Source organism: Chamaea fasciata, unplaced genomic scaffold, assembly GCF_029207755.1.
Source record: "Chamaea fasciata isolate MVZ Bird 193981 ecotype frontalis unplaced genomic scaffold, bChaFas1.0.hap1 SCAF_12, whole genome shotgun sequence".
NCBI classification, from domain to species: domain Eukaryota; kingdom Metazoa; phylum Chordata; class Aves; order Passeriformes; family Sylviidae; genus Chamaea; species Chamaea fasciata.
In genome coordinates this window covers 12,129,848-12,254,776 of record NW_027094097.1, presented here as the reverse complement: position 1 = coordinate 12,254,776, position 124,929 = coordinate 12,129,848, and the positions used below count along the sequence as shown (strand labels likewise).

At 39.8% G+C, this 124,929-nt stretch overlaps 1 protein-coding gene and 1 long non-coding RNA gene across 2 annotated transcripts; one reads left to right on the top strand and one right to left on the bottom strand.

Moving 5' to 3' along the window:
- Positions 1-12,195: 12,195 nt before the first annotated feature.
- On the top strand, positions 12,196-13,445 carry LOC136295963 (uncharacterized). The gene is made up of 3 exons (XR_010722845.1): positions 12,196-12,284; positions 12,519-12,604; positions 12,748-13,445. It is a non-coding gene; the product is annotated as an uncharacterized lncRNA (long non-coding RNA).
- Positions 13,446-30,264: 16,819 nt separating this feature from the next.
- On the bottom strand, positions 30,265-86,581 carry CDYL2 (chromodomain Y like 2). The gene is made up of 7 exons (XM_066194654.1): positions 86,462-86,581; positions 57,632-58,226; positions 49,292-49,509; positions 42,360-42,532; positions 37,674-37,884; positions 36,829-36,972; positions 30,265-34,729 (listed from the first exon to the last, which is right to left on the bottom strand). Exons 1-7 carry the CDS (start codon positions 86,483-86,485, stop codon positions 34,571-34,573), a joined length of 1,524 nt encoding a protein of 507 aa, XP_066050751.1. The 5' UTR covers positions 86,486-86,581; the 3' UTR covers positions 30,265-34,570.
- Between the last annotated feature and the right edge of the window lie 38,348 nt (positions 86,582-124,929).

The following is a 124,929-nucleotide window of genomic DNA, read 5'->3' as shown; positions in this document are numbered from 1 at the left end:
GAACAGTTCATAGAGTCAGTGATGGCTTTAAATATTATCTCTTAATTAAATGAAAAGCCACTATTGCTCTAGAGCATAGAATGTGACTACTGGTTGCTTTTGCACACCTGTGCTCTGCCTGCTGTGGATGAAAGATCCCGAGAAGTAATGAAAAAAAAGTGTGTAAAAACAGTTTACATCCCTGGATCTTTGATTCTTTAAGGTCACCAGTGCAGTGAATGGGGTTGGAAAATACTCTCTTTGTTAAACGTCTTGATTTTTAAAATTTTATTAATATGCAAAAATTTACTAAGATACAGAAGAAATACAGATTCCATTTGATATTTGAATGTGTGGGAAAGAGAAGGCTATTATAGGGGACATCTTCATATAAGAGAGTCTTATTCACAGGAAATTGGGAGCACAGTTCAAAGAATATATTTAAGAAGACATCATTGAAGCAGCCAGAAGAGGATGTGTGATGAGAGAGTACTGCATTCATAAAAAATAGAAATACAATGCTACTGCACCCAGTAATGACATGGAAAACAGTATGGAACTGTCTTCCACTGAGATGGAGATAATGAAGCAGAGATAAAGTAGGATTTAAGCTTGAGATACAAACTGTGCCTTCAGAATCCAGAGGTTGTTCATTAAGTATCTTAGATACTGAGAGCCTTCGAGATACTGCCTCTTCCTTGAATGGTTCAGTAAAAATTAATACCAAATTAATTGCAGAAAAAAACTATTCTTCTTATTTTGTCTTAAAAGGAGGAATCTCAATTTTTTTTTCCCATCCTAGATGGAAAACTTCTAATTTTTATTCAATGCTATTCTATAAAGAATAAATGAAGAAAATTGTTGATAGAATTTTATGGTTTGCTACCAACTAATTAAAGTACTGGTTTTCTGTGCATCCTCCAGGTTTCAATTCTAAATCTGGTATTCTTGAATAGACCTGTTTTTCTGGAAATTTGAATGGTTGCTGGAATTTGGAAAGAGGGATTGTGCAATCACATTTCACAATCTAGATGGTAAAATTTTTATTTTGTGGAAGACAAAGCAGGGTATGAGTTTGTTTCAGAGAGGCTTTCTTTCTGCCACTGAATATCATGATTTTGTATAAAAATAGCAAAACATCCTGAAGAGAGACGTACATAAACCTTTGATCACATATAAAGGACCTGGTTTTCATCTGGAGGTCCATATGGAGGACAGGGAATCCCAAGGTCATTAAGATGCCCTGAAAGCTCTGGCTTTGAATACCATTTTCACTCCTCTAGAGCCAGAAGAAGAAAGATGAGCAGGCAGGACTTGCAAAAGGTCAATCACCAAATCTGTGTTTGGTGGTTTAAACACCAAAGTCTTCATTGGCACATTCCTGCCCTTTCAGCTGAAATAAAGCTTGGAAGAGCTGAAGACTGGGCTGGGATTCTTGAGTGCTCTGCTCTCCAGGACCCTTTATCATGTTCCTTTGTTGACTGTTTTTCTTTCCCTCCCTTTTAGGAGGAAAAAACCCACTTAATTCATATTGTGCAGTTCTGCTTCCTCATGGAGATTTTAGGTGCTTGAGCTCATGTTTCTAAGGGAGTAAACTTAAACAAGAAGGAAGCAAAGGTTTATGTATCCCTCTTGTGTCAAAGGCTTAGTCATTAAAATGCACTTAGAAAATTTTCTGTTGTGATATTGAGAAACAAGGATATTTAAGTAGCTGAAGTGAACTATGGACTTAAAGGGTAGAAACCCACTGAACTAGAAAAAATTCCAGTTGGTTAAAATAGATTTTTTTCCTTCAAGAGTAGTTCTGAATCTTGTGTGTTCAGCAGACCCTTTTCTGACATTAATTCAAGTTTTGCATATGCGTAAGTAGGACTTGTCTGTTCTGGTGTTGGATGTCCCAGGCTCTGAAGGTTCTCACTTCAGTTGGAGAAACAGAGAAAAGCAATACAATTATCAGGGATGTCTCTGCTTTAATTCAGCTGTGGAAAAACTGAGTTGTTCCATCAATCTGAGTGACAGCTTTGGACAAGAAATTATCATGTTTATTTTACTCACAGTCATCTTCCTCATTGTTAAAGGACAGGCAAGGAGATTCTGTTTCATTGATGGTAATGTCCATGGCAGCATAGAAAATTAAGTAGGTGTATGTCTGAAATACATGTTTTTCAGTCCCTGACAGGGATTGGAATGTATTTGCTGTTATGGGTTTAGTTGCTAGCTAACATATTTTTGTGTTTTATTCTTGGGACCTGTTTCACAGATTCCTGTGGCTCATCAACAAGTGCTCTGTGCATGTTTTGCATGGTAAAATTTGGTACAAAAATTAGGCTTCTATACAAACTCCCATTTGTCATGTTTTTTGTGTTTTTTTTTTTTTTTAAAATTTGAAATGAGAACAGAGCCATGGTTCTAAAAGCTGTTGTCCTCCTGTTTGAAAATGGTTAAAATTAATTTATTCTATGTAGAAATAGAATTAAAACAGATAGAAATCCTCTTCACTTACTCCTCCTGTTGAGTAGTCCATTGAATGGTGGCACATTAAGAAAAGGAGGAATGTGCTATTTGTTGTTTCTTTCCTGTTAACATAAGGCAGTTATTTTTGACTGGAATTTTGAAAAATCAGTGACATTTCTAGGGAATTATTCCTGACTTGATACTTAGTGCCCCTGAAACAATAATTTTCATGCAATCTCCTGAATTTTCTAAACTCGCTTAGTTTTGGCCCTTTCTGCCTTTTTTTTCCCCTCCTTTACTGTGTATAAACATAAATAAACACAAATTAAGGTAGTAAGTAATGTTTAATATGAATAAGGATTGTATCCCACTCCTGATGTTGTCACTAAAGATTTGTAGGGTAATGTGATCCATTTTGGTTTTCAAGCTGAAAGCAGTGAGCTGTGCAGTTCCCCTTGCTGCTTTTTCTTCTGACGTTTTGCTGTGATTTGGGAGAAGGAGGACTAGGACCCCATTTTGGACAATCACCACAATTCCCTGTGAAGGAGAGTTTTTGCATTTCCCTCCACTGTGTGACCATTATACAGGTTTATTAACCTTTAAGACAGATAGAACTTTTCCTGAGCAATGGAGCACACAGTGCGTAATGGTAGAAACCAACCTGTATAACCTCCCTTTTCTAGGAATGAAACACTATTCAGTGTTGGGTCTTTTGTCCTGGCTGTTGTGGTGCTGTTGCCTCTGTCAGTCATCTAATATTGATTAGAGCAGCCATGGAAGCACATGGAAGTGATCAGTGTAAGCTGCTGTCACTGCTGAGGGCACAATGTGTGTGACTGTATTCTGCCTCCATGCCAGGCTCTCCTCTAACACACCTCCAGACTCCTGGGACACCAAGCTGGGTAAGTTGTTTTCCTTGCGTAGTTGTGCATCATGCCTAATTTTCTCCCTACTTTTCCCTGTAGTAGTGATTCCAGAGGCAACAAAGTAGCTCATTGGCAATCATCCAGGAAGTGTTGCATTGTTTTCTTTATTAAACTGTGAATTTAGAAGACAGAGTCTGGAATGGGCTTAGTTCTAGTAAGTTAGAGCAGCCTAGAGTGCTTTCTGTGCTACCCCAGCAGTCTCCTGTGTACCACTGGTAACGTCCCTGCTGCAGTGTAAATCACTGGGTAACTCAGCACACCTTTTATTTAGCTGAATATAAATAAACAGCAGGATACTTGAAAGAAATAACACTCCAGAGAAAACACAATCCTAGTGCAATTAGAGCATTTCTATTTAGATAATTGCGCACAGAAATTATAAGCTTGGATCTAATCCTCAAAGGATACAGAAAATTGGCAGTTCCAGGATGATCTGCTTCTTTCACTCTTTCTCCCCCCTTAATGCATTAATGTCTTTGTTTCTCAAACCCTAAATGCTGATTTTTTTTGGCCTTTTTTCCTACTATACAGAGAATGATATTGCAAATGACAAAATAGCAGAGGATGCCCTAGAGATAATCTAATTTTTGGGAGAATCTGTGTAGAGAGAGGAGTGATAACAAGCATGGTAATTTACTGCTGCTTGAAAGAAAAACATGACCTCACGCAGTTACAGAGGGGTTTGCCTTAATTATGGGTGCAGACAAGTTGGTCCCTGGGGTATTGGTGAGAAAGCAGTAATCTCCACAAATAAGTATTTACTTCAATGAGACTGTTCTCTCCTATGCTTCCTTTATAGGAATAGGCTTTTTGTGAATATTTTTTCCCATTTCTAAGAGCTGTAGCTTGGTGCTCAGATGAGGAGGGAGAATTAGGGTTCTGTTCCTGACTGTCCTACTAACTTGGGCTGTGAGTTTAGGCAGGTAAACTCCACTCCTTGCTTTACCCATGTCTATAGAGTGCTGATTACCAGCTATGGATAGAGTGCTTGGAGTTACTTTCTATGCTTTAATTTGGTTTCTTGCTTCTCTTCTCTGTTGTTTTTTTTTTTTTTTTTTTTTTAATCCTTAATTATTCTAAGACTGAGACCCTTAAAAGCCGGAAAATTTGGAGTACAAAGAGAATACACTGTTACACTACTCAGCAGAGTGCTTGGAAAGAATAGAGTTTTGGCCAAAAACAAATACTGGCATGTATAAAATACTGGTGTATAAAACAAATTACCCCTGTAATCGAGGTCACCCCTTTGTTCAGTTGTGTTTTCTTAAATGTCTCCTCAGTCCTCTGCTTTCAGTGCATTCTGTGAGACATATTTGCACTTGCAGTTTATAGAAACACTTGCTGCTTTGAACACCTGCCAAAAACTAGATTTCTAAAGGATGAAACTAGAATAAAGATCATCGTTTATGTTGCGTATCATCAGAGAAAAATCGTAAAATTTTAAAAATAACACTTAAACAGATTAATTGCTGAAAAATGATTGAATTCATTGGTAAAGCAAAATGTGAAGTCAGTTAAGATGTGTATGAAATGCTCTTACTAGTATTGAAAACTGGCTCAGTATTTATAGGAGAAGGTTCCAGATCAGAAAAATAATATGTTGCCACGTGTCTGAGTTGGAAACACTTATTGGCTAGAGGAGTGAAATATGCCTTGAAGTAATTTGTCCTATATGCCATTTTCTTCCTGCATATTCCAGAGCTCAGATTTTTTTTCAGAAATATACGAAAAAATGAGTATGTATCCATATGCAGTTTCTGTGCATGAGGCCTCTTTCCCAGCTCTTTAACATTTAAGGGAAGGGAAAAAGTGTGGGTGTGAAAGTACGGGGGCAGTTTGAGAAGGTATTCTTTAAATGGTATGGGATTGTGTCATTCTCCCTCATAATTTACATCCTCAAACCATCATTTACTTCTTAATCCTACTTTGAATAATGAATATTCATCTAATCTGTTCTTGGTTCTCCATATAACTCCCATTGCTGAAGAACGTCTTTCCACTGCCACAGGAAGCCACTCTGGATTTCACTTCTCAGGACTGCTGTGACTTGGACTAGCAGAGGCTGCTCGCTGCATTTGAACAAGCCTGGAAGGTCTTGGTGCAGGGGGAAGAGATGCAACTGCTGGAGTGTGCTGGTGTATGTCTGTTCCAGTCCCCAGAGTAAATTAAACCCAATACAGGCTCAACCTCTGCCTCAGTGACTGGGCTTATTGATTCAGAATTGGTAAAATACAGCGACAGTCTGCTCCCAGTCCTCCCCATTCATTTTCTGTGTGACACTCCCAAATGGGTGCAGAGGAAAAGCCACAACAATTGAGGATTCTTCTGAGCTGAGGAAATGCTTGTTGACAAATTTCCTTTATTTGAGTTTTGAATCATGCTGTTAGATCAGGGCGCAACAGACTTAATGGCTGATGAAGTCATCCACATTCTCCTTTGTTTCTTGTGGTCAGCTGAGTGTTCACTTGTGTTACTGCAGGACACAAGTTTATGAAGTTGATGTGTTGTTATCAAAGCCTTTTAGTGTGGCCATTATACACCTCTTTTTTTTCCTCCTCTTTAGCAGTCAGCCATCTGCAAGAGCTGTTTGTTGTATCGAAATGATTGTGAGATCATTCCGTGAGGGTATAAACAATGACAGAGCTGGTTTTATTTGCAAAGGCCATGCAGAATTAGTGTCCAGGTCTGATTTCTTCCTTCTTAAACTTGTATCACTGTAATTCACATTGAAGTGGTTGACTTCTGATTTACTTGAGCTCAAGTAAAAATAGATAGAGGTCCACACACTGACACTATTCATGTTGATGGGAAACCATTTATATTGCTGCCAAATTGTTGGGGTGTTTTATTACAGTGGCAGTGAATAAAAGCCAGAGTAAATTTTTAATTTCACTACCTATTATATGAGAGAAACTGAGCTGTCTTATAGGAACAGCCCCAAACTAATTCACAGCAGTCATTTATCTTCTTTGTTTTCTGGAGAGATTGGCTGAACTTTTTAATACACATAGTTTTTTATGGGCACTGATTATAAAATATTGTTACCTTTCTAACTGTTAAAACACTTTTCAATGATTATATAGTGTTTGTCTCAGAGAGGAAAACAGTAGAAGGGCTCCCATTTTATTCCTGTCGCTTCTCAAAGAATACTGAAAAAAACCCACCAAAATCTCATGAATCTGAGCCTTGGATGTGAGATTTCTATGTTTCTGTGGGGAATGTATCACAGCTGAAGCAGGCTTTCTCAGGGGGAATTATACCTCATTACTCAGGAAAGTTAATTGGTAATGCATACCCCACAGAAGCATCTACAAGATACCTGAGCTGTCCACAATAACCTCATTTTCTAGCCTTAGAAAGGAAAAAAACAGAAAGCCCTGTGCACTTAAATATAAATTTAACTAAGGTCTATCTATAAGCTGCTGAAATGAGTGATTTCACTTGGTGCCGTACTGAATGCTGGCAGGAATCACATTTCCTGTCTCTCCTCAAGCTCCATGACTGCTCTGCCATGCAGCTTTTAGACTGAATCTCCTTGGGGCAGGGTCACTGTGCACAGTATTGAGGAGCACGTCATGGAGTGTTGCATGTGGATGTTCAGGGAGGGAATTCACCACCAAAACCAGCTGCAGACTCCTCTGTGTCATCAGATTCCTGTGAATTCATGTCAAAGACAGTGGGACTGGAGGACAGTGACTTGCCTGTATGGAACATTTTACCAAAGATGTGAGTCAGAGGAACTCAGACACACCAGCATCCTCTGTCATATCACATAAAAGGCTGCCTAATAGTTAAAACAATGTACCTGATTTTCCATTTGCATAGACTTTTCTGAAATACAGTTTACTTTTGCTTTGAATCTCCTTTAATGCATATATTGATCTTGTTGCAGGAACAGAGGCTTTTATTTCTGTCTGTCTGTGTGGAAGGTCCCCATGTCTGTTCAGTGTCCCAGCTCAATGGATATTAAAAGTGGTGCTGACAATATCATGTCATCACCAGTTCTTGGGAACTCATCACAATGTTGAGCATTTCTTACAGTACTGCATTCTAGAGGGCATAAAATTACCAGTGCAGGAAAGGGGCTGGATTCTCTGTGAAAATAAAAACAAGATTGTATTAAAATAACACAACATTACGACAGCAGAGGCTTCTCAGCATTCACTGCTGTAGCTGTTGTTGCCTCTTAGAGACAAGTGGATATTTCACACCTGGAAAGTCTGTATCATCCTTCAAGGTTTTTATGATTTTTCTTACTGCCAGTGGTTAGCACCCATCGATACCTAAAACTGTTCTGAAAATACCCTTCCTTGTGAAAACTGTTCAATCAGGAGAGTAATTGCTGATTTAGGTAATTTAGACAGGTTTTGGGATGCAGGAGATGCTTTTGTGACAAGGCAGTTTCAGGGAAGTGCCATTCTCTGCCTTGAATCGTGGCTCCAGCACTGCTTGCTTTGTACCTGTGTGAAGTACAGGTAGAATGTCACTAAATCCAAAAGGCTGCTTTCACAGGGACAGATCCACTGAGGTGGGATTGTTTCTTACCTCCACCTCTACTTTGCATTGCCTCTTTGTATGCTCTTCATGGTCACAAAAGCAGCTGTGTAATTCCTAGATCCACGCTGCAGCTGTTTCTGCCTTTATATCATTTCATCTACTTCAGAGGTTCCTGGGCCATAGAATGAAGCTCATTTTTCTGAGCTACAGAGGCAGTTTGCTGACCCCAGAAACTTATCTTTGCCAGAGGTTTCTGTACTGTAGCAGAAGCTGTGTGAACATTGCCTGTGAAATTCTCCCTAGAGGTGTTAATTCACCTTTGCTGGAGGGCACAGTCCTGGTGGATGTTGATGAGAAGGTAGAGATGGGTGTAGACTTCAGCTGAATCTGGCAAAGATGTCTGTCTGTGGTTTCCAATAGTTTGTGGACAGGTGGCCATCTTCCAGCCCTGCAACCTATTTCTGTCAAGTTAGAGACCTCTTCTACAGCTTCTTCTTGTACCTTGTCAGATTTGTTGAAACATTTGGGGCAATGCTTACTAAGTGTGTCTGAGGAGATGGTGGCGCTGGCATGGCGCTGAAGGATGCAGGTTCCTCCTAGACGTTTGTGTGTTTACAAGATTTGTGATGTCAACCCTGTGTAGCAGATGTAGCCTGTGTTGGTTCACACCAACAAAAAATATAGCCCATAATCCTGGGGAAGCAGGAAAAGCAGATCACAATGAGGATACAGGCGCTCTCAGTGTTTTTTCTCCTTTGCACCACTTAGGCTCTTTCTTCTCTGCTGGCATCTACTGTTGCTGTTCTTTGGGACAGTAATCTAGAGAGTTTTGGTGTTAAAATATAAGGTTAGGACCATCCAGGATATGAAAAGAGGTAATGTTTTATTCCAGCAATAACAGGGGGGCTGGAAGAACTGAAGAAATTAAATGCTGTGCCACTTTATCATCTCTCATCTTCCTTCCTCTCAGCTTGATGTGGCACTCACAGCTGTGGTATAAAGGCTCCTGGTCAGGGTTATCCATCGATAAATGTAAAATACCAGCTCAGGAGTAAAGCGGCAATGTTGTGCAGGGGGTCTCAGTTATGAGGCTTCAGTGTTCTGCTTGCCCCAGGACCTAAATCAGCTGGTGGTGAGAGAGCTGAGGTTGGGCTGGAGTTCTGTGCTTTGGGGGGGACACAGATCAATACACGAATGTTGGTAACAAAGGAAGTGCTGACTCTTGGCTGTCACTTCCACCTGGCAGCTGCAGGTCAGGGAGGGGTTTCTTGCAGTGGGGGGAGAGCCCGGTTCATTCTGTAGAAACACGGCCCAAGGCGCTGCCGGCAGGGGCCTGCGCCCGGGAGTGCTGATGCCGATTCGAACCACTCAACTGTTATCTCTTCACAGCCACTCTGAGTCACATTGGCTTCCTTGTTTCCCTTACTGCCTCTGTGTGTCGGTCGGGAGCACTGTACCCGCTTTGAAGAACTGGGGAGTGGAGGAGGAAATGCGCACACGCACACGTAAGCATGCACACACACGAGGAAATTAGGAGAAGTCAGCAAAACAAGGAAGAGTCTGCAGCCAAAAGTCATAGCAGTGAGGAAAGAGTAGCATCTTGAGGAAGTCTTATTAGGGGTCCTTTCTGAGTCAAATATATTTTTTAAGTGATGAACCCAGTGAAAGATTTACTAATCTTACAACAAAGAAATGGAAAAAGGGAGGATTCTAGATGGTCCTTTTTTTTGACCCATCAGGCGATATTTGGATCAAATAGACCTTTATTGTTTTGACAATAAGTTAGTGCTTTTTTGACACAACACTTTTCGGACAACAAACTAGTGCTTAAAGCCATATTTGGTTTAGTACTCTTCACTGCAGTGTTAAAACTCCCCTAGCTTCTGCCCTGAAGAGCTTACAATTATATGGACTAGGCAGAGGAATATGGAAGTTTGTGAAATGATTAGGATTTAGTGTCATTTTTCAAACACATGGAATAGATCAGTAATTTTCAAGTCTGTCTATGGTAGCGATTTTGTGGGGGAGAGAGTGTTGTTTAGAGGGGCTACTTCCATCAGGGCCAAAGAGTATGTTGTTCCAGGGTACTATGTTTGTGAAGTGCCTCAACTGCCAGAGACATCTATTGTATCTAGTCTTTGTTATTGTCAGTGAGCTCAAGCAGACTGACCCTCAGGGATCTGTTCTGCTCTTGTCCTCTGGATGTTATTGATCCTGCTGCAGTGCTACTTGTACTTGCTCTTTTGAGGTATTGTTTGTCTGGCTGAATAATGCATTTCTAGCTTAATACTAATATTTTGGCACTTAAAATATTTTAGGTAGCCAGCTTTCAAGGAAGGAGAATGAGCTGATGTTTCCAGAATGGAATACTAGGAGCTAGGATATAGAATTAAGCCGTTCTGGATATACGTCTCAGGAGGAAAGATTAATATTTGTGGTGGGATGAGGAGAGATTCAGCTCCAGGTATGGAGGGAGGAAAGGGCCTGTCTTGCACTGTGAGTAACCCCCACTGCATGACAGAGCTCACACAATGCTTTATTTGTTACTCAAGTCATCTCAGCTGTATCTCAGCTGTGTGAGGGTGGACAGGGATGGGCTGTATGGATGGTTCACCTCCACCTGCCATTTCAGTGTGGAAGGGATCAGACACCTCTTGGTTCACATCAGTATTATGTCCAACCTGGTGTTTTTGCCATGGGTTACAAACATGATTGCTCAGGCCTTACCTTCTGCAAGAAAAGCTCATATTGGAGTGTTCTGTTCAGGGCAGTTTAGTGAATGGGTTAAATTTGTCACTGGAAGATCTACCCTGAATGCAGTAAAACATGCTAGTTATGTGGAAAAAGACCAACACCGCTTGGTGAGGGTTATCTATGCAGTGGGCAGAAGAAACTGAAGAGTTCAGAAAGTTTTGGTCTGAGCTTGTTACCATTATCTTGCAGAAATGCACTTGCCATAGCCAAGATATAATTATCTTTTAGGTTAATATTATAAGGCTTTTGAATTACCTTCCCTAAAACACACAACAGTTCGTCCTTCCCCCCCCCCCCCCAAATTAGACACTCTACATCAAAAAAATGCACTTACATGCAGAACACACATGCACTGTTTTTTCTCATTTTTTTTTTCTTTTAACCATGCAAACACTTGAACACAGCTATAAAATTAAATGCAGGACAAATGCTGTAGTTATTATATGCATGAGCAATAAGTATAATTTTGAATATGACAGCATTATCTATTGTACTCCAAAGCAGAGAAACTACATCTTTTCTACTCTGACAGAAGCAACAGTAAAAGTTAAAACATCATTTCTCAGGTTCTATAAAACAAACTGACTGATGTGCTGTCTGCTGAAATACACAGTGCTTCAAAATTGATGCTGCTGTTAGTTTTTATATGTCTAAACTTTTAGCAATTTGTCTTCCTCAAAGACAGAAAAAAAGAGATGGAGGGAAGAGATTCCTAGCATCTGCCCGTAATGGAACATTCTTTTTATTCTGTATTTCAAGTATTTCTTGATCAAACCCGTGCCATTCTCTGAACTGCTTCTTGAGAAGGAAAAATAGTGTTTAGCCTTAAAGGCAAGAATTAAACAGCTTGCCCTAGAGGGCCCTAAAGTAATAGAAAGAGTGAGCACTTGTAATTATTCATTCTGGTGTTTCAGATTTGAAAAATGTAAAGTAAACCAATCTGAATAGTCTTTCTAAACGGTGAACAGTAAAATACTTTCTTGTCATGAAAAGGATAGAAGATCTTGATCCTAAAGGAGAGGAAGACCTAGGATAGTTTAGACCTGCAGTATACTTAGTTTAATCTTTTCTGGTCCATTCTGTGTTTTATCTGCTAAAGAGAAAACACTGTACTTTTCTCATTAAGTGAAATAAATTAACCTTCCTTCTCCCATTTGTGTACTGAAGACAAAGCCATGGCTTGCTTGTTACTATAATTCAGGAGACACGAAGCTGGCAACCAAAGAAGGCTTTCCTGCCTTCTTCCCCCTTCTCCTGTTTTTTCTCCTGTTCAATAAAAAAATCATTATTTGTCTATTTAGCATCCTGTGATGCCTGAAGGGGTCAGTTGAGTGCTGTTCTTTGCATGAGGGAGAGGATGAGTGGATTGGAGGGGGAAGGGCAGGGGATGTATTGCCAGCTTTCATTGGCATTTTTCTAACAGTATTAAGAGGCAGATCTGTGCTAATCTACTTTGTTTTGGCTCAAGTGGTTTTGGTATTGGTTAGAGAGGACAGCTGGGAGCTGCTCTGAAGGGGCAGGAACCTCTGCAGCTGATGGTGATGAACATCTGGGGATAAACCTTTTCCACCAGTACAGTCTTCACAGGGTGGGTGTTTGTCCACACCCCAAATTCTTCTCTGCAGGGCTGAAGGAAAGTCTGGTGAAAGAAATGGCTCCCTGCAAACCCCTTGGGTACTTACTTGGTGCAGAAAGCTCTCCATGTTAATTTCCCATTCTCTCTTATTCTTTCCTGTGCAGTATATTAGTTTGTTGGAATAGAGAACCCAAGGAAGTCTTGTTATGATACATCTCAGGAAAATACACTTGAACATATTGTCAGTTAAAGGATTGGCAGAGATCCTTCTTCATGGTTGCAAGAAGATGTTGAGAATGTATTGCTCTTTATTTTCTTTTTTTCCCCATTAGTTGAATGACATTTCTTCAGGAATTAATAGCCTCATCTTCCTTCTCTTCTCATCTCTTGATCAAGGCCGATCAGGATCTGTAGTGAGGTAAAGCAGAAGTTGTGTTTTGTGGTGTTGCCAGTCTGGTGCCCTTGAGCCTTAATGAGGCGTTGATTAGGAACCTGTGGCATTGTTTTAACAGGAAAAATGACATTATAAAAAAGTCTGAACTCTTTATTTCTTTTCTCCAGCTCTGCCACCAGAATTTTGGAGAAAACCTGGCTATGAGTGTTGGGTCTCATTTGAGTGAAGCTATCGTTTGCCTCTGCTCTGGAGCTGCAGCTGTTGGACAGCTTTCAGCTGTCCCCATCAGCACTGGGACACTTTCATGTGTGTCTGCAGAGCAAACCTGTTCTGTTTTTAAAGACTGGGAGCAATGTCCTTAAACAACAATAAATGAGAAATGTTCTTTTATGTGGCATCTCCTGTGGGTGTATAGTGTGTGCTTAAACTTTGAGTTCTTAATCTTGTCAGAAGATGAACCAGCAGCCAGTCTGTTATGAACATTCTTATTAAGAGAATAACAAGATAAGTAATTAATATGAACTCCTGTATTTGCAGGAGTTTAGGACACACAATATAAAACACACATAAGGCAGGTAAAAAAAAACCAGAAAGATTTTCTTAGATCATCTTCACCATCCTCTTTGTTGTCATGTGTTTGTTTTTGATTTTCATGTTTTGAAAACACTGTAAAATGTCAACAGCACAGAGCTTGGAAATTAAAACTTGGATAAATGATTATCTAGTACAGCAGAAGCTGATATATTAAAAATTATGGAACCAAATATCTTTTACTGAAGCAGAGTCTTTGTGCAGATCATAGCAGCTGAAGTTGGTTATTTAGCCATTCAGAGAGCTGGTTTGTATTTTATGATGGGAGATTAGAAGCGTTATTGAAATATGTTAAAAATCAGCTGCATGTTTTGAAATTAGTGACACTATTTCATCTGGATGCATTGTTTTTTGTAAGGTTCACTGCCTTCTGTAGTGTAATGCTCACTAGAGGACCTGCAAAATGAAAGCATCCTAAATTTGATGTTTGTATCACGACCAAGGGACAAAATATTTCAGTAGATGTATGAAATGAACAGTGTTCTCCATGGATGTAAATTATGACAGCTCCATACATTCTACTAGATCATGCTATGTAATTTAGAACTTGGGGATCTTGTTCTGAAGAATTTTCCTTACAATATTTGATGCCATGAATATTTATGTCTATTTCTCTTGCAGCCATGATAATCTAAATGATTTGAAAATATGACATTAAAAAATACAAGCAGAAAATGTTTTATTTGAGAAGTTTGAGAGAAGGAATAGCCAATCCAAGTACTGCCTTTGAGCTTAATGCTTCATCAGGCTGTGAAAATGACAAAAGTCTTACCTGGGATCACGTGTTGGTTTTAAAACTGAGAAACCAAGTTTCTCAGTGATCTCAGCCTCCTGCTGTGTTCACTGACACTTGTAAAAGGATATTGAGTGTTGATGTGCTTGGATAGATTAGTGTTGTTTCTGGCAGATGATACAAACTAGTTAAAATCTGGTATTGTTTCCTACAGATCGATAAGAAACAAGAAATGGGTTTAGATTTTTTAAATATTATATTCTTTGACTTTGGCTTTCATTGTATAAAAATATTATGACAAAGTACTGTGGTTACCAAATCAACCAGCTTCTGCCATGTCATTCTCATGTACCCCACCTCTCAAATTCTGAATTAAAACATAAAAAGTGTAATGAGTGAAATGTGTACCATGAGCTGCAGTTGTGATCTTGTAAATGCTGCAAACAGCTCAGAGTCTCCCCAGTAGGTCTTTTTGAGTATTGGTGCTTCCCAGTAGATCTGATGAAGTGCAGCTGACAGGAACAAGAGGCTTTGGGTTCATTCTAAGCACTGCTGAAGACCATGGGATTGGAATGCAGGAAGCTTTAGGGCACGTCAGAAAGGGAAAGTAAAAATCTTATATTACATGAGGACTATGGAGGCTGAAAAAGATCAGTTTTATTTTATCTGTGGTTGTAGGCTTTGCTGCAGTAATCCTTGCACATGAATGCATGCATTCACAGCTGTTTTCTTACCTAATAAGCTGTGCACATACTTTTTCTGTTCAACATTGTGCTTCTTCCTCTCCTTTTCAGCAGTAGTGGAAACTGTTCTTGCAGATGCTGATAATACCCATATACAAAGACTGGAGTAAGGAAGCTGGGGCTTCCAGTAATAAACACATGATTCTGCAGGAGTGTGTGTGTTTTCTGAAGTACTTACAGTCAGAGTTCGAAAGGAGCGAGATATTTTTGGAGGCTTTAATGTTACTTCATGGTTAATTTCTTCTCTCTAACAGCAAGAATTCTTCTGTACTTCTTGCTCTGCATGGAGCAGAGTGAATGCAATAATAAAACAGGTTCTGTTAAGAAAAGTAGTGATGTTGAGGAAGATCTGTGATGCAAAATACTCTGCAGCCTCCTTTGTCATGCTCAGAAAATAAGGGAATTTCAGTATATGCATGCTCCCATCAAAAAACTGAAGACTTGATTGCTGCTTTCCAGCTCATTGTAGGTTTATATGTCAGCTGAGTTCAACGATGAGTGGTATCCCTTCTGTAAATGTTTTATGCAAAAATGGTGAAAGCACATTGTCAGGTTTGCTGGAAAGGTTGTCATTTCAAGAGTGAAAATTGTGAATGAGCTCCTTGTACATTAAAATGGGCAGCAACTTGGTATTTTGGTTTTTTCTGATTTTTTCAGTTGACCTACGTACAACATTCACACTCAACCCTTTAGACAAGTAGATTAATTCCTTCAGAGGCTTTCATGCATGTTTGTTCTTGGATTATTTTATTTCAAAACAGTCTGAGAGATGTGTGTAGCACTCCAATTTTACAGGTAATAAACTGTAGCAAAGGAAATGAATGACAGTTTATAGTAATTCTGATGGCCTAAATCGTGACACCTAGGACTCAAGTTACCTGTTTTCAACCTGCTTGTGGACCCATACAGTCCATGATCAGGGAACAGCTTCCAGTGCAGCAGGTCAGTATTCAGAAACATTGTATCCAGCCAGAAGCTCTGAAATTGTGGGACAAGTTTGATTCAAAAGCTTTTCCAACGATGAGAAAGTAAATCAAAAATGAGCATGAAATCCCATTCCACTCTGCAGTATGCAGCTGTCCTACCATGAGACTTGCTTCTTTTTGCTTGCTTTCCTCTGCCCACTTCCTCCCATTTCAAATGTGCTTGTGACCTTTGACAAATAACATGGGAGCTTTTTTTTCTGAAACCAAGCTGCAAATGTTTCTGTCCTGAGCACCAGGGAGTGTGGAGAAGAATATTATGGAATTACATAATCTAGGGCCATGTGATACTACATAATGTATGGGATGTTTCTCCAAATACTAGTTCTGCTGGCACCTTGCATAGCACCTCCCAAGTTCTCTCCCTTCCCACTGAAAAGTCTTATCCTGCCAAATGTGGTTTAGTTCTTTTCCCTGTTTATCTACTCTTCTCCTCCATCTAGACAGATGACTGGCATGGATGTGTAAAGTCTGGCAAAGGCATTGTGAGCTGGAAGGAGAGCTGCTGGGCTTTCCCTTGCTGGGCCTGCCAGGCCAGAGGGTTCCTGTAGCTCAGCTGTGGCTTACTGAGCTGCTGCTGTGCAATTCCCAGGCATGGGATTGTGCAAGAGGTTTTATTAGGCTTCAGGTGTAATGATTTGTTTACTTAAAGAATAAAGCAAATAATCAGGTTGAGTATCATTCCTAAATGCACTCACAGTCACTTTGTGTAACCTCTCACTACTTTTTGCAATGAAACCTCTTCAATAGACAGGCTTGCTCTGGGAGATCATACCTTGCACCTGGAACAAGAACATTTAACTGCTTCAGTAAAGGTGCTCTTAGCTTAGAGTGTGCAAGACAAGTTTGATTTTTATTTTAAATGTGAAAATTCAGTTTTCCCTGCCTAGTAGCTGTGGTTATGTGTTGTACATAGTCTCATATGTAAAATGTGCTACTGTGTTGACTCTGCATTTGTGTATAAAATAAGACAGTTTGGTTTAACCTTTGACTATATTTATATCACTCTACTTTCTTCAGTGCATAAGAATAAAGAGGCATTCTAGAATTTTAGTGTTTAACACCAAATTCTCTACTGATTTAAAGGGCTTACTGTGGGTTATAACTGCAGAAAAGATGCATTGTATCTGTGGGCATTGCATTGCATTGATTGAGGAGCTGTGTTGAAGCCTTAATCAGTGACACAGAACAGTGAATTTTTCTATACAAATATCCTTTGGCAATTAGTGTTCACAGAGGTAACAATAGAAAATAATTATATTTTAACAGAGAGTCTGCAGTTTGTGTTACCCTTTTATAATACGAATTGCCTTTGCTTGTGCTCAATGTGCAAGTATGTGCAGTTGAGCACCTGCAGTCATAATGTTTTAATTTGTGGACATTTTTACTTGTGTGAGTCAGGAACTGCAAACTAGAACTCAGAGATTCACGTGCCTGGTTTTGAGGACATACATCTCCAGTTTGATGGTATGAGCACCTGAACATTTTAAAGACAACAGAGAGAAGAGGGATGAGTGAAAATTGTTGAAATATGTTAGTGGAAGGGTAGAAATGTTGAAGACTGTGAATAACTTTACTTTCTTTCCCCCGAGTGAATTATGTACATTGTAATGAAAGACCAAGTGTATGTTGGGGTGAATGAGTAATTCAGGGAACTGTCATATCTTTCTTCCACTCACCAGCCTGTGGAATCCACACTCAGGGGCAGTCAACAGTGATCTCAGCTGCAGGGCAGGACAGGGGAAATTCCCAGCTAATCTGGCACACACACAGTTAAAAATGTTTACTTATTGCTTCAAAGGCATCACAGTGAACTCTCACACTGGGGTTCCAGTAGACATCATAAAAAGTTACTGTTTGTGAATGTGCAGACACAGAAGGAAAAAGGCTCAGTAAATAAAACACCAGTCTCGCAAGTGATTCTCAATATGGTGTTTGGTTTATGCACTTGATATTTTCAGGTATGTTGTGCTCGAGTGTAACTTCCTTGATAGGTCATACCAAGGCCCTGCAGCTCTTCAGTTCAAAAGTTAAAATAGCTTGATGCAGCAAGGAAGCAAAGTTTTGAGATTGAGAAAGCCTGGATGGAGTAAGTAACCAACTTTCCCTGGGGGTGATGTGTTTTAAAGTGCTCCTGGTAATGAATGCTATGGTTAAATTTAGACTTGCACAGTAAGCTTGCTTTTTAAACTAATTTCTTTACAGCAGATTTTGTTTTTTCATCTTAAAGAAGATTTTTAAAATTAGTTTAGATTTTGAGAAAGATTGCAAAATCTTTCTTTTCCTCTCTTATCCCCATACCTCTTATCCATATTCAGACCAAATAATAATCTAATAATATAATAATGCTTTCATTACTCATCAGGTTCTCAAGCCAAGCCACATTTTTGATCTTTTTGGACATTTTGTTCCCCCAAACCTCACCCCATTCCTCTCTTCCTCCTTGTCCCTGCTTTCATTGCTCTTTCCCCAGGGTGGCCTCTCTCTGTCTTGGATACATTTCTTCTAAACTGGGAACTGCTATTAGCCTTCCAGAAAAGAAAAACTGTAGAAAACTTAGAAATTCCTTAGCTGTGTAAAAATGCAAGCCATGGACTAGAATGCCTCCAATGATGTACCTGATGACATTTGAGTCTCTGAAATTTCCTGACAATGACAGGGAAATGGGATTTTGGTGTGCCAGCAATCAAATAAAAATAAAATAAAATAAAATGTTTTAGGAGGTTTCAGCTTTCTTACATGGTTTCCTCCTGCTCCTTCTACTTTTAGAGGCAAATCCAGTATTACTGAAAAATACCAAAGACCAAAAAGAAACTTATTTTTTATGATTCTTCCTGAAAAATTATATCATATTTATAATTCATAATCCCTGAAAGTAGAAATTGCCCTCAGTGTTCATGGAATCAGAAATAATAAGAAGGAAATATGTAGCTTTGCATATCTCAAATGAACATATAGCTCATAGGGTAGCATTTTCAGTGTATATTTGTATATACACTGAAAAAACCAAAAAGAAATTTATTCATTAACATGAACAATATTTCATGAAAAGAAGTTTGATTAATTTAATATTAATATTTTCTAATTTCCTGCTCTTCTGAGAATCGCTTTTAAACAGGATATTGATTCTGTTTACAAAAAAAGAACCAGTTTATTAATATAAAATTGGAGTTGTGCCCAGATGGAAATATGTACTCCTTTGCAGCTCTCTGCCTTGTATTAGAGCTAAATGCTGAGGTTCACTCATCCACAAGTAGTGTCTGTCTTTATAGTAAAGGACTTTTGGGACTTCATGTTCTTTTTAATGTTATTTTCTTTGTATCCTTGGTAGATTTCCTGTAGAGAGTACCTGCATGCTAAGGGGCTGATCCAGCACAGGTTAAAGGCTAGGATATCAGTAGAGGGTTCAAGACACTCATCCTGACCTGTGGAAATTAACCTGGGCTGTATCACTGATTTCAGTGCTTACAGAGTTCTGCCCTTTCCAAAAGAGATTTGTAGACACCATTCATGTAATATGCATAATTTATTTTCAAATATACTTGTTCAGTGACTAATTTCTTAGTCATTTTATTTTGCATTTGCTTAACTGCAGAGCTGGAAATTTGAGTTTAATCTCATGGATGGATGAATGGTTAGTCTGTGTGATGTTTGTTTTTCAGAGGAACCTTAGTATCTCAGAAAGGGAGATTTAACTCAAGTGTAGAGTGGCATGCATGTATAGAACAAAAATATGTCTTCATTCCCCTCTGATATCTGAGCTTTTGAAAAAGCTTATGGTTTTGCTGTCTCTCTATTTAAACAGCTGATCAGAGTTTTGGAGTTACAATTTGTGATAATTTGGATATAAGGGAAAACAGCACAAGAAAGATGTGGATCTGTGAGGGGGGACCAGAGGAAGGCATGAAGATGCTCAGAAGGCTGGAGCCCATCTGCCATGGGCTGAGAGCTGGGGCTGATCTTCACTTCCTGGAGAAGTGAAGGCTCCAGGGCGACCTCATTTGTCTCTTCTGCCTTCCAGTGCCTTAAAGGGGGCTTATAAAAAGGAGAGAGAGGGACTTTTTATGTGGGCAGGTAGTGACAGGACAAGGGGCAATGGGTCTAAACTGAAAGGGCAGGCTTAGACTATATGATAGGAAGAAATTCTTTACTCAGAAATTCTTTACTGTGCCTGCACTGGCAGGTTTCCCAGAGGAGCTGTGGCTGCCCCATCCCTGGAAATGTTGGATGGGGCTTGCAGCAACCTGGGATAGTAGAAGGTATCCCTGCCCATGGTAGGGGGTTGGAATGAGATAAACTTTAAGGACTCTTGCAACGAAAATCACTCTATGGCTCTGAAACTGTTGCTGGACTTGGGTTCTTCATTGATTGTCTGGTTTACGGGATTTCAGTGAAAAGTGCCTAAATATTTTGCAGACTGATCCCAAAAGCAATTCTCATGTCACACCACGTGTGTGGAGCAGCTCATGCTGGAGCAGAGGATTGAACCTGGGTTTCATAGAGCTAAACCCACCACCTTGACCTACTTAACTTGTTTTCTCTCTCTTAACCGACAAATTCATTTGAATTCATTTGAACTTCATTTGAAGTATTAACAGCTTCAATGGAATTATTTGAATGCACTGATTTATTCAGAAATATGACCATGAGAAAAGTAAATAGCAGATCGCAACAATTGTACATTGCAAAGAAAGGGAAAGCAAATTTGATTTGCTGTGATGAGTCTGAGTAACTGTATTGGTTGGAGTTTAATTTGGGGAAAGTATCATAAATATGATGATAGAACATCTCATATTTTTCTAGGAAATAACTGGTCATGTAGGAAAACCTCTCAGTCTTCCACCCTCACAAATAATTTAAATTCCATCATACCTTGGGGTTTTAAAATTACTTCCAGTATGTTTAAAAGGGGCTGTTGACTAGAGATGAGTAAGCAACCCTCCTCTTGAGATAAAATAGACTCTTTGACTGGCAGTCCCAAATTCATTTGTCTTGCTATCAGTCACAGTGGAAGTATCTTTATGTTTTTTCAATCAAATCTTCATAGCAGTGAACCCAAAAATCAATGATGTGATACCCACTAACAGCTTGTTTGCTTATTAATGTAATTGTGCACTCTGAGAACACCAAATTTTCAGTATTTTTAAATTCTGTGGTTATTTTAACAATTGTTGATTCAGACTTCAAAATCCTGTGTAAATCAGTCAGTGCATTACTCTGTCCCTCATGTTCAGACTAGTCTCTACTTCCCTTCAAATCACTAAAAGCCCTCTTACCCAGTGCCTTTTACTGTACGGGCTGACAACCAATCCACTGAGTAATTCCAAGTCCCGATTTTGAGAGAAACATTTTATTTCCCCTAATTACCTTTATATAAAAGTGTACTCCTCTTTTCTTGAAGTAAAGCTCCATTTTCAACCTCGTCATTCCTTGTGCTTTACCCTGTTAGTTTCCAAGCCCTGTATTCATAAAGATCTTTCACGGTTCTCTTGGAGTTGTAACGATTTGAATCACCTGCTAACCTGTGCTATTTCCTGCTTGTCTTTTGTCTCATTGTCTCTTGATCCCCAGCTTCAAAGCCCATTTTTACATTTCATACAAACCTACTGTGTCTGTTCCTCTTTTGTATTGATCTTAAGGACCTCCCTCCAATGTGATGATTGTAATAAATGAGATTGTGCAAAGGCTAGGTAGAGGCTGATGAGCAAAGCTGACGATCTCCCATCTGTGGGTTTGATCCGTTCAAGTTGGTGAAAAATCTCTTATTGATTTTTGTGCAGCAAGGTCAATATCAAATTTCCATGTATCTGTATTTATAACTATTTCTGATGGTGAATTTTCCTCCTCCTTGGACAGGAACTATCTTTGTCTGTGTTACCACAGCATCTTGGCAACAGAGACAAATCTGGGTTTAGGGTCTCATCTCTATTGTAATAGAATCATAAGATCATTTAGGTTGGATAAGACCTTTAAGACCCTTGAGTCTGACCGTAACACCAAACATAACATTGCCAGGTCCACATAAGTGTGTTGCTTAATACCACATCTGTCAGCATCAAAGACTGGGAAAGAAAAGGGGAAAAAGATTTGGGTGTTACTGATCACCTTGCTGCCACATTGGAAGCAGTGAATTTGTCCACTGTCTGTTCAGTTTTATTAATTAATTCTTAATTCTGTAGATCAGTGAGAGAGAGCAAACACAGCAATGGAATTTATGGGTCAGGACACTTGCCTGGGAGGGTGGGAAGGAAGTTCCTGTTGTGCTTCAGGAAACCAAACTGCTGTTCAAGGGGAGCTCTAAAGAGATTGAGGTGACTGTGTAAAAATTGGGTTTGAGCAAAAAAAGGTGCAGGTTTGAGCAGCAGTAGATGCAACCTGATCTTTCTTTCTTGGCTGGTGCTGCTCAGCCATTTCCTTCATGACTCAGTTACATGGTTAAAACAGCTTTCTGAATCCACAGAACAGAAATGCCTTTTATAACAAGGGATGGTTCTTTCTTGGTAATCTGTTCACAAAGTAGAACATTAACCCGCTGAATATCTTACCCCCTTAATATAAATGTCATCTTTCTTAATGCTCAAAGCACAGATTATATACAGGGAGAATTGGGAGGTCTTGCATAATAGAAATTCGTACATTTTAGAGCATTAGTTGACTTACAGGGTGAGAACCCACCCCAAGCATGTGGGTTCAGCATTTTGTACTTGCTTGGTTATAATTCTTTTTATATCAGTTGAAGATGACCTATTTTTCCTAGCTGTAAGACTTGAATCTCTAAAAAATGAACCATTCTTGTCAAATGAACAAGATATTCCTCCCAGTTTAAAAAGGGAGTTATTTTCATCCATATAACCTGTGGTCAGCTACTTAATTAAAAAAAAAACAACACCAAAAAAACACCAAAAACCAAAACAGACCAATGATTTAGTGTTATTGTAGATTGTCTGCAAGTAACACAAAGGCAAAAATAATCCAAATCTCTGCAAATCAAGTATCTCTGTTTTTTGAAAGGTGATAGGAGGGTTTGTGATCAAGGAAGAATGTTTTTAAACATATGGACACGTTAAGAATATGACTGTCTGAAAGATGCATTACTGAGCACATGCTCACTGGCCATGCTGAAGCCAGGCAGTGCTTACAAAAGCAGGCACTTTGGTATTTTAAAAGGGATTATTGGCACAATTCTAGGTGAACAAAGGCTTTGCCAAAACACTGAAACTTGCCAGGGCAGACACAAAAGACAGGTTCCCAAAGCAGCTCCGTGCATTTGGTACCTAATTTCCATTTTCAGAGGGGGTCAGTGTGCTGAGATGTACTCTGTTAGTTTGCAAATCATAAAATAATTTAAGCTGGAAGGGCCTGGCAGGCTTTAGCTTCACATACAAATATAAAATGAAAATTTTCACAATTATTATGTATATGTATAATCTATTTGTCACCACAGTAATTAAATGAATGACACTTAGATTTGATTTAAGAACAAAAACATGACCTGTTCTGGAGCAGGGGCCCATGTTCATGGCAGTCTATTGTTAGTCTAAAAGACATTAATGGCTATTATGGACAAATGCAGAGATTTGTAAAGAATATAAAGATTCTGCAAGCAATGTTGGGACCTACTAGACTGTCAGCTACTTACTGCGTTTATACCACAGTTTGAGAACTACTGTCATCACAAGAGGAGTTATTAGAAAATCAAGATACCTCTATACTTGGTGTTACTGGTTTTTATCTTCTAGAGATAATATCTAAAATATAAACATTTGTCTCTGCAGTATTTTTTATTTAATTTCTGCTATGGTGGCAATTTTGTGCATTTCAGCTTTACCCTTATATGCATTTTTTCCACTGAGCCTTTATCTTCATTGACACATTTTTAAGTTCTAAGTATATGCATTTTCTTTTGGTTGAAATTCATCCCGGCTGCGCCAAGTTCCTTTTGCCCACTACATTTTGCTTACCCACAAAGAATTATACTTATCTCCCCATACCTTGCTGCAGCAGAACATTTTGGTACCTTCTCCACCAAGTTTACTTTTGAATTGAATGCCTCACCCTTGGACGTGTCCTGTGGGGACAGATTCCTGCTGTGTCCCCTGTGATGAGGTCAGTGAGTATTATCCTTCCTCACAGGCTCTTCCTTGTTTTCCTGGTGGTTTTTCATTATGACCCTGCAGAAGAGCTGCTGGCCTCACTCCTACTGTGTGCTTATTTGTTCCTGTATGTGTTAAGAACATTTTCTTTTAATTTCTGTAGCTTCTGTAAGAAGAACTTAAGAGTGTGCTTTTAAGTGAAAGGTTCTCCTCTGTGACTGAGAGCGAAAGTTTCACAGCTTGCCTGTGCCCTGGCCACTGTGCAGTGGACATTGGAATCCTTTCTGTTTTCAAATGGATTTGCACAGTGCATGAAAACTGAAAGTGGTCTGTTGCAGAATGGTTTTGGCACTCGTTTTTAGTAATTACATATCATTATACTGCTATTTAAATGCAACCTGCCTAAACATTTTATTAGTACTTTACTACTTAATTACCAACCATTGCTGCAAACAGTCCCCATACTGAGACTTATTCCACTTAAGCATCCATGCTAATGAAATGTAGCACTCCTTTTGAAGGAATATATGACATTCTGTGGAATGTTTTTTCTTGGTTGGTTCTTGAAAATGAGCCACTTATTTAGTGCTGAGTATCTGGAATTATTTAAAACAGTATCTGCTAATGCTTCCTGCATAAAAATTGATAATTATTTAAATAAATTTCTCAACAATTATTTACATTGTCTAGCTGAAGAGCCTTCATACAAGAAGCCACCAAGCGCTAAAACGTTCAGCTATTTCTGGTGCTAAATCAACAATTGTTTTAGCCTTGCAGTGTCATTATATGTGTCATTTCCTTTGCTCTCTGACTCTCCTGGTGTTCCATGGGTTCCAAGCAGTGTAGAAAGGAATGACCTGGAGATGTTGTCATTTCCCAGGGAGGTATACAAAGAAAACCAAAAAGGTGTTTGGGTTTGGGAGAAAAGTTAAAGAATTTCCTATTTGTAACTGGAATAATTAAAAACATAATTTTTAATGGAGGAGTGTTGGGTATATAAAATAATGCTCTAGAGAGTTCTGGAGCTCTGCAAAATTTCTGGGAATTAACATTGTTATAATGATGGAAGGTTACTTAGAGCCTTTTGCATACAAGAAAGATGTGTCTTGATTTTCTTCCCTAAACTGCAAGCTTAATACTGCACACTGACAATCTTTTGCATTTCTCTTTCTTTTCAAATCTCAAATGGAGGAATTTAGCAGCATGCATGGGGAATTTGCTTTCTAAACTGAAGTTCTGCAGGACTTGGTTCTGTTCTCACACTTGTGTAGGTCAAGTGCAACCCATGGCAGAATCCTTCAGAATGAGTGACATTGGTTTCTCATAAAGTTATTCTTTGGTCATAGTTCTGTATTTCCAGCCTGTAAGATGATGGAGGGGAATGTGGTGTTTGAAGAGAAAATCTCCTTCCTGCTGTTGTGTTCTTCTGTGGGACATTGCCATCTTTCAAGTGTCCTAGATTCTAGGTCAAGGTCCTAGGTCAACCATTTGAGCTCACAGTCAGCTCAAATTTATCTCCTTTGGCTCAGATGTGTCTGTGTAATCTGCAGCTCCTGCTACAGTTGTTAACATCTGGCAGAAAGACAGAGCTGAGGAATGGAGGGAAAGTCTTTCTGACCAGTCCAGCAGGGTTTGCTAGGCCTTGTGTCTTAATGCCATAGGTGATGGTTTTGTCTAACTTTGACTTGGACTTTATGAGGGCCATTAGATGGGAGAAAAGCCTTTTATAGATCTCTGAAGGGATGCTTACTGTATTTCCACCCTGGACATACTCTATACAAACTAATTCTTATCTTTGCCATTTCACAGCCAAGGCTTAATCAGGTCAGGACAAAGTAACAGTAAATGGATGACACTGGCTGTGAGTTGAGCTCCTGGAGGAGATGGCTCAGGCCATGGAGGTCAGTGGGGCCAGATGTTTAAAAAATCTGCTAGGGGTAGGCCATTTGTAGGCTCAAGCAGCGGAGGACAGCAGACCCTTAACTGGAACCTGTATCTTTTCCATAATGGGGGCAAGCTGTAAATTCACAGCTGGTCTACAATTACCCTTAACTAACATTCTGAAGGTAATAACTGGAGTCTTTTCTCCCCCCTCCTTTCTCCTCCTCCCCAGGTGTCCAACGTGGTTATTTACACATGTGAAGAGTAAGAAAGTAGGTATAAAATGCTGTCATTCAGGTTTGGCAGTGTTTAACAGCCTTGTAGGTGAGTGTTCAAGTCTTTAGGTGGATGATTGAGTACTCTTTCATAGATATTTTTTTTTAATCCTCACTTTTGTATGCTCTTTTTCCATCCTGAATAGAGTACCTAGAGTGATGCTTCAGCGGGGAATTTTTTACGATGGGTTAATTTAAAAATGATTTAGGAATTCTTGTGATTTCATCAACCACTCCACAAGAACATTGTGAAGCAAAGTAGTGTGCATAGGAATAGGAATATTCCTTTGGGAATAGGATAGATGAGTTGAACTATATTTTCATTAGAAAAATATACTCCTTTTTATATCTGTGCAAGTATTAAATATTCTAATGCTCTTGTGAAACCCTTCGGCACTCAGTCTTGCCAGGGTTATCACTGGGATTTTGGTCAGAGCAAGGATTTTAGGACCGCACTGATACATGTTCATGAACCTCTTTCTCATCAGTTTGCTGTTAGCTATTTTCTTAAGTGTTTGTCCTAATTTAAAATTTGAGAAATTCTGTAAAGTTGGAAGAAAATTGAGATAGTTCTCCCGTATTAGTGGTCAAAGAATTCCAGTGATTTTTTTGCATTTGTATGGTGTGCTTTCATTCTGTTAGTAAGAAGAATGTTCTCTGAGCGAGGGTTAAATGCATTCTTGACACTTGATTCCCTCCCCTGCCTGCTGACTCACCATTTCATTGGCACACAGCCATGGTACAGTTGTGGAGTGTGTTTACCAAGTGCTTGAATCACAAATGGAGAGCTGTTGGATTTTCTCATACTTGAAATGGTTGGGGAAAGTTTTAGCCTTTCAAATCAGCCACATTGCAGACTGTTCCTTTAAAGCTCCGTTTTAATCTTTGAATATATTTTCAGATGAAAAGCATTTATTTAAAAAGCATCATTTAGAAGGAGACAGTGTATTTGTGTTCTACCTATTTACAGCCATGAATGGAAGATGAATCCTACCAGGTCTAACGTGCTTTGGGCTATTCCTTTCCAGCTGGCATCACATTAGCATCCAGGAAAATAAGTCTGCTCCATCCTGCTACATGCAAATACATGAAGAATAAAATGTGCTGGTTTTCTGGTCTGATGAAGGCAGGTGTTGGGGGTGAGGTGGTGTTATCAGCTCCGTGTCTGGGGCATTTGTCAGATGCCCTGGCCATGGGCATAAGGAGCTTGTGGGCTGCTTTAAAGTTAATAAATTACATGGCTTCAGACCTCATTCTGGGAGCAGCCCTATGCAAAGGAGTGATAAAAGGTCATTACATGAAAACTCAGGGCTGGACCACTGATCTCAGTGAGGCTTGCTCTCAGAAATAAAGGGAAACTCTGGAGCCCACAGTCCAACCAGTGGGATGCTGCTGCCAGCCATCCCAGCTGTGCTCATCTGACCTTCGGAGCAGGAGCATCCCTCAGCAGTGCAGCCATGGGAATTTGGAGTTGTTGCTCATTTTGAGTCTAACAGGCAAAAGGTAGACTTGAAGGGAATTGTTTGTCAGAGCCTGAGCCCCTGACAAAGTTGCTGCAGCTGCATATAAAATAACAAGTGAGAGGCTAAAATCATGTAGATCTTGGATAATTAGACATGGGAAGAGTTTTGTGTGAATTCCTGTATTCATTTAGTGAAAGTGAATACCCCAGAGCCTGGTGGGCAGCATATGGAGTAAGCAGGCATCTGGAAGGACAGCAGTAGGAAATTGCTCATCTTTTTGGAGTACTAGATAGTGTAGTACTTATTTACAGACACATCAGAAACACATTTCTGGATAACTGTGAATAACTTATTTCTAGATGATAGTAATTAACTCAGTTCTAACGAGTCAAGATTGCTGCTTAGTGTTTAAATAATTTTTCATTTTAGAAACTCCATTGTTAGATGAAGCTTTTTATTTCATCTTAGGAAGCAGCAGCAGTTCAACAGCCCTTGTTTCAAGTATGACTCCTGGTTGCAAAGAGCATTTTCACTTTTCTCTTTACAGTTGTTCACCAATATATTTCTGTCTATGTACAAATGTATATATATATGACCAATGTATAAAGTAAGTTTCACAGATGTGTTACACAGTCATCCAGAATGCAAATTGATAAATGTGATTGAAGAGTTGAGGAAGGTTAAAACACAGCAGGGCATGACTTTCTACTAACAGGAGTCAGCAATAACATGGAAAATGTTGAAATCTCTACAAAATTTCATAGACACTGGTGTTAAATTTTGAAATAATGGTGCCCTTCCTCCTAAGCTAATTATATGTTTCTCATAAGAGCACTTTATCTTTTGAAGAGATGGCTACAAGATATTCCTGTACTATTACTGTGAAGCAGTTTGCTGTGGTATCCATCAGCCACTGGGGCTTCTTTAGAAGCAAGTTAAGTCAGGAGGAGAATCTCCATTGATGCTGGTGGCTCTTGACCTGGAACCATGGGGTTTATTCAAGTGACACCAGTGTCACGAAGTGATAAGCAAAGGTAATACAGTCCAACATAGAATTTTTAAAGTTACTAAATACAAAATGTTTCATTTTCTCAAAATGAAAATTGCCTTCTTTCTCCCATAGTACTCTTAACTGTTACAGATGAAAATTACTGAGTCACACCAGATGGACTTAATAATTGAAATTTAACAAAGTTTTTAACAGTTCTATTTTTATTATATATCTATAATGAGCAAATTTGTAAAACCAAGGAAAGACTATAAATTACAGTGAAGAGCTGCTAACAAAGTTCAAATGGTTTGAATTCTAGAGGGGGTAGTTAGTCTGGCTTTCTTAGTAATCTGAAACTCTCCATGCTATGACTGGAGGTTGGTTTTGAGATGAAGTCAGAGTCGCGAAGACATGCGTTATGTTTGATTAAATTTTACTTCTGAGGGGGTTTCATGACAAATAAGACACCCAAGAAGAGGTGAATTCTTGAAGTTACTATGTCCAGAATCAAACCTGACTTTTTCCTCTGCAGTCAAACTGTCCCCGAGTCCAATTTCTGACAATTGTTTTGCTCTGAACTCCCCCAGTGTTTAAAACTGTCTTTCTGTTTTTTTTCACATGCTTTCATTTGCTTTCAAAACCTCTCCTTGTTCTTGCCATATGAAATATTGTTTCTGTTATTCAAAATGAGAAGTGGCACATCTTAGTGTATGCAGGGCTTTGACCTTTTTTGTACGTTAATTGGGATTAATACCTTCCTGTTCTTTTATACATGCAATTACTTCTTTATATCTACATAACAGGTTCCTCTTCCATGTAATTCGTGTATTAATTTGCTGCAACAAGGACTGACATTTGAAAAAGCTTGAAACCCCCCCCCCAATATTTGGATGAAGTTTTTAAAGAATTTTTGCCTTCTTTTAAAAACGAGTCATTTAAGATGAAATTGACATGTTGACAATTTCTGTCAAAACTAAACCAAACTTATCAATAAAACTATTAGACAGGAAAGCTGTCACATCCTGTTCATCATGTGCACGTTGCTCACTGTCCATTGGACACTACAATAATGTCAGTTAATTCCTGACAAGAGTCACCGTAATAAATAATTGTATTTGTTGATAGTGAAGCAACACTAAATTGCTCAATCCTCTGCTCCAGATAGCTGACCACGGTTTTTACTAACCGTGTTGGTCAGTTTAAAGCCGACCAATATAAATGCTAGAACGTAATTTTTTCCTTTGAGTCAAGTGTAGATCATTTTTTCGGACCTTGTATAGCTGGGTTGGCTAACCCTGGATCTCTGTAAAAATATCCTTCCTTTTCTGCCCCAGGCAGAAGTAATTTACAGTTACTCTTCTAATCACAGGAGACACGATTGGAAATAGCATTTGTGGATGCTATGGGCAAAGGATCCTCTGGTACACAAGAGCCCCGGCAAGAATGTGTCTAGAGCCATGTGGGGGGCCCACAGGCTGATCCATCTTCTCCTGCACCAGGCTGGGCTGAATCTTGGCCTTCCTGGCAATCACCACATCAAAATCAAATTCCCTCAAGTGGAGCCAAAATCCTGCCTGGAACAGCTGGTTCTGGGCAGGAATGCTTTAGGTGACATGCACATATCAAACAGGGGAGGTGATAATGGTGTCCTACAAGTGCTTTTGTGAGAAGGCTCTTGGTGGTTTTCTTGGACTTGACCAAGAAATGGTAATTGAAATGGATCCTAATTAATTTCCTAGAGTTCTTAATGCAGTGTCTCTTAGTGCCCTGGGTTTTGTCTTTTGAAAAAAAAAATTTTTCTTTTGAAAAGCCCACTGTGTGCCTGGTCTCTTTGGGAGGGCAGGAGCCCGTGAATAGTATTGTAATATATAATGGGTACCCCTTCTCACGTTCATTCTGATTATGTAAAACTGAAAATCACTGCATTGAAATGAAGTTTCAATGTTTTTATTCAAAGCAGCTTCTCACAATGTATAAATACTGCATATTAACACACATGAAAAATACAACTTCTAAGGCACCCAGAAATGTGTCCATACACTAGTTACAGGACCATCAACAAATAAATTGTGTACAATTTGATCTAGACAGTCAATATTTGATATATCAGAAGATACAAGTCCCTCAGTACTGTACCAGTTTCAGAAAATATTTACAACACTGTGATATAGGGGTGCCTGTACCCTTATAATATTATAATATGTACTCATCATTACAAATATTAGAAACTGTTTTAGTCTGTTCCATGGCATTCTGACAAAATAACTTAAGGGCCTAATTTGCAAAGTTCTACTATTAATTATTTGTGCAAGTTCTGAAAATAAATTTACATTGACATAACTTGTGAATTTTTGGTTCTTTGCTTCATCTCAGAGGTTTGGTAATAAGCCTTACCAATAGACATGCCATCCCAGCTGAACATCACTCCTTTCCCAATAGCTCAGTGGATACATCTTTCCCCCTTACACCTGACATGGATGAGGACGCAGTGTTTGAAGCAAAAAGAGACTGTTTGATCTTCGGTACAAATGTCAAACTAGTTCACTGGCAAAGGAACTAATGCTTTGTTAGAATAATGCAACTCTTTGGTCCTTTGTTTTTTTTATGGAAGGCATAACATTTTTATTCACTAAAAATCGAAATCCTGTCTGTGAGCAAGCAAGCTAGTGAATGACTTTCAGTGTAGTATTTAAAATAGCAGTAAAGAGATTTAATATGGCTTAAAACATACGGTTAATTGGGCAGACACAGATAACACATCGAGGATAGCAAGTACCCAAATGTACTATGATAAGATTGTCTATAAGTCTCTTATGTAAACTTCTTTAGTGTCTCCTAAAGAGTGCTGGCTTTAGCCAGATTTGACTTTTATAGACCCAGCCACACAAAGCCTGAGATTAAACTACCATGGTTGGGAGCACAAATGCACAGTTTATATATAACAAAGCCCATGCTGACAAGTCTACCTATGTTGTTCGAAAGAAACAACCCGTATTATCCTTTTCACAAGAAAAACTTAAGGCCCTGTACTCTGATTTGCTAACTTTCTTACAGCAATTATTTGGGGAAGTCCTTAGTGCTACATAAGCAATTATGCAGCTTTAAAGATTTCTTGTACCTAATGGTAAGGCTTATTCACAAATGCAATACATTTATAAATTATATTTAAAACTGTAAAGGCTGGCAAAAAAATTAAAAAACCCAAAACCAAAAAGAAAACAAACCCCAACCAAAATTGTCTGTTCATCCCTAACATCAAAAGAGCATTTCTTTCTAATGAAAAACTATTGGCACAAAACCATTATATTATAGATTAAAAGAACAGTTCATAGTAGTGAAAAAGATTGCCTAAAACGCATACCCTAACCTACCACAGAAATATAAAAGTTTATATTTTGAAAATATATACTGTATTAAAGTTTGTAAGCTTATTTAACAGAAATGTACTGAAATAGTAAACTAAGCAACACTTATCTACAGCAAAAATATACATGCAGGACAACACAAAATAAATTGCTTACCTTTAATATCTACAAATGCAAAACTGTAGATTTTTAAAGATTGTACAAAACAATTTACACAAGAATAAAATAACATACTTAAACAACAAATTGCATTTTTAATCTTAAATACTGTGAATATTAGTAAAGGTACCCAGACTAATATGTACAGTACATCTAGATATCTGAATACCTAGTAAGGATAGAAACACAAGAGAAAATTCAGATTCTGATATTTAAATTCTGGAAAAGAAGCTTTCAACGTTGTTATTACTCTTTTTTGAAGGGAAAATAGATTCCATGAAAACTAGATTGTAACTGTATAGATATGAATAATTAAAAATGTTAACTATGGTTAGCGCTTGCTTTAATGGAAAAATAATTATAGAAAATGTATTTCAACCATTCCTTTGTCATAAAAAATGCTAAGATACAGATATCTGAAAATTCAGATGAAATGGTGCAGTTTAAAGATCCAACAATGTACGATTCTTCTCTGTTTGCAACTCTCATTCAGAACGCATTCCTTCACATTGCTGAGCAATCCTGCTATATTTATCTACAAAAACTAAGCATAGTATGGAAATAAACTTCCTAATATCTTATTAACACATGGTTAGGAGTTATGGCTCTCTGGACGGGAATAAAGGAAATAAAGGAAATTGAGGAATCATGGTACTTTCCATTGCCTTTCTTTTTTCTGAAGGTGTACGCTGGAGGCCTGATTGTGCAAACTCGTGTGTGTGAGTGGTTTTCTCTTGGGTGATCCCTCTTTTTCCAGGTGACTTCGTGTGCACCTGCCCCTGCACTGCTGGCAGGTTGTGGACAAAAGCAAGGGCTGGTATAAAACGAGTGGTGCATCCATCACTTCAAACAGTTACTGAAAGAGTTCTCTTTCAGGCATTTTAAAATAAGCTAATGGTTTCAATAAGTTTCTTTTAAAAAACATTTTAAACAGGCTAAATAGAAGCCAGATTCTGTATTTTTAAGGAAGAATTTCCATGAGAACTCTTGCATTTAGGGTGATGATTTCCTTAAAATTCAGTGGTACAATTAGGGCATAAAAACAGCACTTCTAATTATTTGTGGAAAAAGAAATGTTACATTAATATGTTGAAGGCTACTGTTTACTGTCATCACCTGTTTGTTAACTTTACAAAGGCTTTGTTGAAACTCTTTATGGAAATGCTAAGAGGGAGAAAGCTGAGCAGCCTCATTTGCAGAGGTTTAAATCATAATCACTGAGCTCAAGGATGGAGAGCAAGTGCACAAATTACAAAGCAAACAAATGTGCAAAGCTTCTGCTTCAAGAGGTTTCAATTTGGGCGTACTATAATGGCAGGTGAAGTCTCAGAGCATGCTCCTGTCCTTTCCACACGAACTGCCCATAGCAGGAAAGAACTGAGAGAGATCCAGTGTTCAGAAGTCAGTCAGTGTCACTGAACAGTACTAGGATCGCATTTGAAAAGAGCAGATTGGATTTTCCTTGTTTATTGTGGACTGCTTTTATGGATAGCCATTAAGTTCTTGAAACAGCTGGTGGGGTGGCCAGGTGGAGAGCTGGGAAAATCGAAAGAAAACCTCCGCCTCCACGTGTTCAATGCCTAGCACCTTGTATAAACGGCTGGCCCACACCCAAAGGCCTCCAGAGCAGAAATTATCTCACACCTGAGGAATCAGGCAACTAGACTAAGGCTCATAAGGATTTGCTTTTAGACTTCAGACCAAAAGGGGTGTTTAAACCTGAAAAACAGTACGATGCCACGGAACGGCACCACTCACCCTGTTACTGATATCCGCCTAACAGGAATATAGTAAACTTAAATAAAGCATCTGGTTGGCAAGCCCTTCAGTGCTCCTCTAGAAGGCAGAAAGTGAAGAGAGACTTAAGGGGGACTCATTGTGTCAGAACCCGCTTTTGTTCTCTTAACCCTGGCAAATGAATCTGTTTTGATACATTTTTTTGTACAGTTTTACACACAGAGAGAGGAGCATGCATGTGGCTGTTTCATTTACTGCCCACAACGTTCTGTGGGTTTTCTATATATTCTTTATTTTTCTACTCACTTTGCTGCTAAAAATGTGTTTGCATTCTCATGTGATGCCTTTAATTTAGTCAAAAAGGGAAATATGAAAATAAGATCTGTGATCAATAAACGGCTGAATATGAACACAAAATAAATAAGTTAAATAAATTTAACAAAGAAAAAAAATTCTAGTATTTTTTGTAAACTAACTTTACATATTATACATATAAATTATCAGATTTTTTCATTAAACTGTTAGAACTTAGAAAAAAATAATTAACATATTTCTAGCGTATGGTTTTTGGGTCTACAAAAGGTTGTGCTGACCCAGATTTTAGACTGAGCCCTCTGTGTCAGCCCAGATGTGCTGCAACAGCAAGAATAAGTTAAGGACAGACAAAATAAACCCTTACAGGTGGAGCCTTGCTGGGCCTCAGTGGTGCTTCTCAGCACATGGAATGTAGAGTTGGATGCGGATGAGCAATGTGAAAGATGCAGCCTCTGCACAGGTTACGTGCACTGAACGCCTGCCCACGCCCTGGTCACACAAAATCAAACCGGCTACGAGCAGCTGTGTGCCCCACACAGCCACAGGCATTGGGATCACTGTCACAAATTCCTCACTGATGCATTGCCTCTGCTTCTCAAACATGGTCACGTCTGACTCTGGTCACAACTGGAGCAACTTCTCTTTGAGTTAGGCCAAGATATCAGACTTCATAAATTTTGTCTTGCAAGTAGCTGAATAATGAATCCAGTCCTTTGGAAGAACTCCACAGCTGTTTTAACATCTGACACTCTTTCTCGTTCACATCTTCAAGTCCGGATTTCAGGAAGCTCCGCACGAGACATTTGGACTCTTCCAACACCTAAAGCCAAAATACGACTCAGAATTTTATTTTGAATCTGAAAAAAATTACTATGGATAATGGTGTGACCAGCATTTTAGACTACTGACTGTTTTACAATCTAAATAATTCCTTTGGGCACAGAAATTACATTTGATTTATAGCCACAACTTCACTTGCTGATAGTCAGCATCTTTAAGAATTGAGGTTGATGGGTTGGTGCCAGGTTTTTAAGACAATGAGGGATTCTAAAGTACCTCAGTTTATTGAAGGTCTGCCATGAAGCACAAGAAGGAGCTGAACTCCCTCACATTGAAATGAAAATGTGTGAGGGACAATATACTGGCTACCTGTTTTCTGGAAGGTGGCCTTCAAAATTAGGCATGTTGGAAACCCAAATGTGGATGTCCATTAGCTTTAATGATTTTTCCTCATGTATTATTTCCTTATGAATACAAAAATTAATAGAAAAGGGCCTTTACTGCAAATGCTTTTTAAAGCCTATTTGCTTACATTTTTATAAAAGTGAAATATTTTGTGAAAGAATGGTGCTAAGCAAAACAAGCACCGTCTGACTGTGTTCTGGAGCTAGATTTACTTGGCAGATGTAACAAATCACCTGAGATCTTTTCAACAGAAAGCCCAACCTCAAGCCCTTAGTTATTGTTGCAAGTTTTGAAAGGCACAAGCTGCAGGTCCATGGTTGCTCCCATAGTTCAGCTCATTTTTCCCAGACCCATTATTAAGCACATTGAGATTGATTCCTTTAAAATTAGTTTTTAAATACACACCACCAGTATGTATCTCACAAGGAACTCAACTGCTCAAACAAACCCAATAATAATTCCTACGTTACTGATTTTCTGAGGACAGGAGATTTAATATAACTAACGGTTCTGTGGGAAGGGAGGTGCATTCTCTTCACTCAGCTTTGTCAACACCTTCATGTTAAGCCCAGTTCCTGCGTGTTGTGGGTTTCAACCCTGCTATTGCAAAGAGGTATTTGTCTTTAACTCAAGCAAGTGGTGTTAATAGCAAATTAGGGTATTTTTTGTGGTCTGTTTGTGAGCAAGTCTTTGGGGATTTATCTTTGTCCACAAGTCAGCACCAGTCTTCCTAAGGAGTCCTGAGAAAATTTCATTGACAGCCAATAGCAGTGAGGGAAGGAAGAATTCACAGTAAAGCCCAAAGGTTTTCCCAACTCAAATAATACATGTTATTTCATCATCATCAAATGAAATTCTGCTACATTTCCAGCGTTTCATTCTCAGTGTCTTCTGTGAGATCTAATCTACACTTTGTTTAATTAAAAATCTCTTGTGTCTCTACCTCCTTTTACAGCAGATCTTTTAAATGAAACTGAGGGATGCTGAGACAGTTTCAGGCATAGGAAATATAGCAAGAAACTATAACAATTTTCGCTTTAATTACTGCAGTTTTATTGCAGCCAGTATCACTTTCTTCACTGCATGTTTTTTAAACAAGGATGTGCCCAGAATAGGCATATATCTGCCTGAAGGGAAAAAAACCCCTAGGAAGTGAAGATAGGAAAGGATTTTCTTTCAACTTTGGTGTACACAAAAGGAAAGTTATAATACACTGTGACCAGACTGTGTTTAAATCCCTCTTGTCTGGATCTCACCTCCCCTTCACAGCAGAGCTTAGCTGGCACTATCCTACCCTTCTGGGATGCTGTGTAGAACATTCTGCAGCACTAGGAGCTGTGCAGGTGCAGAAGGCAGGCAGATTCAGCTGAAACATGCTAGGCCAGGACAAAGTGAAAGGCAAATCTGTTTTCTTACAGAGGTTCTTCCGTACAGTTGTAGCGTTTCAGACTGTTACACTTTCATGAAGGAAACTTGTGCTAAAATCCCCTTTTAAAATCTGAGGCAAGGAGGTGCCACTCATTGAATGAATGCAAATATGGTGAAAGGAAATAACCCCTCACCCCTGTCCCTGAGAAACGAGAAACTCCATGAGCTCACTGATCCCCATCCAAGTTTCTGATGTCATCCTTTCACAGGTATGGCTGTGGAAACTGAGGTCCCACATGTGACAAGCCTTGGGAGCACACCTTACCTCTGTGAAAAGTCACTTAATGAGGGAATTTGATTTCTTACCACTGCACTGCAGGATGCCATTTCTTTCACTCGTAGCATCACTTCTTGGCTAAATGTTGTTGGCCAAAATACTTGTGACACCAGTCCTCTGCTGCAGGCTTCCTGTGCTGTCAGCTTTCTCCCACAGAACAACATTTCATTTGCCTGTGAAACCAAAAGACTCTGGTAATCTTGGGTTATAATTCCCTTGAATTTTTTCTCATACTTGCCTGCTATTTTTACGATTAAATTACAAATGTTCTTCTGTATCTTTCCATACTGCAAAATACTTTAAAAGGGGTTTCAGTAGCTATTTAAAGATTGTGCAGGTGGCCAGAGCACAGCATGGGTTTAATTTAAGAGAAATGTGCTGGCATGCACGGTGAATCTGTATTGCTGATCTTACAAGAGTAACTGTCAGTGATACTGTGTGGAGAGTCATGGAACCCAGTAGGAAATACTTGTGGGGCAAATTCTGATTTATTATACTGGTAAAAGCTAAGCAGTCTTACTGGAATCATTGTGGATTGTCTTTAAAGAGCAGAGAGCTGTATCTGGCTGTATATGCCCACTCCTAACATAATGCAGACAAGGACTCTGCAAGGTTATTCTGCTAATGTATTTCTTCACTTTTCTACCATGATGTTGACAATCTTGGCTTTTTCAATCTTTCTTGTGTACAGCAGGTGTTGTATATTGAATTCTGAGATTATTTTGTGATAAGAAGGTGGTAGTGATTACGTGAACTTTCCACAGATTTCATTTCCATTAAAGACAATTAAAGAAAATTGTTTACTTTTTAAAGAGAGAAAGAAGATCAGGAATTTATGAAAGGTTCTTCAGCAATTTGAGATGGAAAACCTTACCAGTGCAACACCCAGAATTTGTGGGAATGTGTATGATGAGCAGCCAGCTGGAGTGAGTCGGATTGTTGCATATGGTGTCTGAAACCAAGCCTTCTCACTTGCCCAAACGATATCACAGAGTGGTAAAATAGAAGCTCCTAAACCCAGAGCAGGGCCGTTGATAGCAACCACAATTGGCTTCTTAAATTGAATAAAAGCTTTTACAAAATCCCTAAAATAAAAAAAATAAAAGAAAGATCTTGAATATGGAAGTAACGCATAAATAACCAAGTTTAAAGCACTTAATCTGAAAACAAATTAGAACCACAGAAGAACACAACAAATGTCCAGTTTTATGAGGTCAGAACTGCAAGATTCTTTCTAGCTTGCACATGGAAAAGTTTGTGTATTTTTAATTATTTAATCTTTCTTCTCTTTGAGTACCTGGGCTATTGCATAGTTTTGTGTATGTTGTGTTAAGTGGATGGCACTGAGTGTTGTACTTTTTGCAGAAAGGTTGGGCTGGGTTTAGTTTTACTTCTAAACCAGTAGCTCCTGAGTTTGTACACACAGCACTTCTTGGTTTGCTCCACAGTGGCTGGGATGGACCTGGTTTGGCTACTGATGAAACATTATAGTCTGAATATTTATTTTTTTCGAAAAGTTCTCTTAAGATCAAAGGTTACTGCAAGTCCCATCAGTGGATTGGGAGATTGTCAACGTTTATGGCCCACCAGCAGAAAGAATAAGATGTGTTGGGGACGTCAGAGAGAAAAATGTTTCAACAGGACGAGGGATCTTCAGTTGGGTCTTCGTTGCAGAAGTCTTCAGCAAAGCTGTTACAAAGCAGATGCCCTTGCCTGACTACCCCATAATGTGATGAGAAATAACAGGGAAGTTAAATGTCATCAGATTCATCCGGATGAATGAACTAGAGTATGTTAAATTCTGTGCAATGAGGAGATCTTTTAAATAAGTTACCTACCAGCAACTGTGGAAAGACATCTGTTGAATGGAACAGCCTTTAAACCAATTAGGAAAAAGCAAGAGTGTAATTGTGGGCAAATTATGGGCTCCAGCAGCTCAGTGCACAGCAGGTATATGGAGGCAAATGAGATGCTCTGTTACTTTAGAAAAAAGACATGGATAAATCAAATTCCAAGCAAAAGAGAAGATTCTGTCCCTGCACTGGGTATTTATTAGATCCAGAGTGCATCTTTGCTGACAGATTTTAGGAAAGAAAATTTTGTCAAATGTACCCTTTGATGAGTTGCTGCTCTCCCACTGAGGTCAAAAGGATCCAGCCTCTGTACTGGGGCACAGGTGGGCCTTGCAGGTTAGAGAGCCCATGTGGCAACTGCACTGAAGTGCAGGGGCTGTATTTTAAATGAGGACAAGGAGTCTGAGATGACCCAGCATTAAGTTTTCAATTAATACATTCTGGTTTTCAAGTCCTCTAGTAAGGAGTTAATTTTTGACCATGGGAGAATAGAGAATTGATGCAACTCTCTTCAGAGCAGTAAACCAGGAGATCACTGTCAAGACAAAGAGAGTGAAATAAGGAACATTGGTTTTGTCAAGACCATTTCTGTCTAGATGAGAGCGGGGTTAAGGAGAGCTGTGATTTGTTTTTGTTGCAGAAACAATTCTGTTCCCTTATCTCATTACTTCTTTGGTTGTTTATTACTGAGTAGTGACTGTGGATCACTGCACCTCATTAATTCCAGAATTTTGAGAACCTCAGTAGTTATGTAAGCCTTCCAGACAGGACTACAGTTGGGGACAGGGATGTGATGAATGATAGGTAAAAAGAAAGCAAACTAAGGATAAATGGTAGCAGTAAATCTGAGGACCATGTGGAAGCAGATAAAACCAGTGTTGTGGAGTAAAACAGGAATCATGGTGATAAACGGGACTGGAAGTGAATATGGAAAAGCAATTAGGGATGTGGAGAGGAAACAGATAATGTGGAGGAAGAACAAAGCAGAACACATTAATGGAGGGGAAGGGTTGAAAGAAGTCTTCATATGAGTGAGCAAGGAAGGGAGGACCTGGAGAGAGTGGAACATAACACTGAGAAGGCACAGCAAGCCTCTGTCATGAGGGAAGAATGGGGAGCACTGAGGATGGTAAAATGGATCCATGTGGAATATCCTACTCATAGGATGGAGTGGAAGGCTACAGTACTGGGAAATGATGAGGGGAAAAAAATGCCAGCCTTTGGTCTCCAGAAGCTGAAGCTCCTTTTATCCTTGTTTCCTGTTTGGTGTGTTGTTTCACCGGGTCATCTCTGTACCCTGAACCTGGCACGTTTCCTTGTCTCCAAACCGTAAGTTCACACAGGGCTGGAAATTGATCCTTGTTTCTATTCAAAAACGGTCTTTTGGAAAGGATTTCAGATTATAGCTGTTGTTGCTGTAGTAGATCTAGATGCTCAAAGATTTTCAGGAAAAAGTGTCTGCAGAGGGCTTCTGGATTTGCTAGAGCATATCTGGGGGGCTGACCATCGAATCCAAGTGGGATGCTCAAACACCTCTGCACTGATTGGCTCCTGTTGCTGGTCAGGGCTGGCAGGTACATCCAGGTCTGTAAAGAAGCTGAGAAAGTAAATTTGTCCTTGTCTGATTTCTTCTGAGCATACCCAGAATGTTGTGGCTCAGGTCCCACAGTGCTGCCCAGCTGCTGGGAATGCCTTCCAGGGAGTGTGTCAATGCCAGGGCTCTGCAGGCCACAGTGTGCAGCCTGTCTGCCCTTTCCTTGCTGTGGGAGGGCGTGTGGATGGTGGCAGCTCAGGCTGGTGGGTCTGGGATGGATCTGGCATGGATCTGGTCACAGATCCTCCAGAGGAGCTGCAGTGCTGCACATCTGTTCACTGCCAACCCCAGTGGCTGAGGACACGGCACCAATGAGGGAACCATTCATGGGAGAGACTCCACAGCGATTGAAACTTCAGTTGTAACTTGTGACCAGTATAGGAGAGGCATGCTTAGGACAGTGCAAACACATGGTAACCAAGATTTCAATCTCACTTTGATTCAAGTCTAACTTGATGTAAAGCAGTGGAGGCAGAGATCCGTAGATGCATTTTAGGACATCCAAACCACTGAAAAAAGCAATGGACATTTTTTCTTCTCTTATTACAGTTTATTTTCCATGAGTTGAATCCTTTGTTCACAGAAAGCACAGAGAGTGCTAAATGGAAAACGTAGGGTATTGTTTCCAGAAGTACAATAAAAATCTATTTTCAGTGGGCTGGAAGCCGACATTCTTGACAAGGAGCAGTACATTGCACCAGTATTTCAAGAGTGTTCTGTGAGTCCAAGGGTGGAAAAACTGAGTATCACAGTCTGGTTCATACTTATTTAAATGTTGGATTGATAAGTATACCTGTATATTAGATGTGTGCAAATAAATGTAAACTTCTATAACAACACCGAAGTCCACAATTTTTACAAGAATAATACTAAATTTGTATCTTTTGGTGGGTGATGAGTGTGCCTGTGTTTTCAAACAAGAATAGTGATTTTCTTCCCTCACTTTTTTTTTTTTTTTGTTCCACATTGTTAAAAACTCTCACATTTAAAAAATAAACTTAGGCTGTGTCCTTCAAAGGGTTTCTCTTTTAAAAAAATATCCCTCCATGATATTCGAGCATAGTTAGGGTCTTATAAACAGATTGTAACTTACTACATTTATCTTTTAAAGTCTTTCAAAATAATTGCTACTTTTAGAATTTCAGAAGTTTTTAACCTGGAATCCAAACTGATCTGCAGTATTTGTAAGCAAGATAATTGGTGGTTAATATATTTTGTGTAATACCTAAACCTGATCTTATGTTATACTAATAAATCCCAAGTAGAGACATCTTATAAAAAAATTCTTTAATATTCCTTCATAGAGTTGTTGCATAAAGTTTTAAATCTCTCAGAAGAGTATTTATTTGTAGGAAATGGAGAGGAAAAAAAGGACCAAATCATCTCCTGGTACAGACTGGTGAAATACCATTGGCTTTAGTGGAATAAGGTTGATTTATACTGGAAAATCTACCTTGTGGATAATGGAATATTTGATGATGTGTTGTGCAGATTGATTTGCAGACTGCATGTCATAAACCCTGGAATTCTACTAAGGTGATGTGATATATATATATAGATATATATATATATTTATATATTTATATATAAGGAAAGTCACATTTTAGGTACAAAAATAAAACTACATTTACATATATATTAAGTAATTTAAATTTAAGAAGAAGAGTGGAGACCCTTCTAGTAAGGTTCTGAAATACAGTGGCAGACTGCTATTTCAACAGAATATGAGTAAGCCATGGATTCCCATTTGGACTGAAATTCATTAAAATGATGAACATTAAAGCAAGTAAAAGATCTGCCTTTCAGGAACATGAAGCAATACTGAATTTGGAAAAACAACAACAAAGTTGTATTTGAATTCGGAGGAATGATTTGAAATATTAAATACAGAGAATTAGAATAAAATAAATCCCTATGGATATTAGCACTGGAATAAATGTGCTTTCTTTTCTAATACGGAAAGGTCCAAGTTTCTTTCTACTAAACAAATTTGCAGGACGATAATTAGAATGCAATCAACATTTAACTATACAACATTTTTGGACCTGATAAATATTTTTATAATCACACACTGCATTTCATAATTTAGAGATCATAGGTAAGCTTGGGTCACCTTATAGCTTCTGCAATCCTAGTGCTTTCCTTTCTTCTGTCATTGGATAACCTGCCAATTAAATATGAGTAATCTAGGCCACTACAGAATACACTTCCCACTGCGCTGAGAAGTAAGAGTTTACTGTCATCAGCTGATGCATTGCACAATGCTCTCCGAACTTCCTTCATGATCTGTGGATAAAGAAAAGCAAACAATTCGACATGCATGCCGTGGCAATATCATTTCCCTACTTTTACAAACCTTATTGATTTTGAGAGACTTAAATTTTGGGCACTATTAATAGTTACATCAATGATATATATGATTTTAATATATAATGGTATTAGAATCATTAGAACGATAACACTGAGAGTTTGCAAAGTATTTTATATTTGGCAGTGCTTTGTTGATGTTTTATTAATTCAAAAAGGTTTTAGGACTTGGGGGTTCTTTGCTGTATGGGAAATTCTACCCAGCTTATGCTAATTTGATTGCAATTTAATAATTTCAAATATCACTTTTTTATTTTCATTGTGTACATCACTGTATCCTCGGGAACATGTTTACCACAGCAAAAGCCTATTATTAACCTCAAGAGATTGAAAGCAAAATTTGTAAACCCAGTTTTCAGTTCTTCAACTACTTTGGTTTATACGACTTCAACCAGACCAAAGCAGGACAAGAGGACATCATATACATCGACATGACAAATGTATTTTTCATTTTTCTCTGGTCAGTGGCATTTTTACAGTTTAAAAATGTTAAATCATAAAAGTCCATTGAAAAAGAGACATTTTGACTTTGTTTTACAACTGGATCAAGCTATTAATTGCACCATAAATCAAACCTGATCAGAATCTTTATAAAATTGAGCTGCTGGTATTGTAGGAGAATGGTCTTTCACACGAGCAGAGAATTGTTTCCTAATGATTTTTAAAAGGAAATATTATTTCATAAACTTCTGATGGGTAACTTCTCGTTTGGTCACAGTTGGGTGTGGTTTGTGAGCTGTGACTCGTTTCAGGCCCCTCTCCTCTATAATGTGCTCCTCACTGCAAATAACTTGCTCCTCACTGCAATGGCCCTAATTCCATCTAGTGTGACACCTCCTGTCCTTAATCACACCCATGTGTCAGAGGATTTCCTATAGACACGGTCCTGCTGTCTCAAATTTTTCTCTTTTGCACCAGAAGATTTGCTGTTGGTGTAAAGTTAGGTAAGAGAGAGCTAAATGTGGCTGGGGACTTAAATAGAGTTTCTGTGTGAGAGAAAGCTGAGATTTTTAGCCTGTGATCATTTCTGTTCACTACTTTCTGTTACCAAAACTTCTTTAGATCTTTAAAGTTCCTTGTTTAAGGAATGTCCCTAAACACTGAAGTTTTGTTGATGCCACCCCCTAGGTAGCCTTTTAATAGAAATGCTATGGATTGTGCTGCTTTCCCTCTGGGTTTGTGTGAAGATGAGTATTACTGGCTGCTGGGCTGGGCATGAGAGAGCAGGTGGTGAACTTTTAGATGCTCCACTTCCACAAGAGCCACTTCAGAAACGGCTGTAATGCTGAGTGTGTTATAGTGGGTGGAAGTGAAGTAATTAAAAGCTGCAGAATTTGGAAGTGTATTTGAAATTCTTATGCAGGTACAAAAATGTCATCAGCGATTTCAGGAGCACTGTTTATTCTGAGAGTCACAGAGGCTGTCTGAGCCCTCAGCTGGGAGAAACACAGCAACACTGCACATATAATGGGGAACCAAAGAGGAAAAAACCCTAAAACCTCTGTTCAGTGTTAAAAGAGAAACTTTAGAATGTGGTAGATATTTAAAAAAAAAAAAAATTGGTTTTCCTAGTTCCATGCGAATGCAATGTTGTTCTCTTCATTCACTATAAAAGATCTCACAATCTGCTCTTTCTTAGGGTGAATGTATAAATAATGTTAGGGAATACCAGTCACAAACATTCTTCTATCCAGTGAAGAATGTTGCATTAAGTATTAGGCCATATACCCATTCAGCAATTTTCTTTAAGATTCCCCTTCCTCCAGTGGTATTTGCCTATGTGCCACCTCTTTGCTGTCCTTCACACACATCATTCCTGTTACAAACCTGCCTCTTTTTTATCTTGCCCCTCCCTGATCTGGATGACTAAAGCCATCTAAAAACCCGTCCAAATTTTTGAGCAGACATTACATTTCTTGTAAGAAAAACCAATATTCTCATGACTGTTTTTCCAAAGTTCTGGAGAGGATGACATTGAGTCTGTTATTAGGAATCAATTTCTCAGATATGGTTAAAAGTGGGAAGGCTTTGGTTACTATTTTTGAGCAGGAGGGGAAATTTAGTTCCCCTGCTCCACTTGTTTCTATCAAAAGAAACCAGGAAATCCTTATGAATCAGCATTTTTAGGCTCCAAAAAGTGTGTTTTTTTCTAAAGAGCCTTAAGTTTGTCATTAACTTTATCATCCAAAGGTGCCTGGAGGCTCATTGGAATCCATCAATTCCAGGCAAGTCAGTGCTATTCCCCTGGTCAGGAACCTCACCATGGTTCTTTCGCTGGTGCAGTGCACAATTCCCTTTGTCACTCAGCCTGGTTAAGGCAACTCCTGCTCACTGTTGCCTCTGGAGCCTTGGCTTTCCCTGTGCGCTATCTGGGGATGGGCATTTTTCTCCAGCTATTTTTATGATTATAGGGAAGCTACAAATAGGTAAATAATGAAAAAAGAGCTGGTTTGTCTGCAGGGTTGCAGAACTGTATATTGAACTGTAGTACTGTAAAGTAAATATAATTTCAGTTCAGAACTGCCCCCTGTTTTTAAGGACAAATTTCTGTTTAATGTAGTGGTGGGTTCAGTTCTCAAATACAGAGATACAGCCTGTCTGTACTGACATTTCTTTGTCAGATTCCATATTCTTTTTCTTTCTTCCACAGAGTTTAAACTTTTCCCCATCTCGCTAAAACTATGGCATTTGTCCAATTAAATTTTATTTTCTCTAGTGGACCAGATCTAATACTACTATTTCCAGAGCTCCTTAGCAATATTCTCCAGATCCATGCTTTTATTAATTAGCTTTTTTATGGCCTTTTAGGTAATTTTCAGTTATGGGGACAGTATTTCTATTTGAATGCATTTGATGAAAATTTCCGAGGAAGTATTTACAGAACAGTATGGGCCAGTTATTTAGGTTATGATAGTTGACTGGATTGTAAATTTAGACCAGACCTAGTGCTTCACTTACTGTTCTACTGAAACACAAATATATAATAAAATTATCACCTTCTCAGAAGTTGCTTATATTTTTAAACCTGTCAAATAAATAATCTCATTAGTTCTTGACCAGGACATCTTATATTGCAAAATAAACATGAACCAGCTAAAACTTCACTAAACTTCTAAGAGCTTATTTTAATGCCTTTTGCTGGACGCAGGAAACTTCCAAAGGCATTTGTTGCCCTTTGCTTTCCATCTTGCTTACATTCTGGGAAAATCAAAGAGCTAGGAATTCATCACCGTAATTACACAAAGTATCTTGAACAGAAATCTCTTGTTCACATAAATAGAAGCACTAATTAAAAAAGTTAACTTCTCTGAATCTCTGAGGACTCACTGTGATATTCTTAAAGGTAAATATTATGGTAAACCAAAATTTTAAAGCCATTCTGTTGTTCTTAGAAGCTCTTCCCCACTTGTGCCTTTTTACATAAATAAACTTTGTGTTACTGATTCCTTGTCCTTTCTGTCCAGCGCCTAAAGGACTTGGGAACCTCTAAAGCTGCAGGCACAAGCACTGGTCCAAACCCACAATTTACTTTTGTGTAGAGGGCAGAACTACAGAGAACAGTAAACTTGTACCTGCCTCTTTTTTATTATTTCCAGTTTGGGAAAAGCGAAGGCAAGCCAGTGCTCCAAAATGCACCTGGCAGAACTTTAAACCCTGTTATTCACATTTGAAATTTGAAACCTGATTCTTGTGTATGAGAAGGTACTTGAGGTAGTTCTATCACTCTTCAGTGGAAGCACTGGCCGTTTAGGGAATGTTCCACTTTTAATCCAGGGGAGTATTAACTCCTAGCTCTGTTAATAGTGTTAAATGAGAAGAGCAGATGGGTCCATTTAGTCTGATACAGAATTTGGATCCTTCGGATGTGCTGAGTTACATCAGCAGCGGCATCACTGGAGAAGGAGCTTCAGGAGAAGCGAAAGTCCCACGAGAAAAAAAATGCCCTAATGGAATTCATAATGAACTATTTCACAAATGGATTTAAAAAACAAATCTTAAAAGTAGCAAGCCTAAGCTACTGAAATAAGAACAAGACCTGCTGTTTCAGGACAGTGTCTTGGAAGTTTTATAAGCTCTTGTAAAAAGTAAGAGAGAATTTCTATACTGCCCTGAACGTTTTTGTAGAAAAAAACTCGATTACTAAAGAGGCATTGAGCCAACTTCAATCAGTGCAAAGGCTGCTGGAAAGAGCATCGGCACATTTCATTCTAAAATCACCTGCACAAAGGAGGTTACCAACAACACAGATGAAGAGTCAGGTAGACTTCTCTAGACTTTTTTAAATAGCAGGGGCCAATGGTTGAACACAACTATTAAATTTCATCTAAAGATTCCTACAAAGCACAAAGGGAAGCAGAGCTGTTGAGGGGTGAGAGGGATTTTGTATAAGCTTAAGTTTAAAAGTTTAAAATGATTGTTTGCAGTGCACACCTTTTATTTCTTTAACATAGATGGCTGGGTCTAACCAGGCCACTATTTAAGCACATCAAACAGACCTGCTCTGAATAAATGATTCATTTGCTATTTGGCAAACATAATTTATTAAATGTCTAATAAAGCTTGAAGTTAGCATTTCTTTACACAAAATGGAACACACTTTCTTCATTCTGTAGGACTTGTGTGTTTGTACTTCATATTCACTGGGGATAATGGGCATCAAAACTGAAAATGCTCTAAACCTCCCTAAAATACTTTGTCAGTTTGTCTCACCTATGGCTATGGGTGACAAACTGCAGGGACAAGTCATTCAACACATTCTTCCTTTCAGTTCCTGGGGTTTTTGCTATAACTGCCAGCAAGATTGTGAAATTGCCAGTCCTGGAGGTGCTGGATTTTGTGGTGTGAATGATCATGGGCAGCAGCCTGGACCGAGGCCAAAGAACCAGTTTCATGTTTACAGCCACGAGTCTTTCAAGGGCAAGAGCTTGCCACTGCTCTTGGCCTGGATGAGGTTTAAACAGACAATCTCCATGTGGAGAACTCAATACCTGATTAATTCCTGACCACCCTGGTCAGTAAAGTGGTTTTCTAAAATGTATTTCCTGGTTTTCAAGTGAGCTTCAATAAAGGTCCTAGAAATAGTCTACGCTGGTGATGCAGGGAGACGACTATTACATGCTTATCATTTATTCTTCCACAGAGGTGGGTTCCTGGCATATTGAAAACTTTCAAAGGATGAAATGGATTGGTTTGGCAGATCCAAAAAGCCTGAATTAATCCCCTGGTTAGAGCATCTGAACACTGCTGATGTGGAACAGCACAGCCAGCAATGTAAAGGTATGTCTGTTCTGACTGAACACACAAGTCCATGATTTGATATTTTTTCAGGCCCTTGAGCTCCTTTATTTAAATTACCTGCAGTGTCAATTAGTGGCAATTAAGACAGAGATGGAGTGATGGATTTGATGCAATCTAATTCATTTCAAGAAATTAGTGTTAAAAGCGAGTGTTTGGTGTTCTGTGGTAATTACCAAGATAGTCCTTCTAAATATTAGATAGTTTAAAAACTAGGAGTGATAAATGTTATGTACCATCAGTTTTAGCCATTTAATATCACTCAGTGTATTTGTGCATTTGAGAAGGGGAATCCTCATACCTGCCCACTGTAAGTGATTAACTTCAAAGCTATTAATTTTCTTACTGAATAAAATGATTCCCCAAAGCTACAATCTACTCTTCCCTCAGGTGGTGCTCAAACTGGTATTTCATACACTCTTATCTTGAAGCTGCTGTGTAGGACACAGCTGTGCTGGAGTGTCTGGGGGTAGAAAAGGCTGAGACCTCCCCAGTGAGGGCAGCCCTTGGAGGAACTCTGCCTGCAGGATGCTCAGACAGGCCAGGCTGGTGCTGGGAGGCAGCTCCTGGTGTCCCTGGTCCATGGCAGCCCCTGTCCATCAGGCCATTACTGGTGTGGAACAGGGCTCAGGTGTGGTCTCCTCTCCCCAGGACATCCATCCTGATGCAAGCACTTATGGACACCCCTTTTCTTCTGACATGGGAATGCTCTAACAGGGCACTGCAGCCACAGGGAATGGAAGGAAAAGCTCCACAGCCCTTCCAGTGATCCATGTGTGTACTTGGGTGGTACGAATCTGAGTCTGCCCTTGTGTGTATAGTGTTTGGCACAAGGGAATTCATTTATATCTTCTATATGTTGTATGACTGTGTGCAATTCAGCTGAGGATAGAGCCCTTAATTGGTTAAGATTTCATAAATAAGGACTCATACAGTGATTCAGAGAAAAAGTAATTAGGGATCAAGATAGAATTTAGAACGGCTGTCTCAGGATATAGACTGAAATTCTCTGTGTACAACTGGAGAACTATTTAAATTAGTAAAAGGAAAGAGACCAGATTTCTCCTAAGGATAGTAAATATCAGTAACTTAAACGTGTGAAAAGCTGCTTCACACAATTCCATGCTGGAAATACTGATTCTGCCATTCCTTTCGTTACTTTTTTTTTCCCCAGACATGTGAATTAAAATACAATTTTCGTTGCATGCTTTTGGATAGGAATCCCAAGCATGAAAAATTTAGATATGTCTGTACTCCAGATTTCTTTTCTAAGTTCATCAATTAGGGAAAAGAAAATAGATAAAATCGAATTCAAGTGCAGTGTCTGCGATATAACCCACACATTAGGACGGCTATCTTTGGCTTTTAGGGCTGAACACTTACCTCTGGGGTCAGTGCATTGTTCTCTGAAGTCTGACTGGACAGCAAAATATGTGTGAAACCATCTTCTTTCCGGACTACAATGTCCCTGAAGCGGCAGTTACTTTCATTTTGTCGCACACTGTATCTCAGTCTCTTATCGAAGACATAATCTTTCTCTCCATCAAGTTTCCTTTTCACAGTGCTGTGTAGATTCAAGCTTCCATTGGCCAGAGAAGGACCTTGCAGATGGAAAGAATCGAAGCACAATTACCTCTGCACCATCAAAGAAATGGAGTGATACTCTGTATTAGCTTCAACACAAATAAATAAATATAAAACAGTGAGAAAAAAATAAATAAAAGAATGTGCCTGGCTAGTCAAACGTGGCCTCAAGCCATTGTTCTTATTCTGTGCTCCAACGTGCAGAACTTTCTGTTCTCTGATCAGACAACCTCTAGACCCAAGGAACTGATGCCATTTTGGAGAGTATCCAGCAGTAGGGAAAAAAGAGAACTGTGAGGAGAAAGACATAATTCCTCCTTAAAAACAAGTAAGAGCAATAATAAGCCAGTTTTAAGAGACAGTTTATTCTCACTTACACTGTGTATGAACTACAAACCATTCCTTTGCTGATGTCTGATGGTGTTTCTGTAACAGGCAATAGATGATGACTGGCAACAATGCCGAGTGGGGGTGTTGAAGGAGCTTTACAAGGTTTGTATGCAATAATCCTTTTCTAATTACGGATGTTTCACACTATTGCCATTAAAAATAAAAGAGAGACAAGTTGTTGAGGGACAGAGATTGAAGTCACTGGTTTTTGTTTATATAGACACCAGCCCACAATGCACCATTTTTAAGAAAGGCCAAGAGAGAGCTGAATGAAAACACCTTTGTTTGTTCTGTTCTTTACTCCTGCCAAAGCTGACCTGTTCCAGCTCCTGGTTTCAAATAGCCAGGAATTTTTAAAGGGCAGACAACATGAATATTAGAATACAGATTTAAGTTTTATACTTTAAGTGACCACCATCCAATTAAAAATGCTCTGCTGGAATAGAATTGAACAATGAATTCATAACAGATGACTCTAAACCAAAATCACTTACCCTCCTTTTGGATTAGCTATGTTTCAGCCTGATGCTTACGTAGGTAACTGATCTGTCTGACACCTCACAGTTGGCAGTGGCCTGTGGAATTGTTCACAGTGTGTGAAATCCTGTATGTGCACTGCAGTCAGGAGATGGGATGTGAGAGCACAGCCAGTGCTCAGCGGTGTGTGCATGTGGGTACTCACACACCTACATATGGGCATCCACCTTTGTCCAGGAGCCTGCCCAGTCAATCAGGAAACTCTTTTTTGTTGTTGAATTAAGAGATATCATCTAAAGCATTGCCTATGTTACACTGAATAGAGGATTTACCTGGTGCAATGTAAACATGGCCAAATTCCATTAAATCATCACTTTTAAAAAATCATTTGAAACCAGAAGAGTTGGAAATTTGTTTTCTTGACAAAAAGTGTCTCCAAGTGTAGAAATTACCATGTGCTTGAACTTTAAATGCTATGAATAATTTCCTATGGCACGTTTCTTCATTTTCCTAAGGTGTTTTTTTTTTTTGACACGTATTCTTACAAACAGAAATCAACTTGTGAAATTACTAATAGAACACCAATGCCATTGGGAATAATGTACTGAAACTAATTAACTCTTTGACCGAGGCAGGCTATTAAATACTGCATTTTTATCTATTCAATGCTTAACCAGCAATAAGCTACTGAATTGTGGCGATTTCAAACTCCCAAAAAAGTGTAAAGTACTTACAAAATCAAGAGGCACAAATCCCCATTGAATGGAAGGTGTGTCAGACTAACTACTGATTATCTTACCTAGTGTGGAAGATTATTCTACATCTATTTTAAATACAGATGGTAAGAGAACAGTAGAAGATTAATTAACTCAGATAATCCAGCACAACAAAAAGCCTCACAGTAATTTTTTGGTTTGTTTTATTCTTCCTTATGTATTCAGTTTGTAAATGAATATATGATGTAAGAAGCTATAGATCTTATCACAGCATTTTAACTATCTGGATGCCAGCTGAAAGAAATTTCACCAGAGGAAAGATCTAAATTAAATATGAGAGAAACATAAATGAAAAGGTGCCATTTCCAGAAGTGGATCTTTAACAGAACAATATAAGGTGAGTATCTTCTTGTTTCCGTGTCTCCAGTGCATCCCTGTAATCTTGTTTAATCCGATAAACTGGAGAAAATGATCAGCACACTCTAAAGACAAGACTGATGTGGACCCAGGCCAATTTAGCATGTCTGCTGCATGGAGGTGGTGGAGCTCCTGAGGGTTTGCTCTGGAGCCACTGGAGCCATTGGGATTGTCCCTGCAGGAGGGTCAGTAGTCAGCACCTGCTCAGTGCACACAAGGAGAGCAGCCACCTGAGTATGTCAAGGTGAAAAGTGACTGTGACAGGCAAAAAGAGACATTCAAAGTCTCAAAGCAATTTATACTGCACACAAAACAAATTAAGGATGTCACAAATTAACTAAGGAAGCTTTAGATACATCTAAGTGTGGTTTTCTGGCTTAATAGTGAGTTTTTGATGCTCAATCTAAGTACAAAAGGAAAACAGAATGGGAGAAAATCCTCTTTCCTTTACTGGGAGTTTAATTATTACTTTGTGTTTAATCAGCAGTAGAATTTGTGGAATACCTAAGCCAACATTTATATTTGTGTGAAGCTTCAACATGTTTTTAGGGGAACCTAAGATGTTCCCAGACCACTGCTGCATGCAGTAATCCTTTTCCAAGAATGGCAGTAAAAGATGGCAGTAAAGGATGCTATTTAAGGAGAAAATGCAAGCTCGGTTGCTTTCTGCAGTCCTTTCCCATAATATCATCCCTAAGTGTTGTATAGAAAAATGAGAGGGCTCATCCCTCCCGTTTCCTTCAGTGTTTGCTTGTGGACCTTTTCATGGATCTCTCTAATCCCCTTCTGAGCCTGTTGACGCTGTCTGTCTCCACAGCTTCCTGTGGTATGAGTTTGAGAAGTTGGGTAGCCACTACACAGAGAAGAATTTTCTTTCATCTGTGCTTTTATCTGATGTTCTGATGTTCAGTTTCAGTGAATGGTCCCTAGTTCTGCTATCAAGGGATTTCAGGAGCAACAGTTCTGCATTTAGTATATCTGAGACCTTAATGATTTTGTAAACTTTGATCATGCTGCCCCTCAGTCACCCCCTCTCCTAACTGAAGCCTCTTTTATTCCTGTTATCCTCTTCATTTTAGCTGCCCACCCCTGCATCTTCTACAGCACTCCACCACTGCCAAAGGTTCTGAGACTGGGGCTCCATTCTACCAGGCATTGCAGAAAACACATCAGAATTTTATATTCCAAAAAGCTGAGGCAGACAGAGAGTGGGAGAGGAAAGTGTGGGAAGATCACACTGACCCTCACTGCTTTGGGGGACTTGGAGCTTCACATCTCCTTCTACTGCTTCTGCCCAGTGCTAGAGGACACCTCAAGCTGCTGTCATTTTCAGATACATCTTTTCTCAGTGTTCCATCAGAGCCAATTTAATGGTGCAGTTGGGCCACCACCTTCCACAGCCACCTCAGCATTGGTACGAGCAGCCACACCATGAACTGGCCTGGTGATCTCCTCTGCCTGAAAACTCACCCTGCAAAGCTGGTTAATTTTCAAACAGATGCAGTTCACCTTGTAGCCTCCAGAGTACTAAAACTGGAGCACAGGGAGGGATAGGAATAACAATCAGGGTGTCCTGGGAAGGAGAGCTGGACTGCTGCTTTTGTTAGCAGTATGCATTTATGCTGAAAGGAAGGGATGATGGAGCTTTAATTCTTCTAGGTGAAATAAGCCATGCTCCCTCACTCTCCCTGGTAAAGCAGCTGGGCATTCCTCAGTTTTCCCAATAGCCTTTAACTGCCTCTTTTCTTTCTTGTGGGTAATGGTTAATACTGTACATACTTCAAAGCTGTGTTCTGTTGATAATTTACTAATAATTTCAGATTCTCCAGCTAAGGGAGCATCTGTAAGATATCTAAAAGCAGTGAGTTTTTATCCAAATTGAGAGAGCAAGCACGTCTGCTTGTCTTTTACTGCCAGTATTCTTTCAGAATAAATAAAACAGAATAAGCTAAAAAACCAAGAGGAAGCAGTCACAGAGAGTACTTAAATCAAGGGCACCATGAGACTACAAAGATTTTTGTAATGGAGAGAAATAGTGGTTAGTGATAGATGACAGGCAGAAATTCTTCAGCAGATGGTACAGAAAAGGAGCGATGTAGAAAAAGGAAAGAGAAAATTAAAAGGAGATGTTTTTCGGTGCTGTCAAGAAAATTGACAAAACAATCACTCTCTATTACAATATCTGGAGAGAAACAGGAATGTGGTAACAAAAGACAACAAATATCATCAGAAAGACCAGTAGTGTTAGCTCCTGGGAGCATCAATGGATGCTCTTCACAGAGTTTTTCAATATTTTTCAATTTGCAGACCCTTAAATAACTGTCATTAAAATAATTCTGCTCTCCTTATGGCAGGACGTGTAGAAGGTAGAAGACAGTTTTTGGTATTAAAGATCTGTCCCAACTTCCACAAGGTCCCAAGGCCTCCACTGGGATGCACTGAACATTTTGTGCACACACCTGCAGGCACACACTCATCCTTCTGGGGTAAAGAGCTTCCTGATGGGAGTCTGTCTATAGGCTGAAGAAGAAACACTTGTACCCAAGTGGATTTATACACAAAACCAAGCAGACTGGTGGAAGTTCATTCAAGGAGTCATCAAAAGCTGGTTTTCAAAGAGCTGTTATTTGTTTGAACAGAACTGGCATGTACAGACAGACAAAATAGCTATTATTTGATTACTTCTAGTTTAAACATTGCTGTCTATATTGCTTGGTTCAATGCAGTAAATAATAATAAGCATTATTATAAAATGAAACAATACTGGCTCATGTTGGTGGGCTTTGGAGACCTTCAAGCATAAGCCCACACTGGTAGCAGAGCAGGGCCTATAGCTGGGTTTTCAAATCGTTGGGAATTTTTGACTTTTCCAAATCGAGGCTTCATCTCAAGACAAACCTAAAATTTCTGTACGTATTTTCTGTGCAGTCTTGCACTTAGCAGTGAAATGAATCTGCCATTAATTTGGGTTCCATCCAGGCAATCTCAAAGCTGACACAAATGTCTGCTTCCTCGGATTCTGAACAGGACTGCCCGGGAGCCACAGCTTCTGGGAGCCAAACCAGGTCCTCCAGGCTCCCTCTTTGTTCCACATCTAGTGCCTGGGAGCCCTGCGAGTGCTGATGGAGCATGCCAGGCTTTCAGTTTCTAGACTCAGTGGCAGACTGCCTGAAACCTCTGGCATAGCTGGCTGCCTCCAAGCTAAACGTGGGAGTCCTGCCAAGCAGACTGCCACACTGCTCCTGCTCCCCAGGGACACAGCCTTAGGACCTTGGCTCAGATTTGGAGAAAGTTTTGAAACCAAAGATGTTTGGAACAAAATTTCTGTTATTCAAGAAATTGGGCATTTTTTTCTCTGGAACTTTCTTCGTTTGTAAAATTTTAGCCTGGTTTTAGTGTGGCATCAATCCCAACTAAAGTGGGTTTCTGTGATAATAATGGGACACAGGGCAGAATCACACTGGCATCCTCGGTGCGAGTGTGAATACTGACGGAGTTCAGGAAATTACTGGACTTGGTGAAGACTAGAGCAAGTTTCTTCCCCTTGACATTTCAGACCCCTGCATCAAGAAACGTGGCTTCTCTCAAGCTTGCAGGGCAATATTAAGAAAAAACCTAGTGAATTCATTTTGACCTTTCTTCCCCAGTTTCTGTCTGCTCTTACTCAGTCAGTCTCATCTCTCCTCTTTGTAGTTTTCTCCACTCTGCATGTGCTGGGTATCACACAGCAGGACTCGAGGGATTTCTGACCTTGGCAGTGCTGCTGAGTATAGGCTTTTCAGAAAGGAACCAGGCAGAGACTGAAAGATCTCTTGCTTTTGCCTACAGAATGCAAGAGGAGCAAAATACAGAACACAGGTGATGGATTTGGAGAATGTAAAAGCTGTCATAAAGAACTGTTTGAGAGGAGCTGCAGAGATCAGCTCTTGGGCCAGGAGAGAACACCTGGCTGCTCAGGCAAAGCAGCTTTCCATTGAACCAGAGCTCTCTGACAGGGATTATTCACTCAGGGGTGCTGGAGGCCATTCCTTAGCTCGTGTGGGGACAGAGGAAAGGCTCATTTGACCTTACAGTTCTTTGTGACATTAAACAAACAATTCTAAAGTATGGGAATTAATGCATTTCAAAGATAGGCTTTGTACCAGAACTTCTCCACAAATAACATGAAACAACTGGAAAAACTTCATTAGAAACAGTAAAAAAACCCCAAAACTTTATATGCATCTGTAATTAGATATGCAAATGGTCTTAAAGAAGCAGGTAACCTTTTAAGCATTCTTACATGAGCTCAAACTCCTCAAAATGCAAAAGCCAAAATACACTTTTAAGTGCTTTAACTTCAGATTTCATTGAGATCATCAGGAGTACTTATGCATTTAAATCTGACCATGCATTTTGCTGGTTTGGGAGTTTCTAACAGCATATTTAATGTCTGATTTGAAGGATCCCAGTAGCTATCACACATAGCCAGTAACACTGGGCAAGATCAGTTCTCCTTCCCAAATCAAGGAGCATTTGCCAGGTTGCCAGTAGGGTGGAAAATGGAAAGTGGCGTGATATAATTTACACTGACTTCTGAAAACTTTTTGGCAGGGCAATTCACCAGAAGCTGTTAAGGAAATGAGAACTATCATGGGCTATATAAAGTAGCTAATAAAAATAAATAATTGGAACAAATGGTTACTTTTTATCATGTCAAGTTGGCTGTCCCAAGGACCTGCAGAAGGATTAGTTTATTTAATGTCTGCATTAATGAACTGGGAAGAGAAATATGAGAGGAAAATTTGAAGGCAATACAAAATAAGTAGAGTGAAAACTAAGAAAGATTTTGAAGAGCTTCACTGAATCAAAAGAAAAAGGTGAACTGGCAACAGTAAAGCAGATTAAATGCATGGTGAAAGGGATCATACATAAAGTTGTGTTCTAAATTAACTGTAACATGGAAGGGAAAAAACCCCAAGAGCAACTGTGGATCACTCAATGAAAACCTTTATGCAGTGTGTAAGAGCAGAAAAAATAATTCTCCAAAGGTTCTATCGTCCCTGTATCAGTAAGCAGTAGGAAATCATTTGGAACACCTCCTGCTGTTTTTGAAAGGTATTAAAACCACCCCCCCACACCAATGGCACAAGAGGATACTCAAAACTCTCAGGAATCAGTAAAGCCTTCCAGGTGGTAGGAAGGCTGAAAAGGCTGGGGCTGCCTTACTGACAGACAGGGCATCCTGCACTTCATTGCCTCACAGAGGGACAGGAGGCTATTCAATGAAAGTAAAGGTCAACTTCCCCCCCAACAAAATCCCAAAACCCGACAAAAAAAAATGCGCATCTTACTGTTAACTCCTTGAAATTACTGTCACAAACTCCACTGAAGCTGTAACTTTGGTAGGACTAAAAACAAACAAACCAAAAAGATTGGACATATATAGATAATGAGAAGCTATTTAATTTCCATTAAGCTGAATAGCTTTTATAGAGAGTATAAACCTTAGTCTTTGAGAACTAAGCCAGTCAGTAACTATGAGGATTAGAGAGAAATTTCTCCTGTATCTTCTTGTTCACTTTAACACTGTTTGTACCTTCCTCTAGAGTTTGTCTTAGGGCTTTTGATGTGTCCAGTCACTGTCAGAGACCAGGACCTGGCTGTTCTGAGTGTTTCTGACTATGACAAGCACTAATACTGAGAACTTGAATCTTATTCAGCCACACTTATCAGGGCACTTTGGCAAGAGTGGTATTAATTCTAAAATAATTCTGGATTTTCTAGAGCACTGGGGGTTTGAGCACACCTAACTGAGTAGTGATTTGTTATGTGTTGATACACAAACCCAAAGCTGCAGCATTATACATATCTCAGATGTCATTCCTACTCCATGCCCTGTCCTCACTTCCCATAGGGATTTACACTGCAAAGGTACGTGACAGAGCCCACACTGCTTCGTGTCACTCCGTGGGAAAAGGAAAGAGAGAAGCCAACTGATAAAAATAAGTGTATAACATGTAGGAAAAGTGTGGAACTTGCTTGTGTGTTTCTCACCATATCACTTGTGTGACAACAATTTTTCCACGAGTGGGCCTTACTTGCAGTTGCTGTAATTAACACCCCCCTCCCGCACAGAGGAGTTGTTTAAATCACATACCAATTCCATTCACAACAGGGGAATTGTTACTGACTTCCAACATGCTGGGCAAGTTTTGTTCTCCTTCGTGATCATTTAAATCCACGTTTTGCTGCTGTGAGCCATTCCCAAAATGTCTGGAGTCTTTCTCATGGCTGCCATCTCCATTCTGCAGACCATTATGTGGCTTTTTCAGTGGCATGATCTGTAACCCGCTGGGAGTAGTTCGGTAAGTCACAGTTTTAGCAGCCCTGTCATTTGCAGATCCTGGCTTTGCTGCATATCCTCGTTTCTGTTTTTGGTGAGATGGATTAATTCTCTTCCTTTTGTGTGTCGATCCTTTAGACTTCCCAGATTCAGAAGGTCTATGTGGTATTTTCTCCACAGACGACCCTCGGCTTTCCCTCAATAACTTTGGCGCGCTGGCCTGTTTCCCGTGCCTGGATCGCTTTTCTCTGGTAACGTGGAGTCTGTTGAACTCATCAATAAATTCCTCACAATGGAGTAGGTGATGTTCAGGTTCCCAGGTGTCTTCATTGCTCCCATAGCCTTTCCACCTGATGAGATATTCCCATTTGCCCTTCTTGTTCTTCCTTTTGTCTACAATCCTCTCCACCTAAAAGGAAAAACCAAAACTGTATTAGAAAGAATCCTATGAACTGACTTGGCAGCACAGGAGTGAAATGCAGAGCCTCAGTGGTATTTTGACAGCAAGGCCACTGCCCCTTCTGGAAACATTAGAGAGACAAAAACACATCCTCAAATCTGATCTGAGCACTTGAAGTAGCTCCAATGTGAAGAAACAAGAGGGATTCTGAGATCAGTAACCAAAGCACAATTCCTTTGAAAATCTGGTTCCAAAATGAGACTATTACCATTACATTCCTCAGCTACATCTTGTTTCAAGGAGCCAAATGAAGCTTTTTTTGCTGTTTTGTTAGTTACTGATCATTCTGCTGAATCCACACATGTATTATGTCCCTATAAGCTTCCCCAATCTTCTTTGTGTCTTGAAACTACCTTGAACAGAGAACTGATGAGAACAAATTGCAGTATTTTACAGCAGAGATCTTGTTGGCAGTAGTGTACATCCACTTTGCTGCTTCCAACTTATAAAAATTTGTTTTTTTTAGGAATGCAATATTTGAGTAAATACAAAAAATTTTTGAACACACCAAGTAAAAAATAAAATAGCAAATGGCATTAAGGCAGGACTCTTACATGGAAGGAATGAATTTTATCAACGTGTGCTGGAGAATGTCACTGTAAGGAATATTTCTACACCAAGGGCTAATGGACTCTATTGGGACTGCCCAATGTGAATTAACAGCATCATGTTGCTGTGGAACCTGGATGTTGGTCAAGCCTCAAGCAGAGGGAGAATACAGAGGAAAATCCAAACACACCACTGGCAGCAAGTTGGGCTTAAACTGCACCAAGTGAAATTTAGATCAAGTCATTAGGAAACATGCTGTAATGGCAGTAGGAATTAAGTATTAGAATAGTACTTGGTAATGTGGGGAAGGTAGGGAGGGTTTTTAGAACAAACAGTTTTCGTTACGTATGTCTGCCATGAAAAGTCAATGCTGGAAGATCAGTTATGATAAGGAAACCTTCAAAGATTCTCCAAGGTTTTATTTTTTCATTCTTTAATTTTTAAATTTTGTTTTTAATATGTGGTTTATGAAGGATAAAGATGTCACTTATGAAAAAGAAAATCATTATCATTAACCCAAAGCAGTATTGCTAATTTAGAAGAATAAATAAGTGGATAGATCATGTAACAACTTTCACTGCTCTTCAAAGAAAAATCATCTCGTGAAGAACAACAGTGGAATCTGTATGGAGAATTTAACCTTGAAGAAGGGCAATCGCAGCAGTGTAAGTAATTGTTCACTTTAGGTCCCTTGTTAGAGCAAACCAGTGGAATTATTCTGTCTGTTCACTGGCTGGAACTGTACATTCATAGAAATCTTGGTGGGTTCCCCAAAGGAGTCTAAATGTAATTAGCAACTAAACATTATACTTCTATCTCAGTTCATTTACATGGGAACTGTGCTAAGATATCTGTCTCTGAGTCATAGTGGACACCTTCCTCCATCTGCAGGGCTCCCACTGCAGCATCCCAACCAGCTCCTTCCTGTGCTCTGGCTTATCAAAGATCTACACAGAACCATCCCAGAAGCAAAGCAAAGCACCCTCTCTGCTCTGAATTTAGCACAGTCCCCTTCAGGATTGCTCAGAGAGGCAAAACAATTAACTGAAGCTCAGCCTGGGCAAGTTTGAGATCATTTGTCTGAAAAGAGGGAAAAGGCTTCACAAAATAAATGAACTGGCATTTTTTTCTGTCCTCATGTGGGATGTGCGGCTTTCAATCGTCAAACTAATAGTAGTCATATTATGATCTTGTTGACTTTATAGAGAGCAGCTGTCCAAATTTTCCTTGGCTTTAAAATACTTTCATCTTCCTATCAGCGACTAGCCAGAAAAACCGTACATTGAACCGTGGAATTCTGTGTGGGCTGCCTGTGGATTTGTTACCTTAATTACTGCAGCTCGCTATACCAAGGAGAAAAACACATACATGTATGTCCTGGGGTAAAAATTTAATTGCTGCTAAACTTGGTAGACCACAGCTATGAGTACTGGAGAGTCTGGGTTACTGCTTTTCTGTCTGTACCATATAAACAGCACATGCATTCCCCTCCCTTTTAATTCAAGACTTTGGACTTGGAACGCAAACTCCGTGTCAGGTTGGTGCCACTTGGGAGTTACTTGTCTTTGCTTTGAGGGATTGCACCAGCTTTGCTCTCCAACTTGCTCACCTGAAGGAAGAACCTCAGAAAGGATGGACAAATACCTCACCGTTTTTGGGATCACATACAAAACCCCATCTCTCCACCCCTCACCATTTTTCACTCGTGCACATATCTTTAACTACACAGATTTCTTATTTTCACAATGTTGCTCTATGTAAATAGGTTTTGTGGCGGGTGTTTTTTAATATGGAACACACTCAAGTATTTTGGTGATGAGGCATCCTGCATTTCAATTAGGAGGATAAAAGGAGAAAATATGAGTAATCTTTGTTCTCAGGAAATAAAATAATGGCAATGGAGAATGTGATTAATCAGTTAAACACATCATGAAGGGAGAATAAAAGTATTTATGAAATTGGGTCAAATTTAAAAAATAGTTTCTGAAAAAACATTCAGAAAGCAAATATACTTGGGAGAGACTAAGCATTTCATTACAGCATTTTCAGAACAAAACTATTAATGTACAAATTTAACTAAAATAAAGAATAAATAAACTGAAGACAAAATGTTTTGTTTCTGGTCAACCCTCTTTTCAATTTCTTGTTTTGTTGGGGAGAAAATGAAAAAAAATTGGTTTAATCCAAAATTAGTTTGTTTTCCTTGATTTTTTTAGCTCAACCATAATACCCACTGGCTTGACTAATGATGCATTAAAAAGTCTGAGTAGATATTTTCCTGTCCTCATTACTGCCTCATTGTTCACTGAATGCATTTGAGGGTAACATCGAATATACTTGACCTCTCAACATGGTCCCTTCTCTATCACAGGGCTTTAAGTTCTTCAGTAATATTTATCCCCTTTGGAGTGCCACTGGGAAGTGCTTCAGTGGAGGCATAAATATCAGGGTTTTAGCCACACCTGCTGCTGTCCATCTCAATTTCCTTCTATCCACAGTCCACAATAACAACAAACATCACTATGTTTTTTTAATGATGTGTATTTGTTTTAACAGGTAGTATGTGAAATAATAATCTCTCTGTGTTTACTTAAGGTTGCACAAATCATATCAGTTTTCTTAATGAGAAATAATTCTGTGACAGCTAGTGATTAATAAAAATAATACTTTAAATCCTCCCCCAGAATAAGCAATACATGTTTCTGAGAATATGCAGAAAATATCTAGGGCTTCAGTGTCTGATTTTCCATTTTCCCCCTCAGTTCCATCTTTAATCAGAACTGAGTAACATGTTCCCAAAAGTGACCCTGGTAGTTACAGTTGCCAAATCCATGATTTCGGTGTATTTGCTTTGGAAAACTAAGGAGTTAAATTTAATAAAAGTGTAATGACTACAAACAAACTTTGCAGAGGCATCACAGTTAAAAGACGGCTAGAAATGTTATGTGCCATCACTTCCCTGGATTCTCCCTCTCTCTGCCCCTGCTGGCTAATTCTGGATGAAATGAGGTTCTGATACGTTACCATATAAATACTTGTAAAGAGAACAAATAGAATGAGAACATGGCATCTGTGCAAATGCATTTGCAACACACTTTTAAGCTTCCAAGGAGCCTTAAATCTAGCTCTATACACAGCTACACAAAATAGGATGAAAGTCATAAATAAAAAGCCTTTAAAAATATATCTGCATTCTATACTTCATATGAAATAAAAAAAATAGTGAATTAAAGTACAAATATCTAGAGCTTCATAAACTTAAGTGTTGCTTATATATGCGGAGTACAACGACCCCATCACCCTTCCTTCACACAAAATTCTGTGTCAAAATCATTTAACCCCACAGTGTTATTGTTTGCTTATCAAAAACTAAATCTAGGCTAAGTTAAAAAAGGATAATTCCTATGGAATTATTTCTACAGCTGTAACTATTGAGTCAAAGCACAGCATACTCATCTCAGTTCACAGGTCTGAAGAGCATAAATAAAAATCCCAGTGCTCCCAGAAGACACCTTCTGGGAGATCAGCAAACTTCTAGAAAGGTTTGGAAGGTTGCAGATCTACTTAGTGATTTCCAAAATAAATGCGTGTCATCTCCTCTTCTTGCCATGCACATCCATGTAAGCAATTTAAACTGTAATCAGAGGTGTTGAGATGGTCTCTGCTAGTGAACTCTTCAGAGCATCAGAGTGACTGCATGACAGACACTAGAAAAACTGCCCTTCATTACTATGATTACAGGACTTGTACTGGTGTATGTGGGTTTTTTTTCATTGGAGGTCTTTGTCCCATGTTGTGCCTGAGGGTGTTGGAAGGGTATTTGAAGAAAGTGCCGAGGAAGCAAAGGCAGTAAGATTTCTGAAAGAGATAAAGGCCATCTGATTCAACATGTTTGTCTTTTAAAAATTCAGTGTTGCCCTAACTTCCACCTTTTTGTTACCTTTGCTTTGAGAAATACTGTATCTCATTAGCAGTCAACCTTTTGCCTTCTTGTCTTTGTAACTTAAGTTTTGTTTTTCTTATTTGTATTTGATTTGACAAAATCTGGTAATTGGAGCATTTGTTCCAGATGTACAAAAAATAAGGCAACGTGCCTTCTGAAGCAGCCAGTATTCATGTTAGAAAAATAACAGTGGAATGGGTGCTGGGACTCTCTTCAGAATCTGACCCACAGAGTAGGTCCAGCTATGAAATCCCCTCAGCACTAAATTTGTGTTGTTACCTGGAAGGTCAGAATGAAAGTGAAAGGGCTGGATAGTCTTAAAGACTACAGGGAAGCCACTTCTCATCGGAATTATTCTTAGGCAAACCAACAGTTGACATCTTCCCAGGAAAACCAGCGAACACTCCATTAATCTCAAAAGACACCTTATTCAGTTGTGGCTTTTTTGGGTGTTTTTTTGTACAGAGTATTTTCACGCAGTATTTTTCTTCACCATATGGGCTTCATTCAGATTCAACTCAAGGCCAGGACCTCAGTTCAACATTTTTACATCCATCCCAAAGCTTAGTCAGAAGTGAAGATTCCACATTAAAAAAAACACAAAGGTTTAGCTATAATACAGCATAAACAAATATTTGAACTATTTGCTGTACTACCACTCAGTGAGTCACTGCTTTCCAAATGCTACTGGTACGACTGTCATAAAACAAACCACATGTTCTTGTGGGGGTAGGTAGAAAAATATTTTCTTAGCCCTTTTACAGCAAAGTGGTAAACTTGAGCACAGGCATGTGAAAACTTTGGTTTTGGGGAGCCCTGCGTCACTACATGTGTCTATAGATGCTGAGGATTTGGGATTTCAGATGTTCAGAGCGGCTTTAGCAGCTGAAGAGGGAGGCCTTGCTGGCTCTGCAAAGGTGGCATGGCAAAGAGGAGATGAGGGACAAGAAGGGGCTACAAGGGGACACTGGTCAGTCCAAGTGGCCATTGTATTAAAGGGCTCAAAGTGGATTTTACAGTGATATCCAAGGCAGGACAATGCAATAGTTTTGCAGATATTTTCAAGGTTTGAAATGACAGCTTGGTAAAAATGAAGGCTCTGGGTTGGAAAACAAGACAAATGGACAATGAGATGTAGTTGCTCCAAGATCTAGGACATGAAACAGCATTTTTTGTGTAAAGAATCTCCAGTGGCAGTATGTGTTTTGTAGTTCTTGCACACAGGGAGATATAACTATTTTTTAAATTATTGTCATGGTTTAGAAATTATATTCTCCAACTTAGTACTCCCACTAATACCCCTCTGCTCCCCCTCCAGCTGGAGGCACAAAAGGCAAAGACCATGAGTTGAGATATGAACAATTTACTGGAAACAGCAAGGAGATAAGAAAAATAAACAGTAAGAGCAACAAGAGGTATAAGAAAATAAATAATTAATGCAGAAAAACTCCCTGTAAGTGAACAATACCAGACAGCTCTCTCTACTGCATTTTCTGGGCTGGAAGAAACCCCTTCTCCCTGGAAGTGAGTCCCTTTCCCAGCCCCTGGCAATGAAGTGAGGTGGTACAGAACAACATCAGGGTACTGGCCATGCCCCTCCTGCCTACCACAAAAAAATAAACCCTGCCCTGGCCAGAACCAGGACAACAGCAATACATACCTGACAGAGAAGCCAATCAAACATAGTGCCCAGCTGACGGATCTGAATGGGAAGGAGGACAGCAATCTCTCCCCACCACTGACACAGGAGGGAGGAGAAAATGCAGAACCATGTCCATGTTATATGAGTGACTGGACAGGGGTAAGGTGATATGAGAAGGATAAAACATATTTCCACTTCATACTTTCCATCCAGACTAGAATAGGGGGCAACTGGTTTGGAACATCCATACAGCAAAAGTAATAGTCAAATTTGTGAATAATACCATGCAGGGATAGCTTTTAAAGGGAAAGGGCTAAAAATAGATGACTTTTTATAATACAGAAGGCTGAGGGGTGATCCTTCGAGTGAAAGCTGAAGTAGCAGTTTGTAAAGTAGTGGGATAATAAGAGAAGAAAACTTATGAAACACAAAGGTTTCTTTCAGAATTCAGTAGAATTCTTCATTTTCTTGGTTACACAAATGAAGTTAATGTGGTGGCAGAATACAGGAAAGAGCCAAAAAGAAAGGTAGAGCAGAAAAGGAATAAAGAAACATGCTTTAGGCAACTATAATGGCGTGACAGGAGCACAGAATATTACAACTAAGTATCCAGGATACCAGAGCAACATCACAGAAAAATGGCACAGAAAATTTCAAAAATTATCTGTGAAGGAGTAATTGTCAAAAAGGAAGAATAATACATCATTATCCCCTCAGAAATAGGATTCAGATGAGCAGGGTCAGTAGGCCAAGTTTTGGCCTCAATTATTGCATTGGTTTTCACTGTAGATTTAATTTATGCTTGAGATTTGAATTCTGCCCAGTGTAAAACCAACTTCCTACTGGTGCTTGGAAGGAACAAACTATCTTATGGTCAGCAGTAAAGGCAGTTATGAAAGCTGTCATCATTCATCTGACAGATGCATCTTAAATTATCTGAGAGTGCAGCTAATGAGAAATCTGCATTTAAAATATGGGGACAGTGCTCTAAACATGGAGATGCAGAGTGTGAAAGCACAGGCGTTGATTTAACAGAAGTGTGCTTTGGAGCAATCAGCTGGGCTCTGAGGAGGCTGTTTGCTTCCAGGGCGGGTGAAAGGCACATGTGGGCTTGTCCCAGTGTCTGCAGTGAGTCAGGCTGACCACACCACACTGCATGGCACGCTCTGGCTCTGGCCACTCGCTGCCCTGAAACTCCTCTGGCAATGCAGAGTCCCCGGGAGCTGCAATCACAGCCACTGATGGTGTGCTGAGGAGACAACCACAGGTTACCCTCCTGCTGTCTTCAGGCCCTTCACCTCTTGAAAGCTGCCCTCGGCAACAGATGGGCACCATTCCTTCATCTCAGCCAGTCCTCTGTTAGCCCTGGTAATTCACTCAAGCCAAGGATTTGTTAACTGATGAGTCTTCAGTTTTTCAGGTCATCATGATTCCTGATAAGGTTTCAGACAAGTGTTGGCAGTACTTCCAGTCATAGAAGTTGCTCTAGACTGGAATCCATTACTCCTTTCAGGGAGGTCCTAAGGAACAACACAGACGTTTCTCAGGTGGCAAGGTACAGACTTGCCATCCTGCTCCAAACGCTGGCCAGATCACTCCAAGAGTTACTGGAGGAATGTGTACATCTCCATCCTGCAGCTACCTTCTGTTTCTGTTCAGAGATGGTACAGACCCATCAAGTGTCAGGGTGAGACTGGAACTCTGATGAAGCTGAGGAACGATTTAGAAATGTCTATGCTCGAAGCAGTACTGAATATGTAAGTAGTGAATATATTACTGAGGAAATTTTCCATGTATTTGTTAGTCAGATTCCTAACTTGGCAGTTGCGTGAATACCTCAGCTGCTCCTGGATGCACTGGCAGCAATAATGTGGCAAAGGGCTTTGTTCCATGTCCCTCTGTAGAACAGGGCAATTTTAGAATTATATTTTTATAAATGTAGGTTTCTCTGAGATTTATTCCCTACATTTGTCTCACTGGGACTGGGCTAGTGCATGTTCTTTCCATGGCACTATGCCAGTCACAAACTGGAGCTGGGGAAGGCTGCAGCTGTCTGCTTGTTATTAATCGAGGGTTAGTGCAGAGACCAATGCACATTGGTGCTCCAACACCCAAACTGTTTTCCAGATACTTCATGAATGGAAGCTTAAATTCCCACTTTAGTATAACAAACCTCTGAGTCACATTCAATACTAAGATCGCACTCACAAATGGTTTATGAGTTTACAAAAAGGAATTTTAACTTCTAGGACTCTTGTGAATTGGACAGCTAGCTAATCTGATTCTAATGAGTCAATAATAATCTTCTGCTGTCCTCACTGTCATGCCCAGCACAAACCATACATGTGGCCAAATACTGGGACAGATGTCCACAGAGGCTGTGGAATATCCACCCTTAGAGCTATTCAGAACTTGACTGAGCAAGACCCTGAGGAACATAAACCTCATCCTTTTGGAATATTTTTAGGGCCAATAACTAATGCAAGGTATCTAGAATAACTAATCTTGCCTCCTAGACAGTAAGAAAGTATTTCATGTTTTGAAGATTTCAAAATGATGTGCACAGGTTTAATTTTATTTTAATTCCAAGGAAACAAGAAACTTTTGTGGTCATGCAAGAAGGATTTAAACAAACCAAGTTTATTTTTAGATAATCAGAGGATTTCCCTAGAGAGTATATATTTCCCCGATTACCACTCTGAAATGTTATTTTCATAGTTAAAAAGGTTTACATATTTCATATGTAAACCTATTCTACTACATGGATACTAATGATCATTACCGTTATTTAGCAGCATTACAGGAGGAGCTTACAGCAGTGAGCACTTTCCTTTAATACACAGCGTGCCATAACATTTGACTTGTTCTTGAAATGAAATGGTCAGAATATGTTAATCACAAAATCTAGTACAGAGTGTCTGTCAGAAAAGTGCTAATGATTGCCTAGTGTGCCCCAAAGACAAGAGATGTTAGCTTTGCTGGGCAAAAATTCATTGTTATTCTGGAAAAGACCTTGCCCTTGGCTGCTGAATGTCACATGGACTGTGCAGTACAGGGCAGAGGCGGCAGAGGCAGCACGTATGCTCCAGGATCTTTACAGTTCTTGCCTTCCTGATTCCATTAATGCAACAATCATAAATAGTTAGTGCAGGTTTTAAAAGGCAAGTTTGCACCTGTGAATTACTTCTAGAGGGAATTGCAGATATTTTATGACACGTGTAAGGATAAATACTGGTTAGATGACACTGGGGAAAAATGGATGGAATAGTCTCCAGTTTCTCTCTATATGGCTGGAAAGTCTTCCAAAGGTGACAGTAAGGGAGAAAAAAGTGTCTTAAGCACCGTATATCTCCTACGTTTTGCTGGAAATGTTCCTTACTCAGATGAGCACTGTGAGGTGTTTAATAAATTCCTCTGATGGCCATAGAATACCAAATAATTCTTATTCAAAATAATATGAATGTCCGAAATCTTTCTACTTTCAGTTGCTTGGTGATGTAATTTCTCATTTTTTTAACCCTTGCTAACACCATACGCATCCAAATGGACAGTCCTGTCCAAGTTAATCAATAAGTCACTTCAATTTTTTGTCAGGGTCAGAAGTGCAATTTATCTTCAATAAAAAAATATATTTGGCCTCATTTTTTTTTAAAATAGTCTTTTAAAAAATATGATTAAAAACTTAGATATTTAAGGAACAATGATATTTTTCAGGCTCTCTTTACCCCAGAATCTACATTTTATGATTTTGGTTTTGAGACAAATTTCAGGAGATAATGCCCCGGAATGAGTGTTTCCTCTAATGAGAAAAGGGCTTCAGTAACTCCCTTTTCTTCTGTCAATGAGAGAAATGGATACCAGGGAGTGAAAGTGAAAAAACCACCCAGTTTATTAAAAAAAAAAAAAAAAAAAATTGAATAAATGCTAGATATTGATATTGTGGGACCTTATCCCTTCCAGAAACCCAGTGACAGCCTCTCCGGGCCGCAGCGCCTTCCCCTTGGGTGCAGTTCCGGGCACAGCCAGCAGGAGCACTGCTGGCTCCCGGCCGGGCAGGGGGTACGATGATTCCTCCGCGGCTGCAGGGGGCGCTGTGGCGCGAGTACCCACACGGTAATGGCGGTGCAGCCGGTGGGACGGGATGGAAAAGGGGCTTCCTTTACAAACCCACCAGGGCAGCCGATCCCGGTGCCCCCTCTGGATAGTGAAAGGAGCTGTATCAGGAAACCTCAGAAGCCAGAATGGCAGGGCAGGCTCACCGGGGGCAGCAAGCAAGAGGCAGCAGCAGCCCTGCAGCTGTAGCTGGACTGCGGGACCTCCCAAACAGCTCCAGTGGAGCACAAACCCTGGAGCAGCTGTAGAGGCATGGCTGGGAATGGGCAGCAGCAGCCCGGCTCCCAGACACGGCAGAGAGAAAGATCCCCTGGGAATTCTCACCAGCCCTGGCTGGTCCCTGGGTCTGGGCTGTGTGGAGCATGGGGCCAGCACCCGGTGGGAAATGAGAATATTCCTGGTCCTGGCAGGCACACACTGGCTCTGGGCTTCCCAACAGCACAGCAGCAAAAAAAGCCCAACCAGCAAACTCAGTCACAGTGCCGAAGCTAAAATATAACCAAAAAGAAGCAGGCAATATGCACAGAAACAGCAGGATCCATGGTTGGTGATACCGCCTGCTGATACCCAGTTGAACAGAACGTGATGAAAAGAAGGGCTGGCTCTCACCCTGCTCCCAACTCCCTCTAGAAACCCCAGCCTGGCTCTCAAACCTCGTCATAGACAGCCCCAGAGCCAGGGAGGAAGGGGGCTGGGGCGGGGACAGCCACCACTCATGGCACCAACAAAACCCCCCCCCAAAATTATATGGGATAATAAACTATTCCCAAGACATGGCTCTTTCCCTTTTCTAGTGCCCATCTTGTCACAGACTTGTAAGTCAGCATCATTAAATCTAATTATGTAAGTAATTGTGGGCATTGTTCAATGAAGGGCATCCAGTGATAATCTAAATATACTGTGTGCACAGTGAAAAAATTGTATAATTCCAAAGAAATAGTCTGAAATCACTTGTTATTTCAAACAGCATTAAGTACTGGAAGTTTCTGCTCCATCAGAGTGATCTACACTTTACAGTTTATTCACACACTAGAACTCGTTCTCCAACAATTGGTCACCATGCCTTTCTTCAAACTATAGAATCTAAACCACTCTTTAACATAAAAAGCTAATAATATCCTCTTCACCAAATGTTCTAAAAATAATGGTGAGAGACTCTGCATATTTGAGCTTGAGGTTTCTAGCATTTTAGGTGTTTAGTGTAACAAAACTATTAAAATAATAGTGACCTTCTGGAGTAAACGACATGATATCACAAAATTTTTTTCAATGTCACCAAAGTTTTCCTTTTTTGACAAATGTTTATTCTGTGGCTACAAACCTTTGGGGATATAGTGTCTTGATAACACTAAAAACCAAGGAAACATAGATTAAAACTCAAACACAGATCTAGAGTAAATTTTGCATACCAGGTCACCAAAGAGCAAGTCTGTTAAGAGGAATCCATGTTCCTTTTCAGTATGAGGACCCAGATTTGCCTGTTTGTGTGTTATGACATTACTTACAGGCTCACAGTTACAGATCTGAATGCCAAAAAGACAATTTCACCCACTGAACCCTGGGCTGCACAGGAACGTTCTTCATCCATGTTTTGCATGAGGTCCCAAATTCTGATTTACTTAAACCACATTATTACAAAGTCATCGTGTCTTAATTTGACATGATTCACGGAAAGTACACCATTGCTGGTAGTGAATCAAAGTACCATAAACAGAATGCTATAACCTTAATGTTAAAAAGTGTGTCTCAACTCTAATTTTGAAGGGTAAACTTCCAGCCACTGGCACTTTTTATATCTCTTGGTTAATTTAATTTTCCAAACATTAAATCCTGCAAAGTGGTTTGCAACTTACTCAACAGATGGTCTCCATGTTTCTTTACATTTCGTAAAATTTAGGAGCTAATGTGATGGCTCTGTCTAAAATTTTGTAGCTGCTTTAGAGCCATATTCGGAAACTTCATCCTAAATGTTAGGGTTCATCACTTGTGTTTAAAGTTCAAATTCATGCTATTTTTTGTACTATTGGGAGACAGCACTTCTATAAAGTGTGGGACTATGATAACTGCATTCACCAGATCAATATAAATAACTTCTTTTCTTAGTTTTATTGCTTAGAAAAACAATGGACCTCCACTTAAAACAGCACAATTCTGACTAAAAAAATGGAGAAACTAAATGCAAGGAAGATGCACTCATTTCTGTGCCCCAGTCTTATTTCTGGTATGCAAAAAATTTATTACTTATTGTCTGAAATCTGTACCCATGTGCTCAGTCACATGGCCAGAGAGACGTTTTCACTGTGCTATACTGGATCACTGCAAACAACTATATAATTACCCACATCTGTCTACAAACTGCTTTACATCTGCATAGATCTGTACCCTGCTGCAAACAGGACAACAACAGCCTTGCTCCATTGCAAAAAGTTCAAGTACTAAATATGTATTTGAATTCGTTTAGAGTCATAATACTACCTAAGTACAAAAGCTTAAAAACAAGTCGTCTATGAATAATGCAGATCTATAAAAAATTAGCAATTTAGCTTAAAATTTTTTTTCAATGCTTGGGTTTTCAAAAACTCTATGCTATGTATTCAAAAATACCAATTAAACAAATTGAAGAAGAACACTCTAAGAGTGTTCTGAAAGCAGACACAAGAAACATAATAAAGTGTAAGGAGTTAAATAATTTGAGTTAGTGTCTTATATTTTTTTTACCATAGTGAGGTATATTCACATTTTTTATCCAAAGAATAAGCGTTTTTTGCACATATGTGCCCAAAAATAAGCAAGGGGTTGGTTTTGCTGACCTGACAGACCATTCACTAGGCACAAGTGATTCACCATCAGCTGTATTTGGGAAATGAAGATGTAACAGTGTTTTCTTCTCCATCTCAAACTGACTAAATAGTTTGCTGAGCCTGTTGGGGTATGTAAAAGAGCTGCTGTCACCTTAGAGCAGACAGTGAATCAAAAATTACACGATTTTCTCAAATGAAATTCATGACTAGTGAATCAATTTATACTGAAATAACCCAGTTCTGCATCATCAGGGAACTCCACATGGTAAATTCTGTCAGTGTTTGCATTAGTGGCACATGAGCTCCCTGGCCCAGGGCAGCCAAGTGTGAGGGAGACAGAGGACAGTGACACTTTCCTGTCCTTGCAGCAGCACTTTTGTAGCCTACATGGCCTTCAAAAACACACCCCGAGTTCGGTTTTGAGGCCAAGTTCTCTGTGGAGTCAGCTGTGGACATTCTCTCTTATTCTCCAGGCTTTCCAGTGCATGGAGGCAGTAGAGGGACAGTGGGATGCCAGAGAGCTGGAGATGGGCAGGGGCATAGCAGGGCTGCCAGGGGGCTTCCCAAAGACAAGGCTATCAACATCCACAGAAATGCCACTGGCAGCACGAAGGGAAAGGATGGGAGGAGCAATGGACCAGGGCTAGCAGAGAGGAAGTTCCTTATAAAGCCTTCAGAATAGAACAAGTCGTTTGGAATTAGGAACGATCTTGAAATGGCTGTGTGCATTGCCCAAATTGAACATCCCTGCTGGTGAAGTGACTGCCTTATCCATATGCCACACGGGACATTTACTGCTTGTCAGAGCTGCACTCACATGAAAATGAGCAGCACACATCTACCATAAGGAAAGATGCAGCAATCCTGTTGTGCTCTATGATGCCATCCTTTTACTGGAAGAGAGTTCCTTTTGCTCCAGGAACATTCTGAAAAATTGTGAATATTTTCACTTAAGGGCCAAACCCTCAGGTATCTTTTGGTTTTAGATACCTGAAAATCATTTCAATGGCATATTGGACACTTCCCTAATCATCTGAATCAAAAGCTGCAGATTTTGCATTAGTAGAAGTCACAGCCTTACACCAGGGGCAGATTCTGGTAAGTTGTTCAAACAGTACTATACTTGTAGCTGTCCACAGCCAAAGCTCTCCAGCCGTGTAACCACCAAGGTCAACTTAGGTGGTTGAAGTTCTGTTTTTTAAGTGACTTTTATAAAAATATTTAGCCTTAGGGCTTTTAATTTTCTTGGTGTAGCTACCATATTTCTCAGCATTTGGTATTAAACCACACTGAAATAATTTTATAAAAGCAGTTTTTTAGTTTGACTGTTCCAAAGTAGACTGTCCAAGGATAGATAACTTACAATACACATCCATTAATAAAACTGCAACATAGCCAGAAAACAGCTGTGATAGTACTTAAAAATAAAAAAAATTATACCAGTTCATCACCCTACTTCGCCAAAAGTGAGATAAATGCTGCTGCAATGAACTTTTCCCTTTGAAGGTCAGTGTCCATATATCATACATGGAATGAATCCTTGCCATTCATGCTTCACAAGAACAATATAAACATTCATGAACATTTCAGCCTCAATCATGTGATGAGTTTGGTTAACAAAATTCCAACTCCTTATTATCTGTGGGTACTTCTTTCACAAAGCAAACAATTTCATTTCTGTATGAGTGTGGATCTCCTGGACTTCAGTGAGTGTCAGTGACCATGGTGAGCCGTGGAAGCCCTTTGCAGATCAACTTGATGCTGAGAACAGCTGCTGAAGTGGGTGAGCTACTTTCACTGGGGTTGCTGATGTTGCTGAAATTGGTGCAGCGTAGAACTGGTGCAGTTTTTCAGAGCTCGGCAGTGTACAAGGCTCAAAGGTCAGACTGAGAGCGCTACTTTGCAGGACTGAGAACTCCAAAGAAACTTTCAGTCCTATATAGGATTTATTAAGCTCATTAAAATAACACCCAGTCCTAAATGAGCCACAGCTTTACTTATTCTCTATTGTGGCTCTTGAAACTCGGAGTGTGATTCCCTGACACAATGGCAGTGAGAAGCCACAGATCGAAAGCAGCTGCCACCATGTTTGCAGAGGGGAACGTGCTCTGAGCAGTCAGCAGTTTCTGTCCCAGAAGTGCTGCAGCTACCGGTTTACCCCGTTCAGAGATGTCACTGTTTGAGTCACAGGTTCAAGTAACCTTCTCAGAAATGGAGCTACAGACTAGTCATTTCAAAAGAAAAAACAAAACAAAAAAACCCCAAACCTCAATACTGACTGTAAACCAGCCTCGGTTCATCCTCTGCTTCCCTCAGTCAGGCTGTATCTGTCTCTGCAAAGCTGTATTGCGCTACCGTATAATCAGAGGGGGAATGAAAAGGTAGGTCTTGCTATCAGTTCTTCTGTGAGATCTAAGGCTTATCACACAGCTCCTCTGCTAACCCTGAGGCTTACTTCTCAAGTACTTTCCAAATCTTGAATAAGTGATATATCAACTACTAAATATCTGTAGGCAATCCCCAGATATCCCCTCAATGCCTGTGAAAGTGTACGTATTTAAATGTACATCTAAAAACATTCCTTGGTGATTTCTCAGTACTAAACAACATCCTCAGTGTCTAACCCAGCACTTGGAAAGATCAACTGCCATTACACTGCAACTTTTAAGATGCTTGCTATCATGGAATGGCTGTCTTTGGGTGGTAACAGGAGCAAAAGCAGCTGGACACGAAGTAAGAAAGATGTATAGGAAAAGTTCTGTTAAAGCTGTTCTGAGCTCCACAAAATCCTAGAATTAATGAGGGAATCTGGACATCTTAGAAAAGTGTTACATTAAAGCAGGGTTTATTTCAGTTAACTAAAGAATTCTGCCTTGTGGCTTGGGGATAAAAAAAAAAAACAACTTTTAAAAATATTGTCCTTGGTTTGTCAACTGTCCTTTGGACACATACTTTCAAATGGAGAAAGCATGCAGAAAATCAAGGGTTGTGTAACTTAAGATATACCAGCAATGCAGACTGCACATCCAAAATAAAAACTATATGTAATGATCTTATGTATATGATCTTATTGATCAGTAAGCAAGACCTTTTTTCCCCCCTGTAAACTAGATAGGCTACAAGAGTAGCAGTTAATAGCAGGGGAGGAAATTGCATCATTCATGGTACAATAGGAGGTTCAGTTCATGTTAAAAGGAGACTTGCCTTTCTTCTAAACAGAGCAGCTTGTCAGTGGTGTTTGACATGAGTGGATGAAGCACAAAAACTACCAGCAGCACAGTTGCAGAACAATTTGAACCACAGCCCACAGCAGCTTGTCAGTAAGTGGTCACTCTGTGCCACTGCAATACCTGATACTGCTTCCGAGAGGCACTCCCTGGAAATACTGAAAGTGATGTCATGTCAGAAAGCCAAAGCACAAGATGGGCAAACAATGCAGGAAAAAGATCTGTCATCTTTTGTGCTGCCCGTGACAAAGCCGGGGAGATGCTATTCAGCTGGGAGAAAGAACAGTCTTCCCTGAATTCTGGCAATTTCTCAATGCTTCCTGAGGCAGCAAGAGGCAGCTCATGGGAGATTATGAACTACAACTGGTAGTCCACGTGTTGAGCCATGCTGCTCTTCAATGAAAGCACATTCTCAGTGTAACAAGAGATTGATGAGAATAGTAATGCAAAGTTTGGGATGTGTGCAATGGAAAAAAAGGGGTGTTTTCCTTAGAGCTTGTAATTTTTATTACCTTGATCCATTTGATAAATGCCTTACAACAGACTGTTCACATAGGCCTTAGTCAGCAGGAAGAGATGACAAGGCCACCTCGGCTCTCCTGCTTTCGCCCATCACCTGATGAAAGTGCATGGGAAAGGCAATGGAAATACTTTCTACTGGTGAAAAGTCTCCTTCCAATGGCCTCCAAAAGCTGAGAGAGGACAGGGGAGGAGCACAGCTCTCTGATGCTCCTGAGCTCCACCAGGCCACACAGGCAGCCTGCTTGCTGTGTATTCTGACGGTGTATTTCAGCTTCCCTAAAAGCACTAACACAGCACTATTGTGTACAGAATGCTGCAGAAGGTCCTAAACCAGCAAAAAGTAGAGGAAGGAGCTGATCCAAATCATGTGGGCTCTGAAGGTGCTGCTCAGCACATTGATACTCAAATATTTTCCTCTGAGAGATCCACATTTCTCACAGTTAATTGATGATCACCATTCTTGACACCAAGAGGCAAATAAAATGCAGCATTGGAAAGGCCATAAAAGCTGGCTAAGGGCCTCATCCTATTTCTTTCCTTAAAAGATCTGAGGGTTTCTCTGTGTGTAGGGTGAAAGAGAAGCTATTTCATTGGTATATGTAAAGAGAAATTATCAAGCACAACTTTATCTGGTGTTTCTGTTGCACCTTCTGGGTATCATCAGTGCACAAATGATTAGGGCTTCTACTGCACCTAAGACATTAACAGACCATAAAGGTAAGTTAGAGGAACATTCAGTCTTATTAAATTTTGCTACCTGAACTGCCTGTCTATTTAATTGCCTATCTTACACTGTTTTTATACACAAAGACAGAAAAGTGATAATTTTTCACTTCTACTGTAAAAAAATGGAAGAAACAAAATATCCTAAAAACCACACACAGAAAAACCACCCCCAGAAATAATTTCTTTTTCATTGTTTTTTTCAGTTTCCTGTTACTTTTATCACTGTTTCCATACTATGATGTATTTTGCTGACTGTACAAACACTGCATACCACCATGTATTAATCTGCAGCAAACAGCAGCATGAGGTCTGTAATAGTGACCACAAGGATCCAACACTGTCGAGTTCCTCATCATCTCTACCACCTCCTTTTCTGATTGTTGAAGTATATTGGTTCTGACTTGTCAGCACAGTAGAAAATGATGAACCAGTGCTAATATTTACAGAACACAATAGTAGAATTTTTTTCTCAACTTTTCCAATTTTCAGATTGTGAAAAGCTTGACTTTATGCACCTGGACTCTATTACAGACTCTTGCTTCCAGTTACTGCAGATAAATCACAAAGTTCTAATTGCCCCTCCTCAGCCAATATTTATCATTCCTTCAAGAATTTTCAGGTTATTTCCCCTGGAATCATGTGAAGTCATTTTGGTACATAAATGTAGTTTTCCCTTTAATTCCTAACACTTAATTTGCGATCCGAAGTTTCCCTCCTTCTCCTTGTACAGCTTTTGATATGTGAGTCATATTCCTATTTCATTTGAAGCTTTGCTGCTATGTTGCACCATTGCTGAACCTAAAAGTTTGGCTACTTCCTCTGCTTATGTAGAGATAAAGGCAGTCACTTCACATCAATGAAGGTTTTCCCGTGCTGTACCATCCTAAATTCATGCATTCCCATTTGCACTGCAGTCTGTCATTCCTCCCCTACATTAATCACCAAAACACTTTGTGATCAACATCTTTGCAGTTTCTCTCAGAACTTACTCACAAGCCCTGTAAGCATAACTGTGCCCTTTCCTTCCATGTGAACTCTACTTCTCAGCATTTCTCCAGCACCTTTTCTGTCAGATTTCCTGTGCTAAAATACCTGAAAATTATCACAAAAGATTTCTGGAAGACAAATTCATAAGGTGTATTAATGTCATTTCATATTTTGCAAATTTGTCCCTTCCCCAAAAAACGAAAAATATGAGAGCAAATTTCAACTGCATAACATTTAAAGGCAAGTCTATTAGCAGAGTCAAACAAATTTTACAAAGTAGCAGTCTTTTAAAAAACTATGCAATGTCCCACTTATTTATTTTAAGATCTCTCATATTACTAAGAATAATAAGATACATGAGCAATGCTCTCTCCTTTGTTGGAGTGACTGTCAGGTGGTGTCACAAAAAAGTTCATTGTGTACGTGTGAGAAAATTTGACAGGTCAGGCTGGTCAGTTAGAAACGAGGCTGTTTATATATCAATATATTATTAATCCCCATTTCTGGGAAAAAAACTCCGAACAACAGAATAACCACTTGATGGTTTTGTTAAAAGTTTGTTAATAGTGGCTTTTTGATGTATATTCAGGTTAGGCAGGTTGACAGTTCTGTACAGTATTTAAGGAAGTCTATGAATCCCACCCAAAATCATAAATGTGGGAAAGCTGTGGATAAACCTTTTTAGATGCTGAAATGCTTTTCTCGTAGGAAAAACCTGGTTTTGTTCATCAGAAACATGTTATTCCATTAATGTAACTTTCCAGTAACACTGACTCAATCATTTGCCTCATGCCATGCATTTACTGGAAACTTTTCTAGTTTATCTTTAACCCTTTAGCCCCAGTTATTAAGCAGGGCTATGACAAGGAGCCAAAACTTCATTTATTACATATGTTTGTCAATGTTACTTCATAATCTCCTTTCTTCTACTTTTTTGGTTCCTTGTACCACACACTGCAACTTGTTAGAAGTCTGGAATTGGCTGCCCTGGGCAGTGCTGGAATCACCATCCTTGGAAGTGTTCAAAAGGCACGTGGATGTGACACTTGGGGTCATGAGTTAGTAGGGAACATGGTGGTGCTGGGTTAGTGGTTGGACTCAACGGTCTTAGAAGACTTTTCCAATCGTAATAATTCACTGATTCTAAATCTAGACTGTGAGGGCTCTAAAGCAGAAACAGAGCCCATTATTCTGATTCTTCCTTTGCTGTGCAAAGATATTATTTGACAAAGGTTAGGAATTAGAATACTGGCATACAGCTTGTAAGGCAAGTGTGTTTGTGATCTCTGCAGACCGTATCAACACCTTAGTCAATAACTATGTTTGTTTAATGACTGTAGTAAGTACAAAACTAAGAACTGCCATACGAGGTCAGACTAAAGGTCCTCTTAGCTCAACGTGTTGTATATTCAAACAGAAATTAGTACTGGATGCTTAGGAAACAACATCTATAGAGTAAGTGCTGCCCTTGCTCTGCCCTCACAGCTTCTCATGATTAGCAGTTTAAAGATTGGTTTGTGCTGAAAAGTATAAAGGGATCAATCCACCAAGAACCTGTTTTACCATTCTTTGAAGCCATTTACAATTCTGATTTCCACAACATCCCATGGCAAGGAGTTCCAAGATTTAAATACTGTGAAGTACTTCCCTTGTCTCCATCACTTGCCTAATTATTTCCTTTGCTGCATATCTTTTCTTGTGCCATGAGAAATAGCCTTCATCTCTGACTTAACTGAACATCCCCCATCTGCCTTTTCTGTACCATTCAGCCACTTCTTTACCCAGCCAGAAAATTGTCAAAAGGTGTCATTTCAGCCACTCCATGCCCTGCAACACCCTGATGGCCCTTCTCTGCATTTCTTCTTGTTTTTTGTCTCCTGGCAGTAGGTGCAGTACTGCAGAGCACCATGTTCCCCAGGGACACAAGGATGATCATCTTCTCTTTCATTCTCAATTGTTCTTTTAATAACATGTAAACTTCTGTTTGCCAGAAGTCTGGTGCCATGGACTGGACACTCATTAGGAGCTGAAACACATTTTCTGGTGTGGTTTCTTTGGGAGGGATTGTGGTCACTGCTCTCCAAGGCAATGCTGTGATGCAAACAGAGGTGTGGTAACCGGGGATCACAGGGAGATTCACTTCAAAAGCATGCACGTGATCCAAATTAAAATAAAACATGGACACACCCAGAAACCTTCCATAATGATTCCAAGATTTCTCCAGAATAGTAACAGCTTCTTCAGGGCTCATTTTTATGCATGAATAGTCAGAATTATTTTTCCTTTGATCATCAGCTTGCATTTGTAAGCACTGAATTTCAGCTGCTGTCATTCAGCTCTTCACTGTCAAACTTTGTCTTGACAATTATACTAATAACAATCTATAAATTATCAAGAATAAATGTGATTATTTTCAAGTAATTGATGGCTCTGTTATACAATACAGGTCCCATTACCAGTGTCTGAAACCTCTATTCATAGACACCTCTCTGTCAAACAGGTGGTCTAAGAGATGACCAAACCTTCTGGACCATAGCTTGGTTTTGTTACCAGCTGCTCCTGTGGGATCTTACAAAAAGGTTTTTTGAAAAACCATTTACACCAGCCAGAATCATTCTTCTCTAAATATTGACCCTAAGATCTGTGAGACATCCCATAAAAATGTTAACTCTTGTCCAAACCAAGACATGTTCACATCTTATCTGCTCATTCCATTTCTTTTGACAGGTGCTACTCATCTGCATGCAATGGAGCTCAGACTTAGCGCTGTGCAGTCCCTTGTATTCCTTCTTAATCCATTTGGTATGAGCACATATATAAGTAATTCATAGAAGATGATTCCACAAAACCCCAACAAAATCTAAATAAATGCAGTGAAGAACCTGAAGGAAGAAAAAATCCTCATTGTCTCTGGTTTGCCCCTCTGAAGGAATGGAGTGCAAATTTTGTGGATGTTCTGTGAGACATCTAGGAAAGCCCAAGTAGGAGAACTGCTATTTTCAGACAGAAGTGTCTTTCTGACAGATGTTTTAAATGCTGGTTTTGTTTTAGTGTTTTGTTGTAGTCTCCTGCTCATACTGCTACCCTTTACCATTCTGTAATCCTAATTCCTCTTTTTGGTGAGGCATAAGAAGAATCATTCTTTTCTACACAGATCAATCATAACAATTTCTTTTGAAAGTCTTTAGAGACCTAATAGATTTGCAGCAATATTTTAAATCAGGACTCAAAATGAGATAGTATTGAAACAGTACTCTAATCTACATTTGCTCTTTGTAATGGAAGAAAACAGACTGAGGTGTATTTCCTTTTAGTGTTTCAATATTACCAATGTAAAATTTTAATAATAAACAAGGATTGTGATGTAATTCAACAGGCAGAAACGATGAATTTCCTTTTGTCAAAACCAAAATATTTGTATTTGCATGAACGTACACTAAAAACATTTGACTTTCATTAAATTTTTCTAATAGTTTGAATGGAAGAAACAGTTAACTATTTAATATTTTTTTTTGCCAGTGCCAGAATGCCAGTGCCATAAAATGTGTTGCAAAAACTATCTGAAAAATATATGGATAAGAAGGAACAACAAAAAGAGATTGCACTGATGAAAATGTACAGAGCCAAGAAACTGTACTAATGCTCAAAGTCAAATGAATGGACAAAGAAATGCTATTTACAACATAGCTGGCCATCACAATCACTCTATTGATTAAAAAAAAAAAATTAGCCCATTTCATTGAATCTTAGACCACATTTAAACTTTGCCATTATTTGAGCTGTCTCTTTCCAAATATTTTAACTTTTAGAAGCAATTACTAAACAATGAGTTTACTGCTGAATTTTAATATTCAATTAAAGATCAGCCCAAAATAAAGCACTGTATTTGTCATTCAGGAAGTATTATAAAAAATGATGCAATTTTAATCTTTGGATAGTTACGGGCACTGAACCTGGATACTGAAGGGAAGGAAGCCTGTTCAGTTCAGTGGATTTGGTGGTACCTCCACTTCAAAAGTTAAGGCTTTTAAGAGTGACAAAGGTGTATTACAGTGTCCCTCCCAAGAAGGAGCACCATTCAGATTTGTACCTTGAAGCAAGCTGCACTTGAGCCAAATAAAACACTTTATCAAGACTGTAACAAGAAATCAATTGGGTTTGGGTGTCCAAAAATATGCTCAGCAGTTTACAATGTAATGAGGAAGTTGGGCTTGTGGTAAGAGTGACGCTGTAGGTAAACAAGACTGTCATGGGCATTGCAATGTTCCATATGCAGCTCTAAACTGGAATTTCTTAGTAAGACAATGAATATTGCCAGAGTTATCCAGGTCTGTTTTTGAACCTCCCTCAGTAACTTTAATTTAGAGAAGTCTCACCACGTGGGCAGAAGGGACCTCTGGTTAACTCTCTGTTACCATCTTTATACCTCAATTTATACCTCAGATGACTTCCCAGTTTAGGATTGAAGAATACAGTCTGCACTGTAAATCACACCACATTTGGAACTGAGTCCTGAAAACTTTCATCAGGGAACAAAACTTCTGGACTTCTACCTGCTGAAGGTAATACTGCATGGAGGTTACTTGATTTTGAGGACAGTTGTCTTCTACACACTGATTTTGAGAAGAGATCACTGATAAGGTATTAATAAATAGCTGATTCTTCAAAATAGTTAATAAAGATTTTCCACTTAAAAAAATGAAAAGGTTTACTTACAGATGACCAAATCTTAGAGCTTGAGAGTGCCAGCTCAGTATTACTGAAATCAGCACTGCACCCACAGCTTGCCAGTGTACAGAAGTAGGTGCTTAACTGTCCTATATTTCTCAAACCCTACTTCAAGCCACTGTTTTCTGCTTGTGAAGTCAGTCCTATTCACCACAGAGCAGTTGTACCAATACAGAGGTTGATTTGAGAAATAACAACCTTTACTAAAATACACCATCTTCTTCCAAGTCACTTCTGTCTTAGAAAATACAGACATGAAATAATAAAAAAATAGGTTTCTGCTTTTCAGTTCAATAAGCAGGTTTAAGTATGTACCTCTGCTAAAAAGTGACTCCATGGAAAGAGATGCAACACACATGGAAAGCACAACGCTCAAAAACTTGCATTTCCTTGTAAAGCAAAGATGATTTTCTGAACTCTGCATCTCAAGCCAAACCTTGCATCCAAAAGTTCAACCCTGTTCTCTCCCATCTGCATGTCGCCACATGTCAGAGGGATTCAGCAGTCCAAACTGTGCCATTATTATATTCAAGTTCTGACTTTGCTGGTACCTGAATGCAGGTATAAATCGGAAATATTTCAATTATCTGGAAGTACGTTATCTTTCTGGAGGATCATGTGAGCTGAAATGATCTGCAGCTCATTCTTACACTGCTGCATAAACAGACTCAGATCCAACTGAAATGTGTCACTGTGGTGGATGTGCTCCTGGCCATGGGCCTTGCATCATTTCAGTGAGAAGATGCCATTTTTACAAATGTCACTTCTTCCCTTTAATGCAATAACTATTGAGCTTTAAAGACTGATTTTATTATTGTGATCCAGAAACGCATACATGGTAAGTCCCCTTCAGAAAACTGGCTGCAATCTTTAGATGACTTACCAAAAATGTTGTAATACAATCTGACACAATGATAAAATACCACTTTAGATTTTAACTTCATCACCCCCAAAATTTAATGGTGTTCATTGCACACAACCCCCCATAATATTAAATTAAAAAAATGCATCGAGATGAGCTTAAAGAGCATCTCTGCAATACTGTCAACTGGTTGACATATTCATCAGTAGAGGAGGTTTTTATTGCAGTAAACAGGATGCTCTGGGGCAGGAAAAAAAAGTTGGGAGCACTGTTCATATGGAATTTTTTCCCCTCTAAAGCCATCTCATATACTTAAAATACCAGAGTCTGTGAGATAACTGTCTGGGTTCAGATAATGTAATTAAATGTACATGGAAAATGAAAAATGTTACTTCAAGTTACTGACAACTTTAATGTGGAATCAACAAACTTGATATTTAAGAGTAAATACCTTTCCCTTTTTGCCTGTTTCCAAAAAGAATAAGTATTTCCTGTCAATGCATCCAACAGTGCATTGTGAAACACAAGGCAAACCAGGACAGCCTTACTGAAGGCTACTCTGAAGACCCTTTTTGTCAATCCTTTATTTTCAGATTATTATTTCCAAGGAAACATGCACCATAGGTCCTTAATATTTAACAGATTACCTCTTAAGAGGAAAACCAAGGAAAAAAAATAGGAATATTCCATGACACTTTCACCCACTCATAAAAGCTTGAAATCATAAGCACATGGAAGTCAAGCAAAGCCAAACCAGTATTTAATACAGTCCGAGAATTACACTAAAATATACACAACATTCTTCACTGGTAAAGGAAAAAAAAGTAAAAACATCAAAACTAACACCTACATTTTACCATATAATGTAATAATTATCTTTAGCTGTAAAGTGTTTTGGTTCTAACACACAGGTCTAGAACTGACTACCAGTAAACACAGAACTCCTCATGGGTGATTTTTTGCTTCTAGAATAAATTAGTACCTGTTTCACAGTCCTAACCCAAACATACTAGGAGGTATTTCAGATGATTAAAAGCCATTTCTAAGTAGAAAAAGGCACCTAACCAAACCAAACACTGAGGTTATTTTGTCTGTGATCTTATTTTGCTTTGATATGAAGACAGTAATTGAATTTATCTTTAAGTTTAAAAGGTTGAAAAGCCTTTTAAAATAATACGACAGTAGAAAATGAATGAACTGACAGGATAAATATGCACATCTCTTTCCAAAACCTCAAAATTTATAAAAGTTTCTTGGGTGCCACCAAAGTATGATGAGTTCATATAGGCAATATACACACTGTACTTTTTCCATGTGTTTTATCATGGGCTTCTATATTGTGATTGGCTTTAAAAATAATTTTGTGGCCAGCATTAAATTCTCTAAATTGCAGAGTTAATCACTGGTTTTACTTGAAGAAGTTCAGTAAGAATCCTTGAAGGATTTGGATATTACTAAGGAGTGGAAGGGGAATCAGGAGTGCACCATACCTTTGGAATGCCACTGTAAGACCCAAATGGTTTACTTACACCCATAGCCCCAGATTATCTCAAGGAAAAATCCTGGAACTGTTTAAAGGTCATCTTGCCATCCACATAACATTTTACTTGTTCAAGAATTGGGATTGCTCTGAGGGCACAAAGCACTTCATCTCACTTGCAAACTGGTGTGGGACATCCCAGCACTAAGAGCTTCTTTCTAATAAATCCCCTGGATACAGCAGCTTTTAGGGAAGGGAAGAAAAGCAAGGAGGCAAAACTGAGTCATCTTTTAAATGAAGCCACTACCATCTGCACAACTGATACCTATTATACATACAAACTCTTCAGCTTTCTAGACATTTCTTGACCTCTGTCATGGAGAACTTCCCAGTGAAGATGCAAAATGCAAATTGATTGATAATTGAAGCCCTGCACATACTTTCTGCCACATGTCCAACATGTAGATGAAGATTTTACACCGTGACCAGTTGAGATCATTTTCCAAACACCTCACACAACAAGAAATGGACAGCCACACTTCTTCCACCTACCTGTTTTGGTGGAGAGAATTCTTCCATGTTGTACAATAGGCAAAAGTATTTCAAATGGAGTAACAAAGAAAGGAAATGATTCAGAGGCTTTGAAACACAGTTCAAAAATTCACATTCTTCCATGCAAATGCCTGCAAAGAGAAGACTGGGCCTAACACCGCCTGCAAACTGGGCTGCGATCTGCTCTCTCACAGAACACACCAGGTGACTACTCGAGCAACCTCACTTGGATGTCACGCAGTGACACAGCCCACATCCAACTACCAAACGTCATCATCTTACAACACAAGCATCATAAAACGGCAGAATTTTTAAACCATGAGTCAGAGCCAAACCAGCATGGCTACCATTAGGCTAAGACATATAGCTTTATTTCTTCCTAGAACTAATCCAAAGATCTAAAGAAAACCCAGGCAACGCCTGGCAAAGGTCTTCTATGCATCCCAGAAACTACTAATCCTAAAATTGTATCACTAACTTTTTTGGGTCAAAGTTGTTCTTCACAGAGCTCCCACTGGCTATTCCAGAGTCACAACAGCAGTACAGCTGACATACAATGTCCTTAAAATTACAAAGTTAAATGACAGATATTGAAAAATGGGGTGGAAAAGGTCAATGACACTATTCAGATCATCATGTACTTCTGATAATTTAACACCATGTAGGAGAGTTTAAGTGCTGTTCACTTCAGAGGAGGTCTGTGTCACACACAGTAAAATACCATCCTAATAAGCAATGTCATCCCTTAGCTACGACCTCCGCTAAAGACTTTGAAAGACAATGAAAAAGTGAAAACTTACTACATGAAACCTGTCAGATCCTGCACTTCTTGCACTTGAGACCCTACAGCTGATCATCAAGATCATCCAACGGAGAGTAAGTCCAACCACGTCCAACCAACCACAGCAGCAGTTCACACCCAAGCACACTCTGATGGTTGAGCAGCACCTATCACTGACACAGCTCCAACTGGAAGGTGATGGTTTCTGTCCTAGTCCTTCAACAGTGCTCTCTAGACAGCCCCAATACAAACAGCCATTTCACCAGGAAACGTGGAGCCTGAGGAGGTGCTCCAGACCAAGAACTGTAGGACATCCAGTCACGTTTGATGTTTTTACCACTTCCACCCTGCTTCCACTTACTGGAACTGGATATTTCAAACACCCATGTCCAGTCTGTCTTATTTTTCATTTCAGCTTTCTCCCTTCTTCTTCTCTGGCGTGGCAAGAGCGACTAGACTCGTTCTCAGTTCGGGGCATTAGAACCGGGTGCCGGAGGTCAAAATTCGGCTGGGTCTCGCCCGCCGGCTCCCTTTCCCCTGCCCGCCCCCGAGCCGCAGCCCGATGCTGCCCTGCCGCCGTCGCCGCTGTGCCGCGGCCGGGGGGCAGCGCACGCCGGGCAGCGGGGCCGGGGGCCGCCGGCCGCCCCCCCTCGCACCGCGGGCCGCCCGGAGCGGGGCCCCCGCCAAACTTTGCGGCCCGCGGGGAACCGGGGCCCGGCCCGGCCGCCGCCCCCGCAGCACCCCGGGCAGGAGGTGAAGCAACCTGGCGCCGGCTCCTGCACTTTGCACAGCGGGCGCAGAGCCGCCTCCATCCCTGCGCCTCCCGGCAGCGCTAAGGCGCATTTTTTCGCACTAATCTGCACATTCAGCACGTCCAGAGCGCCTATGACTTTACCTGGACTTTCTCCACTCTCCGGGCTCATCACACCGCGATCGCCTCCCCATCCTACCGCTAACTCTCGCTCTCCTTCACTCGTTCCTCCTTCTCTCTTGCAAGGCCTGCTAAGATCAAGCCCGATGGAAAGTAGAGAGAGAAAGAGAAAGAGAGAGGCAGCGGGAAGGGAGGGGAGCCGCTCCATCCCTCCCTGCCCCCCCCCCGGGCACACACGCCAGCTCTTTTCCCCCCACCCCAGCCCTTCCCTCGGCGATTTCCTCCGCTCTTCGGCAACTACGAGGGCTCGGCGGAGCGGCTCCGAACGCGCCCCCGCTGCCCTCGGCGGCGCCCCGGCCGGCGCCCCCCCGCCGCCCGCCCGCCCCGCGGCCCCCGGTACCTCGTAAAGGTCCCCCGAAGCCATGCTGGGGTGCGGGACTGGGATCCTCCGCGCCGTCTCCCTCTCTCCACCTCTCCCGCTCCCCCACTCGCTCTCTCTGTTGAGTAAACTGTGTTTTGCAGAATGACAGGCTTTGGGGCTGGCTGTGCGCAGAATCAGAGGCGAGGAGAGCGGAGAGGCAGGCGGCGGGGCTGGCGTAACCAGCAGCAGCAGCAGCAGCTCGGGCGCACAGCGCCGGGAGCCGCGTCTCCCCCGCGGCGGCGGGGCCGGCGCCCCCCGCCCTCCCCTCACACCCCGCCCGCCGCCACCGCCTCCCGCCCCGGGCGGGGACCGGGATCGGGACGGGTCCCCCCGCGCCCTCCCTCCGGGAAAGTCCCCGGGCCGCTCTGACGGCGGCCTCCTCTCCCTCCTCCCTCCGCCACCCGCCCCCCCCCCCCCCCCCCCCGCCTCAAACTCTTTCCGCGGCCAAAATAAATAAATAATAAAAACAAAAATTAAAAAAAAAAAAAAAGAAATAAAAAATAGAGGGGCGAGCGGGGAGGGGGTGGGTGCCGGAGCGGGCGCTCGGCGGGGAGGGCCGCGCCGCCCGCCCAAGGTCACCACGGGGAGAGGCGGGCGCGGGGCCTCGGGCGGCCCTGCCGGCACCTTCCGCCCCCCCGGCGCCGCGTGGCCGCCCCGCCGCCCGTGGCCGTCGCCGGGGGACCCGAGGTGGCGGCGGCGCCCGAGGAGCGCCGGCCCGGGCAGCGCGGCGGGGATCGGAGACGCCTCTCGCCCCGCTCCCCGCCGGGCACCGCGATGCCTCTCCCGCTGCCCCCCAGGCATTTCTGCACGTTCGCCAGCCCACTCGGGGACATGAAAGCCAGAGGCTTCCCCGCCACCTGCCCTTCACGTGGGTGGGTGGCCGGAATTTTGAAGCGACCGGGGGATGCGCGGCGACACGAAGCCGTCGGCCATCGCCACTTTAGAGCCTTCCGTGTCGTTTCTCGGAGGAAAAAAATGCCGCCCCATGGTCGCTGGCATGCCCGCGGTGCTTACCTGGGAGACGGGGAAGCTGTGAAGGTGATGCCGAGTGAGCCGGGCTGTGCCTTGACTGACCGCGGGCCTTTGCCGGCCGTCACTGCAGAGCTCCTGCTGAGCGCGGAGCCCCAGCCCGAGTAGGTCCCTCCCAGGAACCCCGGGCTGAGTCACCCAAGTCGAGACACATTCCAGAACAGTCTGGATGCAATCCCGTGCCACGTGCTCTGGGATGACCCTAGAGCAGGGTGGTTGGACCACATGACCCACCGCAGTCCCTTCCACCATGACTGATGCTGTGGATTGGTAATTTGTGGAGAGGAATGAGCTCATGGTGATGGGAAACCACACTTTACATCAGTGATGGACTCCAGAGGAGGGGGGAATTGGGGTTGAACCCAGAGAACCAACCCTCAGCTGGATGCTGTGGCCACCAAAAAAGTAAGGGCTGCTCCCTGTGGAGGCTGGGGAGCACCACGTCGTGTTCCTGCGGCTTCGGGCTGTGGAGGATGTGCTTCCCCAGGTAAAGTGTTGAGTGTCCTCTCAGTATTTTATTTATTGGTAGGAAAGGGCCCCATAAGGATGTTCTCTGACCAGCTCTTCACACCTTGGCTCTGTAGCCAACCAGCTCTAGTTGTTACTGGGTTTCAAACTCACTGTCCTCACCTCAGAGCAGACCTGTGGCAGCCATTCCCTGTAACCTGGGATCAGTGGTGGACATTGTATGGTCTGGCTTTGCCATGGTTTTCTTCATCTTCTTGTGTTTGTCATTTCCCCCTCTTGATTTTCCATTTGATTGTGAGAATTGGCACTGCCCAGAGCACAGGTTATTGAATGTGATAATGGTTAATAAAAGCCACTGGTATTGAGCTCTGAATTATTTCTGAAATTTCATTTATGACCAAAAATCCTGGTGTGGTTCAAGTGGTGTGAAGCCAAAGACTCTTCTGGTTGAGAGCATTCCGTTTAAAAATATCAATATTGGGTATTTTGAGCGTTGTCACTTTTTATCATGAAAGTAGGAAATCACACATGCACATCCAGCTCTTGCTTGACCCCATCTCCTGAACTGTGAATATTACCTCTGGTGATTATGAACTTGCCAGCTAACCAGTTTAGTATTGACTGAGAGTTCAATAAAAACTATCTAATGGCAGTTTGGAGCTCAAAGACGTTTATGGTTTGTGTGGTCTACGGGGGCATATGATGATGTTGGACTCCTAAGGACAAGACATTCTGCTTACATGAAATGTAACTATTTTTTTGTCCTGACTGTGGTAACTCGAGAGTTGTCCTCTGCTTTCCAATTTGCCAGCAGTATTTGGATTGTTGGGATTTGATATTTGAGGAGTAAAACGTTGAAAATGTAAAGAAATACTGTAAACTGCCCATGCGCAGTAATTCCAATAATTAATGCAGCAAATACTTCTTAACTGCCAAGCAATGCATTACTTAAAAATCACACCCCATGGTTTCTTCTTGATAAATCAATTACTTTGTCTTATTGTAAAGTGACGTTTATTGTTTACAGTAGCGAATCAGCTCATTGAGCTGAATATAAGAATATATCCATCAATAAGTTTGTGTTTTAATACATCTCTTCAATGTCTCCTTTATTACAACTACATTTTGCAGCTTTCCACAGCAGTAAACAAAATGGCAGTCAGAGCCAGTGAGTCATTTTTCAGATGCATACTAAAATATTCAGTCTCTGAAACTGTTGGCTTCCTTCATAGTATCAACTCTTTCCAAAGGTGTCTTGAATGAATTTTAAAAAGTCCCTTCCCAAGCTGTAGAAGAGTATAAGTCTTTTATTTTGAGACAGGTCTAATAATCAGACTGTTCTTTCTGGGCTTTGCTGTTCCTGTGTTCCTAGACAGATGAAATGAGACCAACTCACCCTGTGCCATACTGGAAGAAGTCTCCATGACCTGGTCTGTATTTTAGACAATTTCATTTACATTGTGCAGTGTTTACGGTAACATTGTCAATATTGTTGCTGCAAGATTTACAACCCAAACAAATAGTAGCTTGGAAGTTTTGAAAGGATGAATGCTTTAGTGAATACTTTGAAGAGGGGAAACATCTTTTTCCTGATTACTCACTCCTTGTTTCAGAGTGCACAGTCCCTTGGGATGCAGTGGTTTGTGAGTCAGTAGTGAGGGGCATAAAGAGGACTTTTGCGATTGTCAAACCCAGGAAAAGTTGATTATGGTTTTTGGTGTATTTCCCTGTGAGTTAGCAGAAGACAAAAGTTTTAAGTTTTTAAAATTTCAAGTCACCTTCATTTTCCCAGCAGGTCCTTATTGTAACTAGACAGGGCAGGCAGTGTCCCTCTGAGTCTTGCGTAAAAACTAGAAATGCTTAAATTTATGATAATTTTTTTAGGTTTTCTGATAATAGATTTTCTGGGAATACATGTTTTCCAATTCTATTTGCCACTCAATGGTAATATCTGTGAAATGAAATTGCAGCAAAATCCAGATTGTTGTACAAATTTCAAACTCTAAACGTTTTTTTTTTAAGTATGTGATTATTCATTATTCTTATTGTTTTGCTGCCTTCTCCTATTTCCCATCCCAAAAGAGTAATGCAGGCAAGGGAGGCATTCCAAGCACGATACACCACATTTGAACACTTTGGATTTGATGGATGCTCTGGTTTCCACTACATTATTTGAAGGAATTATCTCTCAGTCTGAATAAACTTTAAAGCAAAACCATTCTATTCCAGAAAGCAGAAATACTGCTGTCATAGCTGGGCCATTGATTTGTTACTGACTGTTTAGTCAATCAGTCCATGGCTGTACAAATATGTGGGAACTGTACGGTCACTGACACAGTTCCCCCAAGGAGTGCAGATGAGTATTTTCAAACACCTTGTATTAAAAATTGCCATGAGGGGCTGTGTTGAAGAGGAACAAGAGTGATGGGCAAGAAGAATTAATAAATGGAGAAATTGAAAGAATTCCTGTGCTAAGGCATGAAAATTAAACGAGAGAAGGGGGGAAAACAAGGAATGAGTAAAGAATAAGGAACCAAAGGCGAATGCAAGGAGAAGGCTGTGCAAAGCCTTGGTTGTGTGAAAAAATGGGGGAGGCAAAGGAATATTTTAGCAGCAGTAACTGAAGGAAAAGGAGGGAACAAGGTATCAAGATGTCTATCACCAACCTAAGAAGGGAGGATGATCAGAACATGGAAAAAGTCAGTGAGTGAAAATGAAAAATGTGTCTTAGTGGGTTCATAGAGTAGCAGATGACAGGAAATGGTGAGTAGCTACTGCAGGAAAAGGAGAATTGCTTATGGCACCACTGTCCTGGATGGGTGATAGGCAGGATCAGGGGTTTGCCAGGGCTTGGGACTCGGTGGCTCCATACTCACCAGTCAGGTCTGCGGAAGCACTGGGATGCCAGCAGAAAGCTTATCACAAAAATTATTCATGATGTGAAGTCAAAAAGGAACTGCAAAACAAGAGGAGGGTGTCCTTGGCATACAGAGAGCATCTAAAAATTAGAAATTAGATGAACATGAGAAAATTTAGAAAGCAGCATTTTTTTTTAATAATTGACTTGCCCTATTTTGTGACAAGAAGTAGGCTTGGGAAAAGCCTAATGTACTTTGCCCTGTGCTGTGCTGTCTTTGGAAGCAAACAAGTAGTTGTGATCATTTGTTTCCGATGCTAAATTAATGTCTTCCTCCAACCCCTTCTTTGGATCTTATAACATGCAATTACTTATCATCAAGGGGAAGCATTTGAAATAGAAGCTGAAATACCACAGTATAATGAAACAAACAGTAATATGTGGAAAACAAAGTAATGTTTGTTTGTTGCAGTACATCATATACTGTGGAACAGAACTTTACTAGGGTTGATAGTAAATTTTAATGACTGGTGTTCTGAAAAGTGACTTTACTTCTTTCAACTTTATGAGTCTATTCTGTTCTCTTTAGTATGGCCAATACCATTTTGCCTAAATTGGGGAAGGGGAAAAAAGAAACTTTGACCAAGGATAAAATTACGATAACTTCATCTTTCTCTGAACACATTGTGTACTTCCCAATATAGAACCAAAAATAGAATCTTTCCACGTTCTTCTCCCTCTTGTTTGCAAATGCCTTTTTTCCCGCTTGACATGTTGTCAGAGATAATACGAAGGTGCAAAACATTCCTGTTGGACAGTTTGCTGACTTTCCAACTAGGGTGAAAAAAAAGACAAAGTATAGATCATGTATGTAGAAGTCAGTCTCATTTGGGAGCTCTTGTGTACACGGAACCTTCAAAATTGCTGGCTCAGCAACTGAATTGCAACTGATTTAGGAAATCATGATGTACATCTAACAGGAGAAAACAGCACACAATGTTTTCCTATATTCTTGTATCTCCTGAACATCAGGGAAGAGTCCAGTATTAGAGATTTTGGGTTATGGCCTTATTTTTAAAGTGGGTTGAAACTGAAGTATGAAGTGGAGCTCCAGTGGCTTTTTCTGTTAAGCAACAAATACCGATATGTGAACACTTAAGAGTGTTATAGAATACGCGATTTGAAACTTGAAATTAAAGGAGGGTGGGATATGTTTTATTAGTACTATTTGGGCAAGATGTATTAGAACCACTATAGAGAAACCATAAATACTAAGACTATAGGGAACTGATTAATCTGAGTGATTCTCTTAAGGGAAGACACCTGACATGTTCAGTGTGGTTTACACATAGAGTACATGTGATATTCAGAGTGATCATGGTGTATTACAGCATATTAGTAAGCTAAGTTTTTAAGCTGATTTTTGTCCCTGAATCTTTGCTCTATAAAAATTGCACTGAACTAATGATATCCAGCCTACAAATATGCAGGGTTTTAGGATTTAGGTGTATAAATTGTATATGTTAAGCAATATACATGTATAATTAACATATAGATAAATTGTATATGCTAAGCAATACTGTATTTTTTTAACTTGTAATCATGGACTCAGCTTGTACTTCTGTATTTGCCTCTCACAAACCCTCTGTGCATAGTAGGCTGCTCACAAGGGTTGCCCAAGAAAAGGAAAATTACTGCATGATTTAATAATAACTCTGAAACTATGCGAGGACATGTAACAGTTCAAAAAGCTAAAATAATTATTCCTTACTAATGAGAAAAAGTATGGAGCTGGATCCATCCATGAAAAGGATTACAGAATGTCATTTTTTGTGAGGATGGAGAGCCTGAAGCCACAAGGTGCCTTCAAGTCTGTTTTTCTGGGCTTACAAGCAAAAAACTCCATGATACACTGAAAGTGTTTAAAAATACATACAATTATAAGAAAATATAGAACAGTGGTGGCTGGAGAAAATCTCTGTTGCTTGTCTACCGCAAGCCTGAAGCTCAGCCCTGAGTCATCTAGAGTGCATTTGCTCGTGACTGTCTCCAGTTGGGTTTTGAGAAGAGTTGCATAGTCAGGGATGAAATCCATACCCCAACTCTGAGGCCCTTTTCCCATCAGTTAATTGGCATACCTGTGGCATTGTTTCTGATGACATTCTTTAAGGAGAGTCTTCTTTTTGTGCTTATAGGATTCTTGGGCCTTTTTACATTATGTTAGATTTCACTCAGGAAAATGAATATATGTTGTATGTGAATATCATAGCACAGCCTAAAATATTATTATGGGCTAGTCAAGGATTAGCTCTTTGCCTGGAAAGCTAAAATAAGAGCTTTTTGATCTTGGCAAAGTGGGGGAAACCGAATGTAGTCCAGGGAGAAGCAGCATTCATTTTGTCTGCTGGTCATTCAGAAATTCTTTCTGTTCCAAGTTAGCTAGAGTTCCTAGTGGCACACTTTTTGAAACATGTAGGTATTCACAGAAGGGTTTTTTTTAGGAGTGTGGAAATTAAATTTTAAAGGAATATTTTTCCTCTTTATTTATTTTGCTAAGATGTTTTATGCTTTGAAATTACATATGTTTAATGGTGCCTTACCATACAGTGTGCACTTTAAAAATGTGTAAATATATCGCACATGTTAATTATTTTTTTATAGATGCCTTTAAATACAAGCTATTGGAAGTCTCCATTTACATACAAGGGCTGCTGGTGGTTTGGTAGTGTCTCTAAGAAGAGAATTATACCCACTGTGAATGAATATGCAACAGGCTCTGCATTACAGTACATACTTAGCTATGCTAATCATTAGGACTGCTTTTTTCGTGTAAGGGCTATAAACTTGGTCTTATGGGACTTAGTATTTGCATTACATTTATTTGCAGGAAAAGTACCCTTCCAAAGCGTTACTCACACAATTTTTCATAAAGAACTTGGAATCTGGTAATATTTTGTTCTTAGTCATTACTCTAAATTTTTATATTCTCTTTTTTATTTTTAGACATTATTCTCAACTTCAGAATTGTCAAGAATTTAACTCTTTTCAGTTGTTGCTAGAGCGATTTTTAAAATTTGTAAATCCATTTGTAATAATGATTTCCAAATAACAAACCACTTAACTTTTCTTTAGTGCCTCTACCAGTGTGTCAGTACAGATGAGATGGCAGCCAGCCCACTTGTGAGGCATGAACTGGTCCACAGCCTCCATAATAGTCTTTCTTAAACCAAGGTGGACTGTCTTAGAGTGAGAGAACTCGATGAAAAATGCCTAATTTTAATTTGGAAGACTCATTCATTCATTGATGTGAATTGAGAGTGATTTTGAAAAATCAGGGAACATAAAAGCTGAGAAGATATGAGAGTCATGTTTGTATCTTTATACTCAACCCCAAATTTCCTGATGGTCTTGTCAGAACAAAGAAGGCTGGAGCATATTGATACCCAAAACCTGAAATCTGAACTTTCAGTGAATTTAAGTAATGATGTCAACATAGCAACAGCAATTCACCTTCCCTGAAATTCCCACCTGGACTCTTTAACAGGAGATACTGTTGGTAGGAGCCAAGGTTTACTCCTGACTTACCTCTCACCACTTTGTCTAACTCAGTGTTATTCTAGTTCTATGAGAGTGCATTAATTTTACTTTTTCATCTTCTCTCTTGGCAACATGTTCCTTCTTGGTTCTCGTTCAGAGTCCCCTGAAAGCAGAAGTAGTGACTTTGTTTCAGCCTACCATTCTGGGCAGTTGTAGTTGTACTTCTCACTGACTTGTATTGCTGTGTGTTCCCTCTGTTGATAACCAGTTACACCAAACCAAATCGGCCCGTCTAAATGTACTGTATGGAAATGAGAGCTGAATTTTGTTTATTTGTGAGTTCGTGCAGCTTAGTGTATATGATACAGATAATTTTTCATTCAAGACAGTGCAGAATATTGGTGCTGATATCATCAGATGACAGTCTTGGTTTGTTTTTTGTTATCTTGAACACTCTCTCAGTTACACTCTCTTTTGTGCACAAACCAGTCCATTCTCATTCTAATTCTGGGTAATGAAACATATAATTTTCTGTTCTAGTTTTAATAACACAATTTCAGAGCATGTGTCAACTAAGTATCCCCGTGAAAAAGGCTACTCAGTTCCTTATTGGTGTTTTTGATCGTTTTTGCTCTTTAATGCAGAAATCTTTGACACGTATTCTCCACCCTGTTCATCCCCTGAACTGAATTGGAATTCTGATTGTGGCAGTAAATGCAGAGGTCTCAGGTGAGCACCTGGCTTCACTGCAAACTTTAAATTGATGTGCAGACTGGCACCTCACACCTGATGTCACTGTCCTGGGTAGGGATGGTTTTCAATCCTGCCAGCCCTGTTGGTGCAGAGCAGGGCAGTGTGTCTGTGCTGAGGGCTGTGCTGTGGGGGCACTTGGGTCATTAAAGTGACTGGAGTGACCGAGATCCTCATAGAAAAAGGGGATGGGGGACAAAGGTTTGTTTAGCCCAGAGAGGAGAAGATTAAGGTGGATCTAATAGTGGTCCTAAGGGGCGGTGACAGGGATGATGTGCCGGACTTTTCTGAGCAATGCATGGCAAAAGGATGTGGTGCAATGGTCTCAAGTCGTAAGTGGGGAAAATATGACTGGACAGATGGAAAAAAAAATTATAATGTGAGAGATTAAGTGCTGGAACAGATGCCTAGAGAGTTTGTGGGATCTCCATCTTCAGAGGCTTTCAAGACTCAACTGGACAAGGCCTTGGACTGCCTTATCTACCTTTGAAATTAACCCTTTGAAAAAGAAGGTGGACTGGATGACCTCCAGAGGGCCTTTCCATGCTCAGCTATTTTGTAATTTTATTAAACCAGAGGGAGAGATCTTAGATTTTTCTCCTTGATCTGTAACTGCAGTTCTAAGGATTTTACTCCTTGAAATTGCAACTGTTAACATCGTGTCAGTACATAGTTAGATGAAATAAAAGTGTTCAAATTACCTTGTGTGGGTGGAGGTAATCTGTGCAGCCTTGAACTGCAAATAGTAATTAAACAGGGTGGTAGCAGAATGTATCCTGTGCTGGAGCTCCGGCTCTCTGCCTTGCTGTGTGCTCTTTCTTTCACTGCCTTGTGTGCAAGTACCAGAGTGGCTTCTGCTGAGGGATGGCAGGAAGCAAGAGAACTTGTGAGGTGATCGTGGTCTGCTAGTTATTGATGTGGTGTTGATGCTGTACTCAAATGTGTAATAAACAAAAGAAAAAAGTCAGCAAAACACACCTGAATTCGGGCATTTGGCACGGCTGGGAGGACAGTGTTTTCTTACACCTTTGTGATGCAGATCACATAGTTTGTCTTCATGTTTTGTTTTCAGGCTATTTCGGAGTCTGACCCATTAACTATTCCAGAATGTTAGCTGTACAGGGCACTGCAACCCAGGGACATTGTCATTGATGGCTGCTTGATGGTTCTTGGGTGTACCTGCCAATATTTGACATTCAGAAGGGGTAGAGCTGGCTGATGTGCCTGGCCACTCTCTCTGCCTTGGCAGTCTAGTGCTGTTTGTTGAGCAGGAGCTGCAGCCTGAACCAGAGTTTCTTGGAGGGTCCAGTACTGTTAACAGGCGGCGTTTCCTTGGTTGCCCAGAGCAGCAGAGACAGTGCTTGAACTGAGAACTTCGAGTCCCACTGGTGCCACCTCTCATGCCCAGAAACAGCTCCTCTCCTGTCCACAGGTCTCATGCCCTCACTGCCTGTCTGGGAATTCTGCCTGACCCACCCGTGATGTCCCACCGTAGCCGCGTGGATGTGTTGTGCTGGCTGCCGTCATGGACATCTCAGAGATCGTGGACAAGCTGGGCCGTGGACTCTGCTTAACTCATGAGATTGCTTCAGTGGCTGTGCTGGCACATGGTGGTGACAGCAGCAGAGGCAGGAAATTCTGATCCTTCTGCATCCTTCTGATGCAGCCAGTCATGCTCAGTAGCTGCCTCCTTGCTGATGCTGTCGGTGCTACCAAAAGACTGAAAGCAGCTGAAGTGGAGGAAGGCTCATAAAAACAGTAGTCTGCTCCCAAATAGAAAAGGAAAATACCTCTGTGAAATATGTTTGGAATCTTGAGTTTCAAGTCTAGGTGAAGTGTGATTTATGTCACAAAACCAGCCGCTTTTTCTGTTGGTCTCAAAAGACTGATGCTGGTAGGTATAAACCCAGAATGTCCCTGTCATCTTCAGATGTGGCCTGCTTAGCCTGAAGGTTATGTGTATCAGCTGTCTGCTCCCAAGAAATCCATGAGTGCACTTCAGACTTTATGGCTGTTAACTGTCACCTTTCTTGGGTAGTAAAATACCTTACAGAGCAAACCTTGCCTCTACTTTCACATGATTAATAGGATAGAAGTAACTCGCTTCATGAGCAGGCTTTAACAGAACACTGAGAACACATTGCTGATGTTAACTGAGTTGGAAGGTGGGACCCTAAAAAGCAGTATTTCCTCTTGACAGTTAGAAAATTTATTTCTGCAGATGTGTAATGAGGAAGAATAATTTCAAGAGTAGAAGATGGATTTCAAATTGAGCTATTTCTCTTCAGATGGAATAATATTTCTTTGTCTCAATAGTATCTCAGAAGTGAGGGCAGACGTTGAGGAAATTTCATGTATGGACAGAGAATATGTAAAGTTACAAAAAGATACTGTATTTCTTATAAGAGGACAGAGGCTACAGTATCAGGAGCCTCTGAATAGTTGCTGTTGGGATTTACAGCAAAACTGAGCAATACAGATAAAACTGACTCAGGAGGACTTCTAAATCAAATGAATAATCAGTTATGATATCAACTGCTCCCTTGTCCTATGGTTGGTCTTGAAAGCTTAATTTAAGATGGACTTAAATACTCTTGTGATACATTCTCACCTCTCTTTTCAGTACATACAACCCTTCCCCTATTTTTTTCAGGAGGTTAATCTGCATTGCTACAGATTTCAGAGCTATCCAAGGAGGGAAGTGGCGATATGTTGAAGACATGTATCAACCCTTATCCTTCAGCTAGGTTGGACTTTGGAATATTGAAGCAACAAGTCTCCTGCTTGCTAAAATGTATTGCTGTCATCCTGCTGTGGCATCTTCATAATGTATTTTGTAATGTCAGGCTGAACTGAACCACAGCAGTGACACATTGTGCTGGCTAAAACTACATATAAAGGATTAATTTTCTGGTTTATGTGTCTTTCTTTGTGTGTGTCCATGATGGATGCACAAGAGTGTCCCAAGTGCACTCTGAATACTAAGTCGTTCATAAACACTGTTGATAAGTGTTCATCTTTTAGGCTGGCAAATGATTCCCTTGCTCTCACTGCCCCTCTCCAGTGGTTGTCAGCTATGGACTTACACAAGAGGAATGGTGGAACAGTGGTGAAGCTCCTCTCCCTGCTCTGGGGCATCAGTTATGTTCAGTGTGTGAGAAATAGAGGTGGTGTCTTTCTGATCCATCACCCTGAAATTCCTATACAGAGAGGAAATTCAGGGTGGAATTTATAAGGAAATTTATTGGGTAGAATACAATAAAAGCTAACAAAACCCAACTAAGAGTGACCATATCAAATCCTGAGAAACAGAAGACAGAAAATATAGAGCATTAAAATGCTTTCTGTCAGATCAACACTACTTTGTAAATCCAGTGATTTTTGCTACAAACTTTAAGACTTTCACTGTTTTGCAGTTTCCAAGCTCTAGGAAATAATGAGCTTTTTCTAATACTCAACCCAATTTTCCATTTTTTTTTTGTCTTTATCAAAATCAACATTGACTCACCAAATGTGATTATATAATCTCTGTTTTTTTCTTTCCCATCGTTGATGCTGTATTTCCCCACTTCTTTTCCCAGAACTACATTTTTTATACCCACCAAGAAGTCCACAGGCAACATAATTACACCAATCTTTGCACACTATGTTGTTGCAAGGACCTATGTCCTACTACTTCTGTTGTCTCAGCAGTCACTAAATGTTTAAAACCTACCCCCCATTGGGTAAAAACCTTTTGAGAACTTCTAGAAAATTCAAACTGATTTCAGTGGCTTTTTTATACAACATTTAAAAACCACTCTTGATGTTTTCTGGTTTTGTCCTTAGATCACATAGCTCCAGAAATATCAAATCCAAAAGAACCTGAGAAATAAAAAGTCTAAACTTGTATCATGCTGTTTTCCTTTTGTTCCCTGGTGATGCTGAGCTCCATAAATGGGTGCATTGCAGGAGTTTTGCTTAATCCATTTCTTTAATTATTCTGAAATTATTGGTGAATTCTCAGTGATTTGAGCTGGGGAAGAGTGGTGTGACAGCTCTAGGTTAGTCCTGCAAACCTGGCCCTTTAGGATGCCCATGGTCAGTTCATTGTGGCTGTGCTCCTGTAGCTCATTAGGAGAGTGAAAGACCTATTTTAGGATAAAGGACTGAAAAAGACTTGGCTCATTCAGCATTGGAGGGGAAAACCAGAGACAATGTGAATACCTGAGGGAATAAATACAAGACAAGAAAAAGAACTATTTGAGCTGAAGGGCAGTATTTGCTTATGAAAAGTATGGGTCTAAACTGACTGGAAATCAGAGGAAATTTTTATTTTTATGAGGTTCTGGAACAGCCTGAAAATGAAGTGGTGGGTTCAAAAAAAGAACAGCAGCTTTTAAGGTGGAGCTCAATACTTTTATGAAAAGAATTATATAACATGGTGCCTACAGACTGCATCTGATGACTCAGGAGATCCCTTCCAGTCCTATGTTCCTAAATTTTCCTGAGCAATTCAAGTATAAGAAGAAAATGTCAATTTTAAACAATTTGTAACTGGGCTCAGCTTGAGTACAATTCAGTGGGATGAAGAAAAAGGCACTTTTTTAGCTTAAGGGCATTCTGCCTTCTGAGTTTCAAAGGCCTGTGGCAACCATGGTAGCTTGTCAAAATGGTTGTAAGAATCTTTTAACATACAGGGTTTTAGACATTATAAATCTTGCACTGGCCGATAACAATAATGTTTAATGTCTTTTTTAAAAAACTTTCTAAATCCTCCCCCCCCCCAACCTAAAGGAGGAGGAAGAAGAAGCTCCATTTTCATCACGTGTAGAGGGAAATATTGGTATAATCTTGTCAAGGGAAAATTATTGTGCTGCTCTGGATTTACTGTGGCCCGAGACTGGTCTGTAGCAATCACAGGTCCAGTACACAAGCATTTTGGAGACTGGACAAGAAGCTTTAAGAAATGTTCTTCTTCATTAATTTATTGGTAAAACACTTAGTATGTTTTCCAGAGAAATTTTGCTACGTTTCCCCAGGTCTGGAGCAATGGTTCAGTAACTAAATTCCCCAGGCCCAATTACTCAGGCGTCCTTTATTGGCACAGATATCTTGTTACTGATTGGAAATGCTGTTGAACTCTAGAGCAGGACCAAATAAACTGGAGGTGGCAAGATGTGTATCAAGCCATGTTCTCGTTTGCAAGCTTTTCCTTCAGCATTTGGGATTTTCTTGTGCATTAGGCTCACTAGAAACTCTTGCTGTGGCCTAGATTAATCCCTAAAAACAGAACACAAATTACTTTATACTTGTGGATTAAGAGTCAGTTAATGAGGACAGTTGGTATTGCCTCTTCAATTTGTCTGAGTTTCTTACAACCCAAAAGCCTCTCCAAGAGCGGAGCTCTCACCTGCAAAAACCTATCTGGGAAATAACTAGTCCGTGCATTTTCTTCCTGGCCTAATTGCATTTCTCATGAATCAGCTAAACCCACGGTGGGACTTGGGCAGCTATTTCTGGGTCCCTGAAGGGAGGTGGGGATTGCAGGAAGTTTGCAGCATTGCTCTGCTACTGCAAGCAAATTTATCAGTGTCAATGGTTTCCAGACTCTTAGGCTGAGCACTAAAACCAATACTTGCAAGTAGGACATTTTTCAGCAAAACTTTTCCTTGTGTTTTGCTGGAAAGAAAGTGGCTTTTCAGTTAAAAACCACTTTGGGGATGAAGGAAGAACTTTTGTTGGGACATCTATTTTTTTTTTCTTGAAATCTGAACACATGCAAATGTTCTCAATTCTCAATCAAGAACATGTTTTACACAGACCCCTTTCCCAAATTTAATGAAATATTTTTGTTGCTGATTAAAACTTTCCATGAAATAAAAAATATGGCTTCCCAGCTGCCTTTGCTCTATGCTGTTTGGGTTTCCACAGGTGGAGTTTGTCTGTTGGAATTTTGAATCCCTTACATCTGCAATAAATAGGGTAAAAAGCACTTGTAATATTTGTTGAGTGTCTCTCCCTCCTCACCATTAGTCAACGCTTACACAGTCGCATTTCAAAAAAACCCCAATAGAAATGTAATATTTCTGTTGTTCTGTAGTTTAGCACTGACATTTCCTACTGTGAAAAGGTTATCCTTTTTTTTCTGGTATGTTTCTGTGTGAAGAATATTCCAATTTTCAGCTGAAATGCACTGAAAAAGCTCCAGCTTTTTTTTTTTTAACATCCATTACTAAGCATTCAAATTCTCCAAAGTGCAGGAGGATACTTTATGCTGGTAATGACTGACTGACCTTTGTATTAACACCACTTCGAAGGCAGTTTAGTGGCTTACCTCTTCAGCAAAATTAATAAATTCAGGGGTTCCATTAATGAATATTTTGATTCATAGTTCTGCTTTAAAACATAATTACATGTTACTCATAATGTTGCTCATACTCCTCTATATTCTGCCTCTTCATTCTAAAGCTGGCCCGTGATGTAGCTGCATTTCCATTCTTTCTTTTATCCCTAAAGCCACATCTTGAAATCAGTGGGGCCACATCATGGCAGCAGAGGAGGATTTGGCACTGCCTCATCTGAGCCTCGTCTCTCCACACATTGTTCTTGTTGTAGCTGGGAAACATATGTCCCATTACTTCTGTTGTGGAAATATCAAGTAAGATGTAGAACGTCAACTACAGTTGTTCACGGAGAGCATAAAGGCAGGAGAAGCCTCTGGAATAAATGCTGGAAGCTCAGGAAGAGCTCTCCAGCATTCCAAATGATGGGAAATTCTGAGACCAAAACCACAGTAGACATTGGTTGCTTAGTAGTACAGAACTTTACACTTTGTAAAATTGTGAGATTTCTATCACCTTTTCTGTTTAGAAGCCTCTTGATTGAGAACATAATTAATATCTTTCCTTTTTTTTCTGTCAGCAAGCAAAGCTCTCGTTGAGCTTTCAGGTAGGCAAGAAGGTAGTTATGCACTTAAATATAATAATTATTTTTATGTGAGTAGAACCAGGATAGGAAATTCTAATTCTGTTGCAGCTACTTAACTACAATAATTTCTCTCAGGCTTTTCTTTCACACAACTGTACTGAAGCAGCCATGAGTCAGCAGTGCACTCTGAATGACTCAGCAGTTTATCTGATTATGGGTATTTGAGTATGACTGGTTAAGAAAAAAAAAGTCAGAAGAAGTTGAAGTATATGACTCCATCATTAGTTATTCATTCTTTTGTTAGTGCAGGTAGAAGGTTGTCTGTAAGTTCAGTGCATTCACTAAAACCTGCGGGGACCCAGGTATTTGGGTGGTTTTTAGTCCCTTGTGTGTGGAGGTTCCAGCGCTTTTAGCTTGAGATATGTTCATGGTGGGAGGTAGTTCGTGTCTGCAGTCTGGGGATGCAGCCTAGATGGAAGTTGGAAACTAATTTCTTTACTAATTTCATGTATTTTAATCACTGTTTCCAACAAAAACATGATTTATTTTAGATGTACCCAAGTATTTTCTATTTAAGGTTACTTCTCATTACCAGGCTAAAGCAATGATGCTGATCCGTGGTGTCTCTCTCTCCTACTGCTCTGTCCATGATTCTGATATTTGGCATCCAGGATCACAAACACATGCCCTGGAAGCTGTAACAGTGTCACAACCAAGGCCAAATGCATTAATCTGTTACAGAACAGAGTTTTTGTTTAAGTCCACGCATTTTCATTTTAATGGTCACATGAGGATATCAAAGATCAATAAATGGTTAATGTGCTATATTTGTGTGGTGAGGAAAGAGCAGATTAAGAACTGCTATAAAAGGCAATTGTACTTTTTCAATGGTTACAGCTTTGCATTTTGGCTTTTGTTTGTGCAATTGCCATATTCCCATGACTGTGTCATAAACGAGTTGGGAAATTCAGTAGTGTATCCTGGTCAGGTAAATAAATGGGGACAAAACATGGTAATGGCTTTCACATTTTGTATCCTATGTGTTTTATCTCAGATAAATAGACTCAATAAATGTTACAGTATATGCACTTGTGCCACAAATATTGCATTTGATTCCTAATGGGTCATAAAGTGCCTTTTGCAAACCTTCAAAAAGAAGTTAGCCTGTTATATGGAAAATATATTTCTGTACTAGATTTACTTTATACTATTTGCCCTACTGAACTTGTTCCTGTTTTATGTTTCTATACTATGTAGATAGTAAAATTTATGTTTTCGGTTTGATCTGCCTCTTGGTTACAAAGATCTTAATTCCACTGATGTGGTACAAGCTGGAGTCTTTACATCCTGTTGCGTTTTAATGTGTTCAATATTATGGTAACATAAGAATAATAATATCAAAACCTATTATAAGCTACATGAATTTTATTATTTGAACATATAAACCAAAAGTAATTTTCAATATCGCATCAGAGTAAGTCTAAATTATGTTACAGAGATCTGCATTATATGGAATGGATCCTCTGTTGTGTTTAACATTTTGACCTTGTGGGATATGACTCAAGGTATAAACTGAAATGATGATGGGGAAATAGAGGACAGATGCAGCATCAGCTATATTCTTGTGACTTTTGATCAGCTGAAGGAAAACTCAATGAAAATTTTGTGTTAATATGGTGGTAATCTCTAGCTAAGGTTGGTTTTGATGAATTATCTGACCATCAACACATTTAATGCATTAATGGTTGAGTCAACTTGGGAAGTTTCAGAAAAGCTGAAAATCTAAATTTGTGAAGTAATATTCCATGACTGGTAACTTGGGAATGAGCTTGTTTCATTTAAGACCAGAGTTTTATAAACATCGTACATGAAAATTGTAGAGGTATTTATTCTGAGTAGAATCGGACACATAGTGATAGAACCAAATGTAGCTCCATCTAGATGGTGGTATTTGTTCCACATTTATTTTAGTGTTTAGGATGATGCAGTCCCAGATGATTCCATTTATGTACAATAGGAAGTTACTGTAAATTACAGAGACAAATATTATTTCTCTTAGTAGTTCCATACAGGCGAGTGCCACAATAACCAGTGAATGGCTGCAAGATGTCAGTAAATCTGGGCCACAGAATATTAAAACTGTAGAATCTGAGTTAATTATGATCCATCATGTTCATATTATTACATGTGTTAGTGAGGATTCCACGTGCATTATTTCAGCGGCCTTTGAACCATTTCTGATCATCATTTAATGAGATTTTATCTCCTAAAATCTTTGAGATAAAGAAAATGGATGGCTCAAGTGGCAGCATAGTGGAGCTGGAACTAAATCCTTCAGCTCTACTCTATATCCAGAGTTTCAAGAAACTCCATGGAAGTTTTCTTTAGCTTTTATTAGTTTGTAGAAAGTTATTTAATGTTCAGGGTTTGTTGACCCTAAGGAAGAGTATAAAATGTATATTGGCATTCAGGTAAATATTTGTGGAAAAAGTGCAGTGGTGGTCAGTCAGCTGCCCCTTAGACCTGGTGTTCCTCCAGGGAACCATTAGGAATCCATCCACTTACAGCCAAGATTTTCAGAGACTTCCCATCAAATGAGATGGGATTGAGCCAGACCTTTTGGCTGAAATATTTAAGTGTGTTCTTCAAGCAGTAAATTTCAAAAAAATGGCAGGAGAATTAAGTAGAAAAAAGGAATGTACCTGGACAAGTAAATCTATTCACATTTAAATTAAATTTTTGATCACAATGCTAAAGCCTAAATGAGTTAATGATACTGTTAAATCAGCTCAGGTGTCCAAAAGACTTTGAAACAAAATCTGTTAAGCAATCAAATTAAAACATTAAAAAAAATCCACAAGCAAACACTGACAACTGAGCCTACCTTGAACCTGTTCACTCCATCTCTGTCCCCCAGGAGCTCTCCAAAGAAGGTTTACAAGGCAACTGCCATCTCTGTTGCTGCACAGCAGGATGGTGATTGACTGGACTGGCTGTTCCTAGATGTGATCTGGTCCACCACACAAGAGTAATTTGTTTAAAACCTGTCAGAAGTTCACCACTTTAATAAGAAGGAGATTCCTGTAATCTGCAATAATAGTAATTAAAGATTTAAGTGTTGCCCACTTTTATATGTCTTACATACGTATTCAGAAATAATTTATGTACAAAAAGGTGTCTCAAACTGACTCTCCTGAGGCCAATGGTTTATGTGCCATTCCCTTAGTGAGGTCAAGACTTGGTAAGAGAGAGTGATTAAAATGAGAATTAAAATGTGAATTGTAGGGAGACTTGTGTCCTCTCCAGAGATAATGTGGTAACGCTGCTCCATCAAAGGAGGAGTAAAGTGATCCTCAGAGATGCTGATGTTAGTCTAAAAACTGGAATAACAATTTTTTTTCCTGTTTAAAGAGTTAGAAATGCTCTGTTGCTTTTTCTTCAGAAAACAAACAGATCTCTCACCTGAGTTGATCTTTCCCTGCCTGTGGTGCTTCCCAAAATATGATGCACGTGTGTGTCAGGGTGGACACAGCCTAGGAGGAGGAGGAGGAGGAGGAGGAGGTGTTACCCAAGCTGTTTATGAGCAGGCACAAACCCTCTGCATGGTGTGACAGACCTCTTGTTTTAGCAGCAATGCACTGGACATGCTTTATGTACTTAACTAGTCCTGAAAAAGTCAAAGTCTTTTGTACAGAATGCTCTGACTAAAAGAGTTTATGAGGTGTATAATGTCTCATGCTCTGCACTTCCTAACTACCGAATTGACTTTTGCAGCTCAAATAAAATCTGACATGCTGGGTCTTCTGGCACATCGGCAGCTGAACAGCTCTCGAGGGCTGAGGCCAATGGGTTCCCAAACTCTGCCCCACCTTTGTGCAGCTTAAATGCTTCATGCACAGGGGAGGTCAGGGGACGTGAGGTTTTAAAAAGCAAGCCTGTTCAGTTTGATTAATTTGATTGTACTTTCTTCTCTTGTTTTAACAGGCAAAATATAGGCTGTTGTCTTGAATTTTCTGACCTAATGTTCAAGGAATTTGTTGTTGTTTCCAGTTATTAATAAGGGGCTTTATTTGAGGTAATAGAAGCATTGCTGCTTTAGCTCTGTAAACATTTGTCACATCTCCTTAGAAAGAGTTAACAGCTATAATTTCTAAGTCATTAATCACCTTTTCCAAGAGCTTGTATTTCTTCTTTTAATATAGACAGTTCTGAGACTTTTAAAGTTTTTCCTCATTATATTGTTAAGAATTTTATCCAGAATTTGTGGAAAGCCTCTCTCTGACTTGTTGCTATAGCTCATAGATTCAAACTGCATATATTGCACTTGAGATAGATGTGGATAGAGAAATTTCAAGTGTCATATTCCATTACAGTCTGAAATTCCATGAAAGCTAAAGCACATTGTAAAATTACATTGTCTCTCCCATCATTTAGTTTCAAGAAAGAAAGAGCTCACAAAAATGTCAAAACTTGGTAAATTCAGTATTAAATATAATGAGCTTTTGACTTTGGTACTGCCAGAATCACTGGTAGATGAAAATGTTGTTTTAAACCTTCATACAATATTTCTCCTATTTTCTAGTTTGAGTTTTTTCAAGAATGCTTCATACACCTAGACAATTTGTTGTTAATTCTATGCTGTCATATAGCTAAAATAGCCATTCAATGTATTTATCTCTCTAATGTACTTCAGACATCAATCATAAACCTTTTCAGGCTTCAGTCTGCTAGGCTGAGCCTAAGTTCATTTAGTTTTCTTGTGGAAGATAAGCTCTGCCTTTCCCATTAATCTTAGTAATGATTTTCTGTGCTTGATGCAGTTTGTGTTCATTTTTCTCCAACGGGGGCCGCTGAGGCTGTGCATAACCCTGGGACAGGAGCCATTCCAGTGTCCTGGACAGTGGCAAAATAGAAATATTTCATCTGCTGTCCCCTAAGACTCAGTGAGTTGTTGAAATTGGAAGGGACATCTAGAGAAATTATACTGCAACCCACCTGCTCAAAGCAGGGTCAGGGTATCACTCAGTTGAGTGTCACTCAGTTCAGTGTGTCAATTTAATACCCAGGAGTGGTCAAAAAGATTGGATATGCACAAAAATCAGGAAAAATATATGAAAACCCAGAAAGCGTTATAAACTTGCTGCATGTTATGCCCTTTAATCCATAGTACTGTATACAAAGTTTTGGTTCTGTGCCCCAAAGGAAATGCAGTAGAATTCCAGAAGATGGGAAATTGTGAAAACAGCATTCCAAATCAAAGGAGTGATGCTGCATCCTCTTGGATAATGAATGAAGAGTGGGACTTTTTAGCCTGTAAATGAAAGTTATGATAGATATCCATGAAAAATCAGAGTGGCATGGAAAAAGTGAGGAGGAAATTGCGTGCTCCCAACAAAATGTGGAGCATGCAATGAAAGCATCAGGCAGGTTCAGAACTGCAAAAGAAGGTACTCGTTTTAGAGCTGTGGGATTCAGCTGTGGAACTCTCTGCCACAGGATGCTGTGGAAAGCAAAAGTTTTCATAAATTTAAGAGCAAGTGGAAAAGTTTATGAGAGGAAAAATCAATCAGCAGCTATTAATTAAGACACACAATATTTGGCTCAGTAATCTGAAAGAGTATTCTGGGAGAAATACCATTCCCTGCTAGCCTTGTTCTTTGCAGTCTTTGTGTGGTAGTGTGCACAGCTTTTATAAGCTTTGGGTTTTAATTTAGAATGAAGTTAAATTTTAAAATCTTGAAATCCCGTGTAATTTTTTTTCCTTTTAGAGATCTAATTTCTAGAGACCAGTCCCAGTGACAAGTTCTATTGAAGAGTACTGGTTTTATGCAATGCAAGAGTATAATGGGCCTGATACTTGTTCTCTTTCACCACTATTATTTTATTGAGTTTATACGGGTACCTTTAATTTACAGGGGAAAAGAAAGAGACAGCTATTACCTTGTAAGAGAGTGAAATTACAAAGACATCAGTAGGCACAAGAAATGTGTATTTCCTCCAAAAGATACATGTTTTCTGAGATGTTTCAATTAGCTCACATCTGTGTCCTCTATAAGATCTAGGAAAATTGTGCATGCATTTAATGTTCTGAGTTGGCCTGAAATAAACAGAATAAGAGCTAATTATGTTAATAGCCGAGGGCTAAAATCTCCTTCACTTGAGTGTGTCTTCATGGCTGTTACAAAGGCTTAATATTGTCATATTTAATGACCACCCAGAAGTCAGACTTGCCAAGAGTGAGGACTGAATATTTTTATTAATTGAAAGTGGTCAGATACACCCCTGGTCACTCTGTCTCTTCACAGCAAGGGCTCACCCCAGTCAAGTTCTGAGATGGGGCAGGAGCCACAGCCTTGTTCACATTCCAGTAGCTCCTCCTCAGCATCCTCCTGCTGGTATCCGACCTCACAGGAGGGAGATTTCAGCAAATGTTTATGCCTTGTACTTTGATAAATATAGTGCAGCAATGCCTTCGGCTTTTTAATAATCTTGTGGGAGAGAAGAACATTTCTTTGCCCTAACTCAGTTAGTACAAGCTGATACTCCTTTTCTCAAAGACATGTCCTACTCAACTGTTCTTTCAATTATCAAGCTAAGTAAATATCTCTGTCTGGTTAGAGAGAATTATTCTGAAAGTTTGCCTTTAAAGCTAATGGGAATTCTTTTTGATTTTGTTTTGTAAAAAAAATGTAAAAAGTAAACAGTGAAAACACAAAAAATTTCAGTCAAACGATTTTGGTTTAGAATCTCAAATTTTGAATTTGGAAATGCTTCCGAGGTGCCTTATTTTTGCTATTGTCTTCTTAGAGTTATGTTACAGTTTTCCTCTCATGGAAGTACAAGACTCAAACTACATGTCTATTCTAGAACCTTAATACAATTTGTAACCCTCTGTGTATTTCTCAGTGATTTTTTTTTCTATTTTAATGAATCAGCATTTTACCAAGAAAAGCCAACACTTTATGGAAAACTTTTTTTTTTAGTAGGAAACAAAAGTACTTCTTCTAAAAGCAGATGTAGCCATCCAGTTTATGGAAAGATAGAGGAAAGAAATCTTTTGCTTCCATTTTAGATATTTTAATGTCACAATTGGACTTGGGCAGATTAATTCTTACCTAGTTAATTTGTGATTCTTAGGGTCAGTGTTTCCTGTAGCTTGTCAGATCAGACCATTGTAGTATTACATCTCATGGTGAGCAGGGGTCTGTTCCCTAATTCCTGTTTTCCCTGTTTTCTGTTAACCTGCATCAGCGATGGGATTGTCCAGAGCCAGCCCAGCAGCTTCTCCCAAGCCATCTTGCTTGTTTCCTGCTGAGGGTCTTATAATGGCTTTTCACTGTTTGCCTGCTCCAGCAATTATTTCCTGGTTTCTAGCCAAACAGTGATTCACACAGCATATAAAGGTTTCATTCCACTGCTCTTTTCAGTTTCCAACTTTCTGGTGTTTTCCTGCAATTTCAGTTCCAGAAGACATACTACCTTTTTTCTTCCCTTTTAACCTCCTACTTCATTCAATTTACCATCATTTGTCTACTCCACCTCTTCCTTTCATGCTGTTAGAACTGAGCTGTGCTGCGGAGTTCAGAGGCTGCAGCAGCTTGCATTTAATTCTTCTTTGCTCTTGAAGATTTTTCACATTCATCATGGAGTTTTAGGTTTCACATATCCTCTTCTGTATGGAAAAGACATTGCATCAGAAGACATTCTTTTGATGCATGGTCTTGGCTGTGCAGAAGAACACAAAGAACAGCTCAGCTTTGCAAGATCTCTTTTATGAGGCCTCATGCCCAGCAATGAAGGCTGGAGCTGGCGATCATAAGGAACAATACTACACACTTTTTTTTGCTTCTCTCCTTTGTTTTAAGAAGCAGGACTCCACTCACATGCAAATAGCAGCTGTTTGCAAGTGAAAAGCAATGAATAATGATGCTGTTCTGTTCAGGAAACAAAATTGTGTTCTAGAATTGATAATGAATCGCAGAAGATATCTTAATAAGCACGTCTGCTTTAGTGTAAGGCCAGACCTTTTAAATGCATGACCTTGTAGTCAGAAGTATCATGGACAAGTGTCAAACCCCTGTGATTTCACATCATTTCCCTCATTTCAGAGTTCTGGTACCGCAGGTGGCTTTCAGGGGGGTCCCACTTCATCCCTGCCCAAGTAACTTTTGAGTGGAGGAAGAAACATCACTAAAAAATGGGTCCAGATGAGCATTGCCTCTTCTGAGAGAGAGAATCTTAACTTTGGGTCTTCTTACCAAAGCACCCTGGATTGAGGGCTGTTCTGACACTCCATAATTTAAAAACTGCCACCCCCCTGCTGTTGCATCAGTGCCTGTGTGAGTCTCATCTCACGGTAGTGACTCACCTCTTTTCTCACCTTTCTGGTCAGATTGTGTCACTGGGTGTGCTGGAAGCAGCTGTTGTGATGTGTGGGCTGATTGATAACAGAAATCAGCCCCATTTTGCCTGCAGCAGGTGGATAGTCGCTAACAGCACTTGTTGATTCTGTCCCAAAAGCAGGCTCAGATCTCAAGGCGTTCAATATCGTTCGTACCTTTGGTGCATTTGCAATTCCTTCATTGCAGTAAATATTTTTACTTTCAGCTGAGCTGGAACCTAATGCAACAACTGCTGGAAGATGTCTTCTAGGGCCTTGGTAAATAGAAGTAGTTTATCAACCACAGCAAGTGCTAGTGAGGATTCAGTCCCTCACAGAATGGTGCAAACCAACCATGGGCAAGGGTCCCACGATCATTGCAGAAGCAATCCTTCCCTTCCTGTGAATCCCCTTCCTCTGTGCACAGGAGTCTGGACTGAACATACAGTGCTTAATGAATTCTTAAACAATGCTTTTCTTTCAGGATTGAAAAGCAAAACTGACTTGCACATGATGAAAACCACTGGACTGATTCGCTTCCAAGGGGGATAAAAGCAGCACACGTGTACAGCCTGTGAGTTTAGTGGCGTTAATTAAATACTAGTGATATTTTGTGTGTGACAGAAGAATGAAGTCACACTTTTATCAGTGGCATTGATATCAGTATTCTTTTTCATGGGAGATACATGGGTGACAAAATGTTGGTGTTGCTTGAGCTATTGTTGTTTAATTATGCCACTGATTTTATTAATATACTGCTGTTATGCCAATGAGTTACTAGCATTTGTGTCTTGGAGGTTTGTTCACAAAATGTACCCTGAATGGATAAAGTGCACGAAGTACAAAATTGTCATGTATTCACATCTGTATCATTAATATGAGAAGTTTGTTTTATAATATATATGTAAAAAAAATTAAGAAAAGTACTGTGGAGTGCTTACTCAGCCAGTGAACTTTCATACTGAAATGTATTTTTCAGTAACAGAACCTACTCATTTGCCCTTGCTTGTTGTTTTGCGGTAAAGATGTTTATTTTCAGCTGTGTTACAAGTTAATAATGGAAACCAAGGGTGACTGAAAGACTTTCTCTTGAGTTCAATAAAAAGTTTCTTGAAGTCTTTCTTAATTTTGTGTTGTAAAGGGTGAGGCTTTGCAGGGAAGTTTCTATTGCAGCATCTCCTACAAAACACTGCAGTTCTGATAGAATTCAGCAGAGGATCTTTTGTAGCTGGAGATATTGGGGGTATGGCCTGCCCTGAGTAGCTCATTGCAGACCCCTTGTTGTTTTAATTTCTTACCACCTTTGGAAACCGTGATCCTGATATCTGAAGAACAGGACTATAAATCAGCAGTCATTTTCATCTTATTTTCATTTAAATGTTTATTGGAAATCTTGAATATATAGAAATATATATTCAGCATCAAGCCCCTGTAATTTATACTGCCTGTGTGGGCATCCCTGGGTTATTATGCTGAGGGTTGCTGCCTTCTGTGATCACTGCAAAGCAGATTATGTACAATGCCTATGAGTTGGGCTTTATCTACTTACTTTACTATTATTATCAATAATAACAAATGCATATAAATTTTTCCTTCACTTGAAGTAGTGAATTAGTTCAAAATGTGAATCCTGAGTTCACTTTCGTAACCTCTTGCTGCTTGTCACAGAATTTTCACAGCATCTTCCCAACTGCCATTTGAAACTCATTAGGTCAGTCCCCTTATGATGCTTATGTGCCAGTAAAGAGAATCCTATAAATTCCCTGCTCTTGAGGCAGGGATGAAGCCAATTAAACAAAATTAACAACATGATCAAAGGGGCTGGAGAAGATTTTTAATACTCTCATCAAATATATGGCTTTCTGCATGAAAGGGAGCAAGCACAGAGGAAATACCACTTTTCTCATCTGCTACATAGTTTTTAGAAGTCTCACAGTCCAAGATAAGCCCAGTGAATTCCAACCAGCAGGCACACTTCTCTCGGTCTTTGAGATGTTCCTTGTGAAGTTGCCAGAAATGCAAAGCAAGGGTGATAGAATAATGCTGTAACGGAAGATCAAACTCATTCTTTCTGCTACATTACTCTAATTTCTGTAATGCCCTCCCAGGAGCATAAAAGATCCTTGATGCATGGAGCAATACTGGTATAAATTATTAGCTCTCTGCTCCAATTTGTTCATCCTGGATAGTCATAAAATGTGTTTGTTTCAAACAAAAACCTCTGCTTTCCAATTAGATAACAGTAAACCATTTTCTGTTTGCTTGTTTTTATTTTCTGTAAGAATATTTGAAGGCAGAAGCTAAATTATTTTGACTTTTAAATTTATATTTTCAAGGATAGAGGTTTAGGATCCAGCTGTCTATATCAGCATGAAATTATTAAGATTGTTTGTTTGTGGTAGTAAACCAGTTCGTAAAAGACTTGGAGCATAAGCTTTGTGATAGATGTTTCCAAAACTATGGTGATAGTATTTACTGTTAAGTCTGGCAATGTGTTGCAAATTAATGATGACTCAATTTTCCCCCATAAATTCATTCATCAGAATGTCCAAATAAGATTATACTGACTCCAGGCTTTTGCTTTAACAGGCTGTGCAAACCCCTGTGGAAAAACAATAGGAAATTTAATAGGAGTAAGTATAGTAGGATTTTACAAGAATTTAATAAAGTCCCACCAAAACTTTTAAGATTACCCCTGGAACTAAACAGTAAGTGATACCTCAGATAGACTTTTGCAGTAGCTTGTAAAATTGGAGAGCAGTGAGACAGCTTCCTAGAAAATTATGTAGGGTTTTTGAGGGGAAAAAAAAAACCAACTCTCAAGAGAACCCGAAGACTATGATTTTTTAATTTCCAAAAGAATGTTTCCATGCAGGACTATTCAAGTCCAACCTATCATTAAGATATCAGATCTGTAATGGAAAAACCCCAGGTAGAGCAGAGCCTGCGTCAGTTATTTTTACATTCCAGGCATTGCCACCTCTTTTAGAATGGGGCCACACCTTGTGGCCAGCTTGAAACGTGGAACTAACCTCTGGCTTCAGCTGAGCCCTCAGAAAAGAATTTGATGCTTATCACTTCTGCTTGAGCTATTTCCCCGTTTGTGGGGAGATTTCATTACCCAGCCCATCCTTTACGTGGGATCAGGACAATTAATTTAGGAGTTACTCGAGGAGTAAGGAGGTTTCAATAGAAAAAAGAGAAGGAGCTAAACTGTGAATGAGGTACTTCCGTAGAAAGGGTTGGCTCCAAAGAAGAGTGAAAGAACATTCGTATGGGGCAATGCAGGTGGCACTGTTCTGAAGACTCAGAATTCCACTCCTCAGTGGAATTCTCCTCCTCCTTCCTGTGCAGTGAAAAATCCATTCTCCCTGGCTGAGCACTGTACATTGTGATACGAGCAGTGCGAAGACATGAGTAAGAAAGTGAAGCAAAAATCTTTCTATTGCCTGGGATGAACCACCTGTCCAGGTGTGTAAAACTTCCTCTGACCTCAGAAAATGTGGCAAAAATCTCAGTTTTCAGTTAAGTTTCATTACTGGGAATATAGGTGTAATTCCTATAAAATTTAATGAATGAAAGGTAAGAAATTGCATCTTTCCTTATAGTACATGAACTTGTATAGTTTATAGATGCGTTTTCCAGTCATATTCCATACTGGTGTAAAGGAAAAGTGATTCATGAGCTTTCAGAGGTACAATGTACTGTGGAACTCAGGGGGTAACTGATTCCAGTCCCCTGCTCCCCTGAGCAGTTCCTTGGCATGACATGCTGCTTGAACATTCACAAAAACAGCAGTGATGTTCCTTCCAGACACGAGAAGAATTGGTCCTCCCCTGGAGCAGCAAAGACTTCAAAATATTAAAAAATATAAAGGCAGAGAGGGTGCAAGGGGATCTAAGATATGAGATCAGTGATGAGAGAGGAGGGAAGAACTCTCTCCATAGGAAATATCTTGATCCATTGGAGCAACCTTCCCAGCACAAGATCCAAATTTGAATATTGCCTTCACTGCATATCCATCACCCAAACTCACAAATTACTGCCCTACCATTTCAACATTAGCAGTGGGGGTAAAAAAAAAAAATCTACAAAAGACAATTTTCTTCTCCCCTTCCACTGCCCTGGGAAGAATCTAGTCAGATGCTGAGAAAACCAAAATGACACAAAAATGAATGGGCATAAAGTCATCACTAAAATACACCAACATGTTTTGTCTGCTTCACCTGGGTAGGCTTAGAGGGCCAGCAAAGGCTCTGCTAAAATCATGTGGGCGTTTTGCTCTGGAAACAGCTTCATAATTATAAAAGAAAGCCATCTCCATTGCCTAAGGAAATGGGACACTCTCACTGATAAAAGCCAGTCACTCCAGTCTGCCTTGCAAGAGGGTTTGCACACACAACTCAATGTGTTTGTCCAAAGGCTGGCACTACTCTTTGGCTTCATAGCTGGAAGTTCAACCCAGCTGAAAAGTCATCAGGTGGAAGGCACAAGTCCAAAGTTCCTTGCTTATTAGCACAGTTCCTGATGAACTGGATCTATAAGGGAATTAAGGAGTTTGATCACACAAGTCACTTTCAAAATGTGAAGAGTCATTTTGAAGTTGGCTTCTGAAATCTTGCTTTCAGTGTTTGTTGGGAATGGTTGCTGATGTGTTTTGGGGTCTGATTTCTGGTGTCCTTTTGGTGTTACAGGGGTCATAAATACCATGATTTTTTTTTAGCTTCATCATTGCTCCTATGAATTTTGCCATCATGTTTTTAGTTTGCCGGATGATTGTGTTGTGTTCTAGGACATGAATTTTAATTCCCATTTAGTTCCACATCCCTACTTTGAAAGGTCTTTGAACAACTATTCCTGAACTTCTTTTTGTATATCCCTAATCACCTTTTACTTTTCCTTGCTATGATTTTTGGATTTTTTCACTCTTTCCTGTGAACAGTTTGAATTCTGAGGAGGTGTTAGAGTATTTTATGCTCATGTTATTTTTATAATGGAGTACTTCAGTAAGGCTGTGTTTTTTTGGTTTTTAAATTACAGTCATTTCTATTGTTAATATTCAGGGACGATGGTTTGACCTATAAGTTTGACTTTCATGATTGTTTCTGGAAAATTGTGAGCCATCTGTTAGGTACTTTAAAGGAAAGTAGATGTCCATAAAACTTAGGGAGGCATCACTGATGGGTGCAAATCTGTTTCTTTACTTCTGTATCTTAAAGTTCAGATGATTCAATATTCTGTATTTCCTAAAAGAGAAGCTGCACCTGAATTAAAAATTTAACACACAGCAAATTCAGCAAAAATTGATGAAGTCCATTATGAAAACAGAGGCTGTTTTGATAAAATCACTGTGCTGCCAAATGGAATGTGACTGAGTTACCTTAGGAAAGGTCAGCCTTGGGTAGAGCTGGTTTGAAGGGTGGCTCTTCCTTTGCAGGCTCTGGTATCAATAAAATCATTCTCGTGTGTTTTGCCTGATGTTTTTATGCTTTGGAAGACGTTACACCGTAACCACGGCTTGCACAGTAATTGCCTTCCTTGGGACAGTCCCAGTGTATGAAGCACATTGCTCACAAATAAGGGTTTTCACATGCTGAGAGGAAATTGGCAAATACTTTGAATACATAATAGGAGCTATACTGAGGTTTCCATTAACTACTCCAGTAGAAAAATGTTGCAGTGGTCAAGTATTTTACTATGAAAGTGCTGACTAACAAGAAGGAGTGAGATCCTGTTAGATGTGACATCTATTTATAACCGATAAAAAAAGAAGAGGTGCCTGCTCAAAATCAGCTGTAGGGGATGGTATTTGCCAAATATATTGTTTTTAGTTTAACCTCCTCATTTAAGTCAGTTGTAGAATAGAGTCCTTTAATGTTAGTAGAATGCTCCAAACATGGAATTCCTTTAAAAAGTTAATAAGAAAAAAGTTTCACTCTTCTCAAAAGATGCAGCCAGTCTGAAATTACTTTTAATATTAGACTGACTTTGTGACGAAAAATATGCAGTATAAGAAAAATAAGGTCTTATATAGATAATCTATTAATTAGAAAAGGTGAAAATAAATTTAAATTATTGAAAATATCACACCAGGTTATTGTAAGTAAAACATTCAAGAAAGTGGTGAAATACTCAAATTCTCGCGCATACTGAGAATAATATTATTGGTATTTCTAAAATCGTGATAGAAATTAATATTTAATTATGCATGACCTACTCTTTTATCTTGACTCTCTGCAGTCCTGCTGCTTGGAACTAGAGAAGTAACCTCAGTGGAGGAAGTAAAGTAGACTCTTTCATACTTATTCTCCAGCAAAGCCCAAAGCCTTCACATAAAAGCCATCAGCTTTTATAAAATATGTAAAAATGAGTATCCTTGTTAACTGTTATCTGGCAAAATTCTTGGAATGGATTCTGACATCCTGGTCTGTGTGTTACATTATACAAAGGACATGAGGTTTGGCCACAGCTGGCTGGGATAGAAATCCTTTGCTGTAGGAGCATTCCCTGCTGGGGCTGCAAAGCTGGACCTCAGCCCAGGAGCGCTGTCCTGACTAATATCTGCTCTGCCTCCTGCACCAAGTTGAACTCTGATGAGGAGAGGATCTGTTTCTGACCAATAGTTTCCTTACTGTGCTCTTAGTCTCCAATACAATTGGAAAGGTATAAAAAAGGAAAATGAGTTCAGAACAATATGTCTCCTCTGACCTTTTTCTTTGTCCAGTTGTGAGTATTGAATATCTTATCCAGAATTCTCATTCCAAGCTTAAAATAATTTCTTCTCGAGCTAGTCCACAATGATGAAGTAGAACTTTTCAGGAGACGGATTGCTCTGAGAGCAGATTATTACATGCAATTCACTCTGTTAAACTGAGCAATAAGCATTGCTAAATTGAGCTTTCTCAGTGCTGGGTGGCCATTCTTCTAGTTCTATGGTGAAAAAGAGGGATTGGAACCAAGTTCCCTGCTTGGATCTGATCATCATACCAATCCCTGCCATCTGAGCTTCTCATTATGACTTACTAAAAACCTGGCATGAAGCCCAGATCTGCTAAGGAACCAGAATGGAGTGTCCCTGCTGCAATCAGTTCACGTGTCAGACCATGTAGCAGTCGTGGATCCCAGGGTGTGACCCTGCTGGGTTGTGTGACAGCAGCGCTTTAATCCCATCATCACCATCCCTGGTCCTGCTGGGTGCTGCAGGGAAGGTCCCAGCCTCTGCTGGGATGTGTGGTACTCTGCTTGGGTGCCCCGCCATGGCCACCCTCCTGCCTCACAGCCCCACATCCCCAGTGTAGCTCAGGGCTCAGAGAGGATCCAGCTGTTTGTGGCTGAATTATGGGGTCTGGGAAGGAGCAGGAATACTGACCTGAAAGTGTGTAGCATCAGCAAGGAAGCATGAGACAAAACCCCAAAGGTGAACTTTATATCCTGTACATGGAAGTTGATGTCTAAAAGTATTATAACAGGTCTACTTTCTGCTGTTTTTATTAGTGATGGAGATGTTTTTCTAAATATTTCACTTCAGAGGCTTCCTGGAAAAATGAGAGTGAATGCTAAATTGTGTTATCTGGTAACATGCTGATGTTCAGTCAACTTTGAGTGACAGAATTATGGGATATCCTGAGTTGAAAGTTGGGATCCACAAAGGTCGGGTCCAAGTTCTGCACAGGGCAGCCCCAAGCCCCAACAATTCCACTGTGGTCCAAGTGTTCCAAGTCACTCCTCACAGGGCTTCCACTCCAGACCCTTCACCATACTCGTGTCCCTCCTTTGGACGCTCTCTAATGGCTTTGGATCTTTCTCATGTGAGGTTCCCAAAGCTGCACACAGGGCTGGAGATGAGGCTGCGTAGGAGCAGAGCAGGGTAATCTTGTCATTCTTGTCATTCTTCCAATGACCTCTTGTCGTTTTTCCTCCCAGTAAAATGAAGCAACGTTGTGTTTTTGGAGAAACTTTTGGTTTGTAGTTTCTTGTGAACAGCAAGGTTGGATGGTTTTCAAAATATTCCTCAGTCAGACACCTGGCAGCTCACAGAACTAAAGAGTCATTGTCCCCATTCGTTAATAAATTCTTGGGTACAGTGGTTTAAAATTCCTTCCTTCATTGGTGTGATGATGTTCACTTAAGCTTTCTGAATTATTTTGGGGACAGCACCATTAATGTGAATCTTCCAACCTGTATCATGCTATCAGTTTCTCCAGTTAAACATCGTGCTTTATAATTTCTCACTGCCTTATTAACATGTATTTGGAGAGGGAAGGACACAAAGCTTACTGTAATATTCTTTATGAGAGAAAAATATCAGAGTTCCTTTTGGCCTAGTGTCAACAGAAGGAGATGACTCCATCTGAAGGAGTGGCTGTTCACTGATCTAAATATTAACCTACAAGACTTGGCAGCACAATGAGAGTGTTCAGCTGACTGATTCAGGGCTGGTATCTTGCACTGAACATATCAAGAATCATTGTGTATTTGAGGTAACTTATGGCTTTTTTCATGCTTTAACTTCATCAACCTTTAAAATAATGAAGTAATTTTACTTGCCAGAAAATGTCTTGATGTGCAAAGCTTGCTAAGATTTCTAAATGCCTGCCTTCTTTTATGGTTGTAGATGTGTTCTGGAAGACTCTTCAAAGCCTGGGCTCCTCAGATTTATAAATTTATAGAATAACTTCAGTAAAATCATGCAGTAAGTATCCAAAAGCTGATGAAAAAGGTTAGAGGTATTTTCTTATCCTATTACAGGGCCAGTTCTGCTCTTTATATGAAATGCAGGTGACTTCTATGCAGCTGCAGTGGAATTTGACCTTCAAGCAGTGTTTTCCCAGCAATGATCAGGCACCTTCTTTTGTTTTCAATACAGTCATATAAAATTATCACCTTAATTAAAAGGAAAACTGTAGGCACTCGGCCTTCTGCCTAATTTCAGAACCCTCTTGTTCCTTGCTTTGTTGAATGAAGATACTGTATTCCTTTCAACTGCAATATCCTCTGTGTGTAGTAACCCTTCCGGTTCCTTCAGACTGCAGTTATTCAGCACAGTCAGAATTAGGGCTCACTCATCAGACAGCATGGATTTTATAAGTTTATTACATTTCCTTCCTCAGATATGATTACATACTTCTGTCTCAATAAAAACTTCTGTCTGTAGGAAGAGTTTCAATTGTAATTTGTAACTGCACAAAAAGCAACATTTAACATCACTGTAAAAGTCCCTGGATGCAAAAAGTCAGGAACAAATAGTCTTGGGAAAGGTTGGTGATGCCTACAAAAAAGATCCCCAAACTGCACAGTACTTCTTTTATCCATAATTACCAGCTTTTTTTGCAGAAAGTTCATTTAGCCAGACCTTTCTCTCTGTTTCCCTGTGAGATTAAAATGTGGTAAATGGAGAAGAAGTTAAAATATTATCTAGCAGGACTAGAGTAAATTTTTGAAGCATAGCCAATAAAAAATAGACGGAGGATTGTATTGACACTACTAACAAAGGCATTTTGGGCACTGGCTCCTAGATAAGCTACAATTTAATATTTCAGTTTCAGCATGAGAGAAACTTAAAGAGTTTCCTGCATTCTTAAGTGCAGGTTTTGATATTAATTTTCAGAGCCATCCACCTCTTTTACAACAGGCTGTCGTCCTCCTCCACAATTTAGTTGTTTCACAATTGTATTGCGCAGCAGATAAATTTCCTGTAAGTTTACAAATAATGCAGGTCTTTGGTGCTTTTAAAAAGCAGACTCGAAATCTGAACTTTTAGCCCCTCTAACAATTTCATTTTTTGTGGATGAAAATTGTTTGTGGACTTTGCCCTAATTTGTCAAAGAGATGATCAAGTAAAGGGTGTCAAAACTCAGCGACCCTAGAAATAGTTGATTTCACCCATTTAATTACATTTCTTGAAACCTGTTGTCAAAGTCTGCGTTTGGGGATTTGACTGGGTGAAGATTAAAGTCATGCAGAATGATCATTGCACTCTCCTACTTCCTTTCTTTTTTTTTTTTTTTCCTTTTGAGCATTTTTTGTGTTAGAAATGTCAATGCTGGGAATCAGATGTGACTGTGTCTCCCTTTCTGAGCAGGTGCCAGGTGCAGAGGAGCCTGTCCCAGTGAGACCCTCCTTTCCCGGGGCTGCTGCTCCCCAGCAAGGGCAGAGCCTAAAATTAGACCCTGATGTCAACCCCGGAGTTAAGCCCTAACTACTCAACTTTCATAAAACTGCTTTTGTCATTGCTTGATGCCTGCTGGTCCACTGAGCAAGCAGGTATCAGGGCTAATCCTAAAATTGCGTGGTTATATTTACAGTGACCTTTCTAAACAACCTGGAAGTGGTGTCATTGGGATCAAACCACAGCTGTTGGCAGTTCACTGGGCTCATGTCACTCTGCATTTGCCTCCAAAACATTCATCACTTATTCCAACTACTTATTTAATGCATATAATTTACCCCAAGATTACCTTCTTTACCATTTGGATATTAAGTCATCACATGTTTTGGAAAAAAAAGAGAAAGGAAATGTTTAGCTTTTTTAGCTGTTTTGATTTCTTAAGGGTTGAAATGACAAGGTCTGTCTTCATCAGAATGGAAAAATCACTGTTTAGTTGTCACTCAAACTTTACCCTTTAAACTTTAAATATCCCAGCATTACTTTTTCTGATGCTGTAGTTCTTTTCAAATTACTTTTGTGGGAGTTGAAATGTGTGTAAGAAAAACATATATTATTTACAGAAATAACTTAAAACTAATAATATTCTGAAAAAAACCCCCAAACAAGCTACCCTGTACTTGAAAGCAGTTTGATAATTAAACAGAACAATTTAAAAACTAAAAAAAAGTAGCGCAAAGCAATTTGAAAAGGAAGTAATTTGTATAACTAGCAAATATTTAAATAGAACAGGACTATTTCCTGCAGCGTAGGATCCTTTGCAGAGTGTTTCAAACAGTTGAACTCACAACAGGAAGTAATTTGCTGCTGAAAATAAGATCACATGAAACTCACTGCCTATAGTGATAAAAGGGAAGTGCTTCACTTGGTGGAACTGCTGGTTCATGTGAGGCATCAGAGCAGGTTAGTGGTACTGTGTGTTTTAAATTAGGTTGGGATGTCTGAGACAGGAGCACAGAAGATATGACAATCCCATGGAATAAGCCTTAAATGAACAAAGATCTCACTGGGCATCAGATTAGGTGAAATGGCTGTTTGAAAACATCAAAATCTTTATCGTAAGTGCTGGGAGTGTGAAGCCAATCAAACAAGGATGTTATAGATCTCTGCACTGTCACACACAGGGAAATAATTGATGACAGTGAATAAAATTATAAGTTCCTGAGGAGGCCAAGGTGTAGGTATGGACCTTTACGTAGAAAAATTAAACAACTTGAAAACCCATTTTCATATTTCCTCTAAAGTGGCCACTGTCAGGATGATGTTTGAGGATACTTGATCATGCACTTGGAGAAGTAAACCAGGATACTTCTAATTTTGATGACCTGCCTTTTCAGGTGGCAATGGGGCAATCTTTTTCAGAGGCTGAGGAAAAAATAAATTCTTAGTATTAAAAAATGCAGAAGGATTAACATTTTTTTGGAGGTGATGCTCCAAGTCACTCCTGTCAGCTGTATCAGCTACTCCTTGTGTCCAATCTACAAATTCCTTCGATAAAACAGTGTGTTTTTATAAAACTCTACATATTTGACATTGTGCCTATTTCATGGAGGTTTTTTACTACACTGTCAACCTTAAAGGACTTCTCTGAGACTTTCAAGACTGGAGCTGCTGCTTAACCCACCATCCTTACATTGCTAGAGAGTTTAAGGCGGGGCTACTGCTTTTCCAAAGCAACTTCTTTTCTTAGGGTCTAATGCCAAAATCAGTAGGAGTTGCTGGGTTGACTTCGGTAGTGCACGTCTGAGGCACATTTGATCCGTTGGTCCATCTTTGTGAGGAATCATTCCTAGGAAATACTTAGTCTTATTTATTCATTCTTTGGTACTGCCAGAAATCTTTGATTGGGTTTGGATGATGTACTTGGGCACCCAACAGCAGATTCAAGAACGTGGTCATCTGCTCCAATCTACACCTAATTCCCCAGTGTGATAGTGTAGTGTTTTCCTTTCACATCTGTCTGTGCTAATGTACTCTTTTGAATTCAGCAAAAGAAATTTAGCTCTATGCTTCAGTGTTAAATTATTATAATAATCTGAATTTTAATTAAATCTTCTCTATATAAACATGACATTTTAATGCTCTTGGTAATAAAATAGTATTTTATTTTAAGTAAGTCACTAGAAAGATGTTATAATAGTTGAGGTCAAATATATTTGCATGCATTCTAGGAGGAGAAATGATATAACACAGTGGTATGATTTATCTTTTTTTTTAAACTATGTCCAAGTATGTTCATACATATGTAAAATAATTGCATTCCCGCATTAGTCACAAGAGCTTTCTCAGTGGAAGTGGTGTTGCTTGGAGTCATGTGGTTCATTTTGCCAGGAGAGATTCAGTGTCTTCCTTCCTCTCCCTGAGATCAGCTGGACTCTGGCAGTGAAGTCACTTGCAGTGATCTGACCCTTAATTAGCTGCTCCCTGATTTCTCCAGGGTGCTAAGCCTGCAGGGAGTTTCCCCTGCTTTCCTGGGACACTGCTATGTAAATGTGCTGTACAACCAGGGCAGAGCAGGATTGCTCTCCTGGCAGCTGTGGCTGCTCTAGAAGATGAGGATCTGCAGGGGAAGTGGACTCCAGGCCAGGCATGAATAGTTTGTGCACTTTAAGAAATTTGTCTCTTTTGCTTGCTTTGCCCAGAATCCCAAAACAGCAGGCTTGGATTCTGCTACTGAGATCATCTCAAAACACACATGATGTAATGGTTTAATTCCCAAAGTCCTGCAGGCTTGGGACTCTCATTAAAGTGGAGATTACCAGCAGAGTGAAACTAGTTGAAGTTTTGCTTTCCACAACACTTGTTAATTTTGCAGTTTCTATTCAAAATCATCATTGTCCAAATACTTTCCTTTAATCACAACATGCCATGCTGACACAGTTATTTACTTAGTAATCATGCCATACCTCAACATTTATGCATATTCATGGCATCACAGAAAAAAATTATGGTATAAAAGTTGCTTCAGACCAGTGCAATCACATACACTGATAATTTAAATGGGTATTACACAATTATTTATTCAGCCTTTAAAAGGGGAAAAATCAGTTACCAAAGCAACTGCTATATTGTGTGTAACTAATGCTATTTTTAAGATAAAGGACATTGGTGAGGCACACATATCAGTATCTCTTAGAAACATGTACACACTTTGCAAAGGGGAAAAACACCAGGACTGTTATAACCACTGAATTTGTAAAAAGAAGAAGGTAGGACCTGTTCCTTATGACTGAGTTTTATCACCATTCTTACAGCATTGTAAAGTCTTCTGACAAGACTTTTAAGTAATATTCAGGAAAAAAAACCCAAGGAGAAATAGTAATGTGCAACAGCAAGGGAAATATGTTTGTATTCAGGGTAAGTCTAGTAGATCAAACAGCATTTGCAATCCAAAGCGTGCAGCCAAACACACAACATTTATACCATTGCAGAAGACTCTACATAAATACAGGCTATGGAGAATAATTTCCCCCCTTTCTTTTCTGTTCAACCAGTAGAACATTGCCCTATCCTTGCACTGAGGATTGGGAACATAATGTGCTCTCTATTCCTTGCCACAGAGCAAATGCTTGAGGCTGAAGATGTTTGCATATCACTGTTATGGGCTGAACAACCATGATTCTGTGTCAGAGTGGAAAATAATAGCACATGACGTAAGCTTCAGTAAATCATTTTTGTTCTAAGTGCACTCATAACCAACTTACAGACTTTTAAAATGCCTGGTTTTACTTTTTGTTCTGGTAGTCCAAAGGGCACAGGAGAATATTGAAGAACAGCTGGGTTTTATTCACCATATTTTAAATTTTTCTGTTAACATCCTGTTCATGAATAGACTGACATTTCCTTGCACTCCAGAATTGTTTACAAAATAAGTTTCAAAAAAATCCCGGTCCATGGCTCACTACAGCTGATATATTGTGAATGCCTAATGTTGATCAAAGTCCTTCAGGTGGGTTGAGGGAAGTGATGCTGTGCTGAATATTACGGCTTGCTTCAAATGCTTTTTGTGAACCTGAAGGGTTATGAATATGAATATATGTTTCTTTTAGTACTAGACAAAAATCTGTATTCAGAAACCCCTGAAAACTTGGCTTGAAGAACACCTGCAACTTGATCCCTGCAAAACCTTCTGTCCTTGAACAGCCAAGACACAGCAATAGTGAAACTGGAGCTAGTGGAGGTACTCTGATGGTCTGCATTAAAGTTAGGGTGTTCTGGAACAAGTGCTTTTCTTGTGGGGAAAAAAATTAATTATTAACAACTTGCCCAAAGTCAAATGTTGATGCACCTCTTTGAAATATCAGACCAGTCAGACTCTGGGTTACTCAAATAGTTGCTGCTGTGAGAGCAGG

Bases quoted from the DNA above. Each gene is read 5' to 3' on its own strand.
- CDYL2 (XM_066194654.1), bottom strand. From the start codon at position 86,485: ATGGCTTCGGGGGACCTTTACGAG. The intron at 49,510-57,631 runs GTATGTGATTTA...TCCATCTGCAAG, and splicing joins CCCTGTTGTGAATGGAATTG to GTCCTTCTCTGGCCAATGGA. The intron at 34,730-36,828 runs GTAAGAAATCAA...TTTTGGCTTTAG, and splicing joins TGGCATCCTGCAGTGCAGTG to GTGTTGGAAGAGTCCAAATG.